Here is a 144,179-nt window from a genome sequence, read left to right on the forward strand (position 1 = left end):
GGCCATGGAACATTGTGATGACATGCGTCATGGAGCTTTGTGATGACAAGGGCATGGAGCATTGTGATTACATGGGTCTTGGAGCATTGTGCTGACAAGGGTCCTGGAGCCTTGTGATGACAAGGCCGTGGAACATTGTGATGGCAGGGGTCATGGAGCTTGTTATGACAGAGGTAATGGAGCATTGTGATGAGAAGTGCATTGAGCATTGGTCTGAAATATTTCATGGATTATTGTGATGAGAGTGGGCATGGCACATTGTGATGACAAGGGCACGGTACACTGTGATACATGGGTCATGGAGGATTGTAATGACAAGGGCATGGAGCATTGTGATGAGAAGGGCATCGAGCATTGTGATGACAAGTGCCATGGAGCTTTGTGATGAAAAGGGCATGGAGCAATGTGATGCGAGGGTTCATGGAGCATTGTGATGACAATGACATGGAGCATTGTGATGCCAAGGGTCATGGAGCTTTGTGATGACAAAGGTCATGGAGCATTTTGATGACAAGGGTGTGGTGCATTGTGATGAGAACGGCAGGGAGCATTGTGATGACCAGGTAATGCAGTATTGTAAAGAGAGGTGTCAGGGAGCATTGTGATGACATATGTAATGGCCCATTGTGATGACAATGGCATGGAGCATTGTGATGCAAACTTCCATTGAGGATTCTGATCACAAAGGTAATGGAGCATTGTGATGACAATGGCTTGGAGCATTGTGATGACAAGTGTCAGGGAGCATTGTGCTGACAAGTGCATGGAGAATTGTGATGACAAGGGTCATGGAGCATTCTGATGACAAGCTTGTGGAGTATATTGATGACAATGGCATGGAGCATTGGGATGAAAAGGGCATGGGGCTTTGTGATGAAAAAGGCATGGAGCCTTTTCGTGACAGGGTTCAAGGAGCATTCTGATGACAAGTGTCAGGGAGCATTGTGATGACAAGTGTATTGAGAATTGTGATGACAAAGGTCATTGAGCATTGTGATGAAAAGGGCATGGATTATTGTGATGACAGTCATCACGGAGCGTTGTGAGGACAAGTGTTATGGAACATTGTGATCACAAGGGTTTGGAGCATTGTGATGACAGAGGTCATGGATCATTTAGATTTCAAGGAGCATGGAGCATTGTGATGACAAGGGCATGAAGCAATGTGATCCCAAAGTTCATGGAGGATTGTGATGACAACAGTAATGGAGTATTGTGATGACAAGCGCCTAGCGCATTGTAATGACAAGGCCATTTAGCATTTTGCTGACAAAGGAATGGAGCATTGTGATGACAGGTGTCATGGAGCACTGTGGTGACAAGCGTCACAGAGCCTTGTGAAAACAAGTGTCATGGAACATTGGGATGACAAGGGCATGGATCATTGTGATGACAATGGTCATGGAGCATTGGGCTGAAAATGTTCATGGAGTATTGTGATGACAGGGGTCATGGAGCATTGTGATTACAGGGGTCTTGGAGCATTGTGATGACAAGAGTCCCGGATCATTATGTTGTCAGGTGTCATGGAGTGTTGTGATGACAGTGGTCATGGAGCATTGTGATGATATTGGTCATGGAGCATTGTGATGAGAAGGTCATAGAGAATTGGGCTGAAAATGTTCATGGAGTATTGTGATGACAGGGGTCATGGAGCATTGTGATGACAAGGGAATGGAGCATGGTGATGACAAGGTCTTGGAGCATTGTGAGGAGATGACCATGGAGACTTGTGATGACAAATCTAATGGAGCATTCTGATGAAAAAGGGAATGGAACATTGTGATTACTGGAGTCTTCGAGCATTGTGATGACAAGGGCATGGAGCATTTTGAGAAGACCAAGGAACATTCTGATGACATGCGTCATGGAGCTTTGTGATGACAAGGGCATGGAGCATTGTGATTACATGGATCTTGGAGCATTGTGATGACAAGGGTCATGGAGCCTTGTGATGACAAGGCCATGGAATATTATGATGGCAGGTGTCATGGAGCATTGTTACGACAGAGGTAACGGAGCATTGTGATGAGAAGGGCATTGAGCATTGATCTGAAATGTTTCATGGATTACTGTGATGAGAGTGGGCATGGCGGTTTGTCATGACAAGGGCAAGGTACACTGTGATACATGGGTCATGGAGGATTGTAATGACAAGGTCATGGAGCATTGTGATGAGAATGGCATCGAGCATTGTGATGACAAGTGTCATGGAGCTTTGTGATGACAAGGACATGGAGCAAAGTGATGAGAGGGTTCATGGAGCATTGTGATGACAATGACATGGAGCATTGTGATGCAAAGGGTCATGGAGCATTGGGCTGAAAATGTGCATGGAGTATTGTGATGACAGGGGTCATGGAGCATTGTGATGACAAGGGAATGGAGCATGTTGATGACAAGGTCTTGGAGCATTGTGATGAGATGACCATGGAGACTTGTGATGACAAGTCTAATGGAGCATTCTTATGAAAAGGGGCATGGAGCATTGTGATTACGGGGGTCTTGAAGCATTGTGATGACAAGGGCATGGAGCATTGTGAGGCGAAGGCCATGGAACATTGTGATGACATGCGTCATGCAGCTTTGTGATGACAAGGGCATGGAGCATTGTGATTACATGGGTCTTGGAGCATTGTGCTGACAAGGGTCCTGGAGCCTTGTGATGACAAGGCCGTGGAACATTGTGATGGCAGGGGTCATGGAGCTTGTTATGACAGAGGTAATGGAGCATTGTGATGAGAAGTGCATTGAGCATTGGTCTGAAATATTTCATGGATTATTGTGATGAGAGTGGGCATGGCGCATTGTGATGACAAGGGCACGGTACACTGTGATACATGGGTCATGGAGGATTGTAATGACAAGGGCATGGAGCATTGTGATGAGAAGGGCATCGAGCATTGTGATGACAAGTGCCATGGAGCTTTGTGATGACAAGGGCATGGAGCAATGTGATGAGAGGGTTCATGGAGCATTGTGATGACAATGACATGGAGCATTGTGATGCCAAGGGTCATGGAGCTTTGTGATGACAAAGGTCATGCAGTATTGTGAAGATAGGTGTCAGGGAGCATTGTGATGACATATGTAATGGCCCATTGTGATGGCAATGTCATGGAGCATTGTGATGCCAAGTGTCATGGAGGATTCTGATGACAAAGGTAATGGAGCATTGTGAATGACAATGGCTTGGAGCATTGTGATGACAAGGGTCAGGGAGCATTGTTCTGACAAGTGCATGGAGCATTGTGATGACAAGGGTCATGGAGCTTTCTGATGACAAGCTTGTGGAATATTTTGATGACAATGGCATGGAGCATTGGGATGAAAACGGCATGGGGCTTTGTGATGAAAAAGGCGTGTAGCCTTTTGGTGACAGGTTTCAAGGAGCATGCTGACGACAAGTGTCAGGGAGCATTGTGATGACAAGTGTATTGAGAATTGTGATGACAATGGTCATGGAACATTGTGATGAAAAGGGCATGGAGTATTGTGATGACAGGCATCATGAAGCGTTGTGAGGACAAGTGTTATGGAACATTGTGATCACAAGGGTTTTGAGCATTGTGATGACAGAGGTCATGGATCATTTTGATTTCAAGGAGCATGGAGCATTTTGATGACAAGGGCATGCAGCAATGTGATCCCAAGGTTCATGGGAAATTGTGATGACAACAGTAATGGAGTATTGTGATGACAAGCGCCTAGCGCATTGTAATGACAAGGCCATTTAGCATTTTGCTGACAAAGGAATGGAGCATTGTGATGACAGGTGTCATGGAGCACTGTGGTGACAAGAGTCCCGGATCATTATGTTGTCAGGTGTCATGGAGTGTTGTGATGACAGTGGTCATGGAGCATTGTGATGATATTGGTCATGGAGCATTGTGATGAGAAGGTCATAGAGAATTTGGCTGAAAATGTTCATGGAGTATTGTGATGACAGGGGTCATGGAGCATTGTGATGACAAGGGAATGGAGCATGGTGATGACAAGGTCTTGGAGCATTGTGAGGAGATGACCATGGAGACTTGTGATGACAAATCTAATGGAGCATTCTGATGAAAAAGGGAATGGAACATTGTGATTACTGGAGTCTTCGAGCATTGTGATGACAAGGGCATGGAGCATTTTGAGAAGACCATGGAACATTCTGATGACATGCATCATGGAGCTTTGTGATGACAAGGGCATGGAGCATTGTGATTACATGGAACTTGGAGCATTGTGATGACAACGGTCATGGAGCCTTGTGATGACAAGGCCGTGGAATATTATGATGGCAGGTGTCATGGAGCATTGTTACGACAGAGGTAACGGAGCATTGTGATGAGAAGGGCATTGAGCATTGATCTGAAATATTTCATGGATTACTGTGATGAGAGTGGGCATGGCGGTTTGTCATGAAAAGGGAACGGTACACTGTGATACATGGGTCATGGAGGATTGTAATGACAATGTCATGGAGCATTGTGATGAGAATGGCATCGAGCATTGTGATGACAAGTGTCATGGAGCTTTGTGATGACAAGGACATGGAGCAGTGTGATGAGAGGGTTCATGGAGCATTGTGATGACAATGACATGGAGCATTGTGATGCCAAGGGTCATGGAGCTTTGTGATGACAAAGGTCATGGAGCATTTTGATGACAAGTGTGTGGTGCATTGTGATGAGAAGGGCAGGGAGCATTTTGATGACAGGGTCATTCAGCAATTTGATGAAAAGTGTAATGGAACATTTTGATGCCAGGGGTTATAGAACATTGTGATGCCAGGGGTCATGGAGCTTTGGGATGAAAAGGGTCATGGAGCATTTTGATGACAGGGGTTATGGAACATTGTGATGTCAGGGGTCATGGAACATTGTGCTGATAAGGGGATGTAGCATTGTGATGACAGGGGTCATGGAACATTGTGATAACAGGGGTGAGGGAGGATTGTGATGACTAGTGATGGAACATTGTGATATCTCATGTGAGAGAGTATTTGGATGAGAAGTGCATGGAGCATTGTGATTACAAGGTTTATGGAGCATAGCGATGTCAAGGTTGTGGATCATTGTGGTGAAAAGCGCATGGCACAATTTGATGACAAGGGTCATGGAGCATTGTTCTGACAAAGGCATGGAGCATTGTGATGACAAGGGTCACGGAGCATTGTGGTTACAAAGGTCACAGAGCCTTGTGATGACGCGGGCATGGATTGTTGTGATGACAAACGTTATGAAGCATTGTGATGACTGTAGTCACGGAGCATTGTGATGACAGGGGTCATGGAGCATTGTGATGACAATGGCATGGAGCATTGTGATGCCAAGTGTCATGGAGGATTCTGATGACAAAGGTAATGGAGCATTGTGGTGACAATGGTTTGGAGCATTGTGATGACAAGGATCAGGGAGCATTGTGCTGACAAGTGCATGGAGCATTGTGATGACAAGGGCATGGATCATTGTGATGACAAGGGTCATGGAGCATTGGGCTGAAAATGTGCATGGAGTATTGTGATGACAGGGGTCATGGAGCATTGTGATGACAAGGGAATGGAGCATGTTGATGACAAGGTCTTGGATCATTGTGATGAGATGACCATGGAGACTTGTGATGACAAGTCTAATGGAGCATTCTTATGAAAAGGGGCATGGAGCATTGTGATTACGGGGGTCTTGAAGCATTGTGATGACAAGGGCATGGAGCATTGTGAGGCGAAGGCCATGGAACATTGTGATGACATGCGTCATGGAGCTTTGTGATGACAAGGGCATGGAGCATTGTGATTACATGGGTCTTGGAGCATTGTGCTGACAAGGGTCCTGGAGCCTTGTGATGACAAGGCCGTGGAACATTGTGATGGCAGGGGTCATGGAGCTTGTTATGACAGAGGTAATGGAGCATTGTGATGAGAAGTGCATTGAGCATTGGTCTGAAATATTTCATGGATTATTGTGATGAGAGTGGGCATGGCGCATTGTGATGACAAGGGCACGGTACACTGTGATACATGGGTCATGGAGGATTGTAATGACAAGGGCATGGAGCATTGTGATGAGAAGGGCATCGAGCATTGTGATGACAAGTGCCATGGAGCTTTGTGATGACAAGGGCATGGAGCAATGTGATGCGAGGGTTCATGGAGCATTGTGATGACAATGACATGGAGCATTGTGATGCCAAGGGTCATGGAGCTTTGTGATGACAAAGGTCATGGAGCATTTTGATGACAAGGGTGTGGTGCATTGTGATGAGAACGGCAGGGAGCATTGTGATGACCAGGTAATGCAGTATTGTAAAGAGAGGTGTCAGGGAGCATTGTGATGACATATGTAATGGCCCATTGTGATGACAATGGCATGGAGCATTGTGATGCAAACTTCCATTGAGGATTCTGATCACAAAGGTAATGGAGCATTGTGATGACAATGGCTTGGAGCATTGTGATGACAAGTGTCAGGGAGCATTGTGCTGACAAGTGCATGGAGAATTGTGATGACAAGGGTCATGGAGCATTCTGATGACAAGCTTGTGTAGTATATTGATGACAATGGCATGGAGCATTGGGATGAAAAGGGCATGGGGCTTTGTGATGAAAAAGGCATGGAGCCTTTTCGTGACAGGGTTCAAGGAGCATTCTGATGACAAGTGTCAGGGAGCATTGTGATGACAAGTGTATTGAGAATTGTGATGACAAAGGTCATGGAGCATTGTGATGAAAAGGGCATGGATTATTGTGATGACAGTCATCACGGAGCGTTGTGAGGACAAGTGTTATGGAACATTGTGATCACAAGGGTTTGGAGCATTGTGATGACAGAGGTCATGGATCATTTAGATTTCAAGGAGCATGGAGCATTGTGATGACAAGGGCATGAAGCAATGTGATCCCAAAGTTCATGGAGGATTGTGATGACAACAGTAATGGAGTATTGTGATGACAAGCGCCTAGCGCATTGTAATGACAAGGCCATTTAGCATTTTGCTGACAAAGGAATGGAGCATTGTGATGACAGGTGTCATGGAGCACTGTGGTGACAAGCGTCACAGAGCCTTGTGAAAACAAGTGTCATGGAACATTGGGATGACAAGGGCATGGATCATTGTGATGACAATGGTCATGGAGCATTGGGCTGAAAATGTTCATGGAGTATTGTGATGACAGGGGTCATGGAGCATTGTGATTACAGGGGTCTTGGAGCATTGTGATGACAAGAGTCCCGGATCATTATGTTGTCAGGTGTCATGGAGTGTTGTGATGACAGTGGTCATGGAGCATTGTGATGATATTGGTCATGGAGCATTGTGATGAGAAGGTCATAGAGAATTGGGCTGAAAATGTTCATGGAGTATTGTGATGACAGGGGTCATGGAGCATTGTGATGACAAGGGAATGGAGCATGGTGATGACAAGGTCTTGGAGCATTGTGAGGAGATGACCATGGAGACTTGTGATGACAAATCTAATGGAGCATTCTGATGAAAAAGGGAATGGAACATTGTGATTACTGGAGTCTTCGAGCATTGTGATGACAAGGGCATGGAGCATTGTGAGGAGAAGACCATGGAACATTCTGATGACATGCGTCATGGAGCTTTGTGATGACAAGGGCATGGAGCATTGTGATTACATGGAACTTGGAGCATTGTGATGACAAGGGTCATGGAGCCTTGTGATGACAAGGCCGTGGAATATTATGATGGCAGGTGTCATGGAGCATTGTTACGACAGAGGTAACGGAGCATTGTGATGAGAAGGGCATTGAGCATTGATCTGAAATATTTCATGGATTACTGTGATGAGAGTGGGCATGGCAGTTTGTCATGACAAGGGCACGGTACACTGTGATACATGGGTCATGGAGGATTGTAATGACAATGTCATGGAGCATTGTGATGAGAATGGCATCGAGCATTGTGATGACAAGTGTCATGGAGCTTTTTGATGACAAGGACATGGAGCAGTGTGATGAGAGGGTTCATGGAGCATTGTGATGACAATGACATGGAGCATTGTGATGCCAAGGGTCATGGAGCTTTGTGATGACAAAGGTCATGGAGCATTTTGATGACAAGTGTGTGGTGCATTGTGATGAGAAGGGCAGGGAGCATTTTGATGACAGGGTCATGCAGCAATTTGATGAAAAGTGTAATGGAACATTTTGATGCCAGGGGTTATAGAACATTGTGATGCCAGGGGTCATGGAGCTTTGGGATGAAAAGGGTCATGGAGCATTTTGATGACAGGGGTTATGGAACATTGTGATGTCAGGGGTCATGGAACATTGTGCTGATAAGGGGATGTAGCATTGTGATGACAGGGGTCATGGAACATTGTGATAACAGGGGTGAGGGAGGATTGTGATGACTAGTGATGGAACATTGTGATATCTCATGTGAGAGAGTATTTGGATGAGAAGTGCATGGAGCATTGTGATTACAAGGTTTATGGAGCATAGCGATGACAAGGTTGTGGATCATTGTGGTGAAAAGCGCATGGCACAATTTGATGACAAGGGTCATGGAGCATTGTTCTGACAAAGGCATGGAGCATTGTGATGACAAGGGTCACGGAGCATTGCGGTTACAAAGGTCACAGAGCCTTGTGATGACGCGGGCATGGATTGTTGTGATGACAAACGTTATGAAGCATTGTGATGACTGTAGTCACGGAGCATTGTGATGACTGTAGTCACGGAGCATTGTGATGACAGGGGTCATGGAGCATTGTGATGACAATGGCATGGAGCATTGTGATGCCAAGTGTCATGGAGGATTCTGATGACAAAGGTAATGGAGCATTGTGGTGACAATGGTTTGGAGAATTGTGATGACAAGGATCAGGGAGCATTGTGCTGACAAGTGCATGGAGCATTGTGATGACAAGGGCATGGATCATTGTGATGACAAGGGTCATGGAGCATTGGGCTAAAAATGTGCATGGAGTATTGTGATGACAGGGGTCATGGAGCATTGTGATGACAAGGGAATGGAGCATGTTGATGACAAGGTCTTGGAGCATTGTGATGAGATGACCATGGAGACTTGAGATGACAAGTCTAAAGGAGCATTCTTATGAAAAGGGGCATGGAGCATTGTGATTACGGGGGTCTTGAAGCATTGTGATGACAAGGGCATGGAGCATTGTGAGGCGAAGGCCATGGAACATTGTGATGACATGCGTCATGGAGCTTTGTGATGACAAGGGCATGGAGCATTGTGATTACATGGGTCTTGGAGCATTGTGCTGACAAGGGTCCTGGAGCCTTGTGATGACAAGGCCGTGGAACATTGTGATAGCAGGGGTCATGGAGCTTGTTATGACAGAGGTAATGGAGCATTGTGATGAGAAGTGCATTGAGCATTGGTCTGAAATATTTCATGGATTATTGTGATGAGAGTGGGCATGGCGCATTGTGATGACAAGGGCACGGTACACTGTGATACATGGGTCATGGAGGATTGTAATGACAAGGGCATGGAGCATTGTGATGAGAAGGGCTTCGAGCATTGTGATGACAAGTGCCATGGAGCTTTGTGATGACAAGGGCATGGAGCAATGTGATGAGAGGGTTCATGGAGCATTGTGATGACAATGACATGGAGCATTGTGATGCCAAGGGTCATGGAGCTTTGTGATGACAAAGGTCATGCAGTATTGTGAAGATAGGTGTCAGGGAGCATTGTGATGGCATATGTAATGGCCCATTGTGATGGCAATGTCATGGAGCATTGTGATGCCAAGTGTCATGGAGGATTCTGATGACAAAGGTAATGGAGCATTGTGAATGACAATGGCTTGGAGCATTGTGATGACAAGGGTCAGGGAGCATTGTTCTGACAAGTGCATGGAGCATTGTGATGACAAGGGTCATGGAGCTTTCTGATGACAAGCTTGTGGAATATTTTGATGACAATGGCATGGAGCATTGGGATGAAAACGGCATGGGGCTTTGTGATGAAAAAGGCGTGTAGCCTTTTGGTGACAGGTTTCAAGGAGCATGCTGACGACAAGTGTCAGGGAGCATTGTGATGACAAGTGTATTGAGAATTGTGATGACAATGGTCATGGAACATTGTGATGAAAAGGGCATGGAGTATTGTGATGACAGGCATCATGGAGCGTTGTGAGGACAAGTGTTATGGAACATTGTGATCACAAGGGTTTTGAGCATTGTGATGACAGAGGTCATGGATCATTTTGATTTCAAGGAGCATGGAGCATTTTGATGACAAGGGCATGCAGCAATGTGATCCCAAGGTTCATGGGAAATTGTGATGACAACAGTAATGGAGTATTGTGATGACAAGCGCCGAGCGCATTGTAATGACAAGGCCATTTAGCATTTTGCTGACAAAGGAATGGAGCATTGTGATGACAGGTGTCATGGAACACTGTGGTGACAAGAGTCCCGGATCATTATGTTGTCAGGTGTCATGGAGTGTTGTGATGACAGTGGTCATGGAGCATTGTGATGATATTGGTCATGGAGCATTGTGATGAGAAGGTCATAGAGAATTGGGCTGAAAATGTTCATGGAGTATTGTGATGACAGGGGTCATGGAGCATTGTGATGACAAGGGAATGGAGCATGGTGATGACAAGGTCTTGGAGCATTGTGAGGAGATGACCATGGAGACTTGTGATGACAAATCTAATGGAGCATTCTGATGAAAAAGGGAATGGAACATTGTGATTACTGGAGTCTTCGAGCATTGTGATGACAAGGGCATGGAGCATTTTGAGAAGACCATGGAACATTCTGATGACATGCGTCATGGAGCTTTGTGATGACAAGGGCATGGAGCATTGTGATTACATGGAACTTGGAGCATTGTGATGACAAGGGTCATGGAGCCTTGTGATGACAAGGCCGTGGAATATTATGATGGCAGGTGTCATGGAGCATTGTTACGACAGAGGTAACGGAGCATTGTGATGAGAAGGGCATTGAGCATTGATCTGAAATGTTTCACGGATTACTGTGATGAGAGTGGGCATGGCGGTTTGTCATGACAAGGGCACGGTACACTGTGATACATGGGTCATGGAGGATTGTAATGACAATGTCATGGAGCATTGTGATGAGAATGGCATCGAGCATTGTGATGACAAGTGTCATGGAGCTTTGTGATGACAAGGACAGGGAGCAGTGTGATGAGAGGGTTCATGGAGCATTGTGATGACAATGACATGGAGCATTGTGATGCCAAGGGTCATGGAGCTTTGTGATGACAAAGGTCATGGAGCATTTTGATGACAAGTGTGTGGTGCATTGTGATGAGAAGGGCAGGGAGCATTTTGATGACAGGGTCATGCAGCAATTTGATGAAAAGTGTAATGGAACATTTTGATGCCAGGGGTTATAGAACATTGTGATGCCAGGGGTCATGGAGCTTTGGGATGAAAAGGGTCATGGAGCATTTTGATGACAGGGGTTATGGAACATTGTGATGTCAGGGGTCATGGAACATTGTGCTGATAAGGTGATGTAGCATTGTGATGACAGGGGTCATGGAACATTGTGATAACAGGGGTGAGGGAGGATTGTGATGACTAGTGATGGAACATTGTGATATCTCATGTGAGAGAGTATTTGGATGAGAAGTGCATGGAGCATTGTGATTACAAGGTTTATGGAGCATAGCGATGACAAGGTTGTGGATCATTGTGGTGAAAAGCGCATGACACAATTTGATGACAAGGGTCATGGAGCATTGTTCTGACAAAGGCATGGAGCATTGTGATGACAAGGGTCACGGAGCATTGTGGTTACAAAGGTCACAGAGCCTTGTGATGACGCGGGCATGGATTGTTGTGATGACAAACGTTATGAAGCATTGTGATGACTGTAGTCACGGAGCATTGTGATGACAGGGGTCATGGAGCATTGTGATGACAATGGCATGGAGCATTGTGATGCCAAGTGTCATGGAGGATTCTGATGACAAAGGTAATGGAGCATTGTGGTGACAATGGTTTGGAGCATTGTGATGACAAGGATCAGGGAGCATTGTGCTGACAAGTGCATGGAGCATTGTGATGACAAGGGCATGGATCATTGTGATGACAAGGGTCATGGAGCATTGGGCTGAAAATGTGCATGGAGTATTGTGATGACAGGGGTCATGGAGCATTGTGATGACAAGGGAATGGAGCATGTTGATGACAAGGTCTTGGAGCATTGTGATGAGATGACCATGGAGACTTGTGATGACAAGTCTAATGGAGCATTCTTATGAAAAGGGGCATGGAGCATTGTGATTACGGGGGTCTTGAAGCATTGTGATGACAAGGGCATGGAGCATTGTGAGGCGAAGGCCATGGAACTTTGTGATGACATCCGTCATGGAGCTTTGTGATGACAAGGGCATGGAGCATTGTGATTACATGGGTCTTGGAGCATTGTGCTGACAAGGGTCCTGGAGCCTTGTGATGACAAGGCCGTGGAACATTGTGATGGCAGGGGTCATGGAGCTTGTTATGACAGAGGTAATGGAGCATTGTGATGAGAAGTGCATTGAGCATTGGTCTGAAATATTTCATGGATTATTGTGATGAGAGTGGGCATGGCGCATTGTGATGACAAGGGCACGGTACACTGTGATACATGGGTCATGGAGGATTGTAATGACAAGGGCATGGAGCATTGTGATGAGAAGGGCATCGAGCATTGTGATGACAAGTGCCATGGAGCTTTGTGATGACAAGGGCATGGAGCAATGTGATGCGAGGGTTCATGGAGCATTGTGATGACAATGACATGGAGCATTGTGATGCCAAGGGTCATGGAGCTTTGTGATGAGAAAGGTCATGGAGCATTTTGATGACAAGGGTGTGGTGCATTGTGATGAGAACGGCAGGGAGCATTGTGATGACCAGGTAATGCAGTATTGTAAAGAGACGTGTCAGGGAGCATTGTGATGACATATGTAATGGCCCATTGTGATGACAATGGCATGGAGCATTGTGATGCAAACTTCCATTGAGGATTCTGATCACAAAGGTAATGGCCCATTGTGATGACAATGGCATGGAGCATTGTGATGCAAACTTCCATTGAGGATTCTGATCACAAAGGTAATGGAGCATTGTGCTGACAAGTGCATGGAGAATTGTGATGACAAGGGTCATGGAGCATTCTGATGACAAGCTTGTGTAGTATATTGATGACAATGGCATGGAGCATTGGGATGAAAAGGGCATGGGGCTTTGTGATGAAAAAGGCATGGAGCCTTTTCGTGACAGGGTTCAAGGAGCATTCTGATGACAAGTGTCAGGGAGCATTGTGATGACAAGTGTATTGAGAATTGTGATGACAAAGGTCATGGAGCATTGTGATGAAAAGGGCATGGATTATTGTGATGACAGTCATCACGGAGCGTTGTGAGGACAAGTGTTATGGAACATTGTGATCACAAGGGTTTGGAGCATTGTGATGACAGAGGTCATGGATCATTTAGATTTCAAGGAGCATGGAGCATTGTGATGACAAGGGCATGAAGCAATGTGATCCCAAAGTTCATGGAGGATTGTGATGACAACAGTAATGGAGTATTGTGATGACAAGCGCCTAGCGCATTGTAATGACAAGGCCATTTAGCATTTTGCTGACAAAGGAATGGAGCATTGTGATGACAGGTGTCATGGAGCACTGTGGTGACAAGCGTCACAGAGCCTTGTGAAAACAAGTGTCATGGAACATTGGGATGACAAGGGCATGGATCATTGTGATGACAATGGTCATGGAGCATTGGGCTGAAAATGTTCATGGAGTATTGTGATGACAGGGGTCATGGAGCATTGTGATTACAGGGGTCTTGGAGCATTGTGATGACAAGAGTCCCGGATCATTATGTTGTCAGGTGTCATGGAGTGTTGTGATGACAGTGGTCATGGAGCATTGTGATGATATTGGTCATGGAGCATTGTGATGAGAAGGTCATAGAGAATTGGGCTGAAAATGTTCATGGAGTATTGTGATGACAGGGGTCATGGAGCATTGTGATGACAAGGGAATGGAGCATGGTGATGACAAGGTCTTGGAGCATTGTGAGGAGATGACCATGGAGACTTGTGATGACAAATCTAATGGAGCATTCTGATGAAAAAGGGAATGGAACATTGTGATTACTGGAGTCTTCGAGCATTGTGATGACAAGGGCATGGAGCATTGTGAGGAGAAGACCATGGAACATTCTGATGACATGCGTCATGGAGCTTTGTGATGACAAGGGCATGGAGCATTGTGATTACATGGAACTTGGAGCATTGTGATGACAAGGGTCATGGAGCCTTGTGATGACAAGGCCGTGGAATATTATGATGGCAGGTGTCATGGAGCATTGTTACGACAGAGGTAACGGAGCATTGTGATGAGAAGGGCATTGAGCATTGATCTGAAATATTTCATGGATTACTGTGATGAGAGTGGGCATGGCAGTTTGTCATGACAAGGGCACGGTACACTGTGATACATGGGTCATGGAGGATTGTAATGACAATGTCATGGAGCATTGTGATGAGAATGGCATCGAGCATTGTGATGACAAGTGTCATGGAGCTTTTTGATGACAAGGACATGGAGCAGTGTGATGAGAGGGTTCATGGAGCATTGTGATGACAATGACATGGAGCATTGTGATGCCAAGGGTCATGGAGCTTTGTGATGACAAAGGTCATGGAGCATTTTGATGACAAGTGTGTGGTGCATTGTGATGAGAAGGGCAGGGAGCATTTTGATGACAGGGTCATGCAGCAATTTGATGAAAAGTGTAATGGAACATTTTGATGCCAGGGGTTATAGAACATTGTGATGCCAGGGGTCATGGAGCTTTGGGATGAAAAGGGTCATGGAGCATTTTGATGACAGGGGTTATGGAACATTGTGATGTCAGGGGTCATGGAACATTGTGCTGATAAGGGGATGTAGCATTGTGATGACAGGGGTCATGGAACATTGTGATAACAGGGGTGAGGGAGGATTGTGATGACTAGTGATGGAACATTGTGATATCTCATGTGAGAGAGTATTTGGATGAGAAGTGCATGGAGCATTGTGATTACAAGGTTTATGGAGCATAGCGATGACAAGGTTGTGGATCATTGTGGTGAAAAGCGCATGGCACAATTTGATGACAAGGGTCATGGAGCATTGTTCTGACAAAGGCATGGAGCATTGTGATGACAAGGGTCACGGAGCATTGCGGTTACAAAGGTCACAGAGCCTTGTGATGACGCGGGCATGGATTGTTGTGATGACAAACGTTATGAAGCATTGTGATGACTGTAGTCACGGAGCATTGTGATGACTGTAGTCACGGAGCATTGTGATGACAGGGGTCATGGAGCATTGTGATGACAATGGCATGGAGCATTGTGATGCCAAGTGTCATGGAGGATTCTGATGACAAAGGTAATGGAGCATTGTGGTGACAATGGTTTGGAGAATTGTGATGACAAGGATCAGGGAGCATTGTGCTGACAAGTGCATGGAGCATTGTGATGACAAGGGCATGGATCATTGTGATGACAAGGGTCATGGAGCATTGGGCTAAAAATGTGCATGGAGTATTGTGATGACAGGGGTCATGGAGCATTGTGATGACAAGGGAATGGAGCATGTTGATGACAAGGTCTTGGAGCATTGTGATGAGATGACCATGGAGACTTGAGATGACAAGTCTAAAGGAGCATTCTTATGAAAAGGGGCATGGAGCATTGTGATTACGGGGGTCTTGAAGCATTGTGATGACAAGGGCATGGAGCATTGTGAGGCGAAGGCCATGGAACATTGTGATGACATGCGTCATGGAGCTTTGTGATGACAAGGGCATGGAGCATTGTGATTACATGGGTCTTGGAGCATTGTGCTGACAAGGGTCCTGGAGCCTTGTGATGACAAGGCCGTGGAACATTGTGATAGCAGGGGTCATGGAGCTTGTTATGACAGAGGTAATGGAGCATTGTGATGAGAAGTGCATTGAGCATTGGTCTGAAATATTTCATGGATTATTGTGATGAGAGTGGGCATGGCGCATTGTGATGACAAGGGCACGGTACACTGTGATACATGGGTCATGGAGGATTGTAATGACAAGGGCATGGAGCATTGTGATGAGAAGGGCTTCGAGCATTGTGATGACAAGTGCCATGGAGCTTTGTGATGACAAGGGCATGGAGCAATGTGATGAGAGGGTTCATGGAGCATTGTGATGACAATGACATGGAGCATTGTGATGCCAAGGGTCATGGAGCTTTGTGATGACAAAGGTCATGCAGTATTGTGAAGATAGGTGTCAGGGAGCATTGTGATGGCATATGTAATGGCCCATTGTGATGGCAATGTCATGGAGCATTGTGATGCCAAGTGTCATGGAGGATTCTGATGACAAAGGTAATGGAGCATTGTGAATGACAATGGCTTGGAGCATTGTGATGACAAGGGTCAGGGAGCATTGTTCTGACAAGTGCATGGAGCATTGTGATGACAAGGGTCATGGAGCTTTCTGATGACAAGCTTGTGGAATATTTTGATGACAATGGCATGGAGCATTGGGATGAAAACGGCATGGGGCTTTGTGATGAAAAAGGCGTGTAGCCTTTTGGTGACAGGTTTCAAGGAGCATGCTGACGACAAGTGTCAGGGAGCATTGTGATGACAAGTGTATTGAGAATTGTGATGACAATGGTCATGGAACATTGTGATGAAAAGGGCATGGAGTATTGTGATGACAGGCATCATGGAGCGTTGTGAGGACAAGTGTTATGGAACATTGTGATCACAAGGGTTTTGAGCATTGTGATGACAGAGGTCATGGATCATTTTGATTTCAAGGAGCATGGAGCATTTTGATGACAAGGGCATGCAGCAATGTGATCCCAAGGTTCATGGGAAATTGTGATGACAACAGTAATGGAGTATTGTGATGACAAGCGCCGAGCGCATTGTAATGACAAGGCCATTTAGCATTTTGCTGACAAAGGAATGGAGCATTGTGATGACAGGTGTCATGGAACACTGTGGTGACAAGAGTCCCGGATCATTATGTTGTCAGGTGTCATGGAGTGTTGTGATGACAGTGGTCATGGAGCATTGTGATGATATTGGTCATGGAGCATTGTGATGAGAAGGTCATAGAGAATTGGGCTGAAAATGTTCATGGAGTATTGTGATGACAGGGGTCATGGAGCATTGTGATGACAAGGGAATGGAGCATGGTGATGACAAGGTCTTGGAGCATTGTGAGGAGATGACCATGGAGACTTGTGATGACAAATCTAATGGAGCATTCTGATGAAAAAGGGAATGGAACATTGTGATTACTGGAGTCTTCGAGCATTGTGATGACAAGGGCATGGAGCATTTTGAGAAGACCATGGAACATTCTGATGACATGCGTCATGGAGCTTTGTGATGACAAGGGCATGGAGCATTGTGATTACATGGAACTTGGAGCATTGTGATGACAAGGGTCATGGAGCCTTGTGATGACAAGGCCGTGGAATATTATGATGGCAGGTGTCATGGAGCATTGTTACGACAGAGGTAACGGAGCATTGTGATGAGAAGGGCATTGAGCATTGATCTGAAATGTTTCACGGATTACTGTGATGAGAGTGGGCATGGCGGTTTGTCATGACAAGGGCACGGTACACTGTGATACATGGGTCATGGAGGATTGTAATGACAATGTCATGGAGCATTGTGATGAGAATGGCATCGAGCATTGTGATGACAAGTGTCATGGAGCTTTGTGATGACAAGGACAGGGAGCAGTGTGATGAGAGGGTTCATGGAGCATTGTGATGACAATGACATGGAGCATTGTGATGCCAAGGGTCATGGAGCTTTGTGATGACAAAGGTCATGGAGCATTTTGATGACAAGTGTGTGGTGCATTGTGATGAGAAGGGCAGGGAGCATTTTGATGACAGGGTCATGCAGCAATTTGATGAAAAGTGTAATGGAACATTTTGATGCCAGGGGTTATAGAACATTGTGATGCCAGGGGTCATGGAGCTTTGGGATGAAAAGGGTCATGGAGCATTTTGATGACAGGGGTTATGGAACATTGTGATGTCAGGGGTCATGGAACATTGTGCTGATAAGGTGATGTAGCATTGTGATGACAGGGGTCATGGAACATTGTGATAACAGGGGTGAGGGAGGATTGTGATGACTAGTGATGGAACATTGTGATATCTCATGTGAGAGAGTATTTGGATGAGAAGTGCATGGAGCATTGTGATTACAAGGTTTATGGAGCATAGCGATGACAAGGTTGTGGATCATTGTGGTGAAAAGCGCATGACACAATTTGATGACAAGGGTCATGGAGCATTGTTCTGACAAAGGCATGGAGCATTGTGATGACAAGGGTCACGGAGCATTGTGGTTACAAAGGTCACAGAGCCTTGTGATGACGCGGGCATGGATTGTTGTGATGACAAACGTTATGAAGCATTGTGATGACTGTAGTCACGGAGCATTGTGATGACAGGGGTCATGGAGCATTGTGATGACAATGGCATGGAGCATTGTGATGCCAAGTGTCATGGAGGATTCTGATGACAAAGGTAATGGAGCATTGTGGTGACAATGGTTTGGAGCATTGTGATGACAAGGATCAGGGAGCATTGTGCTGACAAGTGCATGGAGCATTGTGATGACAAGGGCATGGATCATTGTGATGACAAGGGTCATGGAGCATTGGGCTGAAAATGTGCATGGAGTATTGTGATGACAGGGGTCATGGAGCATTGTGATGACAAGGGAATGGAGCATGTTGATGACAAGGTCTTGGAGCATTGTGATGAGATGACCATGGAGACTTGTGATGACAAGTCTAATGGAGCATTCTTATGAAAAGGGGCATGGAGCATTGTGATTACGGGGGTCTTGAAGCATTGTGATGACAAGGGCATGGAGCATTGTGAGGCGAAGGCCATGGAACTTTGTGATGACATCCGTCATGGAGCTTTGTGATGACAAGGGCATGGAGCATTGTGATTACATGGGTCTTGGAGCATTGTGCTGACAAGGGTCCTGGAGCCTTGTGATGACAAGGCCGTGGAACATTGTGATGGCAGGGGTCATGGAGCTTGTTATGACAGAGGTAATGGAGCATTGTGATGAGAAGTGCATTGAGCATTGGTCTGAAATATTTCATGGATTATTGTGATGAGAGTGGGCATGGCGCATTGTGATGACAAGGGCACGGTACACTGTGATACATGGGTCATGGAGGATTGTAATGACAAGGGCATGGAGCATTGTGATGAGAAGGGCATCGAGCATTGTGATGACAAGTGCCATGGAGCTTTGTGATGACAAGGGCATGGAGCAATGTGATGCGAGGGTTCATGGAGCATTGTGATGACAATGACATGGAGCATTGTGATGCCAAGGGTCATGGAGCTTTGTGATGAGAAAGGTCATGGAGCATTTTGATGACAAGGGTGTGGTGCATTGTGATGAGAACGGCAGGGAGCATTGTGATGACCAGGTAATGCAGTATTGTAAAGAGACGTGTCAGGGAGCATTGTGATGACATATGTAATGGCCCATTGTGATGACAATGGCATGGAGCATTGTGATGCAAACTTCCATTGAGGATTCTGATCACAAAGGTAATGGCCCATTGTGATGACAATGGCATGGAGCATTGTGATGCAAACTTCCATTGAGGATTCTGATCACAAAGGTAATGGAGCATTGTGCTGACAAGTGCATGGAGAATTGTGATGACAAGGGTCATGGAGCATTCTGATGACAAGCTTGTGTAGTATATTGATGACAATGGCATGGAGCATTGGGATGAAAAGGGCATGGGGCTTTGTGATGAAAAAGGCATGGAGCCTTTTCGTGACAGGGTTCAAGGGGCATTCTGATGACAAGTGTCAGGGAGCATTGTGATGACAAGTGTATTGAGAATTGTGATGACAAAGGTCATGGAGCATTGTGATGAAAAGGGCATGGATTATTGTGATGACAGTCATCACGGAGCGTTGTGAGGACAAGTGTTATGGAACATTGTGATCACAAGGGTTTGGAGCATTGTGATGACAGAGGTCATGGATCATTTAGATTTCAAGGAGCATGGAGCATTGTGATGACAAGGGCATGAAGCAATGTGATCCCAAAGTTCATGGAGGATTGTGATGACAACAGTAATGGAGTATTGTGATGACAAGCGCCTAGCGCATTGTAATGACAAGGCCATTTAGCATTTTGCTGACAAAGGAATGGAGCATTGTGATGACAGGTGTCATGGAGCACTGTGGTGACAAGCGTCACAGAGCCTTGTGAAAACAAGTGTCATGGAACATTGGGATGACAAGGGCATGGATCATTGTGATGACAATGGTCATGGAGCATTGGGCTGAAAATGTTCATGGAGTATTGTGATGACAGGGGTCATGGAGCATTGTGATTACAGGGGTCTTGGAGCATTGTGATGACAAGAGTCCCGGATCATTATGTTGTCAGGTGTCATGGAGTGTTGTGATGACAGTGGTCATGGAGCATTGTGATGATATTGGTCATGGAGCATTGTGATGAGAAGGTCATAGAGAATTGGGCTGAAAATGTTCATGGAGTATTGTGATGACAGGGGTCATGGAGCATTGTGATGACAAGGGAATGGAGCATGGTGATGACAAGGTCTTGGAGCATTGTGAGGAGATGACCATGGAGACTTGTGATGACAAATCTAATGGAGCATTCTGATGAAAAAGGGAATGGAACATTGTGATTACTGGAGTCTTCGAGCATTGTGATGACAAGGGCATGGAGCATTGTGAGGAGAAGACCATGGAACATTCTGATGACATGCGTCATGGAGCTTTGTGATGACAAGGGCATGGAGCATTGTGATTACATGGAACTTGGAGCATTGTGATGACAAGGGTCATGGAGCCTTGTGATGACAAGGCCGTGGAATATTATGATGGCAGGTGTCATGGAGCATTGTTACGACAGAGGTAACGGAGCATTGTGATGAGAAGGGCATTGAGCATTGATCTGAAATGTTTCATGGATTACTGTGATGACAGTGGGCATGGCGGTTTGTCATGACAAGGGCACGGTACACTGTGATACATGGGTCATGGAGGATTGTAATGACAATGTCATGGAGCATTGTGATGAGAATGGCATCGAGCATTGTGATGACAAGTGTCATGGAGCTTTGTGATGACAAGGACATGGAGCAGTGTGATGAGAGGGTTCATGGAGCATTGTGATGACAATGACATGGAGCATTGTGATGCCAAGGGTCATGGAGCTTTGTGATGACAAAGGTCATGGAGCATTTTGATGACAAGTGTGTGGTGCATTGTGATGAGAAGGGCAGGGAGCATTTTGATGACAGGGTCATGCAGCAATTTGATGAAAAGTGTAATGGAACATTTTGATGCCAGGGGTTATAGAACATTGTGATGCCAGGGGTCATGGAGCTTTGGGATGAAAAGGGTCATGGAGCATTTTGATGACAGGGGTTATGGAACATTGTGATGTCAGGGGTCATGGAACATTGTGCTGATAAGGGGATGTAGCATTGTGATGACAGGGGTCATGGAACATTGTGATAACAGGGGTGAGGGAGGATTGTGATGACTAGTGATGGAACATTGTGATATCTCATGTGAGAGAGTGTTTGGATGAGAAGTGCATGGAGCATTGTGATTACAAGGTTTATGGAGCATAGCGATGACAAGGTTGTGGATCATTGTGGTGAAAAGCGCATGGCACAATTTGATGACAAGGGTCATGGAGCATTGTTCTGACAAAGGCATGGAGCATTGTGATGACAAGGGTCACGGAGCATTGTGGTTACAAAGGTCACAGAGCCTTGTGATGACGCGGGCATGGATTGTTGTGATGACAAACGTTATGAAGCATTGTGATGACTGTAGTCACGGAGCATTGTGATGACAGGGGTCATGGAGCATTGTGATGACAATGGCATGGAGCATTGTGATGCCAAGTGTCATGGAGGATTCTGATGACAAAGGTAATGGAGCATTGTGGTGACAATGGTTTGGAGCATTGTGATGACAAGGATCAGGGAGCATTGTGCTGACAAGTGCATGGAGCATTGTGATGACAAGGGCATGGAGCATTGTGATGACAAGGGTCATGGAGCATTGGGCTGAAAATGTGCATGGAGTATTGTGATGACAGGGGTCATGGAGCATTGTGATGACAAGGGAATGGAGCATGTTGATGACAAGGTCTTGGAGCATTGTGATGAGATGACCATGGAGACTTGTGATGACAAGTCTAATGGAGCATTCTTATGAAAAGGGGCATGGAGCATTGTGATTACGGGGGTCTTGAAGCATTGTGATGACAAGGGCATGGAGCATTGTGAGGCGAAGGCCATGGAACATTGTGATGACATGCGTCATGGAGCTTTGTGATGACAAGGGCATGGAGCATTGTGATTACATGGGTCTTGGAGCATTGTGCTGACAAGGGTCCTGGAGCCTTGTGATGACAAGGCCGTGGAACATTGTGATGGCAGGGGTCATGGAGCTTGTTATGACAGAGGTAATGGAGCATTGTGATGAGAAGTGCATTGAGCATTGGTCTGAAATATTTCATGGATTATTGTGATGAGAGTGGGCATGGCGCATTGTGATGACAAGGGCACGGTACACTGTGATACATGGGTCATGGAGGATTGTAATGACAAGGGCATGGAGCATTGTGATGAGAAGGGCATCGAGCATTGTGATGACAAGTGCCATGGAGCTTTGTGATGACAAGGGCATGGAGCAATGTGATGCGAGGGTTCATGGAGCATTGTGATGACAATGACATGGAGCATTGTGATGCCAAGGGTCATGGAGCTTTGTGATGACAAAGGTCATGGAGCATTTTGATGACAAGGGTGTGGTGCATTGTGATGAGAACGGCAGGGAGCATTGTGATGACCAGGTAATGCAGTATTGTAAAGAGAGGTGTCAGGGAGCATTGTGATGACATATGTAATGGCCCATTGTGATGACAATGGCATGGAGCATTGTGATGCAAACTTCCATTGAGGATTCTGATCACAAAGGTAATGGAGCATTGTGATGACAATGGCTTGGAGCATTGTGATGACAAGTGTCAGGGAGCATTGTGCTGACAAGTGCATGGAGAATTGTGATGACAAGGGTCATGGAGCATTCTGATGACAAGCTTGTGTAGTATATTGATGACAATGGCATGGAGCATTGGGATGAAAAGGGCATGGGGCTTTGTGATGAAAAAGGCATGGAGCCTTTTCGTGACAGGGTTCAAGGAGCATTCTGATGGCAAGTGTCAGGGAGCATTGTGATGACAAGTGTATTGAGAATTGTGATGACAAAAGTCATGGAGCATTGTGATGAAAAGGGCATGGATTATTGTGATGACAGTCATCACGGAGCGTTGTGAGGACAAGTGTTATGGAACATTGTGATCACAAGGGTTTGGAGCAATCTGATGACAGAGGTCATGGATCATTTAGATTTCAAGGAGCATGGAGCATTGTGATGACAAGGGCATGAAGCAATGTGATCCCAAAGTTCATGGAGGATTGTGATGACAACAGTAATGGAGTATTGTGATGACAAGCGCCTAGCGCATTGTAATGACAAGGCCATTTAGCATTTTGCTGACAAAGGAATGGAGCATTGTGATGACAGGTGTCATGGAGCACTGTGGTGACAAGCGTCACAGAGCCTTGTGAAAACAAGTGTCATGGAACATTGTTATGACAAGGGCATGGATCATTGTAATGACAATGGTCATGGAGCATTGGGCTGAAAATGTTCATGGAGTATTGTGATGACAGGGGTCATGGAGCATTGTGATTACAGGGGTCTTGGAGCATTGTGATGACAAGAGTCCCGGATCATTATGTTGTCAGGTGTCATGGAGTGTTGTGATGACAGTGGTCATGGAGCATTGTGATGATATTGGTCATGGAGCATTGTGATGAGAAGGTCATAGAGAATTGGGCTGAAAATGTTCATGGAGTATTGTGATGACAGGGGTCATGGAGCATTGTGATGACAAGGGAATGGAGCATGGTGATGACAAGGTCTTGGAGCATTGTGAGGAGATGACCATGGAGACTTGTGATGACAAATCTAATGGAGCATTCTGATGAAAAAGGGAATGGAACATTGTGATTACTGGAGTCTTCGAGCATTGTGATGACAAGGGCATGGAGCATTGTGAGGAGAAGACCATGGAACATTCTGATGACATGCGTCATGGAGCTTTGTGATGACAAGGGCATGGAGCATTGTGATTACATGGAACTTGGAGCATTGTGATGACAACGGTCATGGAGCCTTGTGATGACAAGGCCGTGGAATATTATGATGGCAGGTGTCATGGAGCATTGTTACGACAGAGGTAACGGAGCATTGTGATGAGAAGGGCATTGAGCATTGATCTGAAATGTTTCATGGATTACTGTGATGAGAGTGGGCATGGCGGTTTGTCATGACAAAGGCACGGTACACTGTGATACATGGGTCATGGAGGATTGTAATGACAATGTCATGGAGCATTGTGATGAGAATGGCATCGAGCATTGTGATGACAAGTGTCATGGAGCTTTGTGATGACAAGGACATGGAGCAGTGTGATGAGAGGGTTCATGGAGCATTGTGATGACAATGACATGGAGCATTGTGATGCCAAGGGTCATGGAGCTTTGTGATGACAAAGGTCATGGAGCATTTTGATGACAAGTGTGTGGTGCATTGTGATGAGAAGGGCAGGGAGCATTTTGATGACAGGGTCATGCAGCAATTTGATGAAAAGTGTAATGGAACATTTTGATGCCAGGGGTTATAGAACATTGTGATGCCAGGGGTCATGGAGCTTTGGGATGAAAAGGGTCATGGAGCATTTTGATGACAGGGGTTATGGAACATTGTGATGTCAGGGGTCATGGAACATTGTGCTGATAAGGGGATGTAGCATTGTGATGACAGTGGTCATGGAACATTGTGATAACAGGGGTGAGGGAGGATTGTGATGACTAGTGATGGAACATTGTGATATCTCATGTGAGAGAGTATTTGGATGAGAAGTGCATGGAGCATTGTGATTACAAGGTTTATGGAGCATAGCGATGACAAGGTTGTGGATCATTGTGGTGAAAAGCACATGGCACAATTTGATGACAAGGGTCATGGAGCATTGTTCTGACAAAGGCATGGAGCATTGTGATGACAAGGGTCACGGAGCATTGTGGTTACAAAGGTCACAGAGCCTTGTGATGACACGGGCATGGATTGTTGTGATGACAAACGTTATGAAGCATTGTGATGACTGTAGTCACGGAGCATTGTGATGACAGGGGTCATGGAGCATTGTGATGACAATGGCATGGAGCATTGTGATGCCAAGTGTCATGGAGGATTCTGATGACAAAGGTAATGGAGCATTGTGGTGACAATGGTTTGGAGCATTGTGATGACAAGGATCAGGGAGCATTGTGCTGACAAGTGCATGGAGCATTGTGATGACAAGGGCATGGATCATTGTGATGACAAGGGTCATGGAGCATTGGGCTAAAAATGTGCATGGAGTATTGTGATGACAGGGGTCATGGAGCATTGTGATGACAAGGGAATGGAGCATGTTGATGACAAGGTCTTGGAGCATTGTGATGAGATGACCATGGAGACTTGTGATGACAAGTCTAATGGAGCATTCTTATGAAAAGGGGCATGGAGCATTGTGATTACGGGGGTCTTGAAGCATTGTGATGACAAGGGCATGGAGCATTGTGAGGCGAAGGCCATGGAACATTGTGATGACATGCGTCATGGAGCTTTGTGATGACAAGGGCATGGAGCATTGTGATTACATGGGTCTTGGAGCATTGTGCTGACAAGGGTCCTGGAGCCTTGTGATGACAAGGCCGTGGAACATTGTGATGGCAGGGGTCATGGAGCTTGTTATGACAGAGGTAATGGAGCATTGTGATGAGAAGTGCATTGAGCATTGGTCTGAAATATTTCATGGATTATTGTGATGAGAGTGGGCATGGCGCATTGTGATGACAAGGGCACGGTACACTGTGATACATGGGTCATGGAGTATTGTAATGACAAGGGCATGGAGCATTGTGATGAGAAGGGCATCGAGCATTGTGATGACAAGTGCCATGGAGCTTTGTGATGACAAGGGCATGGAGCAATGTGATGAGAGGGTTCATGGAGCATTGTGATGACAATGACATGGAGCATTGTGATGCCAAGTGTCATGGAGCTTTGTGATGACAAAGGTCATGCAGTATTGTGAAGATAGGTGTCAGGGAGCATTGTGATGACATATGTAATGGCCCATTGTGATGGCAATGTCATGGAGCATTGTGATGCCAAGTGTCATGGAGGATTCTGATGACAAAGGTAATGGAGCATTGTGAATGACAATGGCTTGGAGCATTGTGATGACAAGGGTCAGGGAGCATTGTTCTGACAAGTGCATGGAGCATTGTGATGACAAGTGTCATGGAGCTTTCTGATGACAAGCTTGTGGAATATTTTGATGACAATGGCATGGAGCATTGGGATGAAAACGGCATGGGGCTTTGTGATGAAAAAGGCGTGTAGCCTTTTGGTGACAGGTTTCAAGGAGCATGCTGACGACAAGTGTCAGGGAGCATTGTGATGACAAGTGTATTGAGAATTGTGATGACAATGGTCATGGAACATTGTGATGAAAAGGGCATGGAGTATTGTGATGACAGGCATCATGGAGCGTTGTGAGGACAAGTGTTATGGAACATTGTGATCACAAGGGTTTTGAGCATTGTGATGACAGAGGTCATGGATCATTTTGATTTCAAGGAGCATGGAGCATTTTGATGACAAGGGCATGCAGCAATGTGATCCCAAGGTTCATGGGAAATTGTGATGACAACAGTAATGGAGTATTGTGATGACAAGCGCCTAGCGCATTGTAATGACAAGGCCATTTAGCATTTTGCTGACAAAGGAATGGAGCATTGTGATGACAGGTGTCATGGAGCACTGTGGTGACAAGAGTCCCGGATCATTATGTTGTCAGGTGTCATGGAGTGTTGTGATGACAGTGGTCATGGAGCATTGTGATGATATTGGTCATGGAGCATTGTGATGAGAAGGTCATAGAGAATTGGGCTGAAAATGTTCATGGAGTATTGTGATGACAGGGGTCATGGAGCATTGTGATGACAAGGGAATGGAGCATGGTGATGACAAGGTCTTGGAGCATTGTGAGGAGATGACCATGGAGACTTGTGATGACAAATCTAATGGAGCATTCTGATGAAAAAGGGAATGGAACATTGTGATTACTGGAGTCTTCGAGCATTGTGATGACAAGGGCATGGAGCATTTTGAGAAGACCATGGAACATTCTGATGACATGCGTCATGGAGCTTTGTGATGACAAGGGCATGGAGCATTGTGATTACATGGAACTTGGAGCATTGTGATGACAAGGGTCATGGAGCCTTGTGATGACAAGGCCGTGGAATATTATGATGGCAGGTGTCATGGAGCATTGTTACGACAGAGGTAACGGAGCATTGTGATGAGAAGGGCATTGAGCATTGATCTGAAATGTTTCATGGATTACTGTGATGAGAGTGGGCATGGCGGTTTGTCATGACAAGGGAACGGTACACTGTGATACATGGGTCATGGAGGATTGTAATGACAAGAGCATGGAGCATTGTGATGAGAATGGCATCGAGCATTGTGATGACAAGTGTCATGGAGCTTTGTGATGACAAGGACATGGAGCAATGTGATGAGAGGGTTCATGGAGCATTGTGATGACAATGACATGGAGCATTGTGATGCCAAGGGTCATGGAGCTTTGTGATGACAAAGGTCATGGAGCATTTTGATGACAAGTGTGTGGTGCATTGTGATGAGAAGGGCAGGGAGCATTTTGATGACAGGGTCATGCAGCAATTTGATGAAAATTGTAATGGAACATTTTGATGCCAGGGATTATAGAACATTGTGATGCCAGGGGTCATGGAGCTTTGGGATGAAAAGGGTCATGGAGCATTTTGATGACAGGGGTTATGGAACATTGTGATGTCAGGGGTCATGGAACATTGTGCTGATAAGGGGATGTAGCATTGTGATGACAGGGGTCATGGAACATTGTGATAACAGGGGTGAGGGAGGATTGTGATGACTAGGGATGGAACATTGTGATATCTCATGTGAGAGAGTATTTGGATGAGAAGTGCATGGAGCATTGTGATTACAAGGTTTATGGAGCATAGCGATGACAAGGTTGTGGATCATTGTGGTGAAAAGCGCATGGCACAATTTGATGACAAGGGTCATGGAGCATTGTTCTGACAAAGGCATGGAGCATTGTGATGACAAGGGTCACGGAGCATTGTGGTTACAAAGGTCACAGAGCCTTGTGATGACGCGGGCATGGATTGTTGTGATGACAAACGTTATGAAGCATTGTGATGACTGTAGTCACGGAGCATTGTGATGACAGGGGTCATGGAGCATTGTGATGACAATGGCATGGAGCATTGTGATGCCAAGTGTCATGGAGGATTCTGATGACAAAGGTAATGGAGCATTGTGGTGACAATGGTTTGGAGCATTGTGATGACAAGGATCAGGGAGCATTGTGCTGACAAGTGCATGGAGCATTGTGATGACAAGGGCATGGATCATTGTGATGACAAGGGTCATGGAGCATTGGGCTAAAAATGTGCATGGAGTATTGTGATGACAGGGGTCATGGAGCATTGTGATGACAAGGGAATGGAGCATGTTGATGACAAGGTCTTGGAGCATTGTGATGAGATGACCATGGAGACTTGTGATGACAAATCTAAAGGAGCATTCTTATGAAAAGGGGCATGGAGCATTGTGATTACGGGGGCCTTGAAGCATTGTGATGACAAGGGCATGGAGCACTGTGAGGCGAAGGCCATGGAACATTGTGATGACATGCGTCATGGAGCTTTGTGATGACAAGGGCATGGAGCATTGTGATTACATGGGTCTTGGAGCATTGTGCTGACAAGGTTCCTGGAGCCTTGTGATGACAAGGCCGTGGAACATTGTGATGGCAGGGGTCATGGAGCTTGTTATGACAGAGGTAAAGGAGCATTGTGATGAGAAGTGCATTGAGCATTGGTCTGAAATATTTCATGGATTATTGTGATGAGAGTGGGCATGGCGGTTTGTCATGACAAGGGCACGGTACACTGTGATACATGGGTCATGGAGGATTGTAATGACAAGGGCATGGAGCATTGTGATGAGAAGGGCATCGAGCATTGTGATGACAAGTGCCATGGAGCTTTGTGATGACAAGGGCATGGAGCAATGTGATGAGAGGGTTCATGGAGCATTGTGATGACAATGACATGGAGCATTGTGATGCCAAGTGTCATGGAGCTTTGTGATGACAAAGGTCATGCAGTATTGTGAAGATAGGTGTCAGGGAGCATTGTGATGACATATGTAATGGCCCATTGTGATGGCAATGTCATGGAGCATTGTGATGCCAAGTGTCATGGAGGATTCTGATGACAAAGGTAATGGAGCATTGTGAATGACAATGGCTTGGAGCATTGTGATGACAAGGGTCAGGGAGCATTGTTCTGACAAGTGCATGGAGCATTGTGATGACAAGTGTCATGGAGCTTTCTGATGACAAGCTTGTGGAATATTTTGATGACAATGGCATGGAGCATTGGGATGAAAACGGCATGGGGCTTTGTGATGAAAAAGGCGTGTAGCCTTTTGGTGACAGGTTTCAAGGAGCATGCTGAAGACAAGTGTCAGGGAGCATTGTGATGACAAGTGTATTGAGAATTGTGATGACAATGGTCATGGAACATTGTGATGAAAAGGGCATGGAGTATTGTGATGACAGGCATCATGGAGCGTTGTGAGGACAAGTGTTATGGAACATTGTGATCACAAGGGTTTTGAGCATTGTGATGACAGAGGTCATGGATCATTTTGATTTCAAGGAGCATGGAGCATTTTGATGACAAGGGCATGCAGCAATGTGATCCCAAGGTTCATGGGAAATTGTGATGACAACAGTAATGGAGTATTGTGATGACAAGCGCCTAGCGCATTGTAATGACAAGGCCATTTAGCATTTTGCTGACAAAGGAATGGAGCATTGTGATGACAGGTGTCATGGAGCACTGTGGTGACAAGAGTCCCGGATCATTATGTTGTCAGGTGTCATGGAGTGTTGTGATGACAGTGGTCATGGAGCATTGTGATGATATTGGTCATGGAGCATTGTGATGAGAAGGTCATAGAGAATTGGGCTGAAAATGTTCATGGAGTATTGTGATGACAGGGGTCATGGAGCATTGTGATGACAAGGGAATGGAGCATGGTGATGACAAGGTCTTGGAGCATTGTGAGGAGATGACCATGGAGACTTGTGATGACAAATCTAATGGAGCATTCTGATGAAAAAGGGAATGGAACATTGTGATTACTGGAGTCTTCGAGCATTGTGATGACAAGGGCATGGAGCATTTTGAGAAGACCATGGAACATTCTGATGACATGCGTCATGGAGCTTTGTGATGACAAGGGCATGGAGCATTGTGATTACATGGAACTTGGAGCATTGTGATGACAAGGGTCATGGAGCCTTGTGATGACAAGGCCGTGGAATATTATGATGGCAGGTGTCATGAAGCATTGTTACGACAGAGGTAACGGAGCATTGTGATGAGAAGGGCATTGAGCATTGATCTGAAATGTTTCATGGATTACTGTGATGAGAGTGGGCATGGCGGTTTGTCATGAAAAGGGAACGGTACACTGTGATACATGGGTCATGGAGGATTGTAATGACAAGAGCATGGAGCATTGTGATGAGAATGGCATCGAGCATTGTGATGACAAGTGTCATGGAGCTTTGTGATGACAAGGACATGGAGCAATGTGATGAGAGGGTTCATGGAGCATTGTGATGACAATGACATGGAGCATTGTGATGCCAAGGGTCATGGAGCTTTGTGATGACAAAGGTCATGGAGCATTTTGATGACAAGTGTGTGGTGCATTGTGATGAGAAGGGCAGGGAGCATTTTGATGACAGGGTCATGCAGCAATTTGATGAAAAGTGTAATGGAACATTTTGATGCCAGGGGTTATAGAACATTGTGATGCCAGGGGTCATGGAGCTTTGGGATGAAAAGGGTCATGGAGCATTTTGATGACAGGGGTTATGGAACATTGTGATGTCAGGGGTCATGGAACATTGTGCTGATAAGGGGATGTAGCATTGTGATGACAGGGGTCATGGAACATTGTGATAACAGGGGTGAGGGAGGATTGTGATGACTAGGGATGGAACATTGTGATATCTCATGTGAGAGAGTATTTGGATGAGAAGTGCATGGAGCATTGTGATTACAAGGTTTATGGAGCATAGCGATGACAAGGTTGTGGATCATTGTGGTGAAAAGCGCATGGCACAATTTGATGACAAGGGTCATGGAGCATTGTTCTGACAAAGGCATGGAGCATTGTGATGACAAGGGTCACGGAGCATTGTGGTTACAAAGGTCACAGAGCCTTGTGATGACGCGGGCATGGATTGTTGTGATGACAAACGTTATGAAGCATTGTGATGACTGTAGTCACGGAGCATTGTGATGACAGGGGTCATGGAGCATTGTGATGACAATGGCATGGAGCATTGTGATGCCAAGTGTCATGGAGGATTCTGATGACAAAGGTAATGGAGCATTGTGGTGACAATGGTTTGGAGCATTGTGATGACAAGGATCAGGGAGCATTGTGCTGACAAGTGCATGGAGCATTGTGATGACAAGGGCATGGATCATTGTGATGACAAGGGTCATGGAGCATTGGGCTAAAAATGTGCATGGAGTATTGTGATGACAGGGGTCATGGAGCATTGTGATGACAAGGGAATGGAGCATGTTGATGACAAGGTCTTGGAGCATTGTGATGAGATGACCATGGAGACTTGTGATGACAAGTCTAAAGGAGCATTCTTATGAAAAGGGGCATGGAGCATTGTGATTACGGGGGCCTTGAAGCATTGTGATGACAAGGGCATGGAGCACTGTGAGGCGAAGGCCATGGAACATTGTGATGACATGCGTCATGGAGCTTTGTGATGACAAGGGCATGGAGCATTGTGATTACATGGGTCTTGGAGCATTGTGCTGACAAGGGTCCTGGAGCCTTGTGATGACAAGGCCGTGGAACATTGTGATGGCAGGGGTCATGGAGCTTGTTATGACAGAGGTAAAGGAGCATTGTGATGAGAAGTGCATTGAGCATTGGTCTGAAATATTTCATGGATTATTGTGATGAGAGTGGGCATGGCGGTTTGTCATGACAAGGGCACGGTACACTGTGATACATGGGTCATGGAGGATTGTAATGACAAGGGCATGGAGCATTGTGATGAGAAGGGCATCGAGCATTGTGATGACAAGTGCCATGGAGCTTTGTGATGACAAGGGCATGGAGCAATGTGATGAGAGGGTTCATGGAGCATTGTGATGACAATGACATGGAGCATTGTGATGCCAAGTGTCATGGAGCTTTGTGATGACAAAGGTCATGCAGTATTGTGAAGATAGGTGTCAGGGAGCATTGTGATGACATATGTAATGGCCCATTGTGATGGCAATGTCATGGAGCATTGTGATGCCAAGTGTCATGGAGGATTCTGATGACAAAGGTAATGGAGCATTGTGAATGACAATGGCTTGGAGCATTGTGATGACAAGGGTCAGGGAGCATTGTTCTGACAAGTGCATGGAGCATTGTGATGACAAGTGTCATGGAGCTTTCTGATGACAAGCTTGTGGAATATTTTGATGACAATGGCATGGAGCATTGGGATGAAAACGGCATGGGGCTTTGTGATGAAAAAGGCGTGTAGCCTTTTGGTGACAGGTTTCAAGGAGCATGCTGACGACAAGTGTCAGGGAGCATTGTGATGACAAGTGTATTGAGAATTGTGATGACAATGGTCATGGAACATTGTGATGAAAAGGGCATGGAGTATTGTGATGACAGGCATCATGGAGCGTTGTGAGGACAAGTGTTATGGAACATTGTGATCACAAGGGTTTTGAGCATTGTGATGACAGAGGTCATGGATCATTTTGATTTCAAGGAGCATGGAGCATTTTGATGACAAGGGCATGCAGCAATGTGATCCCAAGGTTCATGGGAAATTGTGATGACAACAGTAATGGAGTATTGTGATGACAAGCGCCTAGCGCATTGTAATGACAAGGCCATTTAGCATTTTGCTGACAAAGGAATGGAGCATTGTGATGACAGGTGTCATGGAGCACTGTGGTGACAAGAGTCCCGGATCATTATGTTGTCAGGTGTCATGGAGTGTTGTGATGACAGTGGTCATGGAGCATTGTGATGATATTGGTCATGGAGCATTGTGATGAGAAGGTCATAGAGAATTGGGCTGAAAATGTTCATGGAGTATTGTGATGACAGGGGTCATGGAGCATTGTGATGACAAGGGAATGGAGCATGGTGATGACAAGGTATTGGAGCATTGTGAGGAGATGACCATGGAGACTTGTGATGACAAATCTAATGGAGCATTCTGATGAAAAAGGGAATGGAACATTGTGATTACTGGAGTCTTCGAGCATTGTGATGACAAGGGCATGGAGCATTTTGAGAAGACCATGGAACATTCTGATGACATGCGTCATGGAGCTTTGTGATGACAAGGGCATGGAGCATTGTGATTACATGGAACTTGGAGCATTGTGATGACAAGGGTCATGGAGCCTTGTGATGACAAGGCCGTGGAATATTATGATGGCAGGTGTCATGAAGCATTGTTACGACAGAGGTAACGGAGCATTGTGATGAGAAGGGCATTGAGCATTGATCTGAAATGTTTCATGGATTACTGTGATGAGAGTGGGCATGGCGGTTTGTCATGAAAAGGGAACGGTACACTGTGATACATGGGTCATGGAGGATTGTAATGACAAGAGCATGGAGCATTGTGATGAGAATGGCATCGAGCATTGTGATGACAAGTGTCATGGAGCTTTGTGATGACAAGGACATGGAGCAATGTGATGAGAGGGTTCATGGAGCATTGTGATGACAATGACATGGAGCATTGTGATGCCAAGGGTCATGGAGCTTTGTGATGACAAAGGTCATGGAGCATTTTGATGACAAGTGTGTGGTGCATTGTGATGAGAAGGGCAGGGAGCATTTTGATGACAGGGTCATGCAGCAATTTGATGAAAAGTGTAATGGAACATTTTGATGCCAGGGGTTATAGAACATTGTGATGCCAGGGGTCATGGAGCTTTGGGATGAAAAGGGTCATGGAGCATTTTGATGACAGGGGTTATGGAACATTGTGATGTCAGGGGTCATGGAACATTGTGCTGATAAGGGGATGTAGCATTGTGATGACAGGGGTCATGTAACATTGTGATAACAGGGGTGAGGGAGGATTGTGATGACTAGGGATGGAACATTGTGATATCTCATGTGAGAGAGTATTTGGATGAGAAGTGCATGGAGCATTGTGATTACAAGGTTTATGGAGCATAGCGATGACAAGGTTGTGGATCATTGTGGTGAAAAGCGCATGGCACAATTTGATGACAAGGGTCATGGAGCATTGTTCTGACAAAGGCATGGAGCATTGTGATGACAAGGGTCACGGAGCATTGTGGTTAAAAAGGTCACAGAGCCTTGTGATGACGCGGGCATGGATTGTTGTGATGACAAACGTTATGAAGCATTGTGATGACTGTAGTCACGGAGCATTGTGATGACAGGGGTCATGGAGCATTGTGATGACAATGGCATGGAGCATTGTGATGCCAAGTGTCATGGAGGATTCTGATGACAAAGGTAATGGAGCATTGTGGTGACAATGGTTTGGAGCATTGTGATGACAAGGATCAGGGAGCATTGTGCTGACAAGTGCATGGAGCATTGTGATGACAAGGGCATGGATCATTGTGATGACAAGGGTCATGGAGCATTGGGCTAAAAATGTGCATGGAGTATTGTGATGACAGGGGTCATGGAGCATTGTGATGACAAGGGAATGGAGCATGTTGATGACAAGGTCTTGGAGCATTGTGATGAGATGACCATGGAGACTTGTGATGACAAGTCTAATGGAGCATTCTTATGAAAAGGGGCATGGAGCATTGTGATTACGGGGGTCTTGAAGCATTGTGATGACAAGGGCATGGAGCATTGTGAGGCGAAGGCCATGGAACATTGTGATGACATGCGTCATGGAGCTTTGTGATGACAAGGGCATGGAGCATTGTGATTACATGGGTCTTGGAGCATTGTGCTGACAAGGGTCCTGGAGCCTTGTGATGACAAGGCCGTGGAACATTGTGATGGCAGGGGTCATGGAGCTTGTTATGACAGAGGTAATGGAGCATTGTGATGAGAAGTGCATTGAGCATTGGTCTGAAATATTTCATGGATTATTGTGATGAGAGTGGGCATGGTGCATTGTGATGACAAGGGCACGGTACACTGTGATACATGGGTCATGGAGGATTGTAATGACAAGGGCATGGAGCATTGTGATGAGAAGGGCATCGAGCATTGTGATGACAAGTGCCATGGAGCTTTGTGATGACAAGGGCATGGAGCAATGTGATGAGAGGTTTCATGGAGCATTGTGATGACAATGACATGGAGCATTGTGATGCCAAGGGTCATGGAGCTTTGTGATGACAAAGGTCATGGAGCATTTTGATGACAAGGGTGTGGTGCATTGTGATGAGAACGGCAGGGAGCATTGTGATGACCAGGTAATGCAGTATTGTAAAGAGAGGTGTCAGGGAGCATTGTGATGACATATGTAATGGCAAATTGTGATGACAATGGCATGGAGCATTGTGATGCAAACTTCCATTGAGGATTCTGATCACAAAGGTAATGGAGCATTGTGATGACAATGGCTTGGAGCATTGTGATGACAAGTGTCAGGGAGCATTGTGCTGACAAGTGCATGGAGAATTGTGATGACAAGGGTCATGGAGCATTCTGATGACAAGCTTGTGGAGTATATTGATGACAATGGCATGGAGCATTGGGATGAAAAGGGCATGGGGCTTTGTGATGAAAAAGACATGGAGCCTTTTCGTGACAGGGTTCAAGGAGCATTGTGATGACAAGTGTCAGGGAGCATTGTGATGACAAGTGTATTGAGAATTGTGATGACAAAGGTCATGGAGCATTGTGATGAAAAGGGCATGGATTATTGTGATGACAGGCATCACGGAGCGTTGTGAGGACAAGTGTTATGGAACATTGTGATCACAAGGGTTTGGAGCATTGTGATGACAGAGGTCATGGATTATTTGATTTCAAGGAGCATGGAGCATTGTGATGACAAGGGCATGAAGCAATGTGATCCCAAAGTTCATGGAGGATTGTGATGACAATGGAAATGGAGTATTGTGATGACAAGTGCATAGAGCATTGTAATGACAAGGTCATGTAGTATTTTGCTGACAAAGGCATGGAGCATTGTGATGACAGGTGTCATGGAGCACTGTGATGACAAGCGTCATGGAGCATTGTGAATACATGGGTCATGGAACATTGGGATAACATGGGCATGGATCATTGTGATGACAAGGGTCATGGAGCATTGGGCTGAAAATGTTCATGGAGTATTGTGATGACAGGGGTCATGGTGCATTGTGATTACAGGGGTCTTGGAGCATTGTGATGACAAGAGTCCCGGATCATTATGTTGTCAGGTGTCATGGAGTGTTGTGATGACAGTGGTCATGGAGCATTGTGATGATATTGGTCATGGAGCATTGTGATGAGAAGGTCAAAGAGAATTGGGCTGAAAATGTTCATGGAGTATTGTGATGACAGGGGTCATGGAGCATTGTGATGACAAGGGAATGGAGCATGGTGATGACAAGGTCTTGGAGCATTGTGAGGAGATGACCATGGAGACTTGTGATGACAAATCTAATGGAGCATTCTGATGAAAAAGGGAATGGAACATTGTGATTACTGGAGTCTTCGAGCATTGTGATGACAAGGGCATGGAGCATTGTGAGGAGAAAACCATGGAACATTCTGATGACATGCGTCATGGAGCTTTGTGATGACAAGGGCATGGAGCATTGTGATTACATGGATCTTGGAGCATTGTGATGACAAGGGTCATGGAGCCTTGTGATGACAAGTCCGTGGAATATTATGATGGCAGGTGTCATGGAGCACTGTTACGACAGAGGTAACGGAGCATTGTGATGAGAAGGGCATTGAGCATTGATCTGAAATGTTTCATGGATTACTGTGATGAGAGTGGGCATGGCGGTTTGTCATGACAAGGGCACGGTACACTGTGATACATGGGTCATGGAGGATTGCAATGACAAGGTCATGGAGCATTGTGATGAGAATGGCATCGAGCATTGTGATGACAAGTGTCATGGAGCTTTGTGATGACAAGGACATGGAGCAATGTGATGAGAGGTTTCATGGAGCATTGTGATGACAATGACATGGAGCATTGTGATGCCAAGGGTCATGGAGCTTTGTGATGACAAAGGTCATGGAGCATTTTGATGACAAGTGTGTGGTGCATTGTGATGAGAAGGGCAGGGAGCATTTTGATGACAGGGTCATGCAGCAATTTGATGAAAATTGTAATGGAACATTTTGATGCCAGGGGTTATAGAACATTGTGATGCCAGGGGTCATGGAGCTTTGGGATGAAAAGGGTCATGGAGCATTTTGATGACAGGGGTTATGGAACATTGTGATGTCAGGGGTCATGGAACATTGTGCTGATAAGGGGATGTAGCATTGTGATGACAGGGGTCATGGAACATTGTGATAACAGGGGTGAGGGAGGATTGTGATGACTAGTGATGGAACATTGTGATATCTCATGTGAGAGAGTACTTGGATGAGAAGTGCATGGAGCATTGTGATTACAAGGTTTATGGAGCATAGCGATGACAAGGTTGTGGATCATTGTGGTGAAAAGCGCATGGCACAATTTGATGACAAGGGTCATGGAGCATTGTTCTGACAAAGGCATGGAGCATTGTGATGACAAGGGTCACGGAGCATTGTGGTTACAAAGGTCACAGAGCCTTGTGATGACGCGGGCATGGATTGTTGTGATGACAAACGTTATGAAGCATTGTGATGACTGTAGTCATGGAGCATTGTGATGACAGGGGTCATGGAGCATTGTGATGACAATGGCATGGAGCATTGTGATGCCAAGTGTCATGGAGGATTCTGATGACAAAGGTAATGGAGCATTGTGGTGACAATGGTTTGGAGCATTGTGATGACAAGGATCAGGGAGCATTGTGCTGACAAGTGCATGGAGCATTGTGATGACAAGGGCATGGATCATTGTGATGACAAGGGTCATGGAGCATTGGGCTGAAAATGTGCATGGAGTATTGTGATGACAGGGGTCATGGAGCATTGTGATGACAAGGGAATGGAGCATGTTGATGACAAGGTCTTGGAGCATTGTGATGAGATGACCATGGAGACTTGTGATGACAAGTCTAATGGAGCATTCTTATGAAAAGGGGCATGGAGCATTGTGATTACGGGGGTCTTGAAGCATTGTGATGACAAGGGCATGGAGCATTGTGAGGCGAAGGCCATGGAACATTGTGATGACATGCGTCATGGAGCTTTGTGATGACAAGGGCATGGAGCATTGTGATTACATGGGTCTTGGAGCATTGTGCTGACAAGGGTCCTGGAGACTTGTGATGACAAGGCCGTGGAACATTGTGATGGCAGGTGTCATGGAGCTTGTTATGACAGAGGTAATGGAGCATTGTGATGAGAAGTGCATTGAGCATTGGTCTGAAATATTTCATGGATTATTGTGATGAGAGTGGGCATGGCGCATTGTGATGACAAGGGCACAGTACACTGTGATACATGGGTCATGGAGGATTGTAATGACAAGGGCATGGAGCATTGTGATGAGAAGGGCATCGAGCATTGTGATGACAAGTGCCATGGAGCTTTGTGATGACAAGGGCATGGAGCAATGTGATGCGAGGGTTCATGGAGCATTGTGATGACAATGACATGGAGCATTGTGATGCCAAGGGTCATGGAGCTTTGTGATGACAAAGGTCATGGAGCATTTTGATGACAAGGGTGTGGTGCATTGTGATGAGAACGGCAGGGAGCATTGTGATGACCAGGTAATGCAGTATTGTAAAGAGAGGTGTCAGGGAGCATTGTGATGACCTATGTAATGGTCCATTGTGATGACAATGGCATGGAGCATTGTGATGCAAACTTCCATTGAGGATTCTGATCACAAAGGTAATGGAGCATTGTGATGACAATGGCTTGGAGCATTGTGATGACAAGTGTCAGGGAGCATTGTGCTGACAAGTGCATGGAGAATTGTGATGACAAGGGTCATGGAGCATTCTGATGACAAGCTTGTGTAGTATATTGATGACAATGGCATGGAGCATTGGGATGAAAAGGGCATGGGGCTTTGTGATGAAAAAGGCATGGAGCCTTTTCGTGACAGGGTTCAAGGAGCATTCTGATGACAAGTGTCAGGGAGCATTGTGATGACAAGTGTATTGAGAATTGTGATGACAAAGGTCATGGAGCATTGTGATGAAAAGGGCATGGATTATTGTGATGACAGTCATCACGGAGCGTTGTGAGGACAAGTGTTATGGAACATTGTGATCACAAGGGTTTGGAGCATTGTGATGACAGAGGTCATGGATCATTTAGATTTCAAGGAGCATGGAGCATTGTGATGACAAGGGCATGAAGCAATGTGATCCCAAAGTTCATGGAGGATTGTGATGACAACAGTAATGGAGTATTGTGATGACAAGCGCCTAGCGCATTGTAATGACAAGGCCATTTAGCATTTTGCTGACAAAGGAATGGAGCATTGTGATGACAGGTGTCATGGAGCACTGTGGTGACAAGCGTCACAGAGCCTTGTGAAAACAAGTGTCATGGAACATTGGGATGACAAGGGCATGGATCATTGTGATGACAATGGTCATGGAGCATTGGGCTGAAAATGTTCATGGAGTATTGTGATGACAGGGGTCATGGAGCATTGTGATTACAGGGGTCTTGGAGCATTGTGATGACAAGAGTCCCGGATCATTATGTTGTCAGGTGTCATGGAGTGTTGTGATGACAGTGGTCATGGAGCATTGTGATGATATTGGTCATGGAGCATTGTGATGAGACGGTCATAGAAAATTGGGCTGAAAATGTTCATGGAGTATTGTGATGACAGGGGTCATGGAGCATTGTGATGACAAGGGAATGGAGCATGGTGATGACAAGGTCTTGGAGCATTGTGAGGAGATGACCATGGAGACTTGTGATGACAAATCTAATGGAGCATTCTGATGAAAAAGGGAATGGAACATTGTGATTACTGGAGTCTTCGAGCATTGTGATGACAAGGGCATGGAGCATTGTGAGGAGAAGACCATGGAACATTCTGATGACATGCGTCATGGAGCTTTGTGATGACAAGGGCATGGAGCATTGTGATTACATGGAACTTGGAGCATTGTGATGACAACGGTCATGGAGCCTTGTGATGACAAGGCCGTGGAATATTATGATGGCAGGTGTCATGGAGCATTGTTACGACAGAGGTAAAGGAGCATTGTGATGAGAAGGGCATTGAGCATTGATCTGAAATGTTTCATGGATTACTGTGATGAGAGTGGGCATGGCGGTTTGTCATGACAAGGGCACGGTACACTGTGATACATGGGTCATGGAGGATTGTAATGACAATGTCATGGAGCATTGTGATGAGAATGGCATCGAGCATTGTGATGACAAGTGTCATGGAGCTTTGTGATGACAAGGACATGGAGCAGTGTGATGAGAGGGTTCATGGAGCATTGTGATGACAATGACATGGAGCATTGTGATGCCAAGGGTCATGGAGCTTTGTGATGACAAAGGTCATGGAGCATTTTGATGACAAGTGTGTGGTGCATTGTGATGAGAAGGGCAGGGAGCATTTTGATGACAGGGTCATGCAGCAATTTGATGAAAAGTGTAATGGAACATTTTGATGCCAGGGGTTATAGAACATTGTGATGCCAGGGGTCATGGAGCTTTGGGATGAAAAGGGTCATGGAGCATTTTGATGACAGGGGTTATGGAACATTGTGATGTCAGGGGTCATGGAACATTGTGCTGATAAGGGGATGTAGCATTGTGATGACAGTGGTGATGGAACATTGTGATAACAGGGGTGAGGGAGGATTGTGATGACTAGTGATGGAACATTGTGATATCTCATGTGAGAGAGTATTTGGATGAGAAGTGCATGGAGCATTGTGATTACAATGTTTATGGAGCATAGCGATGACAAGGTTGTGGATCATTGTGGTGAAAAGCACATGGCACAATTTGATGACAAGGGTCATGGAGCATTGTTCTGACAAAGGCATGGAGCATTGTGATGACAAGGGTCACGGAGCATTGTGGTTACAAAGGTCACAGAGCCTTGTGATGACGCGGGCATGGATTGTTGTGATGACAAACGTTATGAAGCATTGTGATGACTGTAGTCACGGAGCATTGTGATGACAGGGGTCATGGAGCATTGTGATGACAATGGCATGGAGCATTGTGATGCCAAGTGTCATGGAGGATTCTGATGACAAAGGTAATGGAGCATTGTGGTGACAATGGTTTGGAGCATTGTGATGACAAGGATCAGGGAGCATTGTGCTGACAAGTGCATGGAGCATTGTGATGACAAGGGCATGGATCATTGTGATGACAAGGGTCATGGAGCATTGGGCTAAAAATGTGCATGGAGTATTGTGATGACAGGGGTCATGGAGCATTGTGATGACAAGGGAATGGAGCATGTTGATGACAAGGTCTTGGAGCATTGTGATGAGATGACCATGGAGACTTGTGATGACAAGTCTAATGGAGCATTCTTATGAAAAGGGGCATGGAGCATTGTGATTACGGGGGTCTTGAAGCATTGTGATGACAAGGGCATGGAGCATTGTGAGGCGAAGGCCATGGAACATTGTGATGACATGCGTCATGGAGCTTTGTGATGACAAGGGCATGGAGCATTGTGATTACATGGGTCTTGGAGCATTGTGCTGACAAGGGTCCTGGAGCCTTGTGATGACAAGGCCGTGGAACATTGTGATGGCAGGGGTCATGGAGCTTGTTATGACAGAGGTAATATAAGCATTGTGATGAGAAGTGCATTGAGCATTGGTCTGAAATATTTCATGGATTATTGTGATGAGAGTGGGCATGGCGCATTGTGATGACAAGGGCACGGTACACTGTGATACATGGGTCATGGAGGATTGTAATGACAAGGGCATGGAGCATTGTGATGAGAAGGGCATCGAGCATTGTGATGACAAGTGCCATGGAGCTTTGTGATGACAAGGGCATGGAGCAATGTGATGAGAGGGTTCATGGAGCATTGTGATGACAATGACATGGAGCATTGTGATGCCAAGGGTCATGGAGCTTTGTGATGACAAAGGTCATGCAGTATTGTGAAGATAGGTGTCAGGGAGCATTGTGATGACATATGTAATGGCCCATTGTGATGGCAATGTCATGGAGCATTGTGATGCCAAGTGTCATGGAGGATTCTGATGACAAAGGTAATGGAGCATTGTGAATGACAATGGCTTGGAGCATTGTGATGACAAGGGTCAGGGAGCATTGTTCTGACAAGTGCATGGAGCATTGTGATGACAAGTGTCATGGAGCTTTCTGATGACAAGCTTGTGGAATATTTTGATGACAATGGCATGGAGCATTGGGATGAAAACGGCATGGGGCTTTGTGATGAAAAAGGCGTGTAGCCTTTTGGTGACAGGTTTCAAGGAGCATGCTGACGACAAGTGTCAGGGAGCATTGTGATGACAAGTGTATTGAGAATTGTGATGACAATGGTCATGGAACATTGTGATGAAAAGGGCATGGAGTATTGTGATGACAGGCATCATGGAGCGTTGTGAGGACAAGTGTTATGGAACATTGTGATCACAAGGGTTTTGAGCATTGTGATGACAGAGGTCATGGATCATTTTGATTTCAAGGAGCATGGAGCATTTTGATGACAAGGGCATGCAGCAATGTGATCCCAAGGTTCATGGGAAATTGTGATGACAACAGTAATGGAGTATTGTGATGACAAGCGCCTAGCGCATTGTAATGACAAGGCCATTTAGCATTTTGCTGACAAAGGAATGGAGCATTGTGATGACAGGTGTCATGGAGCACTGTGGTGACAAGAGTCCCGGAACATTATGTTGTCAGGTGTCATGGAGTGTTGTGATGACAGTGGTCATGGAGCATTGTGATGATATTGGTCATGGAGCATTGTGATGAGAAGGTCATAGAGAATTGGGCTGAAAATGTTCATGGAGTATTGTGATGACAGGGGTCATGGAGCATTGTGATGACAAGGGAATGGAGCATGGTGATGACAAGGTCTTGGAGCATTGTGAGGAGATGACCATGGAGACTTGTGATGACAAATCTAATGGAGCATTCTGATGAAAAAGGGAATGGAACATTGTGATTACTGGAGTCTTCGAGCATTGTGATGACAAGGGCATGGAGCATTTTGAGAAGACCATGGAACATTCTGATGACAGGCGTCATGGAGCTTTGTGATGACAAGGGCATGGAGCATTGTGATTACATGGAACTTGGAGCATTGTGATGACAAGGGTCATGGAGCCTTGTGATGACAAGGCCGTGGAATATTATGATGGCAGGTGTCATGGAGCATTGTTACGACAGAGGTAACGGAGCATTGTGATGAGAAGGGCATTGAGCATTGATCTGAAATGTTTCATGGATTACTGTGATGAGAGTGGGCATGGCGGTTTGTCATGACAAGGGAACGGTACACTGTGATACATGGGTCATGGAGGATTGTAATGACAAGAGCATGGAGCATTGTGATGAGAATGGCATCGAGCATTGTGATGACAAGTGTCATGGAGCTTTGTGATGACAAGGACATGGAGCAATGTGATGAGAGGGTTCATGGAGCATTGTGATGACAATGACATGGAGCATTGTGATGCCAAGGGTCATGGAGCTTTGTGATGACAAAGGTCATGGAGCATTTTGATGACAAGTGTGTGGTGCATTGTGATGAGAAGGGCAGGGAGCATTTTGATGACAGGGTCATGCAGCAATTTGATGAAAATTGTAATGGAACATTTTGATGCCAGGGGTTATAGAACATTGTGATGCCAGGGGTCATGGAGCTTTGGGATGAAAAGGGTCATGGAGCATTTTGATGACAGGGGTTATGGAACATTGTGATGTCAGGGGTCATGGAACATTGTGCTGATAAGGGGATGTAGCATTGTGATGACAGGGGTCATGGAACATTGTGATAACAGGGGTGAGGGAGGATTGTGATGACTAGGGATGGAACATTGTGATATCTCATGTGAGAGAGTATTTGGATGAGAAGTGCATGGAGCATTGTGATTACAAGGTTTATGGAGCATAGCGATGACAAGGTTGTGGATCATTGTGGTGAAAAGCGCATGGCACAATTTGATGACAAGGGTCATGGAGCATTGTTCTGACAAAGGCATGGAGCATTGTGATGACAAGGGTCACGGAGCATTGTGGTTACAAAGGTCACAGAGCCTTGTGATGACGCGGGCATGGATTGTTGTGATGACAAACGTTATGAAGCATTGTGATGACTGTAGTCACGGAGCATTGTGATGACAGGGGTCATGGAGCATTGTGATGACAATGGCATGGAGCATTGTGATGCCAAGTGTCATGGAGGATTCTGATGACAAAGGTAATGGAGCATTGTGGTGACAATGGTTTGGAGCATTGTGATGACAAGGATCAGGGAGCATTGTGCTGACAAGTGCATGGAGCATTGTGATGACAAGGGCATGGATCATTGTGATGACAAGGGTCATGGAGCATTGGGCTAAAAATGTGCATGGAGTATTGTGATGACAGGGGTCATGGAGCATTGTGATGACAAGGGAATGGAGCATGTTGATGACAAGGTCTTGGAGCATTGTGATGAGATGACCATGGAGACTTGTGATGACAAGTCTAAAGGAGCATTCTTATGAAAAGGGGCATGGAGCATTGTGATTACGGGGGCCTTGAAGCATTGTGATGACAAGGGCATGGAGCACTGTGAGGCGAAGGCCATGGAACATTGTGATGACATGCGTCATGGAGCTTTGTGATGACAAGGGCATGGAGCATTGTGATTACATGGGTCTTGGAGCATTGTGCTGACAAGGGTCCTGGAGCCTTGTGATGACAAGGCCGTGGAACATTGTGATGGCAGGGGTCATGGAGCTTGTTATGACAGAGGTAATGGAGCATTGTGATGAGAAGTGTATTGAGCATTGGTCTGAAATATTTCATGGATTATTGTGATGAGAGTGGGCATGGCGCATTGTGATGACAAGGGCACGGTACACTGTGATACATGGGTCATGGAGGATTGTAATGACAAGGGCATGGAGCATTGTGATGAGAAGGGCATCGAGCATTGTGATGACAAGTGCCATGGAGCTTTGTGATGACAAGGGCATGGAGCAATGTGATGAGAGGGTTCATGAAGCATTGTGATGACAATGACATGGAGCATTGTGATGCCAAGGGTCATGGAGCTTTGTGATGACAAAGGTCATGCAGTATTGTGAAGATAGGTGTCAGGGAGCATTGTGATGACATATGTAATGGCCCATTGTGATGGCAATGTCATGGAGCATTGTGATGCCAAGTGTCATGGAGGATTCTGATGACAAAGGTAATGGAGCATTGTGAATGACAATGGCTTGGAGCATTGTGATGACAAGGGTCAGGGAGCATTGTTCTGACAAGTGCATGGAGCATTGTGATGACAAGGGTCATGGAGCTTTCTGATGACAAGCTTGTGGAGTATTTTGATGACAATGGCATGGAGCATTGGGATGAAAACGGCATGGGGCTTTGTGATGAAAAAGGCGTGTAGCCTTTTGGTGACAGGTTTCAAGGAGCATGCTGAAGACAAGTGTCAGGGAGCATTGTGATGACAAGTGTATTGAGAATTGTGATGACAATGGTCATGGAACATTGTGATGAAAAGGGCATGGAGTATTGTGATGACAGGCATCATGGAGCGTTGTGAGGACAAGTGTTATGGAACATTGTGATCACAAGGGTTTTGAGCATTGTGATGACAGAGGTCATGGATCATTTTGATTTCAAGGAGCATGGAGCATTTTGATGACAAGGGCATGCAGCAATGTGATCCCAAGGTTCATGGGAAATTGTGATGACAACAGTAATGGAGTATTGTGATGACAAGCGCCTAGCGCATTGTAATGACAAGGCCATTTAGCATTTTGCTGACAAAGGAATGGAGCATTGTGATGACAGGTGTCATGGAGCACTGTGGTGACAAGAGTCCCGGATCATTATGTTGTCAGGTGTCATGGAGTGTTGTGATGACAGTGGTCATGGAGCATTGTGATGATATTGGTCATGGAGCATTGTGATGAGAAAGTCATAGAGAATTGGGCTGAAAATGTTCATGGAGTATTGTGATGACAGGGGTCATGGAGCATTGTGATGACAAGGGAATGGAGCATGGTGATGACAAGGTCTTGGAGCATTGTGAGGAGATGACCATGGAGACTTGTGATGACAAATCTAATGGAGCATTCTGATGAAAAAGGGAATGGAACATTGTGATTACTGGAGTCTTCGAGCATTGTGATGACAAGGGCATGGAGCATTTTGAGAAGACCATGGAACATTCTGATGACATGCGTCATGGAGCTTTGTGATGACAAGGGCATGGAGCATTGTGATTACATGGAACTTGGAGCATTGTGATGACAAGGGTCATGGAGCCTTGTGATGACAAGGCCGTGGAATATTATGATGGCAGGTGTCATGAAGCATTGTTACGACAGAGGTAACGGAGCATTGTGATGAGAAGGGCATTGAGCATTGATCTGAAATGTTTCATGGATTACTGTGATGAGAGTGGGCATGGCGGTTTGTCATGAAAAGGGAACGGTACACTGTGATACATGGGTCATGGAGGATTGTAATGACAAGAGCATGGAGCATTGTGATGAGAATGGCATCGAGCATTGTGATGACAAGTGTCATGGAGCTTTGTGATGACAAGGACATGGAGCAATGTGATGAGAGGGTTCATGGAGCATTGTGATGACAATGACATGGAGCATTGTGATGCCAAGGGTCATGGAGCTTTGTGATGACAAAGGTCATGGAGCATTTTGATGACAAGTGTGTGGTGCATTGTGATGAGAAGGGCAGGGAGCATTTTGATGACAGGGTCATGCAGCAATTTGATGAAAATTGTAATGGAACATTTTGATGCCAGGGGTTATAGAACATTGTGATGCCAGGGGTCATGGAGCTTTGGGATGAAAAGGGTCATGGAGCATTTTGATGACAGGGGTTATGGAACATTGTGATGTCAGGGGTCATGGAACATTGTGCTGATAAGGGGATGTAGCATTGTGATGACAGGGGTCATGGAACATTGTGATAACAGGGGTGAGGGAGGATTGTGATGACTAGGGATGGAACATTGTGATATCTCATGTGAGAGAGTATTTGGATGAGAAGTGCATGGAGCATTGTGATTACAAGGTTTATGGAGCATAGCGATGACAAGGTTGTGGATCATTGTGGTGAAAAGCGCATGGCACAATTTGATGACAAGGGTCATGGAGCATTGTTCTGACAAAGGCATGGAGCATTGTGATGACAAGGGTCACGGAGCATTGTGGTTACAAAGGTCACAGAGCCTTGTGATGATGCGGGCATGGATTGTTGTGATGACAAACGTTATGAAGCATTGTGATGACTGTAGTCACGGAGCATTGTGATGACAGGGGTCATGGAGCATTGTGATGACAATGGCATGGAGCATTGTGATGCCAAGTGTCATGGAGGATTCTGATGACAAAGGTAATGGAGCATTGTGGTGACAATGGTTTGGAGCATTGTGATGACAAGGATCAGGGAGCATTGTGCTGACAAGTGCATGGAGCATTGTGATGACAAGGGCATGGATCATTGTGATGACAAGGGTCATGGAGCATTGGGCTAAAAATGTGCATGGAGTATTGTGATGACAGGGGTCATGGAGCATTGTGATGACAAGGGAATGGAGCATGTTGATGACAAGGTCTTGGAGCATTGTGATGAGATGACCATGGAGACTTGTGATGACAAGTCTAATGGAGCATTCTTATGAAAAGGGGCATGGAGCATTGTGATTACGGGGGTCTTGAAGCATTGTGATGACAAGGGCATGGAGCATTGTGAGGCGAAGGCCATGGAACATTGTGATGACATGCGTCATGGAGCTTTGTGATGACAAGGGCATGGAGCATTGTGATTACATGGGTCTTGGAGCATTGTGCTGACAAGGGTCCTGGAGCCTTGTGATGACAAGGCCGTGGAACATTGTGATGGCAGGGGTCATGGAGCTTGTTATGACAGAGGTAATGGAGCATTGTGATGAGAAGTGCATTGAGCATTGGTCTGAAATATTTCATGGATTATTGTGATGAGAGTGGGCATGGCGCATTGTGATGACAAGGGCACGGTACACTGTGATACATGGGTCATGGAGGATTGTAATGACAAGGGCATGGAGCATTGTGATGAGAAGGGCATCGAGCATTGTGATGACAAGTGCCATGGAGCTTTGTGATGACAAGGGCATGGAGCAATGTGATGCGAGGGTTCATGGAGCATTGTGATGACAATGACATGGAGCATTGTGATGCCAAGGGTCATGGAGCTTTGTGATGACAAAGGTCATGGAGCATTTTGATGACAAGGGTGTGGTGCATTGTGATGAGAACGGCAGGGAGCATTGTGATGACCAGGTAATGCAGTATTGTAAAGAGAGGTGTCAGGGAGCATTGTGATGACATATGTAATGGCAAATTGTGATGACAATGGCATGGAGCATTGTGATGCAAACTTCCATTGAGGATTCTGATCACAAAGGTAATGGAGCATTGTGATGACAATGGCTTGGAGCATTGTGATGACAAGTGTCAGGGAGCATTGTGCTGACAAGTGCATGGAGAATTGTGATGACAAGGGTCATGGAGCATTCTGATGACAAGCTTGTGGAGTATATTGATGACAATGGCATGGAGCATTGGGATGAAAAGGGCATGGGGCTTTGTGATGAAAAAGACATGGAGCCTTTTCGTGACAGGGTTCAAGGAGCATTCTGATGACAAGTGTCAGGGAGCATTGTGATGACAAGTGTATTGAGAATTGTGATGACAAAGGTCATGGAGCATTGTGATGAAAAGGGCATGGATTATTGTGATGACAGGCATCACGGAGCGTTGTGAGGACAAGTGTTATGGAACATTGTGATCACAAGGGTTTGGAGCATTGTGATGACAGAGGTCATGGATTATTTGATTTCAAGGAGCATGGAGCATTGTGAAGACAAGGGCATGAAGCAATGTGATCCCAAAGTTCATGGAGGATTGTGATGACAATGGAAATGGAGTATTGTGATGACAAGTGCATAGAGCATTGTAATGACAAGGTCATGTAGTAATTTGCTGACAAAGGCATGGAGCATTGTGATGACAGGTGTCATGGAGCACTGTGATGACAAGCGTCATGGAGCATTGTGAATACATGGGTCATGGAACATTGGGATAACATGGGCATGGATCATTGTGATGACAAGGGTCATGGAGCATTGGGCTGAAAATGTTCATGGAGTATTGTGATGACAGGGGTCATGGTGCATTGTGATTACAGGGGTCTTGGAGCATTGTGATGACAAGAGTCCCGGATCATTGTGTTGTCAGGTGTCATGGAGTGTTGTGATGACAGTGGTCATGGAGCATTGTGATGATATTGGTCATGGAGCATTGTGATGAGAAGGTCAAAGAGAATTGGGCTGAAAATGTTCATGGAGTATTGTGATGACAGGGGTCATGGAGCATTGTGATGACAAGGGAATGGAGCATGGTGATGACAAGGTCTTGGAGCATTGTGAGGAGATGACCATGGAGACTTGTGATGACAAATCTAATGGAGCATTCTGATGAAAAAGGGAATGGAACATTGTGATTACTGGAGTCTTCGAGCATTGTGATGACAAGGGCATGGAGCATTGTGAGGAGAAAACCATGGAACATTCTGATGACATGCGTCATGGAGCTTTGTGATGACAAGGGCATGGAGCATTGTGATTACATGGATCTTGGAGCATTGTGATGACAAGGGTCATGGAGCCTTGTGATGACAAGTCCGTGGAATATTATGATGGCAGGTGTCATGGAGCATTGTTACGACAGAGGTAACGGAGCATTGTGATGAGAAGGGCATTGAGCATTGATCTGAAATGTTTCATGGATTACTGTGATGAGAGTGGGCATGGCGGTTTGTCATGACAAGGGCACGGTACACTGTGATACATGGGTCATTGAGGATTGCAATGACAAGGTCATGGAGCATTGTGATGAGAATGGCATCGAGCATTGTGATGACAAGTGTCATGGTGCTTTGTGATGACAAGGACATGGAGCAATGTGATGAGAGGTTTCATGGAGCATTGTGATGACAATGACATTCAGCATTGTGATGCCAAGGGTCATGGAGCTTTGTGATGACAAAGGTCATGGAGCATTTTGATGACAAGTGTGTGGTGCATTGTGATGAGAAGGGCAGGGAGCATTTTGATGACAGGGTCATGCAGCAATTTGATGAAAAGTGTAATGGAACATTTTGATGCCAGGTGTTATAGAACATTGTGATGCCAGGGGTCATGGAGCTTTGGGATGAAAAGGGTCATGGAGCATTTTGATGACAGGGGTTATGAAACATTGTGATGTCAGGGGTCATGGAACATTGTGCTGATAAGGGGATGTAGCATTGTGATGACAGGGGTCATGGAACATTGTGATAACAGGGGTGAGGGAGGATTGTGATGACTAGTGATGGAACATTGTGATATCTCATGTGAGAGAGTATTTGGATGAGAAGTGCATGGAGCATTGTGATTACAAGGTTTATGGAGCATAGCGATGACAAGGTTGTGGATCATTGTGGTGAAAAGCGCATGGCACAATTTGATGACAAGGGTCATGGAGCATTGTTCTGACAAAGGCATGGAGCATTGTGATGACAAGGGTCACGGAGCATTGTGGTTACAAAGGTCACAGAGCCTTGTGATGACGCGGGCATGGATTGTTGCGATGACAAACGTTATGAAGCATTGTGATGACTGTAGTCACGGAGCATTGTGATGACAGAGGTCATGGAGCATTGTGATGACAATGGCATGGAGCATTGTGATGCCAAGTGTCATGGAGGATTCTGATGACAAAGGTAATGGAGCATTGTGGTGACAATGGTTTGGAGCATTGTGATGACAAGGATCAGGGAGCATTGTGCTGACAAGTGCATGGAGCTTTGTGATGACAAGGGCATGGATCATTGTGATGACAAGGGTCATGGAGCATTGGGCTAAAAATGTGCATGGAGTATTGTGATGACAGGGGTCATGGAGCATTGTGATGACAAGGGAATGGAGCATGTTGATGACAAGGTCTTGGAGCATTGTGATGAGATGACCATGGAGACTTGTGATGACAAGTCTAATGGAGCATTCTTATGAAAAGGGGCATGGAGCATTGTGATTACGGGGGTCTTGAAGCATTGTGATGACAAGGGCATGGAGCATTGTGAGGCGAAGGCCATGGAACATTGTGATGACATGCGTCATGGAGCTTTGTGATGACAAGGGCATGGAGCATTGTGATTACATGGGTCTTGGAGCATTGTGCTGACAAGGGTCCTGGAGCCTTGTGATGACCAGGCCGTGGAACATTGTGATGGCAGGGGTCATGGAGCTTGTTATGACAGAGGTAATGGAGCATTGTGATGAGAAGTGCATTGAGCATTGGTCTGAAATATTTCATGGGTTATTGTGATGAGAGTGGGCATGGCGCATTGTGATGACAAGGGCACGGTACACTGTGATACATGGGTCATGGAGGATTGTAATGACAAGGGCATGGAGCATTGTGATGAGAAGGGCATCGAGCATTGTGATGACAAGTGCCATGGAGCTTTGTGATGACAAGGGCATGGAGCAATGTGATGAGAGGGTTCATGGAGCATTGTGATGACAATGACATGGAGCATTGTGATGCCAAGGGTCATGGAGCTTTGTGATGACAAAGGTCATGCAGTATTGTGAAGATAGGTGTCAGGGAGCATTGTGATGACATATGTAATGGCCCATTGTGATGGCAATGTCATGGAGCATTGTGATGCCAAGTGTCATGGAGGATTCTGATGACAAAGGTAATGGAGCATTGTGAATGACAATGGCTTGGAGCATTGTGATGACAAGGGTCAGGGAGCATTGTTCTGACAAGTGCATGGAGCATTGTGATGACAAGTGTCATGGAGCTTTCTGATGACAAGCTTGTGGAATATTTTGATGACAATGGCATGGATCATTGGGATGAAAACGGCATGGGGCTTTGTGATGAAAAAGGCGTGTAGCCTTTTGGTGACAGGTTTCAAGGAGCATGCTGACGACAAGTGTCAGGGAGCATTGTGATGACAAGTGTATTGAGAATTGTGATGACAATGGTCATGGAACATTGTGATGAAAAGGGCATGGAGTATTGTGATGACAGGCATCATGGAGCGTTGTGAGGACAAGTGTTATGGAACATTGTGATCACAAGGGTTTTGAGCATTGTGATGACAGAGGTCATGGATCATTTTGATTTCAAGGAGCATGGAGCATTTTGATGACAAGGGCATGCAGCAATGTGATCCCAAGGTTCATGGGAAATTGTGATGACAACAGTAATGGAGTATTGTGATGACAAGCGCCTAGCGCATTGTAATGACAAGGCCATTTAGCATTTTGCTGACAAAGGAATGGAGCATTGTGATGACAGGTGTCATGGAGCACTGTGGTGACAAGAGTCCCGGATCATTATGTTGTCAGGTGTCATGGAGTGTTGTGATGACAGTGGTCATGGAGCATTGTGATGATATTGGTCATGGAGCATTGTGATGAGAAGGTCATAGAGAATTGGGCTGAAAATGTTCATGGAGTATTGTGATGACAGGGGTCATGGAGCATTGTGATGACAAGGGAATGGAGCATGGTGATGACAAGGTCTTGGAGCATTGTGAGGAGATGACCATGGAGACTTGTGATGACAAATCTAATGGAGCATTCTGATGAAAAAGGGAATGGAACATTGTGATTACTGGAGTCTTCGAGCATTGTGATGACAAGGGCATGGAGCATTTTGAGAAGACCATGGAACATTCTGATGACATGCGTCATGGAGCTTTGTGATGACAAGGGCATGGAGCATTGTGATTACATGGAACTTGGAGCATTGTGATGACAAGGGTCATGGAGCCTTGTGATGACAAGGCCGTGGAATATTATGATGGCAGGTGTCATGGAGCATTGTTACGACAGAGGTAACGGAGCATTGTGATGAGAAGGGCATTGAGCATTGATCTGAAATGTTTCATGGATTACTGTGATGAGAGTGGGCATGGCGGTTTGTCATGACAAGGGAACGGTACACTGTGATACATGGGTCATGGAGGATTGTAATGACAAGAGCATGGAGCATTGTGATGAGAATGGCATCGAGCATTGTGATGACAAGTGTCATGGAGCTTTGTGATGACAAGGACATGGAGCAATGTGATGAGAGGGTTCATGGAGCATTGTGATGACAATGACATGGAGCATTGTGATGCCAAGGGTCATGGAGCTTTGTGATGACAAAGGTCATGGAGCATTTTGATGACAAGTGTGTGGTGCATTGTGATGAGAAAGGCAGGGAGCATTTTGATGACAGGGTCATGCAGCAATTTGATGAAAATTGTAATGGAACATTTTGATGCCAGGGATTATAGAACATTGTGATGCCAGGGGTCATGGAGCTTTGGGATGAAAAGGGTCATGGAGCATTTTGATGACAGGGGTTATGGAACATTGTGATGTCAGGGGTCATGGAACATTGTGCTGATAAGGGGATGTAGCATTGTGATGACAGGGGTCATGGAACATTGTGATAACAGGGGTGAGGGAGGATTGTGATGACTAGGGATGGAACATTGTGATATCTCATGTGAGAGAGTATTTGGATGAGAAGTGCATGGAGCATTGTGATTACAAGGTTTATGGAGCATAGCGATGACAAGGTTGTGGATCATTGTGGTGAAAAGCGCATGGCACAATTTGATGACAAGGGTCATGGAGCATTGTTCTGACAAAGGCATGGAGCATTGTGATGACAAGGGTCACGGAGCATTGTGGTTACAAAGGTCACAGAGCCTTGTGATGACGCGGGCATGGATTGTTGTGATGACAAACGTTATGAAGCATTGTGATGACTGTAGTCACGGAGCATTGTGATGACAGGGGTCATGGAGCATTGTGATGACAATGGCATGGAGCATTGTGATGCCAAGTGTCATGGAGGATTCTGATGACAAAGGTAATGGAGCATTGTGGTGAAAATGGTTTGGAGCATTGTGATGACAAGGATCAGGGAGCATTGTGCTGACAAGTGCATGGAGCATTGTGATGACAAGGGCATGAATCATTGTGATGACAAGGGTCATGGAGCATTGGGCTAAAAATGTGCATGGAGTATTGTGATGACAGGGGTCATGGAGCATTGTGATGACAAGGGAATGGAGCATGTTGATGACAAGGTCTTGGAGCATTGTGATGAGATGACCATGGAGACTTGTGATGACAAGTCTAAAGGAGCATTCCTATGAAAAGGGGCATGGAGCATTGTGATTACGGGGGCCTTGAAGCATTGTGATGACAAGGGCATGGAGCACTGTGAGGCGAAGGCCATGGAACATTGTGATGACATGCGTCATGGAGCTTTGTGATGACAAGGGCATGGAGCATTGTGATTACATGGGTCTTGGAGCATTGTGCTGACAAGGGTCCTGGAGCCTTGTGATGACAAGGCCGTGGAACATTGTGATGGCAGGGGTCATGGAGCTTGTTATGACAGAGGTAATGGAGCATTGTGATGAGAAGTGCATTGAGCATTGGTCTGAAATATTTCATGGATTATTGTGATGAGAGTGGGCATGGCGCATTGTGATGACAAGGGCATGGTACACTGTGATACATGGGTCATGGAGGATTGTAATGACAAGGGCATGGAGCATTGTGATGAGAAGGGCATCGAGCATTGTGATGACAAGTGCCATGGAGCTTTGTGATGACAAGGGCATGGAGCAATGTGATGAGAGGGTTCATGGAGCATTGTGATGACAATGACATGGAGCATTGTGATGCCAAGGGTCATGGAGTTTGTGATGACAAAGGTCATGCAGTATTGTGAAGATAGGTGTCAGGGAGCATTGTGATGACATATGTAATGGCCCATTGTGATGGCAATGTCATGGAGCATTGTGATGCCAAGTGTCATGGAGGATTCTGATGACAAAGGTAATGGAGCATTGTGAATGACAATGGCTTGGAGCATTGTGATGACAAGGGTCAGGGAGCATTGTTCTGACAAGTGCATGGAGCATTGTGATGACAAGTGTCATGGAGCTTTCTGATGACAAGCTTGTGGAATATTTTGATGACAATGGCATGGAGCATTGGGATGAAAACAGCATGGGGCTTTGTGATGAAAAAGGCGTGTAGCCTTTTGGTGACAGGTTTCAAGGAGCATGCTGAAGACAAGTGTCAGGGAGCATTGTGATGACAAGTGTATTGAGAATTGTGATGACAATGGTCATGGAACATTGTGATGAAAAGTGCATGGAGTATTGTGATGACAGGCATCATGGAGCGTTGTGAGGACAAGTGTTATGGAACATTGTGATCACAAGGGTTTTGAGCATTGTGATGACAGAGGTCATGGATCATTTTGATTTCAAGGAGCATGGAGCATTTTGATGACAAGGGCATGCAGCAATGTGATCCCAAGGTTCATGGGAAATTGTGATGACAACAGTAATGGAGTATTGTGATGACAAGCGCCTAGCGCATTGTAATGACAAGGCCATTTAGCATTTTGCTGACAAAGGAATGGAGCATTGTGATGACAGGTGTCATGGAGCACTGTGGTGACAAGAGTCCCGGATCATTATGTTGTCAGGTGTCATGGAGTGTTGTGATGACAGTGGTCATGGAGCATTGTGATGATATTGGTCATGGAGCATTGTGATGAGAAGGTCATAGAGAATTGGGCTGAAAATGTTCATGGATTATTGTGATGACAGGGGTCATGGAGCATTGTGATGACAAGGGAATGGAGCATGGTGATGACAAGGTCTTGGAGCATTGTGAGGAGATGACCTTGGAGACTTGTGATGACAAATCTAATGGAGCATTCTGATGAAAAAGGGAATGGAACATTGTGATTACTGGAGTCTTCGAGTATTGTGATGACAAGGGCATGGAGCATTTTGAGAAGACCATGGAACATTCTGATGACATGCGTCATGGAGCTTTGTGATGACAAGGGCATGGAGCATTGTGATTACATGGAACTTGGAGCATTGTGATGACAAGGGTCATGGAGCCTTGTGATGACAAGGCCGTGGAATATTATGATGGCAGGTGTCATGAAGCATTGTTACGACAGAGGTAACGGAGCATTGTGATGAGAAGGGCATTGAGCATTGATCTGAAATGTTTCATGGATTACTGTGATGAGAGTGGGCATGGCGGTTTGTCATGAAAAGGGAACGGTACACTGTGATACATGGGTCATGGAGGATTGTAATGACAAGAGCATGGAGCATTGTGATGAGAATGGCATCGAGCATTGTGATGACAAGTGTCATGGAGCTTTGTGATGACAAGGACATGGAGCAATGTGATGAGAGGGTTCATGGAGCATTGTGATGACAAAGACATGGAGCATTGTGATGCCAAGGGTCATGGAGCTTTGTGATGACAAAGGTCATGGAGCATTTTGATGACAAGTGTGTGGTGCATTGTGATGAGAAGGGCAGGGAGCATTTTGATGACAGGGTCATGCAGCAATTTGATGAAAAGTGTAATGGAACATTTTGATGCCAGGGGTTATAGAACATTGTGATGCCAGGGGTCATGGAGCTTTGGGATGAAAAGGGTCATGGAGCATTTTGATGACAGGGGTTATGGAACATTGTGATGTCAGGGGTCATGGAACATTGTGCTGATAAGGGGATGTAGCATTGTGATGACAGGGGTCATGGAACATTGTGATAACAGGGGTGAGGGAGGATTGTGATGACTAGTGATGGAACATTGTGATATCTCATGTGAGAGAGTATTTGGATGAGAAGTGCATGGAGCATTGTGATTACAAGGTTTATGGAGCATAGCGATGACAAGGTTGTGGATCATTGTGGTGAAAAGCGCATGGCACAATTTGATGACAAGGGTCATGGAGCATTGTTCTGACAAAGGCATGGAGCATTGTGATGACAAGGGTCACGGAGCATTGTGGTTACAAAGGTCACAGAGCCTTGTGATGACGCGGGCATGGATTGTTGTGATGACAAACGTTATGAAGCATTGTGATGACTGTAGTCACGGAGCATTGTGATGACAGGGGTCATGGAGCATTGTGATGACAATGGCATGGAGCATTGTGATGCCAAGTGTCATGGAGGATTCTGATGACAAAGGTAATGGAGCATTGTGGTGACAATGGTTTGGAGCATTGTGATGACAAGGATCAGGGAGCATTGTGCTGACAAGTGCATGGAGCATTGTGATGACAAGGGCATGGATCATTGTGATGACAAGGGTCATGGAGCATTGGGCTAAAAATGTGCATGGAGTATTGTGATGACAGGGGTCATGGAGCATTGTGATGACAAGGGAATGGAGCATGTTGATGACAAGGTCTTGGAGCATTGTGATGAGATGACCATGGAGACTTGTGATGACAAGTCTAATGGAGCATTCTTATGAAAAGGGGCATGGAGCATTGTGATTACGGGGGTCTTGAAGCATTGTGATGACAAGGGCATGGAGCATTGTGAGGCGAAGGCCATGGAACATTGTGATGACATGCGTCATGGAGCTTTGTGATGACAAGGGCATGGAGCATTGTGATTACATGGGTCTTGGAGCATTGTGCTGACAAGGGTCCTGGAGCCTTGTGATGACAAGGCCGTGGAACATTGTGATGGCAGGGGTCATGGAGCTTGTTATGACAGAGGTAATGGAGCATTGTGATGAGAAGTGCATTGAGCATTGGTCTGAAATATTTCATGGATTATTGTGATGAGAGTGGGCATGGTGCATTGTGATGACAAGGGCACGGTACACTGTGATACATGGGTCATGGAGGATTGTAATGACAAGGGCATGGAGCATTGTGATGAGAAGGGCATCGAGCATTGTGATGACAAGAGCCATGGAGCTTTGTGATGACAAGGGCATGGAGCAATGTGATGAGAGGTTTCATGGAGGATTGTGATGACAATGACATGGAGCATTGTGATGCCAAGGGTCATGGAGCTTTGTGATGACAAAGGTCATGGAGCATTTTGATGACAAGGGTGTGGTGCATTGTGATGAGAACGGCAGGGAGCATTGTGATGACCAGGTAATGCAGTATTGTAAAGAGAGTTGTCAGGGAGCATTGTGATGACATATGTAATGGCAAATTGTGATGACAATGGCATGGAGCATTGTGATGCAAACTTCCATTGAGGATTCTGATCACAAAGGTAATGGAGCATTGTGATGACAATGGCTTGGAGCATTGTGATGACAAGTGTCAGGGAGCATTGTGCTGACAAGTGCATGGAGAATTGTGATGACAAGGGTCATGGAGCATTCTGATGACAAGCTTGTGGAGTATATTGAAGACAATGGCATGGAGCATTGGGATGAAAAGGGCATGGGGCTTTGTGATGAAAAAGACATGGAGCCTTTTCGTGACAGGGTTCAAGGAGCATTCTGATGACATGTGTCAGGGAGCATTGTGATGACAAGTGTATTGAGAATTGTGATGACAAAGGTCATGGAGCATTGTGATGAAAAGGGCATGGATTATTGTGATGACAGGCATCACGGAGCGTTGTGAGGACAAGTGTTATGGAACATTGTGATCACAAGGGTTTGGAGCATTGTGATGACAGAGGTCATGGATTATTTGATTTCAAGGAGCATGGAGCATTGTGATGACAAGGGCATGAAGCAATGTGATCCCAAAGTTCATGGAGGATTGTGATGACAATGGAAATGGAGTATTGTGATGACAAGTGCATAGAGCATTGTAATGACAAGGTCATGTAGTATTTTGCTGACAAAGGCATGGAGCATTGTGATGACAGGTGTCATGGAGCACTGTGATGACAAGCGTCATGGAGCATTGTGAATACATGGGTCATGGAACATTGGGATAACATGGGCCGGATCATTGTGATGACAAGGGTCATGGAGCATTGGGCTGAAAATGTTCATGGAGTATTGTGATGACAGGGGTCATGGTGCATTGTGATTACAGGGGTCTTGGAGCATTGTGATGACAAGAGTCCCGGGTCATTGTGTTGTCAGGTGTCATGGAGTGTTGTGATGACAGTGGTCATGGAGCATTGTGATGATATTGGTCATGGAGCATTGTGATGAGAAGGTCATAGAGAATTGGGCTGAAAATATTCATGGAGTATTGTGATGACAGGGGTCATGGAGCATTGTGATGACAAGGGAATGGAGCATGGTGATGACAAGGTCTTGGAGCATTGTGAGTAGATGACCATGGAGACTTGTGATGACAAATCTAATGGAGCATTCTGATGAAAAAGGGAATGGAACATTGTGATTACTGGAGTCTTCGAGCATTGTGATGACAAGGGCATGGAGCATTGTGAGGAGAAAACCATGGAACATTCTGATGACATGCGTCATGGAGCTTTGTGATGACAAGGGTCATGGAGCCTTGTGATGACAAGTCCGTGGAATATTATGATGGCAGGTGTCATGGAGCATTGTTACGACAGAGGTAACGGAGCATTGTGATGAGAAGGGCATTGAGCATTGATCTGAAATGTTTCATGGATTACTGTGATGAGAGTGGGCATGGCGGTTTGTCATGACAAGGGCACGGTACACTGTGATACATGGGTCATTGAGGATTGCAATGACAAGGTCATGGAGCATTGTGATGAGAATGGCATCGAGCATTGTGATGACAAGTGTCATGGAGCTTTGTGATGACAAGGACATGGAGCAATGTGATGAGAGGTTTCATGGAGCATTGTGATGACAATGACATGGAGCATTGTGATGCCAAGGGTCATGGAGCTTTGTGATGACAAAGGTCATGGAGCATTTTGATGACAAGTGTGTGGTGCATTGTGATGAGAAGGGCAGGGAGCATTTTGATGACAGGGTCATGCAGCAATTTGATGAAAAGTGTAATGGAACATTTTGATGCCAGGGGTTATAGAACATTGTGATGCCAGGGGTCATGGAGCTTTGGGATGAAAAGGGTCATGGAGCATTTTGATGACAGGGGTTATGGAACATTGTGATGTCAGGGGTCATGGAACATTGTGCTGATAAGGGGATGTAGCATTGTGATGACAGGGGTCATGGAACATTGTGATAACAGGGGTGAGGGAGGATTGTGATGACTAGTGATGGAACATTGTGATATCTCATGTGAGAGAGTGTTTGGATGAGAAGTGCATGGAGCATTGTGATTACAAGGTTTATGGAGCATAGCGATGACAAGGTTGTGGATCATTGTGGTGAAAAGCGCATGGCACAATTTGATGACAAGGGTCATGGAGCATTGTTCTGACAAAGGCATGGAGCATTGTGATGACAAGGGTCACGGAGCATTGTGGTTACAAAGGTCACAGAGCCTTGTGATGACGCGGGCATGGATTGTTGTGATGACAAATGTTATGAAGCATTGTGATGACTGTAGTCACGGAGCATTGTGATGACAGGGGTCATGGAGCATTGTGATGACAATGGCATGGAGCATTGTGATGCCAAGTGTCATGGAGGATTCTGATGACAAAGGTAATGGAGCATTGTGGTGACAATGGTTTGGAGCATTGTGATGACAAGGATCAGGGAGCATTGTGCTGACAAGTGCATGGAGCTTTGTGATGACAAGGGCATGGATCATTGTGATGACAAGGGTCATGGAGCATTGGGCTAAAAATGTGCATGGAGTATTGTGATGACAGGGGTCATGGAGCATTGTGATGACAAGGGAATGGAGCATGTTGATGACAAGGTCTTGGAGCATTGTGATGAGATGACCATGGAGACTTGTGATGACAAGTCTAATGGAGCATTCTTATGAAAAGGGGCATGGAGCATTGTGATTACGGGGGTCTTGAAGCATTGTGATGACAAGGGCATGGAGCATTGTGAGGCAAAGGCCATGGAACATTGTGATGACATGCGTCATGGAGCTTTGTGATGACAAGGGCATGGAGCATTGTGATTACATGGTTCTTGGAGCATTGTGCTGACAAGGGTCCTGGAGCCTTGTGATGACAAGGACGTGGAACATTGTGATGGCAGGGGTCATGGAGCTTGTTATGACAGAGGTAATGGAGCATTGTGATGAGAAGTGCATTGAGCATTGGTCTGAAATATTTCATGGGTTATTGTGATGAGAGTGGGCATGGCGCATTGTGATGACAAGGGCACGGTACACTGTGATACATGGGTCATGGAGGATTGTAATGACAAGGGCATGGAGCATTGTGATGAGAAGGGCATCGAGCATTGTGATGACAAGTGCATGGAGCATTGTGATGACAAGGGTCATGGAGCTTTCTGATGACAAGCTTGTGGAATATTTTGATGACAATGACATGGAGCATTGGGATGAAAACGGCATGGGGCTTTGTGATGAAAAAGGCGTGTAGACTTTTGGTGACAGGTTTCAAGGAGCATGCTGACGACAAGTGTCAGGGAGCATTGTGATGACAAGTGTATTGAGAATTGTGATGACAATGGTCATGGAACATTGTGATGAAAAGGGCATGGAGTATTGTGATGACAGGCATCATGGAGCGTTGTGAGGACAAGTGTTATGGAACATTGTGATCACAAGGGTTTTGAGCATTGTGATGACAGAGGTCATGGATCATTTTGATTTCAAGGAGCATGGAGCATTGTGATGACAAGGGCATGAAGCAATGTGATCCCAAGGTTCATGGGAAATTGTGATGACAACAGTAATGGAGTATTGTGATTTCAAGCGCCTAGCGCATTGTAATGACAAGGCCATTTAGCATTTTGCTGACAAAGGAATGGAGCATTGTGATGACAGTTGTCATGGAGCACTGTGGTGACAAGCGTCACAGAGCCTTGTGAAAACAAGTGTCATGGAACATTGGGATGACAAGGGCATGGATCATTGTGATGACAATGGTCATGGAGCATTGGGCTGAAAATGTTCATGGAGTATTGTGATGACAGGGGTCATGGAGCATTGTGATTACATGGGTCTTGGAGCATTGTGATGACAAGAGTCCCGGATCATTATGTTGTCAGGTGTCATGGAGTGTTGTGATGACAGTGGTCATGGAGCATTGTGATGATATTGGTCATGGAGCCTTGTGATGAGAAAGTCATAGAGAATTCTGCTGAAAATGTTCATGGAGTATTGTGATGACAGGGGTCATGGAGCATTGTGATGACAAGGGAATGGAGCATGGTGATGACAAGGTCTTGGAGCATTGTGAGGAGATGACCATGGAGACTTGTGATGACAAATCTAATGGAGCATTCTGATGAAAAAGGGAATGGAACATTGTGATTACTGGAGTCTTCGAGCATTGTGATGACAAGGGCATGGAGCATTTTGAGAAGACCATGGAACATTCTGATGACATGCGTCATGGAGCTTTGTGATGACAAGGGCATGGAGCATTGTGATTACATGGAACTTGGAGCATTGTGATGACAAGGGTCATGGAGCCTTGTGATGACAAGGCCGTGGAATATTATGATGGCAGGTGTAATGGAGCATTGTTATGACAGAGGTAACGGAGCATTGTGATGAGAAGGGCATTGAGCATTGATCTGAAATGTTTCATGGATTACTGTGATGAGAGTGGGCATGGCGGTTTGTCATGACAAGGGCACGGTACACTGTGATACATGGGTCATGGAGGATTGTAATGACAATGTCATGGAGCATTGTGATGAGAATGGCATCGAGCATTGTGATGACAAGTGTCATGGAGCTTTGTGATGACAAGGACAGGGAGCAGTGTGATGAGAGGGTTCATGGAGCATTGTGATGACAATGACATGGAGCATTGTGATGCCAAGGGTCATGGAGCTTTGTGATGACAAAGGTCATGGAGCATTTTGATGACAAGTGTGTGGTGCATTGTGATGAGAAGGGCAGGGAGCATTTTGATGACAGGGTCATGCAGCAATTTGATGAAAAGTGTAATGGAACATTTTGATGCCAGGGGTTATAGAACATTGTGATGCCAGGGGTCATGGAGCTTTGGGATGAAAAGGGTCATGGAGCATTTTGATGACAGGGGTTATGGAACATTGTGATGTCAGGGGTCATGGAACATTGTGCTGATAAGGGGATGTAGCATTGTGATGACAGGGGTCATGGAACATTGTGATAACAGGGGTGAGGGAGGATTGTGATGACTAGTGATGGAACATTGTGATATCTCATGTGAGAGAGTATTTGGATGAGAAGTGCATGGAGCATTGTGATTACAAGGTTTATGGAGCATAGCGATGACAAGGTTGTGGATCATTGTGGTGAAAAGCGCATGGCACAATTTGATGACAAGGGTCATGGAGCATTGTTCTGAGAAAGGCATGGAGCATTGTGATGACAAGGGTCACGGAGCATTGTGATGAAAAGTTCATGGAGCATTGTGGTTACAAAGGTCACAGAGCCTTGTGATGACGTGGGCATGGATTGTTGTGATGACAAACGTTATGAAGCATTGTGATGACTGTAGTCACGGAGCATTGTGATGACAGGGGTCATGGAGCATTGTGATGACAATGGCATGGAGCATTGTGATGCCAAGTGTCATGGAGGATTCTGATGACAAAGGTAATGGAGCATTGTGGTGACAATGGTTTGGAGCATTGTGATGACAAGGATCAGGGAGCATTGTGCTGACAAGTGCATGGAGCATTGTGATGACAAGGGCATGGATCATTGTGATGACAAGGGTCATGGAGCATTGGGCTGAAAATGTGCATGGAGTATTGTGATGACAGGGGTCATGGAGCATTGTGATGACAAGGGAATGGAGCATGTTGATGACAAGGTCTTGGAGCATTGTGATGAGATGACCATGGAGACTTGTGATGACAAGTCTAATGGAGCATTCTTATGAAAAGGGGCATGGAGCATTGTGATTACGGGGGTCTTGAAGCATTGTGATGACAAGGGCATGGAGCATTGTGAGGCGAAGGCCATGGAACATTGTGATGACATGCGTGATGGAGCTTTGTGATGACAAGGGCATGGAGCATTGTGATTACATGGGTCTTGGAGCATTGTGCTGACAAGGGTCCTGGAGCCTTGTGATGACAAGGCCGTGGAACATTGTGATGGCAGGGGTCATGGAGCTTGTTATGACAGAGGTAATGGAGCATTGTGATGAGAAGTGCATTGAGCATTGGTCTGAAATATTTCATGGATTATTGTGATGAGAGTGGGCGTGGCGCATTGTGATGACAAGGGCACGGTACACTGTGATACATGGGTCATGGAGGATTGTAATGACAAGGGCATGGAGCATTGTGATGAGAAGGGCATCGAGCATTGTGATGACAAGTGCCATGGAGCTTTGTGATGACAAGGGCATGGAGCAATGTGATGAGAGGGTTCATGGAGCATTGTGATGACAATGACATGGAGCATTGTGATGCCAAGGGTCATGCAGCTTTGTGATGACAAAGGTCATGGAGCATTTTGATGACAAGGGTGTGGTGCATTGTGATGAGAACGGCAGGGAGCATTGTGATGACCAGGTAATGCAGTATTGTAAAGAGAGGTGTCAGGGAGCATTGTGATGACATATGTAATGGCCCATTGTGATGACAATGGCATGGAGCATTGTGATGCAAACTTCCATTGAGGATTCTGATCACAAAGGTAATGGAGCATTGTGATGACAATGGCTTGGAGCATTGTGATGACAAGTGTCAGGGAGCATTGTGCTGACAAGTGCATGGAGAGTTGTGATGACAAGGGTCATGGAGCATTCTGATGACAAGCTTGTGGAGTATTTTGATGACAATGGCATGGAGCATTGGGATGAAAAGGGCATGGGGCTTTGTGATGAAAAAGGCATGGAGCCTTTTCGTGACAGGGTTCAAGGAGCATGCTGACGACAAGTGTCAGGGAGCATTGTGATGACAAGTGTATTGAGAATTGTGATGACAAAGGTCATGGAGCATTGTGATGAAAAGGGCATGGAGTATTGTGATGACAGGCATCATGGAGCGTTGTGAGGACAAGTGTTATGGAACATTGTGATCACAAGGGTTTTGAGCATTGTGATGACAGAGGTCATGGATCATTTTGATTTCAAGGAGCATGGAGCATTGTGATGACAAGGGCATGAAGCAATGTGATCCCAAAGTTCATGGAGGATTGTGATGACAATGGAAATGGAGTATTGTGATGACAAGTGCATAGAGCATTGTAATGACAAGTTCATGTAGCATTTTGCTGACAAAGGCATGGAGCATTGTGATGACAGGTGTCATGGAGCACTGTGATGACAAGAGTCATGGAGCATTGTGAAAACATGGGTCATGGAACATTGGGATAACATGGGCATGGATCATTGTGATGACAATGGTCATGGAGCATTGGGCTGAAAATGTTCATGGAGTATTGTGATGACAGGGGTCATGGAGCATTGTGATTACAGGGGTCTTGGAGCATTGTGATGACAAGAGTCCCGGATCATTGTGTTGTCAGGTGTCATGGAGTGTTGTGATGACAGTGGTCATGGAGCATTGTGATGATATTGGTCATGGAGCATTGTGATGAGAAGGTCATAGAGAATTGGGCTGAAAATGTTCATGGAGTATTGTGATGACAGGGGTCATGGAGCATTGTGATGACAAGGGAATGGAGCATGGTGATGACAAGGTCTTGGAGCATTGTGAGGAGATGACCATGGAGACTTGTGATGACAAATCTAATGGATCATTCTGATGAAAAAGGGAATGGAACATTGTGATTACTGGAGTCTTCGAGCATTGTGATGACAAGGGCATGGAGCATTGTGAGGAGAAGACCATGGAACATTCTGATGACATGCGTCATGGAGCTTTGTGATGACAAGGGCATGGAGCATTGTGATTACATGGATCTTGGAGAATTGTGATGACAAGGGTCACGGAGCATTGTGATGTAAAGTTCATGGAGCATTGTGGTTACAAACGTCACAGAGCCTTCTGATGAGGCGGGAATGGACCGTTGTGATGACAAATGTTATGAAGCATTTTGATGACTGGAGTCAAGGAGCATTGTGATGTAAGGGTTCATGGAGCATTGTGATGAAAAGGGCATGGAGCATTGTGAAGACAGGTGTCAGGGAGCATTGTGATGACATATGTCCTGTTCCATTGCGATGACAATGGCAGGGAGCATTGTGATGCCAAATGTAATGGAGGATTGTGATGACAAATATAATGGAGCATTGTGTTGACTAGGTCTTGGAGCATTATGATGACAAGGGCCATTGAGAATTTTCATGACAATGTCGTGAAGCATTGTGATGACAAGGTCCTGGAGCATTGTGATGAGAAAACCATGGAGCCTTGTGATGACAAGTCTCATTGAGCATACTGATGAAAAGGGGCATGGAGCATTCTGATTACAGTGGTCTTGGAACATTGTGATAACAAGGGCATGGCGCATTGTGATGACAAGGGCATGGAGCATTTTGATGACCAGGTCATGCAGTATTGTGAAGAGAGGTGTCAGGAAGCATTGTGATGACATATGTAATGGCCCATTGTGATGACAATGGCATGGAGCATTGTGATGCCAAGTGTCAGGGAGGATTCTGATGACAAAGGTAATGGAGCATTGTGATGACAATGGCTTGGAGCATTGTGATGACAATGCTTGGAGCATTGTGATGACAAAGGTCAGGGAGCATTGTGCTGACAAGTGCATGGAGAATTGTGATGACAAGTGTCAGGGAGCATTCTGATGACAAACTTGTGGAGTATTTTGATGACAATGGCATGGAGCATTGGGATGAAAATAGCATTGGGCTTTGTGATGAAAAAGGCATGGAGACTTTTTGTGACAGGTTTCAAGGAGCATTCTGACGACAAGTGTCAGGGAGCATTGTGATGACCGGGGTGAGGGAGTATTGTGACAAATAGTGATGTAGCATTGTGATATCAGTGGTGAGAGAGCATTTTGATGAGAAATGCATGGAGCATTGTGATGACAAATTTTATGGAGCATTGTGATGACAATGTTGTGGAGCACTGTGATGACAAGCGCATGGTGCATTGTGATGACATGTGTCATGGAGCATTGTGCTGACAAGCGCATGGAGCATTGTGATGACAAGGGTCATGGAGCATTGTGCTGAGAAAGGCATAGAGCATTGTGATGACAAGGGTCAAAGAGCATTGTGATGAAAAGTTCATGGAGCATTGGGGTTAAAAAGGTCACAGAGACTGTTGATGACGAGGGCATGGACCATTGTGATGACAAAGGTCATGAAGCATTGTGATGGCTGGAGTCACGGAGCATTGTGATGACAGAGGTCATGGAGCATTGTGATGACAAGGGCATGGAGCATTGTGATGATAAGGTCATGGAGTATTGTGAAGACAGGTGTCAGGGAGCATTGTGATGACATATGTCATGGTCCATGGCGATGACAATGGCATGGAGTTTTGTGATACCAAATGTAATGGAGGATTGTGATGACAAATATAATGGAGCATTGTGATGATTAGGGTTTGGAGCATTATGATGACAAGGGCCATTGAAAATTTTGATGACAAGGTCGTGAAGCATTGTGATGACAAGGTCCTGGAGCATTGTGATGACAAAACCATGGAGCCTTGTGATGACAAGTCTCATGGAGCATACTGATTAAAAGGGGAATGGAGCATTGTGATTACAGGGGTCTTAGAACACTGTGAAGACAAGGGCATGGAGCATTGTGGGAGAAGATCAAGGAGCATTCTGATGGCATGCATCATTGAGCTTTGTGATGACAATGGCACGGACCATTGTGATTACATGGGACTTGGAGCATTGTGATTAAAAGGGCATGGATCATTGTGATGAAAAAGGCATGGAGCCTTGTCATGACAGGGTTCAAGGAGCATACAGACAACAAGTGTCAGGGAGCATGTTGATGACAAGTGTATTGAGCATTGTGATGACGAAGGTCATGGATCATTGTGATGAGAAGACCATGGATAATTGTGATGACGAGCATCCTGGGGCATTGTGATGACAAGTGTTATGGAATATTGTGATCACAAGGGTTTGGAGCATTGTTATGACAGAGGTCATGGAACATTTTGATTTCGTTGTTATGACAATAGCATGAAGCATTATGATGATGGGCATAGTGCATTGTGATGACAGGGTTCATGGATCATTGAGATGAAAAGGGGCATAGAGCATTGTGATTACAGTGTTCTTGGAGCATTGTGATGAGAAGGGTCATGGAGCCTTGTGATGACAAGGCCATGGATCATCGTGATGGCAGGGGTCATGGAGCATTGTTATGACAGGGGTAATGGAGCACTGTGATGGCCAGGGCTTGGAGCATTGTGATGAGAAGGCCATGGAGCATTCTGATGACATGTGTCATGGAGCTATGTGAAGACAAGGGCATGGAGCAATGTGATGAGAGCGTTCATGGAGCATTTTGATGACAATGACATGGAGCATTGTGATGCCAAGTGCCATGGATCTTTGTGATGACAAAGGTCATGGAGCATTTTGATGGCAAGGGCGTTGTGCATTGTGATGAGAAGGGCAGGGATCATTCTGATGACAGGGTCATGGAGCAATTTGATGAAAAGTGTCATGGAACATTTTGATGACAGGTGTTATGGAACATTGTGATTTCAGGGGTCATCGAACATTGTGATGATAAGTGCATGTAGCATTGTGATGACAGGAGTATTGGAACATTGTGATGACAGGGGTGAGGGAGTATTGTGACAAATAGTGATGTAGCATTGTGATATCAGTGGTGAGAGAGCATTTTGATGAGAAGTGCATGGAGCATTGTGATGACAAATTTTATGGAGCATTGTGATGACAATGTTGTGGAGCAGTGTGATGCCAAGCGCATGGTGCATTGTGATGACATGTGTCATGGAGCATTGTGCTGAGAAAGGCATAGAGCATTGTGATGACAAGGGTCAAAGAGCATTGTGATGAAAAGTTCATGGAGCATTGGGGTTAAAAAGGTCACAGAGACTGTTGATGACGAGGGCATGGACCATTGTGATGACAAAGGTCATGAAGCATTGTGATGACTGGAGTCACGGAGCATTGTGATGACAGGGGTCATGGAGCATTGTGATAACAAGGCATGGAGCATTGTGATGACAAGGGCATGGAACATTGGTCTAAAAACTTTCATGGAGTATTGCGATGAGAGTTGGAATGGCACACTGTGATGACAAGGGCATGGAGCATTTTGATGACCAGGTCATGCCGTATTGTTAAGACAGGTGTCAGGGAGCATTGTGATCACATATGGAATGGCCCATTGTGATGAGGATGGCATGGAGCATTGTGATGCCAAGTGTCAGGGAGGATTCTGATGACAAAGGTAATGGAGCATTGTGATGACAATGGCTTGAGCATTGTGATGACAAGGGTCAAGGACCATTGTCCTGACAAGTGCATGGAGAATTGTGATGACAAGGGTCATGGAGCATTCTGATGACGAGCTTGTGGAGTATTTTGATGACAATGGCATGGAGCATTGGGATGAAAAGGGCATGGGGCTTTGTGATGAAAAAGGCATGGAGCTTTTTCGTGACAGGGTTCAAGGAGCATTCTGACGACAAGTGTCATGGAGCATTGTGATGACAAGTGTATTGAGAATTGTGATGACAATGGTCATGGAACATTGTGATGAAAAGGGCATGGAGTATTGTGATGACAGGCATCATGGAGCGTTGTGAGGACAAGTGTTATGGAACCTTGTGATCACAAGGATTTTGAGCATTGTGATGACAGAGGTCATGGATAATTTTGATTTCAAGGAGCAAGGAGCATTGTGATGACAAGGGCATGAAGCAATGTGATCCCAAGTTTCATGGGAAATTGTGATGACAATAGTAATGGAGTATTGTGATGACAAGCGCCTAGCACATTGTAATGACAAGGCCATGTAGCATTTTGCTGACAAAGGAATGGAGCATTGTGAAGACAGGTGTCATGGAGCACTGTGGTGACAAGCGTCACAGCGCCTTGTGAATACAAGTGTCATGGAACATTGGGATGACAAGGGCATGGATCATTGTGATGACAATGGTCATGGAGCATTGGGCTGAAAATGTTCATGGAGTATTGTGATGACAGGGGTCATGGAGCATTGTGATTACAGGGGTCTTGGAGCATTGTGATGACAAGAGTCCCAGATCATTGTGTTGTCAGGTGTCATGGAGTGTTGTGATGACAGTGGTCATGGAGCATTGTGATGATATTGGTCATGGAGCATTGTGATGAGAAGGTCATAGAGAATTGGGCTGAAAATGTTCATGGAGCATTGTGATGACAGGGGTCATGGAGCATTGTGATGACAAGGGAATGGAGCATGGTGATGACAAGGTCTTGGAGCATTGTGAGGAGATGACCATGGAGACTTGTGATGACAAATCTAATGGAGCATTCTGATGAAACACGGAATGGAACATTTTGATTACTGGAGTCTTCGAGCATTGTGATGACAAGGGCATGGAGCATTGTGAGGAGAAGACCATGGAACATTCTGATGACATGCGTCATGGAGCTTTGTGATGACAAGGGCATGGAGCATTGTGATTACATGGATCTTGGAGCATTGTGATGACAAGGGTCATGGAGCCTTGTGATGACAAGGCCGTGGAATATTATGATGGCAGGTGTCATGGAGCATTGTTACGACAGAGGTAACGGAGCATTGTGATGAGAAAGGCATTGAGCATTGATCTGAAATGTTTCATGGATTACTGTGATGAGAGTGGGCATGGCGGTTTGTCATGACAAGGGCACGGTACACTGTGATACATGGGTCATGAAGGATTGTAATGACAAGGTCATCGAGCATTGTGATGAGAATGGCATCGAGCATTGTGATGACAAGTGTCATGGAGCTTTGTGATGACAAGGACATGGAGCAATGTGATGAGAGGGTTCATGGAGCATTGTGATGACAATGACATGGAGCATTGTGATGCCAAGGGTCATGGAGCTTTGTGATGACAAAGGTCATGGAGCATTTTGATGACAAGTGTGTGGTGCATTGTGATGAGAAGGGCAGGGAGCATTTTGATGACAGGGTCATGCAGCAATTTGATGAAAAGTGTAATGGAACATTTTGATGCCAGGGGTTATAGAACATTGTGATGCCAGGGGTCATGGAGCTTTGGGATGAAAAGGGTCATGGAGCATTTTGATGACAGGGGTTATGGAACATTGTGATGTCAGGGGTCATGGAACATTGTGCTGATAAGGGGATGTAGCATTGTGATGACAGGGGTCATGGAACATTGTGATAACAGGGGTGAGGGAGGATTGTGATGACTAGTGATGGAACATTGTGATATCTCATATGAGAGAGCATTTGGATGAGAAGTGCATGGAGCATTGTGATTACAAGGTTTATGGAGCATAGCGATGACAAGGTTGTGGATCATTGTGGTGAAAAGCGCATGGCACAATTTGATGACAAGGGTCATGGAGCATTGTTCTGACAAAGGCATGGAGCATTGTGATGACAAGGGTCATGGAGCATTGTGGTTACAAAGGTCACAGAGCCTTGTGATGACGCGGGCATGGATTGTTGCGATGACAAACGTTATGAAACATTGTGATGACTGTAGTCACGGAGCATTGTGATGACAGGGGTCATGGAGCATTGTGATGACAATGGCATGGAGCATTGTGATGCCAAGTGTCATGGAGGATTCTGATGACAAAGGTAATGGAGCATTGTGGTGACAATGGTTTGGAGCATTGTGATGACAAGGATCAGGGAGCATTGTGCTGACAAGTGCATGGAGCATTGTGATGACAAGGGCATGGATCATTGTGATGACAAGGGTCATGGAGCATTGGGCTAAAAATGTGCATGGAGTATTGTGATGACAGGGGTCATGGAGCATTGTGATGACAAGGGAATGGAGCATGTTGATGACAAGGTCTTGGAGCATTGTGATGAGATGACCATGGAGACTTGTGATGACAAGTCTAATGGAGCATTCTTATGAAAAGGGGCATGGAGCATTGTGATTACGGGGGTCTTGAAGCATTGTGATGACAAGGGCATGGAGCATTGTGAGGCGAAGGCCATGGAACATTGTGATGACATGCGTCATGGAGCTTTGTGATGACAAGGGCATGGAGCATTGTGATTACATGGGTCTTGGAGCATTGTGCTGACAAGGGTGCTGGAGCCTTGTGATGACAAGGCCGTGGAACATTGTGATGGCAGGGGTCATGGAGCTTGTTATGACAGAGGTAATGGAGCATTGTGATGAGAAGTGCATTGAGCATTGGTCTGAAATATTTCATGGATTATTGTGATGAGAGTGGGCATGGCGCATTGTGATGACAAGGGCACGGTACACTGTGATACATGGGTCATGGAGGATTGTAATGATAAGGGCATGGAGCATTGTGATGAGAAGTGCATCGAGCATTGTGATGACAAGTGCCATGGAGCTTTGTGATGACAAGGGCATGGAGCAATGTGATGAGAGGGTTCATGGAGCATTGTGATGACAATGACATGGAGCATTGTGATGCCAAGGGTCATGGAGCTTTGTGATGACAAAGGTCATGCAGTATTGTGAAGATAGGTGTCAGGGAGCATTGTGATGACATATGTAATGGCCCATTGTGATGGCAATGTCATGGAGCATTGTGATGCCAAGTGTCATGGAGGATTCTGATGACAAAGGTAATGGAGCATTGTGAATGACAATGGCTTGGAGCATTGTGATGACAAGGGTCAGGGAGCATTGTTTTGACAAGTGCATGGAGCATTGTGATGACAAGTGTCATGGAGCTTTGTGATGACAAGGACATGGAGCAATGTGATGAGAGGGTTCATGGAGCATTGTGATGACAATGACATGGAGCATTGTGATGCCAAGGGTCATGGAGATTTGTGATGACAAAGGTCATGGAGCAATTTGATGACAAGGGTGTGGTGCATTGTGATGAGAACGGCAGGGAGCATTGTGATGACCAGGTAATGCAGTATTGTAACGAGAGGTGTCAGGGAGAATTGTGATGACATATGTAATGGCCCATTGTGATGACAATGGCATGGAGCATTGTGATGCAAACTTCCATTGAGGATTCTGATCACAAAGGTAATGGAGCATTGTGATGACCATGGCTTGAAGCATTGTGATGACAAGTGTCAGGGAGCATTGTGCTGACAAGTGCATGGAGAATTGTGATGACAAGGGTCTTGGAGCATTCTGATGACAAGCTTGTGTAGTATATTGATGACAATGGCATGGAGCATTGGGATGAAAAGGGCATGGGACTCTGTGATGAAAAAGGCATGGAGCCTTTTCGTGACAGGGTTCAAGGAGCATTCTGATGACAAGTGTCAGGGAGCATTGTGATGACAAGTGTATTGAGAATTGTGATGACAAAGGTCATGGAGCATTGTGATGAAAATGGCATGGATTATTGTGATGACAGTCATCACGGAGCGTTGTGAGGACAAGTGTTATGGAACATTGTGATCACAAGGGTTTGGAGCATTGTGATGACAGAGGTCATGGATCATTTTGATTTCAAGGAGCATGGAGCATTGTGATGACAAGGGCATGAAGCAATGTGATCCCAAAGTTCATGGAGGATTGTGATGACAACAGTAATGGAGTATTGTGATGACAAGCGCCTAGCGCATTGTAATGACAAGGCCATTTAGCATTTTGCTGACAAAGGAATGGAGCATTGTGATGACAGGTGTCATGGAGCACTGTGGTGACAAGCGTCACAGAGCCTTGTGAAAACAAGTGTCATGGAACATTGGGATGACAAGGGCATGGATCATTGTGATGACAATGGTCATGGAGCATTGGGCTGAAAATGTTCATGGAGTATTGTGATGACAGGGGTCATGGAGCATTGTGATTACAGGGGTCTTGGAGCATTGTGATGACAAGAGTCCCGGATCATTATGTTGTCAGGTGTCATGGAGTGTTGTGATGACAGTGGTCATGGAGCATTGTGATGATATTGGTCATGGAGCATTGTGATGAGAAGGTCATAGAGAATTGGGCTGAAAATGTTCATGGAGTATTGTGATGACAGGGGTCATGGAGCATTGTGATGACAAGGGAATGGAGCATGGTGATGACAAGGTCTTGGAGCATTGTGAGGAGATGACCATGGAGACTTGTGATGACAAATCTAATGGAGCATTCTGATGAAAAAGGGAATGGAACATTGTGATTACTGGAGTCTTCGAGCATTGTGATGACAAGGGCATGGAGCATTGTGAGGAGAAGACCATGGAACATTCTGATGACATGCGTCATGGAGCTTTGTGATGACAAGGGCATGGAGCATTGTGATTACATGGAACTTGGAGCATTGTGATGACAAGGGTCATGGAGCCTTGTGATGACAAGGCCGTGGAATATTATGATGGCAGGTGTCATGGAGCATTGTTACGACAGAGGTAACGGAGCATTGTGATGAGAAGGGCATTGAGCATTGATCTGAAATGTTTCATGGATTACTGTGATGAGAGTGGGCATGGCGGTTTGTCATGACAAGGGCACGGTACACTGTGATACATGGGTCATGGAGGATTGTAATGACAAGGTCATGGAGCATTGTGATGAGAATGGCATCGAGCATTGTGATGACAAGTGTCATGGAGCTTTGTGATGACAAGGACATGGAGCAATGTGATGAGAGGGTTCATGGAGCATTGTGATGACAATGACATGGAGCATTGTGATGCCAAGGGTCATGGAGCTTTGTGATGACAAAGGTCATGGAGCATTTTGATGACAAGTGTGTGGTGCATTGTGATGAGAAGGGCAGGGAGCATTTTGATGACAGGGTCATGCAGCAATTTGATGAAAAGTGTAATGGAACATTTTGATGCCAGGGTTTATAGAAAATTGTGATGCCAGGGGTCATGGAGCTTTGGGATGAAAAGGGTCATGGAGCATTTTGATGACAGGGGTTATGGAACATTGTGATTTCAGGGGTCATGGAACATTGTGCTGATAAGGGGATGTAGCATTGTGATGACAGGAGTCATGGAACATTGTGATAACAGGGGTGAGGGAGGATTGTGATGACTAGTGATGGAACATTGTGATATCTCATGTGAGAGAGTATTTGGATGAGAAGTGCATGGAGCATTGTGATTACAAGGTTTATGGAGCATAGCGATGACAAGGTTGTGGATCATTGTGGTGAAAAGCGCATGGCACAATTTGATGACAAGGGTCATGGAGCATTGTTCTGACAAAGGCATGGAGCATTGTGATGACAAGGGTCACGGAGCATTGTGGTTACAAAGGTCACCGAGCCTTGTGATGACGCGGGCATTGATTGTTGTGATGACAAACGTTATGAAGCATTGTGATGACTGTAGTCTCGGAGCATTGTGATGACAGGGGTCATGGAGCATTGTGATGACAATGGCATGGAGCATTGTGATGCCAAGTGTCATGGAGGATTCTGATGACAAAGGTAATGGAGCATTGTGGTGACAATGGTTTGGAGCATTGTGATGACAAGGATCAGGGAGCATTGTGCTGACAAGTGCATGGAGCATTGTGATGACAAAGGCATGGATCATTGTGATGACAAGGGTCATGGAGCATTGGGCTAAAAATGTGCATGGAGTATTGTGATGACAGGGGTCATGGAGCATTGTGATGACAAGGGCATGGAGCATTGTGAGGCGAAGGCCATGGAACATTGTGATGACATGCGTCATGGAGCTTTGTGATGACAAGGGCATGGAGCATTGTGATTATATGGGTCTTGGAGCATTGTGCTGACAAGGGTCCTGGAGCCTTGTGATGACAAGGCCGTGGAACATTGTGATGGCAGGGGTCATGGAGCTTGTTATGACAGAGGTAATGGAGCATTGTGATGAGAAGTGCATTGAGCATTGGTCTGAAATATTTCATGGATTATTGTGATGAGAGTGGGCATGGTGCATTGTGATGACAAGGGCACGGTACACTGTGATACATGGGTCATGGAGGATTGTAATGACAAGGGCATGGAGCATTGTGATGAGAAGGGCATCGAGCATTGTGATGACAAGTGCCATGGAGCTTTGTGATGACAAGGGCATGGAGCAATGTGATGAGAGGGTTCATGAAGCATTGTGATGACAATGACATGGAGCATTGTGATGCCAAGGGTCATGGAGCTTTGTGATGACAAAGGTCATGGAGCATTTTGATGACAAGGGTGTGGTGCATTGTGATGAGAACGGCAGGGAGCATTGTGATGACCAGGTAATGCAGTATTGTAAAGAGAGGTGTCAGGGAGCATTGTGATGACATATGTAATGGCCCATTGTGATGACAATGGCATGGAGCATTGTGATGCAAACTTCCATTGAGGATTCTGATCACAAAGGTAATGGAGCATTGTGATGACAATGGCTTGGAGCATTGTGATGACAAGTGTCAAGGAGCATTGTGCTGACAAGTGCATGGAGAATTGTGATGACAAGGGTCATGGAGCATTCTGATGACAAGCTTGTGGAGTATATTGATGACAATGGCATGGAGCATTGGGATGAAAAGGGCATGGGGCTTTGTGATGAAAAAGGCATGGAGCCTTTTCGTGACAGGGTTCAAGGAGCATTCTGATGACATGTGTATTGAGAATTGTGATGACAAAGGTCATGGAGCATTGTGATGAAAAGGGCATGGATTATTGTGATGACAGGCATCACGGAGCATTGTGAGGACAAGTGTTATGGAACATTGTGATCACAAGGGTTTGGAGCATTGTGATGACAGAGGTCATGGATCATTTTGATTTCAAGGAGCATGGAGCATTGTGATGACAAGGGCATGAAGCAATGTGATCCCAAAGTTCATGGAGGATTGTGATGACAATGGAAATGGAGTATTGTGATGACAAGTGCATAGAGCATTGTAATGACAAGGTCATGTAGTATTTTGCTGACAAAAGCATGGAGCATTGTAATGACAGGTGTCATGGAGCACTGTGATGACAAGCGTCATGGAGCATTGTGAATACATGGGTCATGGAACATTGGGATAACATGGGCATGGATCATTGTGATGACAAGGGTCATGGAGCATTGGGCTGAAAATGTTCATGGAGTATTGTGATGACAGGGGTCATGGTGCATTGTGATTACAGGGGTCTTGGAGCATTGTGATGACAAGAGTCCCGGATCATTGTGTTGTCAGGTGTCATGGAGTGTTGTGATGACAGTGGTCATGGAGAATTGTGATGATATTGGTCATGGAGCATTGTGATGAGAAGGTCATAGTGAATTGGGCTGAAAATGTTCATGGAGTATTGTGATGACAGGGGTCATGGAGCATTGTGATGACAAGGGACTGGAGCATGGTGATGACAAGGTCTTGGAGCATTGTGAGGAGATGACCATGGAGACTTGTGATGACAAATCTAATGGAGCATTCTGATGAAAAAGGGAATGGAACATTTTGATTACTGGAGTCTTCGAGCATTGTGATGACAAGGGCATGGAGCATTGTGAGGAGAAGACCATGGAACATTCTGATGACATGCGTCATGGAGCTTTGTGATGACAAGGGCATGGAGCATTGTGATTACATGGATCTTGGAGCATTGTGATGACCAGGGTCATGGAGCCTTGTGATGACAAGGCCGTGGAATATTATGATGGCAGGTGTCATGGAGCATTGTTACGACAGAGGTAACGGAGCATTGTGATGAGAAGGGCATTGAGCATTGATCTGAAATGTTTCATGGATTACTGTGATGAGAGTGGGCATGGCGGTTTGTCATGACAAGGGCACGGTACACTGTGATACATGGGTCATGGAGGATTGTAATGACAAGGTCATGGAGCATTGTGATGAGAATGGCATCGAGCATTGTGATGACAAGTGTCATGGAGCTTTGTGATGACAAGGACATGAAGCAATGTGATGAGAGGGTTCATGGAGCATTGTGATGACAATGACATGGAGCATTGTGATGCCAAGGGTCATGGAGCTTTGTGATGACAAAGGTCATGGAGCATTTTGATGACAAGTGTGTGGTGCATTGTGATGAGAAGGGCAGGGAGCATTTTGATGACAGGGTCATGCAGCAATTTGATGAAAAGTGTAATGGAACATTTTGATGCCAGGGGTTATAGAACATTGTGATGCCAGGGGTCATGGAGCTTTGGGATGAAAAGGGTCATGGAGCATTTTGATGACAGGGGTTATGGAACATTGTGATGTCAGGGGTCATGGAACATTGTGCTGATAAGGGGATGTAGCATTGTGATGACAGGGGTCATGGAACACTGTGATAAGAGGGGTGAGAGAGGATTGTGATGACTAGTGATGGAACATTGTGATATCTCATGTGAGAGAGTATTTGGATGACAAGTGCATGGAGCATTGTGATTACAAGGTTTATGGAGCATAGCGATGACAAGGTTGTGGATCATTGTGGTGAAAAGCGCATGGCACAATTTGATGACAAGGGTCATGGAGCATTGTTCTGACAAAGGCATGGAGCATTGTGATGACAAGGGTCACGGAGCATTGTGGTTACAAAGGTCACAGAGCCTTGTGATGACGCGGGCATGGATTGTTGCGATGACAAACGTTATGAAGCATTGTGATGACTGTAGTCACAGAGCATTGTGATGATAGGGGTCATGGAGCATTGTGATGACAATGGCATGGAGCATTGTGATGCCAAGTGTCATGGAGGATTCTGATGACAAAGGTAATGGAGCATTGTGGTGACAATGGTTTGGAGCATTGTGATGACAAGGATCAGGGAGCATTGTGCTGACAAGTGCATGGAGCTTTGTGATGACAAGGACATGGATCATTGTGATGACAAGGGTCATGGAGCATTGGGCTAAAAATGTGCATGGAGTATTGTGATGACAGGGGTCATGGAGCATTGTGATGACAAGGGAATGGAGCATGTTGATGACAAGGTCTTGGAGCATTGTGATGAGATGACCATGGAGACTTGTGATGACAAGTCTAATGGAGCATTCTTATGAAAAGGGGCATGGAGCATTGTGATTACGGGGGTCTTGAAGCATTGTGATGACAAGGGCATGGAGCATTGTGAGGCGAAGGCCACGGAACATTGTGATGACATGCGTCATGGAGCTTTGTGATGACAAGGGCATGGAGCATTGTGATTACATGGGTCTTGGAGCATTGTGCTGACAAGGGTCCTGGAGCCTTGTGATGACAAGGCCGTGGAACATTGTGATGGCAGGGGTCATGGAGCTTGTTATGACAGAGGTAATGGAGCATTGTGATGAGAAGTGCATTGAGCATTGGTCTGAAATATTTCATGGATTATTGTGATGAGAGTGGGCATGGCGCATTGTGATGACAAGGGCACGGTACACTGTGATACATGGGTCATGGAGGATTGTAATGAGAAGGGCATGGAGCATTGTGATGAGAAGGGCATCGAGCATTGTGATGACAAGTGCCATGGAGCTTTGTGATGACAAGGGCATGGAGCAATGTGATGAGAGGTTTCATGGAGCATTGTGATGACAATGACATGGAGCATTGTGATGCCAAGGGTCATGGAGCTTTGTGATGACAAAGGTCATGGAGCATTTTGATGACAAGGGTGTGGTGCATTGTGATGAGAACGGCAGGGATCATTGTGATGACCAGGTAATGCAGTATTGTAAAGAGAGGTGTCAGGGAGCATTGTGATGACATATGTAATGGCCCATTGTGATGACAATGGCATGGAGCATTGTGATGCAAACTTCCATTGAGGATTCTGATCACAAAGGTAATGGAGCATTGTGATGACAATGGCTTGGAGCATTGTGATGACAAGTGTCAGGGAGCATTGTGCTGACAAGTGCATGGAGAATTGTGATGACAAGGGTCATGGAGCATTCTGATGACAAGCTTGTGTAGTATATTGATAACAATGGCATGGAGCATTGGGATGAAAAGGGCATGGGGCTTTGTGATGAAAAAGGCATGGAGCCTTTTCGTGACAGGGTTCAAGGAGCATTCTGATGACAAGTGTCAGGGAGCATTGTGATGACAAGTGTATTGAGAATTGTGATGACAAAGGTCATGGAGCATTGTGATGAAAAGGGCATGGATTATTGTGATTACAGTCATCACGGAGCGTTGTGAGGACAAGTGTTATGGAACATTGTGATCACAAGGGTTTGGAGCATTGTGATGACAGAGGTCATGGATCATTTTGATTTCAAGGGGCATGGAGCATTGTGATGACAAGGGCATGAAGCAATGTGATCCCAAAGTTCATGGAGGATTGTGATGACAATGGAAATGGAGTATTGTGATGACAAGTGTATAGAGCATTGTAATGACAAGGTCATGTAGCATTTTGCTGACAAAGGCATGGAGCATTGTGATGACAGGTGTCATGGAGCACTGTGATGACAAGCGTCATGGAGCATTGTGAATACATGGGTCATGGAACATTGGGATAACATGGGCATGCATCATTGTGATGACAAGGGTCATGGAGCATTGGGCTGAAAATGTTCATGGAGTATTGTGATGACAGGAGTCATGGAGCATTGTGATTACAGGGGTCTTGGAGCATTGTGATGACAAGAGTCCCGGATCATTGTGTTGTCAGGTGTCATGGAGTGTTGTGATGACAGTGGTCATGGAGCATTGTGATGATATTGGTCATGGAGCATTGTGATGAGAAAGTCATAGAGAATTGGGCTGAAAATGTTCATGGAGTATTGTGATGACAGGGGTCATGGAGCATTGTGATGACAAGGGAATGGAGCATGGTGATGACAAGGTCTTGGAGCATTGTGAGGAGATGACCATGGAGACTTGTGATGACAAATCTAATGGAGCATTCTGATGAAAAAGGGAATGGAACATTGTGATTACTGGAGTCTTCGAGCATTGTGATGACAAGGGCATGGAGCATTGTGAGGAGAAGACCATGGAACATTCTGATGACATGCGTCATGGAGCTTTTTGATGACAAGGACATGGAGCATTGTGATTACATGGATCTTGGAGCATTGTGATGACAAGGGTCATGGAGCCTTGTGATGACAAGGCCGTGGAATATTATGATGGCAGGTGTCATGGAGCATTGTTACGACAGAGGTAACGGAGCATTGTGATGAGAAGGGCATTGAGCATTGATCTGAAATGTTTCATGGATTACTGTGATGAGAGTGGGCATGGCGGTTTGTCATGACAAGGGCACGGTACACTGTGATACATGGGTCATGGAGGATTGTAATGACAAGGTCATGGAGCATTGTGATGAGAATGGCATCGAGCATTGTGATGACAAGTGTCATGGAGCTTTGTGATGACAAGGACATGGAGCAGTGTGATGAGAGGGTTCATGGAGCATTGTGATGACAATGACATGGAGCATTGTGATGCCAAGGGTCATGGAGCTTTGTGATGACAAAGGTAATGGAGCATTTTGATGACAAGTGTGTGGTGCATTGTGATGAGAAGGGCAGGGAGCATTTTGATGACAGGGACATGCAGCAATTTGATGAAAAGTGTAATGGAATATTTTGATGCCAGGGGTTATAGAACATTGTGATGCCAGGGGTCATGGAGCTTTGGGATGAAAAGGGTCATGGAGCATTTTGATGACAGGGGTTATGGAACATTGTGATGTCAGGGGTCATGGAATATTGTGCTGATAAGGGGATGTAGCATTGTGATGACAGGGGTCATGGAACATTGTGATAACAGGGGTGAGGGAGGATTGTGATGACTAGTGATGGAACATTGTGATATCTCATGTGAGAGAGTATTTGGATGAGAAGTGCATGGAGCATTGTGATTACAAGGTTTATGGAGCATAGCGATGACAAGGTTGTGGATCATTGTGGTGAAAAGCGCATGGCACAGTTTGATGACAAGGGTCATGGAGCATTGTTCTGACAAAGGCATGGAGCATTGTGATGACAAGGGTCACGGAGCATTGTGGTTACAAAGGTCACAGAGACTTGTGATGACGCGGGCATGGATTGTTGTGATGACAAACGTTATGAAGCATTGTGATGACTGTAGTCACGGAGCATTGTGATGAAAAGGGTCATGGAGCATTGTGATGACAATGGCATGGAGCATTGTGATGCCAAGTGTCATGGAGGATTCTGATGACAAATGTAATGGAGCATTGTGGTGACAATGGTTTGGAGCATTGTGATGACAAGGATCAGGGAGCATTGTGCTGACAAGTGCATGGAGCATTGTGATGACAAGGGCATTGATCATTGTGATGACAAGGGTCATGGAGCATTGGGCTAAAAATGTGCATGGAGTATTGTGATGACAGGGGTCATGGAGCATTGTGATGACAAGGGAATGGAGCATGTTGATGACAAGGTCTTGGAGCATTGTGATGAGATGACCATGGAGACTTGTGATGACAAGTCTAATGGAGCATTCTTATGAAAAGGGGCATGGAGCATTGTGATTACGGGGGTCTTGAAGCATTGTGATGACAAGGGCATGGAGCATTGTGAGGCGAAGGCCATGGAACATTGTGATGACATGCGTCATGGAGCTTTGTGATGACAAGCGCATGGAGCATTGTGATTACATGGGTCTTTGAGCATTGTGCTGACAAGGGTGCTGGAGCCTTGTGATGACAAGGCCGTGGAACATTGTGATGGCAGGGGTCATGGAGCTTGTTATGACAGAGGTAATGGAGCATTGTGATGAGAAGTGCATTGAGCATTGGTCTGAAATATTTCATGGATTATTGTGATGAGAGTGGGCATGGCGCATTGTGATGACAAGGGCACGGTACACAGTGATACATGGGTCATGGAGGATTGTAATGAGAAGGGCATGGAGCATTGTGATGAGAAGGGCATCGAGCATTGTGATGACAAGTGCCATGGAGCTTTGTGATGACAAGGGCATGGAGCAAAGTGATGAGAGGGTTCATGGAGCATAGTGATGACAATGACATGGAGCATTGTGATGCCAAGGGTCATGGAGCATTGTGATAACAAAGGTCATGCAGTATTGTGAAGATAGGTTTCAGGGAGCATTGTGATGACATATGTAATGGCCCATTGTGATGGCAATGTCATGGAGCATTGTGATGCCAAGTGTCATGGAGGATTCTGATGACAAAGGTAATGGAGCATTGTGAATGGCAATGGCTTGGAGCATTGTGATGACAAGGGTCAGGGAGCATTGTTCTGACAAGTGCATGGAGCATTGTGATGACAAGGGTCATGGAGCTTCCTGATGACAAGCTTGAGGAATATTTTGATGACAATGGCATGGAGCATTGGGATGAAAACGGCATGGGGCTTTGTGATGAAAAAGGCGTGTAGCCTTTTGGTGACAGGTTTCAAGGAGCATGATGACGACAAGAGTCAGGGAGCATTGTGATGACAAGTGTATTGAGAATTGTGATGACAAAGGTCATGGAACATTGTGATGAAAAGGGCATGGAGTATTGTGATGACAGGCATCATGGAGCGTTGTGAGGACAAGTGTTATGGAACATTGTGATCACAAGGGTTTGGAGCACTGTGATGACAGAGGTCATGGATCATTTTGATTTCAAGGAGCATGGAGCATTGTGATGACAAGGGCATGCAGCAATGTGATCCCAAGTATCATGGGAAATTGTGATGACAACAGTAATGGAGTATTGTGATGACAAGCGCCTAGCGCATTGTAATGACAAGGCCATTTAGCATTTTGCTGACAAAGGAATGGAGCATTGTGATGACAGGTGTCATGGAGCACTGTGGTGACAAGCGTCACAGAGCCTTGTGAAAACAAGTGTCATGGAACATTGGGATGACAAGGGCATGGATCATTGTGATGACAATGGTCATGGAACATTGGGCTGAAAATGTTCATGGAGTATTGTGATGACAGGGGTCATGGAGCATTGTGATTACAGGGGTCTTGGAGCATTGTGATGACAAGAGTCCCGGATCATTGTGTTGTCAGGTGTCATGGAGTGTTGTGATGACAGTGGTCATGGAGCATTGTGATGATATTGGTCATGGAGCATTGTGATGAGAAGGTCATAGAGAATTGGGCTGAAAATGTTCATGGAGTATTGTGATGACAGGGGTCATGGAGCATTGTGATGACAAGGGAATGGAGCATGGTGATGACAAGGTCTTGGAGCATTGTGAGGAGATGACCATGGAGACTTGTGATGACAAATCTAATGGAGCATTCTGATGAAAAAGGGAATGGAACATTGTGATTACTGGAGTCTTCGAGCATTGTGATGACAAGGGCATGGAGCATTGTGAGGAGAAGACCATGGAACATTCTGATGACATGCGTCATGGAGCTTTGTGATGACAAGGGCATGGAGCATTGTGATTACATGGATCTTGGAGCATTGGGATGACTAGGGTCATGGAGCCTTGTGATGACAAGGCCGTGGAATATTATGATGGCAGGTGTCATGGAGCATTGTTACGACAGAGGTAACGGAGCATTGTGATGAGAAGGGCATTGAGCATTGATCTGAAATGTTTCATGGATTACTGTGATGAGAGTGGGCATGGCGGTTTGTCATGACAAGGGCACGGTACACTGTGATACATGGGTCATGGAGGATTGTAATGACAAGGTCATGGAGCATTGTGATGAGAATGGCATCGAGCATTGTGATGACAAGTGTCATGGAGCTTTGTGATGACAAGGACATGGAGCAATGTGATGAGAGGGTTCATGGAGCATTGTGATGACAATGACATGGAGCATTGTGATGCCAAGGGTCATGGAGCTTTGTGATGACAAAGGTCATGGAGCATTTTGATGACAAGTGTGTGGTGCATTGTGATGAGAAGGGCAGGGAGCATTTTGATGACAGGGTAATGCAGCAATTTGATGAAAAGTGTAATGGAATATTTTGATGCCAGAGGTTATAGAACATTGTGATGCCAGGGGTAATGGAGCTTAGAGATGAAAAGGGTCATGGAGCATTTTGATGACAGGGGTTATGGAACATTGTGATGTCAGGGGTCATGGAACATTGTGCTGATAAGGGGATGTAGCATTGTGATGACAGGGGTCATGGAACATTGTGATAACAGGGGTGAGGGAGGATTGTGATGACTAGTGATGGAACATTGTGATATCTCATGTGAGAGAGTCTTTGGATGAGAAGTGCATGGAGCATTGTGATTAGAAGGTTTATGGAGCATAGCGATGACAAGGTGGTGGATCATTGTGGTGAAAAGCGCATGGCACAATTTGATGACAAGGGTCATGGAGCATTGTTCTGACAAAGGCATGGAGCATTGTGATGACAAGGGTCACGGAGCATTGTGATGAAAAGTTCATGGAGCATTGTGGTTACAAAGGTCACAGAGCCTTGTGATGACGTGGGCATGGATTGTTGTGATGACAAACGTTATGAAGCATTGTGATGACTGTAGTCACGGAGCATTGTGGTGACAGGGGTCATGGAGCATTGTGATGACAATGGCATGGAGCATTGTGATGCCAAGTGTCATGGAGGATTCTGATGACAAAGGTAATGGAGCATTGTGGTGACAATGGTTTGGAGCATTGTGATGACAAGGATCAGGGAGCATTGTGCTGACAAGTGCATGGAGCTTTGTGATGACAAGGACATGGATCATTGTGATGACAAGGGTCATGGAGCATTGGGCTAAAAATGTGCATGGAGTATTGTGATGACAGGGGTCATGGAGCATTGTGATGACAAGGGAATGGAGCATGTTGATGACAAGGTCTTGGAGCATTGTGATGAGATGACCATGGAGACTTGTGATGACAAGTCTAATGGAGCATTCTTATGAAAAGGGGCATGGAGCATTGTGATTACGGGGGTCTTGAAGCATTGTGATGACAAGGGCATGGAGCATTGTGAGGCGAAGGCCACGGAACATTGTGATGACATGCGTCATGGAGCTTTGTGATGACAAGGGCATGGAGCATTGTGATTACATGGGTCTTGGAGCATTGTGCTGACAAGGGTCCTGGAGCCTTGTGATGACAAGGCCGTGGAACATTGTGATGGCAGGGGTCATGGAGCTTGTTATGACAGAGGTAATATAAGCATTGTGATGAGAAGTGCATTGAGCATTGGTCTGAAATATTTCATGGATTATTGTGATGAGAGTGGGCATGGCGCATTGTGATGACAAGGGCACGGTACACTGTGATACATGGGTCATGGAGGATTGTAATGACAAGGGCATGGAGCACTGTGATGAGAAGGGCATCGAGCATTGTGATGACAAGTGCCATGGAGCTTTGTGATGACAAGGGCATGGAGCAATGTGATGAGAGGGTTCATGGAGCATTGTGATGACAATGACATGGAGCATTGTGATGCCAAGGGTCATGGAGCTTTGTGATGACAAAGGTCATGGAGCATTTTGATGACAAGGGTGTGGTGCATTGTGATGAGAACGGCAGGGAGCATTGTGATGACCAGGTAATGCAGTATTGTAAAGAGAGGTGTCAGGGAGCATTGTGATGACATATGTAATGGCCCATTGTGATGACAATGGCATGGAGCATTGTGATGCAAACTTCCATTGAGGATTCTGATCACAAAGGTAATGGAGCATTGTGATGACAATGGCTTGGAGCATTGTGATGACAAGTGTCAGGGAGCATTGTGCTGACAAGTGCATGGAGAATTGTGATGACAAGGGTCATGGAGCATTCTGATGACAAGCTTGTGGAGTATTTTGATGACAATGGCATGGAGCATTGGCATGAAAAGGGCATGGGGCTTTGTGATGAAAAAGGCATGGAGCCTTTTCGTGACAGGGTTCAAGGAGCATTCTGACGACAAGTGTCAGGGAGCATTGTGATGACAAGTGTATTGAGAATTGTGATGACAAAGGTCATGGAGCATTGTGATGAAAAGGGCATGGATTATTGTGATGACAGGCATCATGGAGTGTTGTGAGGACAAGTGTTATGGAACATTGTGATCACAAGGGTTTGGAGCATTGTGATGGCAGAGGTCATGGATCATTTTGATTTCAAGGAGCATGGAGCATTGTGATGACAAGGGCATGAAGCAATGTGACCCAAATTTCATGGAGGATTGTGATGACAATGGAAATGGAGTATTGTGATGACAAGTGCATAGAGCATTGTAATGACAAGGTCATGTACATTTTGCTGACAAAGGCATGGAGCATTGTGATGACAGGTGTCATGGAGCACTGTGATGAGAAGCGTCATGGAGCATTGTGAATACATGGGTCATGGAACATTGGGGTAACATGGGCATGGATCATTGTGATGACAAGGGTCATGGAGCATAGGGCTGAAAATGTTCATGGAGTATTGTGATGACAGAGGTCATGGAGCATTGTTATTACAGCGGTCTTGGAGAATTGTGATGACAAGAGTCCCGGATCATTGTGTTGTCAGGTGTGATGGAGTGTGTTTATGACACTGGTCTTGGAGCATTGTGATGATATTGGTCATGGAGCATTGTGATGAGAATGTCATGGAGAATTGGGCTGAAAATTTTCATGGAGTATTGTGATGACATGGGTCAAGGAGCATTGTGATGACAAGGGAATGGAGCATGGTGATGACAAGATCCTGGAGCATTTTTATGAGATGAACATGGAGACTTGTGATGACAAGTCTCATGGATCATTCTGATGAAAAGGGGCATGGAGCATTGTGATTACTTGGGTCTTGGAGCATTGTGATGACAAGGGCATGGAGCATTTTGAGGAGAAGTCCATGGAATATTCTGATGACATGCGTCATGGAACTTTGTTATGACTAGGGCATGGAGCATTGTGATTACAGGTGTCTTGGAGCATTGTGATGACAAGGGTCCTGGAGCCTTGTGATGACAAGGCCGTGGAACATTGTGATGGCAGTGGTCATGGAGCTTGTTATGACAGAGGTAATGGAGCATTGTGATGAGAAGTGAATTGAGCATTGGTCTGAAAGGTTTCATGGATTATTGTGATGAGAGTGGGCATGGCGAATTGTGATGACAAGGGCACGGTACACTGTGATACATGGGTCATGGAGGATTGTAATGACAAGAGCATGGAGCATTGTGATGAGAAGGGCATCGAGCATTGTGATGACAAGTGCCATGGAGCTTTGTGATGACAAGGGCATGGAGCAATGTGATGAGAGGGTTCATGGAGCATTGTGATGACAATGACATGGAGCATTGTGATGCCAAGGGTCATGAAGCTTTGTGATGACAAAGGTCATGGAGCATTTTGATGACAAGGGTGTGGTGCATTGTGATGAGAACGGCAGGGAGCATTGTGATGACCAGGTAATGCAGTATTGTAAAGAGAGGTGTCAGGGAGCATTGTGATGACATATGTAATGGCCCATTGTGATGACAATGGCATGGATCATTGTGATGCAAACTTCCATTGAGGATTCTGATCACAAAGGTAATGGAGCATTGTGATGACAATGGCTTGGAGCATTGTGATGACAAGTGTCAGGGAACATTGTGCTGACAAGTGCATGGAGAATTGTGATGACAAGGGTCATGGAGCATTCTGATGACAAGCTTGTGGAGTATTTTGATGACAATGGCATGGAGCATTGGGATGAAAAGGGCATGGGGCTTTGTGATGAAAAAGGCATGGAGCCTTTTCGTGACAGGGTTCAAGGAGCATTCTGACGACAAGTGTCAGGGAGCATTGTGATGACAAGTGTATTGAGAATTGTGATGACAAAGGTCATGGAGCATTGTGATGAAAAGGGCATGGATTATTGTGATGACAGGCATCATGGAGTGTTGTGAGGACAAGTGTTATGGAACATGGTGATCACAAGGTTTTGGAGCATTGTGATGACAGAGGTCATGGATCATTTTGATTTCAAGGAGCATGGAGCATTGTGATGACAAGGGCATGAAGCAATGTGATCCCAAAGTTCATGGAGGATTGTGATGACAATGGAAATGGAGTATTGTGATGACAAGTGCATAGAGCATTGTAATGACAAGGTCATGTAGCATTTTGCTGACAAAGGCATGGAGCATTGTGATGACAGGTGTCATGGAGCTCTGTGATGACAAGCGTCATGGAGCATTGTGAATACATGGGTCATGGAACATTGGGATAACATGGGCATGGATCATTGTGATGACAAGGGTCATGGAGCATTGGGCTGAAAATGTTCATGGAGTATTGTGATGACAGGGGTCATGGAGCATTGTGATTACAGGGGTCTTGGAGCATTGTGATGACAAGAGTCCCGGATCATTGTGTTGTCAGGTGTCATGGAGTGTTGTGATGACAGTGGTCATGGAGCATTGTGATGATATTGGCAATGGAGCATTGTGATGAGAAGGTCGTGGAGCATTGGGCTGAAAATGTTCATGGATTATTGTGATGACAGGGGTCATGGAGCATTGTGATGACAAGGGCATGGATCCTGGTGATGTTAAGGTCCTGGATCATTGTGATGAGAAGACCATGGAGACTTGTGATGGCAAGTCTCATGGAACCTTCTGATGAAAAGGGGCATGGAGCATTGTGATTACAGTGGTCTTGGAGCATTGTTATGACTAGGGCATAGAGCATTGTGATGAGAAGGCCATGGAGAATTCTGATGACATGCGTCATGGAGATTTGTGATGAAAAGGGCATGGAGCATTGTGATTACAGGGACCTTGGAGCATTGTGATGAAATGGTCATGGATCATTGTGATGAAAAATGCATGGAAACTTGTCATGACAGGGTTCAAGGAGCATACTGACGAAAAGGGTCCGGGAGCATTGTGATGACAAGTGTATTGAGCATTGTGATGACAAAGATCCTGGAGCATTGTGATGAGAAGACCATGGATAATTGTAATGATGAGCGTCATGGGGTGTTGTGATGATTCGTGTTATGCAACACTGTGATCACAAGGATTTGGAGCATTATGATGACAGAGGTCCTGCAGAATATTGATTTCGTTGTGATGACAATAGCCTGAAGCATTATGATAATGGGCATGGTGCATTGTGATGACAGGGTTCATGGAGCATTGAGATGAAAAGGGGCATGGAGCATTGTGATTACAAGGGTCTTGGAGCATTGTGATGACAGATTTCATGGAGCATTGAGATGAAATGGGGCATGGAGCATTCTGATGACAAGGGTCTTGGAGCATTTTGATGACAAGTGCATGGAGCACTGTGATGAGAAGGCCATGGAACATTCTGATGACATGCGTCATGGAGCTTTGTGATGACAAGGGCATGGAGCATTGTGATATCAGGGGTCTTGAGCATTGTGATGAGAATTATCATGGAACCTTGTGATGACTAGGCCGTGGATCACTGTGATGGCAGGTGTCATGTTGCATTGTTATGACAGGGGTAATGGAGCATTGTGATGAGAAGGGTATGGAACTTCGGTCTGAAATGTTTCAAGGATTATTGTGATGAGAGTGGGCATGGAGCATTGTGATGACAAGGGCAAGGGACACTGTGATTCATTGGTCATGCTGGACTGTAATGACAAGGGCATGGAGCATTGTGATGAGAAGGGCATCGAGCATTGTGATGACAAGTGTCATGGAGCTGTGTGATTAAATGCGTTGGAGCAATGTGATGAGATGGTTCATGGAGCATTGTGATGACAGTGACATGGAGCATTGTGATGACAAGGGCATGGAGAATTGTGATGACAGTGGCATGGAGCATTGGTCTGACAAGTTTCATAGATTATTGTGATGAGAGTGGGCATGGTGCATTGTGATGACAAGGGCATGGAGCATTGTGATAATAAGGTCATGGAGTATTGTGAAGACAGGTGTCAGGGAGCATTGTGATGACATATGTCATGGTCCATGGTGATGACAATGGCATGGAGCTTTGTGATACCAAATGTAATGGAGGATTGTGATGACAAATATAATGGATCATTGTGATGATTAGGGTTTGGAGCATTATGATTACAAAGGCCATTGAAAATTTTGATGACAAGGTCGTGAAGCATTGTGATGACAAGGTCCTGGAGCATTGTGATGACAAAACCATGGAGCCTTGTGATGACAAGTCTCATGGAGCATACTGATTAAAAGGGGAATGGAGCATTGTGAATACAAGGGTCTTGGAACATTGTGAAGACAAGGGCAGGGAGCATTGTGAAGAATAGACCAAGGAGCATTCTGATGGCATGCGTCATTGAGCTTTGTGATGACAATGGCATGGACCATTGTGATTACATGGGACTTGGAGCATTCTGATGAAAAGGGCATGGATCATTGTGATGAAATAGGCATGGAGCCTTGTGATGACAGGGTTCAAGGAGCATACAGACAACAAGTGTCAGGGAGCATGTTGATGACAAGTGTATTGAGCATTTTGATGACGAAGGTCATGGAGCATTGTGATGAGAAGACCATGGATAATTGTGATGACGAGCATCCTGGGGCATTGTGAAGACAAGTGTTATGGAATATTGTGATCACAAGGGTTTGGAACATTGTTATGACAGAGGTCATGGAACATTCTGATTTCGTTGTTATGACAATACCATGAAGCATTATGATGATGGGCATAGTGCATTGTGATGACAGGGTTCATGGATCATTGAGATGAAAAGGGGCATAGAGCATTGTGATTACAGTGTTCTTGGAGTATTGTGATGAGAAGGGTCATGGAGCCTTGTGATGACAAGGCCATGGAACATCGTGATGGCAGGGGTCAAGGAGCATTGTTATGACAGGGGTAATGGAGCATTGTGATGGCCAGGGCTTGGAGCATTGTGATGAGAAGGCCATGGAGCATTCTGATGACATGTGTCATGGAGCTATGTGAAGACAAGTGCATGGAGCAATGTGATGAGAGCGTTCATGGAGCACTGTGATGACAATGACATGGAGCATTGTGATGCCAAGGGTCATGGATCTTTGTGATGACAAAGGTCATGGAGCATTTTGATGGCAAGGGCGTTGTGCATTGTGATGACATGTGTCATGGAGCATTGTACTGCCAAGCGCATGGAGCATTGTGATGACAAGAGTCATGGAGCATTGTGCTGAGAAAGGCATAGAGCATTGTGATGACAAGGGTCAAAGAGCATTGTGATGAAAAGTTCATGGAGCATTGTGGTTAAAAAGGTCACAGAGACTGTTGATGAGGAGGGCATGGACCAATCTGATGACAAAGGTCATGAAGCATTGTGATGACTGGAGTCACGGAGCATTGTGACGACAGGGTCATGGAGCATTGTGATAAAAAGGGCATGGAGCATTGTGATGGCCAGGGCATGGAACATTGGTCTAATAACTTTCATGGAGTATTGGGATGAGAGTTGGAATGGCACACTGTGATGACAAGGGCATGGAGCATTGTGATGACCAGGTCATGCCGTATTGTGAAGACAGGAGTCAGGGAGCATTGTGATCACATATGTAATGGCCCATTGTGATGAGGATGGCATGGAGCATTGTGATGCCAAGTGTCAGGGAGGATTCTGATGACAAAGGTAATGGAGCATTGTGATGACAATGGCTTGGAGCATTGTGATGACAAGTGTCAGGGAGCATTGTGCTGACAAGTGCATGGAGAATTGTGATGACAAGGGTCATGGAGCATTCTGATGACAAGCTTGTGGAGTGTTTTGATGACAATGGCATGGAGCATTGTGAAGAAAATGGCATGGGGCATTGTGATGAAAAAGGCATGGAGCCTTTTCGTGACAGTGTTCAAGGAGCATTCTGATGACAAGTGTCAGGGAGCATTGTGATGACAAGTGTATTGAGAATTGTGGTGACAAAGGTCCTGGAGCATTGTGATGACAAGTGTATTGAGAATTGTGGTGACAAACGTCATGGAGCATTTTGATGAAAAGGGCATGGAGTATTGTGATGACAGGCATCATGGAGCGTTGTGATGACAAGTGTTATGGAACATTGTGATCACAAGGGTTTGGAGCATTGAGATGACAGAGGTCATGGATCATTTTGATTTCAAGGAGCATGGAACATTGTGATGACAAGGGCATGAAGCAATGTGATCCCAAAGTTCATGGAGGATTGTGATGACAATGGAAATGGAGTATTGTGATGACAAGTGCATACAGCATTGTAATGACAAGGTCATGTAGCATTTTGCTGACAAAGGCATGGAGCATTGTGATGACATGTGTCATGGAGCACTGTGATGACAAGCGTCAAGGAGCATTGTGAATACAGGGGTCATGGAGCATTGGGATGACAAGGGCATGGATCATTGTGATGACAAGGGTCATGGAGCACTGGGCTGAAAATGTTCATGGAGAGTTGTGATGACAGGTGTCATGTAGCATTGTGACGACAAGGGAATTCGGCATTGTGATGACAAGAGTCCTGGATCATTGTGTTGTCAGGTATCATGGAGTGTTGTGATGACAGTGGTCATGGAGCATTGTGTTGATATTGGCAATGGAGCATTGTGATGAGAAGGTCGTGGAGCATTGGGCTGAAAATGTTCATGGATTATTGTGATGACAGGGGTCATGGAGCATTGTGATGACAAGGGAATGGATCATTGTGATGTCAAGGTCCTGGAACATTGTGATGAGAAGACCATGGAGACTTGTGATGGCAAGTCTCATGGAGCATTCTGATGAAAAGGGGCATGGAGCATTGTGATTAGAGGGGTCTTGGAGCATTGTTATGACTATGGCATAGAGCATTGTGATGAGAAGGCCATGGAGCATTCTGATGACATGCGTCATGGAGTTTTGTGATGACAAGGGCATGGAGCATTGTGATTACAGGGACCTTGGAGCATTGTGATGAAATGGTCATGGATCATTGTGATGAAAAATGCATGGAAACTTGTCATGACAGGGTTCAAGGAGCATACTGACGACAAGGGTCAGGGAGCATTGTGATGACAAGTGTATTGAGCATTGTGATGACAAAGATCATGGAGCATTGTGATGAGAAGACCATGGATAATTGTGATGATGAGCGTCATGGGGTGTTGTGATGATACGTGTTATGCAACACTGTGATCACAAGGGTTTGGAGCATTATGATGACAGAGGTCATGCAGAATATTGATTTCATTGTGATGACAATAGCCTGAAGCATTATGATGATGGGCATGGTGCATTGTGATGACAGGATTCATGGAGCATTGAGATGAAAAGCGGCATGGAGCATTGTGATGACAAGGGTCTTGGAGCATAGTGATGACAAGGGCAAGGAGCATTGTGATGACAAGGGCAAGGAGCATTGTGATGAGAAAGCCATGGAACATTCTGATGACGTGCGTCATGGAGCTTTGTGATGATCAGGGCATGGAGCATTGTGATATCAGGGGTCTTGAGCATTGTGATGAGAATTATCATGGAACCTTTTGATGACTAGGCCGTGGATCATTGTGATTGCAGGTGTCATGGTGCATTGTTATGACAGGGGTAATGGAGCATTGTGATGAGAAGGGTATGGAACTTTGGTCTGAAATGTTTCATGGATTATTGTGATGAGAGTGGGCATGGAGCATTGTGATGACAAGGGCACGGAACACTGTGATACATGTGTCATGCAGGACTGTAATGACAAAGGCATGGAGCATTGTGATGAGAAGGGCATCGAGCATTGTGATGACAAGTGTCATGGAGATTTGTGATGACAAGGGCATGGAGCAATGTGAAGAGAGGTTTCATGGAGCATTGTGATGACAATGACATGGAGCATTGTGATGCCAAGGGTCATGGAGCTTTGTGATGACAAAGGTCATGGAGCATTTTGATTTCACTGTGATGACAATAGCCTGAAGCATTATGATGATGGGCATGGTGCATTGTTATGACAGTGTTCATGGAGCATTGAGATGAAAAGGGGCATGGAGCATTGTGATTACAGGGGTCTTGGAGCATTGTGATGACAAGGGCATGGAGCATTGTGATGAGAAGTGCATGGAACATTCTGATGATATGCATCATGGAGCTTTGTGATGACAAGGGCAAGGAGCATTATGATTACAGTGGTCTTGGAGAACTGTGATGAAATGGGCATGGATCATTGTGATGAAAAAGGCATGGAGCCTTGTCATGACAGGGTTCAAGGAGCATACAGACAACAAGTGTCAGGGAGCATGTTGATGACAAGTGTATTGAGCATTGTGATGACGAAGGTCATGGAGCATTGTGATGAGAAGTCCGTGGATAATTGTGATGACGAGCCTCATGGGGCATTGTGATGACAAGTGTTATGGAATATTGTGATCACAAGGGTTTGGAGCATTGTTATGACAGAGGTCATGGAACAATTTGATTTCGCTGTTATGACAATAGCATGAAGCATTATGATGATGGGCATGGTGCATTTTGATGACAGGGTTCATGGATCATTGAGAGGAAAAGGGGCATAGAGCATTGTGATTACAGTGTTACTGGAGCATTGTGATGAGAAGGGTCATAGAGCCTTGTGATGAAAAGGCCATGGAACATCGTGATGGCAGGGTTCATGGTGCATTGTTATGACAGGGGTAATGGAGCATTGTGATGGCAAGGGCATGGAGCATTGTGATGAGAAGGCCATGGAGCATTCTGATGACATGTGTCATGGAGCTATGTGAAGACAAGGGCATGGAGCAATGTGATGAGAGTGTTCATGGAGCATTGTGATGACAATGACATGGAGCATTGTGATGCCAAGGGTCATGGATCTTTGTGATGACAAATGTCATGGAGCATTTTGATGGCAAGGGCGTTGTGCATTGTGATGAGAAGGGCAGGGAGCATTCTGATGACAGGGTCATGGAGCAATTTGATGAAAAGTGTCATGGAACATTTTGATGACAGGTGTTATGGAACATTGTGTTTTCAGGGGTCATAGAACATTGTGATGATAAGTGCATGTAGCATTGTGATGACAGGAGCCATGGAACATTGTGATGACAGGGGTGAGGGAGTATTGTGACAAATAGTGATGTAGCATTGTGATATCAGTGGTGAGAGAGCATTTTGATGAGAAGTGCATGGAGCATTGTGATGACAAATTTTATGGAGCATTGTGATGACAATGTTGTGGAGCACTGTGATGACAAGCGCATGGTGCATTGTGATGACATGTGTCATGGAGCATTGGGCTGACAAGCGCATGGAGCATTGAGGTGACAAGCGTCATGGAGCACTGTGCTGAGTAAGGCATAGAGCATTGTGATGACAAGGGTCAAAGAGCATTGTGATGAAAAGTTCATGGAGCATTGTGGTTAAAAACGTCACAGAGACTGTTGATGACAAGGGCATGGACCATTGGGATGACAAAGTTCATGAAGCATTGTGATGACTGGAGTCACGGAGCATTGTGATGACAGGGGTCATGGAGCATTGTGATAACAAGGGCATGGAGCATTGTGATGACAAGGGCATGGAACATTGGGCTAATAAATTTCATGGAGTATTGCGATGACAGTTGGAATAGCACACTGTGATGACAAGGGCATGGAGCATTGTGATGACCAGGTCATGCCTTATTGTGAAGACAGGTGTCAGGGAGCATTGTGATCACATATGTAATGGCCCATTGTGATGAGGATGGCATGGAGCATTGTGATGCCAAGTGTCAGGGAGGATTCTGATGACAAAGGTAATGGAGCATTGTGATGACAATGGCTTGGAGCATTGTGATGACAAGGGTCAGGGAGCATTGTGCTGACAAGTGCATGGAGAATTGTGATGACAAGGGTCATGGAGCATTCTGATGACAAGCTTGTGGTGTATTTTGATGACAATGGCATGGAGCATTGTGATGAAGATGGCATGGGGCATTGTGATGAAAAAGGCATGGAGCCTTTTCGTGACAGGGTTCAAGGAGCATTCTGATGACAAGTGTCAGGGAGCATTGTGATGACAAGTGTATTGAGAATTGTGGTGACAAAGGTCATGGAGCATTGTGATGAAAAGGGCATGGAGTATTGTGATGACAGGCATCATGGAGCGTTGTGATGACAAGTGTTATGGAACATTGTGATCACAAGTGTTTGGAGCATTGTGATGACAGAGGTCATGGATCATTTTGATTTCAAGGAGCATGGAGCTTTGTGATGACAAGGGCATGGAGCAATGTGATGAGAGGGTTCATGGAGCATTGTGATGACAATGACATGGAGCATTGTGATGCCAAGGGTCTTGGAGCTTTGTGATGACAAGTCACGGAGGATTTTGATGAGAAGGGCAGGGAGCATTTTGATGACCGGGTCATGCAGCAATTTGATAAAAAGTGTAATGGAACATTTAGATGGCAGGGGTTATAGAACATTGTGATGGCAGGGGTCTTGGAGTTTTGGGATGGAAAGGGTCATGGAGCATTTTGATGACAGGTCTTATGGAACATTGTAATGGCAGGGGTCATAGAACATTGTGATGATAAGTGGATGTAGCATTGTGATGACAGGGTCATGGATCATTGTGATTCCAGGGGTGAGGGAGTATTGTGATGACTAGTGATGGAACATTGTGATATCTCTGGTGAGAGAGCATTTTGATGAGAAGTGCATGGACCATTGTGATTACAAGGTTTATGGAGCATTGCAATGACAAGGTTGTGGACAGTTGTGATGAAATGCATGTGGCATACTGTGATGACAATGGTCATGGAGCATTGTTCTGACAAAGACATGGAGCATTGTGATGACAAGGGTCACAGAGAATTGTGATGAAAAATTCATGGAGCATTGTGGTTACAAAGGTCACAGAGCCTTGTGATGACGCGGGCATGGACCATTGTGATGACAATCTTTATGAAGCATTGTGATGACTGGAGTCACAGAGCATTGTGATGACAGGGGTCATGGAGCACTGTGATGACAAGGGCATGGTGCATTGTGATGACAGGGGCATGGTGCATTGGTCTGACAAGTTTCATAGATTATTGTGATGAGAGTGGGCATGGTGCATTGTGATGACAAGGGCATGGAGCATTGTGATGATAAGGTCATGGAGTATTGTGAAGACAGGTGTCAGGGAGCATTGTGATGACATATGTCATGGTCCATTGCGATAACAATGGCATGGAGCATTGTGATGCCTAATGTAATGGAGGATTGTGATGACAAATATAATGGAGCATTGTGATGATTATGGCTTGGAGCATTATGATGACAAGGGCCATTGAAAATTTTCATGACAAGGTCATGAAGCATTGTGATGACAAGGTCCTGGAGCATTGTGATGACAAAACCATGGAGCCTTTTGATGACAAGTCTCATAGAGCATACTGAAGAAAAGGGGCATGGAGCATTGTGATTACAGGGGTCTTGGAACATTGTGATGACAAGGGCATGGAGCATGGTGAGGAGAAGTCCACGGAGCATTCTGATGGCATGCGTCATTGAGCTTTGTGATGACAAGTGCATGGAGCATTGTGATTACATTGGTCTTGGAGCACTGTGATGAAAAGTGCATGGATCATTGTGATGAAAAAGGCATGGAGCCTTGTCATGACAGAGTTCAAGGAGCATACAGACAACAAGTGTCAGGGAGCAGTTTGATGACAAATGTATTGAGCATTGTGATGACGAAGGTCATGGAGCATTGTGATGAGAAGACCATTGATAATTGTGATGAAGAGCGTCATGGGGCTTTGTGATGACAAGTGTTCTGGAATATTGTGATCACAAGGGTTTGGAGCATTTTTATGACAGAGGTCATGGAGCATTTTTATTTCTTTGTGATGACAATAGCATGAAGCATTATGATGATGGGCATGGTGCATTGTGATGACAGGGTTCATGGATCATTGAGATGAAAAGGGGCATAGAGCATTGTGATTACAGTGTTCTTGGAGCATTGTGATGAGAAGGGTCATGGAGCCTTGTGATGACAAGGCCATGGAACTTCCTGATGGCAGGGGTTATGGAGCATTGTTATGACAGGGGTAATGGAGCATTGTGATGGCAAGGGCATGGAGCATTGTGATGAGAAGGCCATGGAGCATTCTGATGACATGTGTCATGGAGCTATGTGAAGAAAAGTGCATGGAGCAATGTGATGAGAGTGTTCATGGAGCATTGTTATGACAATGACATGGAGCACTGTGATGCCAAGGGTCATGGATATTTGTGAAGACAAAGGTCATGGAGCATTTTGATGGCAAGGGCGTTGTTCATTGTGATGAGAAGGGCATGGAGCATTGTGATGACAGGGTCATGGAGCAATTTGATGAAAAGTGTCATGGAACATTATGATGACAGGTGTTATGGAACATTGTGATGTCAGTTGTCATCGAACATTGTGATGATAAGTGCATGTAGCATTGTGATGACAGGAGTCATGGAACATTGTGATGACAGGGGTGAGGGAGTACTGTGACAAATAGTGATGTAGCATTGTGATATCAGTGGTGAGAGAGCATTTTGATGAGAAGTGCATGGAGCATTGTGATGACAAATTTTATGGAGCATTGTGATGACAATGTTGTGGAGCACTGTGATGACAAGCGCATGGTGCATTGTGATGACATGTGTCATGGAGCATTGTGCTGACAAGCGCATGGAGCATTGTGATGACAAGGGTCATGGAGCATTGTGCTGAGAAAGGCATAGAGCATTGTGATGACAAGGGTCAAAGAGCATTGTGATGAAAAGTTCATGGAGCATTGTGGTTAAAAAGGTCACAGAGACTGTTGATGACGAGGGCATGGACCATTGTGATGACAAAGGTCATGAAGCATTGTGATGACTGGAGTCACGGAGCATTGTGATGATAGGGGTCATGGAGCATTGTGATAACAAGGGCATGGAGCATTGTGATGACAAGGGCATGGAACATTGGTCTAATAACTTTCATGGAGTATTGCGATGAGAGTTGGAATGGCACTCTGTGATGACAAGGGCATGGAGCATTGTGATGACCAGGTCATTCCGTATTGTGAAGACAGGTGTCAGGGAGCATTGTGATCACATATGTAATGGCCCATTGTGATGAGGATGGCATGGAGCATTGTTATGCCAAGTGTCTGGGAGGATTCTAATGACAAAGTTATTGGAGCATTGTGATGACAATGGCTTGCAGCATTGTGATGACAAGGGTCAGGAAGCATTGTGCTGACAAGTGCATGAAGAATTGTGATGAAAAGGGTCATGGAGCATTCTGATGACAAGCTTGTGGAGTATTTTGATGACAATGGCATGGAGCATTGTGATGAAAATGGCATGGGGCATTGAGATGAAAAAGGCATGGAGCCTTTTCGTGACAGTGTTCAACGAGCATTCAGATGACAAGTGTCAGGGAGCATTGTGATGACAAGTGTATTGAGAATTGTGGTGACAAAGGTCATGGAGCATTGTGATGAAAAGGGCATGGAGTATTGTGATGACAGGCATCATGGAGCGTTGTGATGACAAGTGTTATGGAACATTGTGATCACAATTGTTTGGAGCATTGTGATGACAAATGTCATGGATCATTTGGATTTCAAGGAGAATGGAGCATTGTGATGACAAGGGCATGAAGCAATGTGATCCCAAAGTTCATGGAGGATTGTGATGACAATGGAAATGGAGTATTGTGATGACAAGTGCATAGAGCATTGTAATGACAAGGTCATGTAGCATTTTGCTGACAAAGGCATGGAGCATTGTGATGACATGTGTCATGGAGCACTGTAATGACAAGCGTCAAGGAGCATTGTGAATACAGGGGTCATGGAGCATTGGGATGACAAGGGCATTGATCATTGTGATGACAAGGGTCTTGGAGCACTGGGCTGAAAATGTTCATGGAGAGTTGTGATGACAGGTGTCATGTAGCATTGTGACGACAAGTTAATGGAGCATTGTGATGACAAGAGTCCTGGATCATTGTGTGGTCAGGTGTCATGGAGTGTTGTGATGACAGTGGTCATGGAGCATTGTGATGATATTGGCAATGGAGCATTGTGATGAGAAGTTCGTGGAGCATTGGGCTGAAAATGTTCATGGATTATTGTGATGACAGGGGTCATGGAGCATTGTGATGACAAGGGAATGGATCATGGTGATGTGAAGGTCCTGGAACATTGTGATGAGAAGACCATGGAGACTTGTGATGGCAAGTCTCATGGAGCATTCTGATGAAAAGGGGCATGGAGCATTGTGATTACAGGGGTCTTGGAGCATTGTTATGACTAGGGCATAGAGCATTGTGATGAGAAGGCCATGGAGCATTCTGATGACATGCGTCATGGAGTTTTGTGATGAAAAGGGCATGCAGCATTGTGATTACAGGGACCTTGGAGCATTGTGATGAAATGGTCATGGATCATTGTGATGAAAAATGCATGGAAACTTGTCATGACAGGGTTCAAGGAGCATACTGACGACAAGGGTCAGGGAGCATTGTGATGACAAGTGTATTGAGCATTATGATGACAAAGATCATGGAGCATTGTGATGAGAAGACCATGGATAATTGTGATGATGAGCGTCATGGGGTGTTGTGATGATACGTGTTATGCAGCATTGTGATCACAAGGGTTTGGAGCATTATGATGACAGAGGTCATGCAGAATATTGATTTCATTGTGATGACAATAGCCTGAAGCATTATGATGATGGGCATGGTGCATTGTGATGACAGGGTTCATGGAGCATTGAGATGAAAAGGGGCATGGAGCATTGTGATGACAAGGTTCTTGGAGCTTTGTGATGACAAGGGCATGGAGCATTGTGATGAGAAGGCCATGGAACATTCTGATGACATGCGTCATGGAGCTTTGTGATGACAAGGGCATGGAGCATTGTGATATCAGGGGTCTTGAGCATTGTGATGAGAATTATCATGGAACCTTGTGATGACTAGGCCGTGGATCATTGTGATAGCAGGTGTCATGGTGCATTGTTATGACAGGGGTAATGGAGCATTGTGATGAGAAGGGTATGGAACTTTGGTCTGAAATGTTTCATGGATTATTGTGATTAGAGTGGGCATGGAACATTGTGATGACAAGGGCACGGAACACTGTGATACATGTGTCATGCAGGACTGTAATGACAAAGGCATGGAGCACTGTGATGAGAAGGGCATCGAGCATTGTGATGACAAGTGTCATGGAGCTGTGTGATGACAAGGGCATGGAGCAATGTGATGAGAGGGTTCATGGAGCATTGTGATGACAATGACATGGAGCATTGTGGTGCCAAGGGTCTTGGAGCTTTGTGATGACAAGTCATGCAGCATTTTGATGAGAAGGGCAGGGAGCATTTTGATGACCGTGTCATGCAGCAATTTGATAAAAAGTGTAATGGAAGATTTTGATGGCAGGGGTTATAGAACATTGTGATGTCAGGTGTCTTGGAGCTTTGGGATGGAAAGGGTCATGGAGCATTTTGATGACATGGCTTATGGAACATTGTGCTGGCAGGGGTCATGGAACATTGTGATGATAAGGGGATGTAGCATTGTGATGACAGGGTCATGGAACATTGTGATTACAAGGATGAGGGTGTATTGTGATGACTAGTGATGGAACATTGTGACATCTCTGGTGAGAGAGCATTTTGATGAGAAGTGCATGGACCATTGTGATTACAAGGTTTATGGAGCATTGCAATGACAAGGTTTGGAACGTTGTGATGAAATGTGCATGGCACATTGTGATGACAATGGTCATGGAGCATTGTGATGACAAAGACATGGAGCATTGTGATGACAAGTTTCTCAGAGAATTGTGATGAAAAGTTCATGGAGCATTGTGGTTACAAAGGTCACAGAGCCTTGTGATGATGCGGGCATGGACCATTGTGATGACAAACATTATGAAGCATTGTGATGACTGTAGTCACGGAGCATTGTGATGACAGGGGTCATGGAGCATTGTGATGACAAGGGCATGGAGCATTGTGATGACAGTGGCATGGAGCATTGGTCTGACAATTTCATAGATTATTGTGATGAGAGTGGGCATGGTGCATTGTGATGACAAGGGCATGGAGCATTGTGATGATAAGGTCATGGAGTATTGTGAAGACAGGTGTCAGGGAGCATTGTGATGACAAGTGTCAGGGAGGATTGTGATGACATATGTAATGGCCCATTGTGATGACAATGGCATGGAGCATTGTGATGCCAAGTGTCATGGAGGATTCTGATGACAAAGGTAATGGAGCATTGTGATGACAATGGCTTGGAGCATTGTGATGATAAGGGTCAGGGAGCATTTTGCTGACAAGTGCACGGAGAATTGTGATGACAAGCGTCATGGAGCATTCTGAGGACAAGCTTGTGGAGTATTTTGATGACAATGGCATGGAGCACTGGGATGAAAACGGCATGTGGATTTGTGATGAAAATGGCATGGAGCCTTTTCGTGACACAGTTCAAGGAGCATTCTGACGACAAGTGTCAGGGAGCATTTTGATGACAAGTGTATGGAGAATTGTGATGACAAAGTTCATGGAGCATTGTGATGAAAAGGGCATGGAGTATTGTGATGACAGGCATCATGGAGCGTTGTGAGGACAAGTGTTATTGAACATTTTGATCACAAGGGTTTGGAGCATTGTGATGACAGAGGTCATGGATCATTTTGATTTCAAGGAGCATGGAGCATTTTGATGAGAAGGGCCTGAAGCAATGTGATCCCAAGGTTCCTGGAGGATTGTGATGACAATGGTAATGGATTATTGTGATGACATGCACATAGAGAATTGTAATGACAAGGTCATGTAGCATTTTGCTGACAAAGGCATGGAGCATTGTGATGACAGATGTCATGGAGCACTGTGATTACAAGCGTCATGGAACATTGGGATGACAAGTGCGTGGATCTTTGTGATGACAAGAGTCATGGAGCACTGGGCTGAAAATGTTCATGGAGTATTGTGATGACAGGGGTCATGGAGCATTGTGATGACAAGGTCATGGAGCATTGTTATGACAGGGGCATGGAGCATTGGTCTGACAAGTTTCATAGATTTTTATGATGACAGTGGACATGGTGCATTGTGATGACAAGGGCATGGAGCATTGTGATGACAAGGGCATGGAGTATTGTTAAAACAGGTGTAAGGGGGCATTGTGATGACATATGTCATGGTCAATTTCAAAGACAATGGCATGGAGCATTGTGATGCCAAATGTCATGGTCCATTGCGTTGACAGGGGCATGAAGCATTGTGATTACATGGGTCTTGGAGCATTGTGATGACAAAGGTCATGGAGCATTGTGATGAGAAATCAATGGAGCCTTCTGATGACATGTCATATGGAGCATTCTGATGAAAAGGGGCATGGAGCATTCTGATTACAGGGGTCTTGGAACATTGTGATAACAAGGGCAAGGAGCATCGGTCTAATAAGTTTCATGGATTATTGTGATGAGAGTTGGAATGGCACATTGTGATGACTAGGGCATGGAGCATTGTGATGACCAGGTGATGCAGTATTGTGAAGAGAGGTGTCAGGGAGCATTGTGATGACATATGTAATGGCCCATTGTGATGACAATGGCATGGAGCATTGTGATGCCAAGTGTCTTGGAGGATTCTGATGACAAAGGTAATGGAGCATTGTGATGACAATGGCTTGGAGCATTGTGATGATAAGGGTCAGGGAGCATTTTGCTGACAAGTGCACGGAGAATTGTGATGACAAGCGTCATGGAGCATTCTGATGACAAGCTTGTGGAGTATTTTGATGACAATGGCATGGAGCACTGGGATGAAAACGGCATGTGGATTTGTGATGAAAATGGCATGGAGCCTTTTCGTGACACAGTTCAAGAAGCATTCTGACGACAAGTGTCAGGGAGCATTTTGATGACAAGTGTATGGAGAATTGTGATGACAAAGTTCATGGAGCATTGTGATGAAAAGGGCATGGAGTTTTGTGATGACAGGCATCATGGAGCGTTGTGAGGACAAGTGTTATTGAACATTTTGATCACAAGGGTTTGGAGCATTGTGATGACAGAGGTCATGGATCATTTTGATTTCAAGGACCATGGAGCATTTTGATGACAAGGGCCTGAAGCAATGTGATCCCAAGGTTCCTGGAGGATTGTGATGACAATGGTAATGGAGTATTGTGAGGACATGCGCATAGAGCATTGTAATGACAAGGTCATGTAGCATTTTGCTGACAAAGGCATGGAGCATTGTGATGACAGATGTCATGGAGCACTGTGATTACAAGCGTCATGGAACATTGGGATGACAAGTGCATGGATCATTGTGATGACAAGGGTCATGGAGCACTGGGCTGAAAATATTCATGGAATATTGTGATGACAGGGGACATGGAGCATTGTTGATAGAGGTAATGGAGCATTGTGATGAGAAGGGCATTGAGCATTGGTCTGAAATGTTTCATGGATTATTTTGATGAGAGTGGGCATGGAGCATTGTGATGACAAGGGCACGGTACACTGTGATACATGGGTCATGGAGGATTGTAATGACAAGGACATGGAGCATTATGATGAGAAGGGCATCGAGCATTGTGATGACAAGTGTCATGGAGATTTGTGATGACAAGGGCATGGAGCAATGTGAAGAGAGGTTTCATGGAGCATTGTGATGACAATGGCATGGAGCATTGTGATGCCAAGGGTCATGGAGCTTTGTGATGACAAAGGTCATGGAGCATTTTGATTTCACTGTGATGACAATAGCCTGAAGCATTATGATGATGGGCATGGTGCATTGTTATGACAGTGTTCATGGAGCATTGAGATGAAAAGTGGCATGGAGCATTGTAATTACAGGGGTCTTGGAGCATTGTGATGACAAGGGCATGGAGCATTGTGATGAGAAGTGCATGGAACATTCTGATGATATGCATCATGGAGCTTTGTGATGACAAGGGCAAGGAGCATTATGATTACAGTGGTCTTGGAGAACTGTGATGAAATGGGCATGGATCATTGTGATGAAAAAGGCATGGAGCCTTGTCATGACAGAGTTCATGGAGCATACTGACGACAAGTGTCAGGGAGCATTGTGATGACAAGGGAATGGAGCATGGTGATGACAAGGTCTTGGAGCATTGTGATGAGTTGACCATGGAGACTTGTGATGACTAATATCATGGAGCCTTCTGATGAAAAGGGGCATGGAGCATTGTGATTACGAGTGTCTTGAAGCATTGTGATGACAAGGGCATGGAGCATTGTGAGGAGATGGCCATGGAACATTCTGATGACATGTGTCATGGAGCTTTGTGATGACAAGGGCATGGAGCATTGTGATTACATGGGTCTTGGAGCATTGTTATGACAATGGTCATGGAGCCTTGTGATCACAAGGCCGTGGAACATTGTGATGGCAGGGGTCATGGAGCATTGTTGATAGAGGTACTGGAGCATTGTGATGAGAAGGGCATTGAGCATTGGTCTGAAATATTTCATGGATTATTGTGATGAGAGTGGGCATGGAGCATTGTGATGACAAGGGCACGGTACACTGTGATACATGGGTCATGGAGGATTGTAATGACAAGGACATGGAGCATTATGATGAGAAGGGCATCGAGCATTGTGATGACAAGTGTCATGGAGATTTGTGATGACAAGGACATGGAGCAATGTGAAGAGAGGTTTCATGGAGCATTGTGATGACAATGACATGGAGCATTGTGATGCCAAGGGTCATGGAGATTTGTGATGACAAAGGTCATGGAGCATTTTGATGACCAGCGTGTGGTGCATTGTTATGAGTAGGGCAGGGAGCATTTTGATGACAGGGTCATGCAGCAATTTGATGAAAAGTGCAATGGAACATTTTGATGACAGGGGTTATAGAACACTGTGATTCCAGGGGTCATGGAGCTTTGGGATGAAAAGGGTCATGGAGCATTTTGATGACAGTGGTTATGGAACATTGTGATGTCAGGGGTCATGGAACATTGTGCTGATAAGGGGATGTAGCATTGTGATAACAGGGGTCATGGAACATTGTGATAACAGGGTTGAGGGAGGAATGTGATGACTAGTGATGGAACATTGTGATATCTAAAGTGAGAGAGCATTTGGATGACAAGTGCATGGAGCATTGTGATTGCAGGGGTCTTGGAGCATTGCGATGTAAAGGCATGGATCATTGTGATGATAAAGGCATGGAGCCTTGTCATGACAGGGTTCATGGAGCATACTGACGACAAGTGTCAGGGAGCATTGTGAAGAAAAGTGTATTGAGCATCGTGATGACAAAGATCATGGAGCATTGTGATGATAAGACCATGGATAATTGTGATGATGAGCGTCATGGGGTGCTGTGATGATAAGTTTTATGGAACATTGTGATCACAAGGGTTTGTAGCATTATGATGTCAGAGGTCATGGAGAATATTAATTTCATTGTGATGACAATAGACTGAAGTATTATGATGATGGGCATCGTGCACTGTGATGACCGGGTTCAGGGAGCATTGAGATGAAAGGGGCATGGAGCATTGTGGTTACAAGGGTCTTGGAGCATTGTGATGACAAGGGCATGGAGCATTGTGATGAGATGGCCATGGAACATTCTGATGACATGCGTCATGGAGCTTTGTGATGAGAAGTGCATGGATCATTGAGATTACAGTGGTTTTCAGCATTGTGATGACAAGTGTCATGGAACCTAGTGAAGACTAGGCCGTGGAACATTGTGATGGCAGGGGTCATGGTGCATTGTTATGACAGAGGTAATCTAGCATTGTGATGAGAAGGGCATGGAATATTGGTCTGAAATATTTCATGTATTATTTTGATGAGAGTGGGCATGGAGCATTTTGATGACAAGGGTACGGAACACTATGATACATTCATCATGCAGGATTGTAATGACAAGGGCATGGAGCATTGTGATGAGAAGGGCATCGAGCATTGTTATCACAAGTGTCATGGAGCTTTGTGATGACAAGGGCATTGAGCAATGTTATGAGAGGGTTCATGGAGCATTGTGATGACAATGACATTTAGCATTGTGATGCCAGGGGTCATGGAGCTTTCTGCTGACCAGTCATGGAGCATTTTGATGACAAGGACATGGTGCATTGTGATGAGAAGTGCAGGGAGCATTTTGATGACCGGGTCATGCAGCAATTTGATGAAAAGTGTAATGGAACATTTTGATGGCAGGGGTTATAGAACATTGTGATGTCAGGGGTCTTGGAGCTTTGGGATGAAAAGGGTCATGGAGCATTTTGATGACATGGGTTATGGAACATTGTGATGTCAGGAATCTTGGAAGATTGTGCTGATAAGGGGATGTAGCAGTGTGATGACAGGGTCATCGAACATTGTGATTACAGGGGTGAGGGGGTATTGTGATGACAAGGGATAGAATACTGTGATATCTCTGGTAACAGCACATTTTGATGGGAAGTGCATGGAGCATTGTGATTAAAAGGTTTATGGAGCATTGCAATGACAAGGTTTGGAACATTTGATGAAATGCGCGTGGCACAATGTGATGACAATGGTCATGGAGCATTGTTCTGACAAAGACATGTAGCATTGTGATGACGAGGGTCACAGAGAATTGTGATGAAAAGTTCATGGAACATTGTGGTAACAAATATCACAGAGCCTTGTGATGACGCGGGCTTGGAACATTGTGAGGAAAAACGTTATGAAGCATTGTGATGACTGGAGTCACTGAGCATTATGATGACAGGGGTCATGGAGCACTGTGATGACTTGTGTCATGGAACATTGTGCTGACAAGTGCATGGAGCATTGTGATGACCAGGGTCATGGAGCATTGTGCTGAGAAAGGCATAGAGCATTGTGATGACAAGGGTCAAAGAGCATTGTGATGAAAAGTTCATGGAGCATTGGGGTTAAAAAGGTCACAGAGACTGTTGATGGTGAGGGCATGGACCATTTTGATGACAAAGTTCATGAAGCATTCTGATGACTTGAGTAACGGAGAATTGTGATGACAGGGGTCATGGAGCATTGTGATAACAAGGGCATGGAGCATTGTGATGACAAGGGCATGGAACATTGGTCTAATAACTTTCATGGTTTGTTGCGATGACAGTTGGAATGGCCTATTGTGATGACAATGGCATGTAGCACTGTGATGCCAAGTGTCATGGAGGATTCTGATGAGAAAGGTAATGGAGCATTGTGATGACAAGGGTCCCGGAGCATTCTGATGACAAGCTTGTGCAGTATTTTGATGACAATGGTATGGAACATTGTGATGAAAATGGCATGGGGCATTGTGATGAAAAATGCATGGAGCCTTTTCGTGACGGGTTTCAAGGAGCATTCTGATGACAAGTGTCAGGGAGCATTGTGATCACAAGTGTATTGAGAATTGTGATGACAAATGTCATGGAGCATTGTGATGAAAAGGGCATGGAGTATTGTGATGACAGGCATCATGGAGCGTTGTGATGACAAGTGTTATGGAACAATGTGATCACAAGGGTTTGGAGCATTGTGATGACAGAGGTCATGGATCATTTTGATTTCAAGGAGCATGGAGCATTGTGATGACAAGGGCATGAAGCAATGTGATCCCAAGGTTGATGGAGGATTGTGATGACAATGGAAATGGAGTATTGTGATGACAAGCGCATAGAGGATTGTAATGACAAGGTCATTTAGCATTTTGCTGACAAAGACATGGAGCATTGTGATGACAATGGCATGGAGCATTGTGATGCCAAGTGTCATGGAGGATTCTGATGACAGTGGTAATGGAGCATTGTGATGACAATGGCTTGGAGCATTGTGATGACAAGGGTCAGGGAGCATTGTGCTGACAAGTGCATGGAGCATAGTGATGACAAAGGTCATGGAGCATTCTGATGACAAGCCTGTGGTGTATTTTGATGACAATGGCATGCAGCATTGGGATGAAAACGGCATGTGGCTTTGTGATGAAAAAGACATGGAGCCTTTTTGTGACAGGGTTCAAGGAGCATTCTGACGACAAGTGTCAGCGAGCATTGTGATGACAAGTTTATTGAGAATTTTGATGACAAAGGTCATGGAGCCTTGTGATGAGACGACCATGGATCATTGTGATGATGAGCGTCATGGGGTGTTGTGATGATAAGAGTTATGCAACATTGTGATCACCAGGATTTTGAGCATTGTGATGACAGAGGTCCTGGAGCATTTTGATTTGATTGTGATGACAATTGCCTGAAGCATTATGATGATGGGCATTGTTCATTGTGCTGACAGGGTTCATAGGAGCATTGAGATGAAAAGGGGCATGGATCATTGTGATTACAGGGGTCTTAGTGCTTTGTGATGACAAGAGCAGGGAGCATTGTGATGAGAAGTCCATGGAACATTCTGATGACATGCGTCATGGAGATTTGGATGAGAAGTGCATGGAGCATTGTGATTGCAGGGGTCTTGGAGAATTGCGATGAAAAGGCATGGATCATTGTGATGATAAAGGCATGGAGCCTTGTCATGACAGGGTTCATGGAGCATACTGACGACAAGTGTCAGGGAGCATTGTGATGAAAAGTGTATTGAGCATCGTGATGACAAAGATCATGGAGCATTGTGATGATAAGACCATGGATAATTGTGATGATGAGCGTCATGGGGTGCTGTGATGATAAGTTTTATGGAACATTGTGATCACAAGGTTTTGTAGCATTATGATGTCAGAGGTCATGGAGAATATTAATTTCATTGTGATGACAATAGACTGAAGTATTATGATGATGGGCATCGTGCACTGTGATGACAGGGTTCAGGGAGCATTGAGATGAAAAGGGGCATGGAGCATTGTGATGACCAGGGTCATGGAGCATTGTGCTGAGAAAGGCATAGAGCATTGTGATGACAAGTGTCAAAGATCATTGTGATGAAAAGTTCATGGAGCATAGGGGTTAAAAAGGTCACAGAGACTGTTGATGGTGAGGGCATGGACCACTGTGATGACAAAGTTCATGAAGCATTGTGATGACTGGAGTAACGGAGCATTGTGATGACAGGGGTCATGGAGCATTGAGATAACAAGGGCATGGAGAATTGTGATGACAAGGGCATGGAACATTGGTCTAATAACTTTCATGGTTTGTTGCGATGACAGTTGGAACGGCCTACTGTGATGACAAGGGCATGGAGCATTGTGATGACCAGGTCATGCAGTATTGTGAAGATAAGTGTCAGGGAGCATTGTGTTGACATATGTTATGGCCCAGTGTGATGACAATGGCATGTAGCAATGTGATGCCAAGTGTCATGGAGGATTCTGATGAGAAAGGTAATGGAGCATTGTGATCACAAGGGTCCGGGAGCATTCTGATGACAAGCTTGTGGAGTATTTTGACAATGGTATGGAACATTGTGATGAAAATGGCATGGGGCATTGTGATGAAAAAAGCATGGAGCCTTTTCGTGATGGGTTTCAAGGAGCATTCTGATGACAAGTGTCAGGGAGCATTGTGATCACAAGTGTATTGAGAATTGTGGTGACAAAGGTCATGGAGAATTGTGATGAAAAGGGCATGGAGTATTGTGATGACAGGCATCATGGAGCGTTGTGAGGACAAGTGTTAGGGAACATTGTTATCACAAGGGTTTGGAGCATTGTGATGACAGAGGTCATGGATCATTTTGATTTCAAGGAGCATGTAGCATTGTGATGACAAGGGCATGAAGCAATGTGATCACAAGGTTCATAGAGGATTGAGATGACAATGGTAATCGAGTATTGTGATGACAATCGCATAGAGCATTGTAATGACAAGGTTATGTAGCCTTTTGCTGACAAAGGCATGGAGCATTGTGATGACAGGTGTCATGGAGCACTGTGATGACAAGCGTCACGGAGCACTGTGAATACAGGCGTCATGGAACATTGGGATGACAAGGGCATGGATCATTGTGATGACAAGTGTCATGGAGCATTGGGCTGAAAATGTTCATGGAATATTGTGATGACAGGGGTCATGGAGCATTGTGATTACAGGGGTCTTGGAGCATTGTGATGACAATAGTCCCGGATCATTGTGTTGTCAGGTGTCATGGAGTGTTGTGATGACAGTGGTCATGGAGCATTGTGATGATATTGGTCATGGAGCATTGTGATGAGAAGATCATGGAGCATTGGGCTGAAAATGTTCATGGAGTATTGTGATGACAAGAGTCATGGAGCATTGTGATGACAAGGGAATGGAGCATGGTGATGACAAGGTCTTGGAGCATTGTGATGAGTTGACCATGGAGACTTGTGATGACAAATATCATGGAGCCTTCTGATGAAAAGGGGCATGGAGCATTGTGATTACGAGTGTCTTGGAGCATTGTGATGACAAGGGCATGGAGCATTGTGAGGAGAAGGCCATGGAACATTCTGATGACATGCGTCATGGAGCTCTGTGATGACAAGGGCATGGAGCATTGTGATTACATGGGTCTTGGAGCATTGTGATGACAATGGTCATGGAGTCTTGTGCTCACAAGGCCGTGGAACATTGTGATGGCAGGGGTCATGGAGCATTGTTGACAGTGGTAATGGAGCATTGTGATGAGAAGTGCAATGAGCATTGGTCTGAAATGTTTCATGGATTATTGTGATGAGAGTGGGCATGGCGCATTGTGATGACAAGGGCACGGTACACTGTGATACATGGGTGATGGAGGATTGTAATGACAAGGACATGGAGCATTGTGATGAGAAGGGCATCGAGAATTGTGATGACAAGTGTCATGTTGGTTTGTGATGACAAGTGCATGGAGCAATGTGATGAGAGGGTTCATGGAGCATTGTGATGTCCATGGCATGGAGCATTGTAATGCCAAGGGTCATGGAGCTTAGTGATGACCATGGTCATGGAGAATTTTGATGACAAGTGTGTGGTGCATTGTGATGAGAAGGGCAGGGAGCATTTTGATGACAGGGTCATGCAGCAATTTGATGAAAAGTGTAATGTAATATTTTGATGACAGGGGTTATAGAACATTGTGATGCCAGGGGTCATAGAGCTTTGGGATGAAAATGGTCATGGAGCATTTTAATGACAGGGGTTATGGAACATTGTGATGTCAGGGGTCATGGAAAATTGTGCTGATAAGGGGATGTAGCATTGTGATGACAGGGGTCATGGAACATTGTGATAACAGGGGTGAGGGAGGATTGTGATGACAAGTGATGGAACATTGTGATATCTCATGTGAGAGAGCATTTGGATGAGAAGTGCATGGAGAATTGTGATTACAAGGTTTATGGAGCATAGCGATGACAAGGTTGTGGATCATTGTGATGAAAAGCACATGGCACATTGTGATGACAAGGGTCATGGAGCATTGTTCTGATAAAGGCATGGAGCATTGTGATGACAAGGGCCACGGAGAATTGTGATGAAAAGTTCATGGAGCATTGTGGTTACAAAGGTCACAGAGCCTTGCGATGACGCAGGCATGGACCGTTGTCATGACAAACGTTATGAAGCATTGTGATGACTGGAGTCACGGAGCATTGTGATGACAAGGGTCATGGAGCATTGTGATGACAAGGGCATGGAACATTGTGATGACAGGGGCATGGAGCATTGGTCTGACAAGTTTAATAGATTATTGTGATGACATTGGACATGGTGCATTGTGATGACAAGGTCATGGAGCATTGTGATGACAAGGGCATGGAGTATTGTGAAAACAGGTGTAAGGAGATATTGTGATGACATATGTCATGGTCAATTTCAAAGACAATGGCATGGAGCATTGTGATGCCAAATGTCATGGTCCATTGCGATGACAGGGGCATGAAGCATTGTGATTACATGGGTCTTGGAGCATTGTGATGACAAAGGTCATGGAGCATTGTGATGAGAAATCCATGGAGCCTTCTGATGACATGTCATATGGAGCATTCTGATGAAAAGGGGCATGGAGCATTCTGATTACAGGGGTCTTGGAACATTGTGATAACAAGGGCAAGGAGCATTGGTCTAATAAGTTTCATGGATTATTGTGATGAGAGTTGGAATCGCACATTGTGATGACAAGGGCATGGAGTATTGTGATGACCAGGTTATGGAGTATTGTGAAGAGAGGTGTCAGGGAGCATTGTGATGACATATGTAATGGCCCATTGTGATGACAATGGCATGGAGCATTGTGATGCCAAGTGTCATGGAGGATTCTGATGACAAAGGTAATGGAGCATTGTGATGACAATGGCTTGGAGCATTGTGATGATAAGGGTCAGGGAGCATTTTGCTGACAAGTGCACGGAGAATTGTGAAGACAAGCGTCATGGAGCATTCTGATGACAAGCTTGTGGAGTATTTTGATGACAATGGCATGGAGCACTACGATGAAAACGGCATGTGGATTTGTGATGAAAATTGCATGGAGCCTTTTCGTGACACAGTTCAAGGAGCATTCTGACGACAAGTGTCAGGGAGCATTTTGATGACAAGTGTATGGAGAATTGTGATGACAAAGTTCATGGAGCATTGTGATGAAAAGGGCATGGAGTATTGTGATGACAGGCATCATGGAGCGTTGTGAGGACAAGTGTTATTGAACATTTTGATCACAAGGGTTTGGAGCATTGTGATGACAGAGGTCATGGATCAATTTGATTTCAAGGAGCATGGAGCATTGTGATGACAAGGGCCTGAAGCAATGTGATCCCAAGGTTCCTGGAGGATTGTGATGACAATGGTAATGGAGTATTGTGATGACAATCGCATAGAGCATTGTAATGTCAAGGTCATGTAGCATTTTGCTGACAAAGGCATGGAGCACTGTGATGACAGATGTCATGGAGCACTGTGATTACAGGCGTTATGGAACATTGGGATGACAAGTGCATGGATCATTGTGATGACAAGGGTCATGGAGCACTGGGCTGAAAATGTACATGGAGTATTGTGATGACAGGGGTCATGGAGCATTGTGATGACAAGGTCATGGAGCATTGTTATGACAGGGGCATGGAGCATTGGTCTTACAAGTTTCATAGATTATTGTGATGACAGTGGACATGGTGCATTGTGATGACCAGGGCATGGAGCATTGTGATGACAAGGGACTGGAGTATTGTGAAGACAGGTGTCAGGGGGCATTGTGATGAAATATGTCATGGTCCATTGCGATGACAATAGCATGGAGCATAGTGATGCCAAATGCAAGGGAGGATTGTGATGACAAATATAATGGAGCACTGTGATGACTAGGGCTTGGAGCATTATGAAGACAAGGGCCATTGAGAATTTTCATGACAATGTCGTGAACCATTGTGATGACAAGGTCCTGGAGCATTGTGATGAGAAATCCATGGAGCCTTGCGATGACAAGTCTCATGGAGCATACTGATGAAAAGGGGCATGGGGCATTCTGATTACAGGGGTCTTAAACATTGTGATAACAAGAGCATGGAGCAATGTGATGACAAGGGCATGGACCATTGGTCTAATAAGTTTCATGGATTATTGTGATGACAGTTGGAATGGCGCATTATGAAGACAAGAGCATGGAGCATTGTGATGACCAGATCATGCAGTATTGTGAAGAGAGGTGTCAGGGAGCATTGTGATTACATATGTAATGGCCCATTGTGATGACAATGGCTTGGAGCATTGTGATTCCAAGTGTCATGGAGGATTCTAATGACAAAGGTAATGGAGCATTGTGATGACAATGGCTTGGATCATTGTGATGACAAGGGTCAGGGAGCATTGTGCTGACAAGTGCATGGAGAATTGTGATGACAAGGGTCATGGAGCATTCTGATGACAAGCTTGTGTAGTATTTTGATGACAATGGCATGGAGCTTTGGGATGAAAACAGCATGGGGCTTTGTGATGAAAAAGGCATGGAGCCTTTTGGTCACAGGGTTCAAGGTGCATTCTGACGACAAGTGTCAGGGAACATAGTGATGACAAGTGTATTGAGAATTGTGATGACAAAGGTCATGGAGCATTGTGATGAGAAGACTATAGATAATTGTGATGATGAGCGTCATGGGGTGTTGTGATGATAAGTGTTTTGCAACATTGTGATCACCAGGGTTTGGAGCATTATGATGACAGAGGTCATGGAGCATTTTGATTTCACTGTGATGACAATAGCCTGAAGCATTATGATGATGGGCATGGTGCATTGTGATGACAGTGTTCATGGAGCATTGAGATGAAAAGTGGCATGTAGCATTGTGATTACAGGGGTCTTGGAGCATTGTGATGACAGGGGCATGGAGCATTGTGATGAGAAGTGCATGGAACATTCTGATGATATGCATCATGGAGCTTTGTGATGACAAGGGCAAGGGGCATTATGATTACAGTGGTCTTGGAGCACTGTGATGAAAAGGGCATGGATCATTGTGATGAAAAAGGCATGGAGCCTTGTCATGACAGAGTTCATGGAGCATACTGACGACAAGTGTCAGGGAGCATTGTGATGAAAAGAGTATTGAGAATTGTGATGACAAAGGTCATGGAGCCTTGTGATGAGAAGACCATGGATAATAGTGATGATTAGCGTCATGGGGTTTTGTGATGATAAGTGTTATGCAACATTGTGATCACCAGGGTTTGGAGCATTGTGATGACAGAGGTCATGGAGCATTTTGATTTCATTGTGATGACAATAGCCTGAAGCATTATGATGATGGGCATGGTTCATTGTGATGACAGGGTTCATGGAGCATTGTGATGAAAAGGGGCATGGAGCATTGTGATTACAGGGGTTTGGAGCATTGTGATGAGAAGGGTCATGGAGCCTTGTGATGACAGGGGTCATGGAGCATTGTGATGACCAGGGAATGGAGCATGGTGATGACAAGGTCTTGGAGCATTGTGATGACAAGCCTGTGGTGTATTTTGTTGACAATGGCATGCAGCATTGGGATGAAAACGGCATGTGGCTTTGTGATGAAAAAGACATGGAGCCTTTTTGTGACAGGGTTCAAGGAGCATTCTGACGACAAGTGTCAGCGAGCATTGTGATGACACGTTTATTGAGAATTTTGATGACAAAGGTCATGGAGCCTTGTGATGAGACGACCATGGATCATTGTGATGATGAGCGTCATGGGGTGTTGTGATGATAAGAGTTATGCAACATTGTGATCACCAGGATTCTGAGCATTGTGATGACAGAGGTCATGGAGCATTTTGATTTGATTGTGATGACAATTGCCTGAAGCCTTATGATGATGGGCATTGTTCATTGTGCTGACAGGGTTCATAGGAGCATTGAGATGAAAAGGGGCATGGAGCTTTGTGATTACAGGGGTCTTAGTGCTTTGTGATGACAAGAGCAGGGAGCATTGTGATGAGAAGTCCATGGAACATTCTGATGACATGCGTCATGGAGCTTTGGATGGCAAGGGCATGGAGCATTGTGATTACAGGGTTCCTGGAGCATTGTGATGAAAAGGGCATGGAACATTGTGATGAAAAAGGCATGGAGCCTTGTCATGACAGGGTTCATGGAGCATACTGACGACAAGTGTCAGGGGGCACTGTGATGAAAAGTGTATTGAGAATTGTGATGAGAAAGTCATGGAGAATTGTGATGAAAAGTGTATGGAGTATTGTGATGACAGGCATCATGGAGCGTTGTGCGGACAAATGTTATGGAACATTGTGATCACAAGGGTTTGGAGCATTGTGATGACAGAGGTCATGGATCATTTTGATTTCAAGGAGCATGTAGCATTGTGATGACAAGGGCATGAAGCAATGTGATACCAATGTTCATGGAGGATTGAGATGACAATGGTAATCGAATATTGTGATGACAATCGCATAGAGCATTGTAATGACAAGGTCATGTAGCATTTTCCTGACAAAGGCATGGAGCATTGTGATGACAGGTGTCATGGAGCACTGTGATGACGAGCGTCATGGATCACTGTGAATACAGTGGTCATGGAACATTGGGATGACAAGGGCATGGATCATTGTGATGACAAGGGTCATGGAGCATTTGGCTGAAAATGTTCATGGAGTATTGTGATGACAAGGGTCATGGAGCATTGTGATTACAGGGGTCTTGGAGCATTGTGATGACAAGAGTCCCGGATCATTGTGTTGTCAGGTGTCATGGAGTGTTGTGATGACAGTGGTCATGGAGCATTGTGATGATATTGGTCATGGAGCATTGTGATGAGAAGGTCATGGAGCATTGGGCTGAAAATGTTCATGGAGTATTGTGATGACAGGGGTCATGGAGCATTGTGATGACAAGGGAATGGAGCATGGTGATGACAAGGTCTTGGAGCATTGTGATGAGTTGACCATGGAGACTTGTGATGACAAATATCATGGAGCCTTCTGATGAAAAGGGGCATGGAGCATTGTGATTACGAGTGTCTTGGAGCATTGTGATGACAAGGGCATGGAGCATTGTGAGGAGAAGGCCATGGAACATTCTGATGACATGTGTCATGGAGCTCTGTGATGACAAGGGCATGGAGCATTGTGATTACATGGGTCTTGGAGCATTGTGATGACAATGGTCATGGAGTCTTGTGATCACAATGCCGTGGAACATTGTGATGGCAGGGGTCATGGAGCATTGTTGACAGTCTAATGGAGCATTGTGATGAGAAGTGCATTGAGCATTGGTCTGAAATATTTCATGGATTATTGTGATGACAGTGGGCATGGCGCATTGTGATGACAAGGGCACGGTACACTGTGATACATGGGTGATGGAGGAATATAATGACAAGGACATGGAGCATTGTGATGAGAAGGGCATCGAGCATTGTGATGACAAGTGTGATGGAGCTTTGTGATGACAAGTGCATGGAGCAATGTGATGAGAGGGTTCATGGAGCATTGTGATGTCCATGGCATGGAGCATTGTGATGCCAAGGGTCATGGAGCTTAGTGATGACCATGGTCATGGAGCATTTTGATGACAAGTGTGTGGTGCATTGTGATGAGAAGGGCAGGGAGCATTTTGATGACAGGGTCATGCAGCAATTTGATGAAAAGTGTAATGTAATATTTTGATGACAGGGGTTATAGAACATTGTGATGCCAGGGGTCATAGAGCTTTGGGATGAAAATGGTCATGGAGCATTTTGATGACAGGGGTTATGGAACATTGTGATGTCAGGGGTCATGGAAAATTGTGCTGATAAGGGGATGTAGCATTGTGATGACAGGGGTCATGGAACATTGTGATAACAGGGGTGAGGGAGGATTGTGATGACAAGTGATGGAACATTGTGATATCTCATGTGAGAGAGCATTTGGATGAGAAGTGCATGGAGAATTGTGATTACAAGGTTTATGGAGCATAGCGATGACAAGGTTGTGGATCATTGTGATGAAAAGCACATGGCACATTGTGATGACAAGGGTCATGGAGCATTGTTCTGAAAAAGGCATGGAGCATTGTGATGACAAGGGCCACGGAGAATTGTGATGAAAATTTCATGGAGCATTGTGGTTACAAAGGTCACAGAGCCTTGCGATGACGCAGGCATGGACCGTTGTGATGACAAACGTTATGAAGCATTGTGATGACTGGAGTCACGGAGCATTGTGATGACAAGGGCATGGAACATTGTGATGACAGGGGCATGGAGCATTGGTCTGACAAGTTTAATAGATTATTGTGATGACATTGGACATGGTGCATTGTGATGACAAGGGCATGGAGCATTGTGATGACAAGGGCATGGAGTATTGTGAAAATAGGTGTAAGGGGGCATTGTGATGACATATGTCATGGTCAATTTCAAAGACAATGGCATGGAGTATTGTGATGCCAAATGTCATGGTCCATTGCGATGACAGGGGCATGAAGCATTGTGATTACATGGGTCTTGGAGCATTGTGATGACAAAGGTCATGGAGCATTGTGATGAGAAATCCATGGAGCCTTCTGATGACATGTCATATGGAGCATTCTGATGAAAAGGGACATGGAGCATTCTGATTACAGGGGTCTTGGAACATTGTGATAACAAGGGCAAGGAGCATTGGTCTAATAAGTTTCATGGATTATTGTGATGAGAGTTGGAATGGCACATTGTGATGACAAGGGCATGGAGCATTGTGATGACCAGGTTATGCAGTATTGTGAAGAGAGGTGTCAGGGAGCATTGTGATGACATATGTAATGGCCCATTGTGATGACAATGGCATGGAGCATTGTGATGCCAAGTGTCATGGAGGATTCTGATGACAAAGGTAATGGAGCATTGTGATGACAATGGCTTGGAACATTGTGATGATAAGGGTCAGGGAGCATTTTGCTGACAAGTGCACGGAGAATTGTGATGACAAGCGTCATGGAGCATTCTGAGGACAAGCTTGTGGAGTATTTTGATGACAATGGCATGGAGCACTGGGATGAAAACGGCATGTGGATTTGTGATGAAAATGGCATGGAGTCTTTTCGTGACACAGTTCAAGGAGCATTCTGACGACAAGTGTCAGGGAGCATTTTGATGACAATTGTATGGAGAATTGTGATCACAAAGTTCATGGAGCATTGTGATGAAAAGGGCATGGAGTATTGTGATGACAGGCATCATGGAGCGTTGTGAGGACAAGTGTTATTGAACATTTTGATCACAAGGGTTTGGAGCATTGTGATGACAGAGGTCATGGATCATTTTGATTTCAAGGAGCATGGAGCATTTTGATGACAAGGGCCTGAAGCACTGTGATCCCAAGGTTCCTGGAGGATTGTGATGACAATGGTAAGGGAGTATTGTGATGACAATCGCATAGAGCATTGTAATGACCAGGTCATGTAGCATTTTGCTGACAAAGGCATGGAGCGCTGTGATGACAGATGTCATGGAGCACTGTGATTACAAGCGTCATGGAACATTGGGATGACAAGTGCATGGATCATTGTGATGACAAGGGTCATGGAGCACTGGGCTGAAAATGTACATGGAGTATTGTGATGACAGGGGTCATGGAGCATTGTGATGACAAGGTCATGGAGCATTGTTATGACAGGGGCATGGAGCATTGGTCTTACAAGTTTCATAGATTATTGTGATGACAGTGGACATGGTGCATTGTGATGACCAGGGCATGGAGCATTGTGATGACAAGGGACTGGAGTATTGTGAAGACAGGTGTCAGGGGGCATTGTGATGAAATATGTCATGGTCCATTGCGATGACAATAGCATGGAGCATAGTGATGCCAAATGCAAGGGAGGATTGTGATGACAAATATAATGGAGCACTGTGATGACTAGGGCTTGGAGCATTATGAAGACAAGGGCCATTGAGAATTTTCATGACAATGTCGTGAACCATTGTGATGACAAGGTCCTGGAGCATTGTGATGAGAAAACCATGGAGCCTTGCGATGAGAAGTCTCATGGAGCATACTGATGAAATGGGGCATGGGGCATTCTGATTACAGGGGTCTTAAACATTGTGATAACAAGAGCATGGAGCAATGTGATGACAAGGGCATGGACCATTGGTCTAATAAGTTTCATGGATTATTGTGATGACAGTTGGAATGGCGCATTATGAAGACAAGAGCATGGAGCATTGTGATGACCAGATCATGCAGTATTGTGAAGAGAGGTGTCAGGGAGCATTGTGATTACATATGTAATGGCCCATTGTGATGACAATGGCTTGGAGCATTGTGATTCCAAGTGTCATGGAGGATTCTAATGACAAAGGTAATGGAGCATTGTGATGACAATGGCTTGGATCATTGTGATGACAAGGGTCAGGGAGCATTGTGCTGACAAGTGCATGGAGAATTGTGATGACAAGGGTCATGGAGCATTCTGATGACAAGCTTGTGTAGTATTTTGATGACAATGGCATGGAGCTTTGGGATGAAAACAGCATGGGGATTTGTGATGAAAAAGGCATGGAGCCTTTTCGTCACAGGGTTCAAGGTGCATTCTGACAACAAGTGTCAGGGAGCATTGTGATGACAAGTGTATTGAGAATTGTGATGACAAAGGTCATGGAGCATTGTGATGAGAAGACCATGGATAATTGTGATGATGAGCGTCATGGGGTGTTGTGATGATAAGTGTTTTGCAACATTGTGATCACCAGGGTTTGGAGCATTGTGATGACAGAGGTCATGGAGCATTTTGATTTCACTGTGATGACAATAGCCTGAAGCATTATGATGATGGGCATGGTGCATTGTGATGACAGGGTTCATGGAGCATTGTGATGAAAGGGGCATGGAGCATTGTGATTACAGGGGTTTGGAGCATTGTGATGAGAAGGGTCATGGAGCCTTGTGATGACAGGGGTCATGGAGCATTGTGATGACAAGGGAATGGAGCATGGTGATGACAAGGTCTTGGAGCATTGTGATGAGATGACCATCGAGACTTGTGTTGACAAGTCTCATGGAGCATTCTGATGAAAAGGGGCATGGAGCATTGTGATTATGAGTGTCTTGGAGCACTGTGATGACAAGGGCATGGAACATTGTGAGGAGATGGCCATGGAACATTCTGATGACATGTGTCATGGAGCTTTGTGATGACAAGGGCATGGAGCATTGTGATTACATGGGTCTTGGAGCATTGTGATGACAATGGTCATGGAGCCTTGTGATCACAAGGCCGTGGAACATTGTGATGGCAGGGGGCATTGAGCATTGTTGATAGAGGTAATGGAGCATTGTGATGAGAAGGGCATCGAGCATTGTGATGACAAGTGTCATGGAGATTTGTGATGACAAGGGCATGGAGCAATGTGAAGAGAGGTTTCATGGAGCATTGTGATGACAATGACATGGAGCATTGTGATGCCAAGGGTCATGGAGCTTTGTGATGACAAAGGTCATGGAGCATTTTGATGACCAGCGTGTGGTGCATTGTTATGAGTAGGGCAGGGAGCATTTTGATGACAGGGTCATGCAGCAATTTGATGAAAAGTGCAATGGAACATTTTGATGACAGTGGTTATAGAACACTGTGATTCCAGGGGTCATGGAGCTTTGGGATGAAAAGGGTCATGGAGCATTTTGATGACAGTGGTTATGGAACATTGTGATGTCAGGGGTCATGGAACATTGTGCTGATAAGGGGATGTATCATTGTGATAACAGGGGTCATGGAACATTGTGATAACAGGGTTGAGGGAGGAATGTGATGACTAGTGATGGAACATTGTGATATCTCATGTGAGAGAGCATTTGGATGAGAAGTGCATGGAGCATTGTGATTGCAGGGGTCTTGGAGCATTGCGATGAAAAGGCATGGATCATTGTGATGATAAAGGCATGGAGCCTTGTCATGAAAGGGTTCATGTAGCATACTGACGACAAGTGTCAGGGAGCATTGTGATGAAAAGTGTATTGAGCATCGTGATTACAAAGATCATGGAGCATTGTGATGATAAGACCATGGATAATTGTGATGATGAGCGTCATGGGGTGCTGTGATGATAAGTTTTATGGAACATTGTGATCACAAGGGTTTGTAGCATTATGATGTCAGAGGTCATGGAGAATATTAATTTCATTGTGATGACAATAGACTGAAGTATTATGATGATGGGCATCGTGCACTGTGATGACAGGGTTCAGGGAGCATTGAGATGAAAAGGGGCATGGAGCATTGTGATGACCAGGGTCATGGAGCATTGTGCTGAGAAAGGCATAGAGCATTGTGATGACAAGGGTCAAAGAGCATTGTGATGAAAAGTTCATGGAGCATTGGGGTTAAAAAGGTCACAGAGACTGTTGATGGTGAGGGCATGGACCACTGTGATGACAAAGTTCATGAAGCATTGTGATGACTGGAGTAACGGAGCATTGTGATGACAGGGGTCATGGAGCATTGTGATAACAAGGGCATGGAGCATTGTGATGACAAGGGCATGGAACATTGGTCTAATAACTTTCATGGTTTGTTGCGATGACAGTTGGAATGGCCTATTGTGATAACAAGGGCATGGAGCATTGTGATGACCAGGTCATGCAGTATTGTGAAGATAAGTGTCAGGGAGCATTGTGATGACATATGTAATGGCCCATTGTGATGACAATGGCATGTAGCACTGTGATGCCAAGTGTCATGGAGGATTCTGATGAGAAAGGTAATGGAGCATTGTGATGACAAGGGTCCGGGAGCATTCTGATGACAAGCTTGTGGAGTATTTTGATGACAATGGTATGGAACATTGTGATGAAAATGGCATGGGGCATTGTGATGAAAAAAGCATGGAGCCTTTTCGTGATGGGTTTCAAGGAGCATTCTGATGACAAGTGTCAGGGAGCATTGTGATAACAAGTGTATTGAGAATTGTGATGACAAAGGTCATGGAGCATTGTGATGAAAAGGGCATGGAGTATTGTGATGACAGGCATCATGGGGCATTGTGATGACAAGTGTTATGGAACAATGTGATCACAAGGGTTTGGAGCATTGTGATGACAGAGGTCATGGATAATTTTGATTTCAAGGAGCATGGAGCATTGTGATGACAAGGGCATGAAGCAATGTGATCCCAAGGTTGATGGAGGACTGTGATGATAATGGAAATGGAGTATTGTGATGACAAGCGCATAGAGGATTGTAATGACAAGGTCATTTAGCATTTTGCTGACAAAGACATGGAGCATTGTGATGACAATGGCATGGAGTATTGTGATGCCAAGTGTCATGGAGGATTCTGATGACAATGGTAATGGAGCATTGTGATGACAATGGCTTGGAGCATTGTGATGACAAGGGTCAGGGAGCATTGTGCTGACAAGTGCATGGAGAATTGTGATGACAAGGGTCATGGAGCATTCTGATGACAAGCTTGTGTAGTATTTTGATGACAATGGCATGGATCTTTGGGATGAAAACAGCATGGGGCTTTGTGATGAAAAAGGCATGGAGCCTTTTCGTCACAGGGTTCAAGGTGCATTCTGACGACAAGTGTCAGGGAGCATTGTGATGACAAGTGTATTGAGAATTGTGATGACAAAGGTCATGGAGCATTGTGATGAGAAGACCATGGATAATTGTGATGATGAGCGTCATGGGGTGTTGTGATGATAAGTGTTTTGCAACATTGTGATCACCAGGGTTTGGAGCATTGTGATGACAGAGGTCATGGAGCATTTTGATTTCACTGTGATGACAATAGCCTGAAGCATTATGATGATGGGCATGGTGCATTGTTATGACATTGTTCATGGAGCATTGAGATGAAAAGGGGCATGGAGCATTGTGATTACAGGGGTCTTGGAGCATTGTGATAACAAGGGCATGGAGCATTGTGATGAGAAGTGCATGGAACATTCTGATGATATGCATCATGGAGCTTTGTGATGACAAGGGCATGGAGCATTATGATTACAGTGGTCTTGGAGCACTGTGATGAAAAGGGCATGGATCATTGTGATGAAAAAGGCATGGAGCCGTGTCATGACAGAGTTCATGGAGCATACTGACGACAAGTGTAAGGGAGCATTGTGATGAAAAGAGTATTGAGAATTGTGATGACAAAGGTCATGGAGCCTTGTGATGAGAAGACCATGGATAATAGTGATGATTAGCGTCATGGGGTTTTGTGATGATAAGTGTTATGCAGCATTGTGATCACCAGGGTTTGGAGCATTGTGATGACAGAGGTCATGGAGCATTTTGATTTCATTGTGATGACAATAGCCTGAAGCATTATGATGATGGGCATGGTTCATTGTGATGACAGGGTTCATGGAGCATTGTGATGAAAAGGGGCATGGAGCATTGTGATTACAGGGGTTTGGAGCATTGTGATGAGAAGGGTCATGGAGCCTTGTGATGACAGGGGTCATGGAGCATTGTGATGAGCAGGGAATGGAGCATGGTGATGACAAGGTCTTGGAGCATTGTGATGAGATGACCATGGAGACATGTGATGACAAGTCTCATGTAGCATTCTGATGAAAAGGGGCATGGAGCATTGTGATTACAAGGGTATGGAGCATTGTGATGACAAGGGCATCGAGCATTGTGAGGAGAAGGCCATGGAACATTCTGATGACATGTGTCATGGAGCTTTTTGATGACAAGGGCATGGAGCATTGTGATTACATGGCTCTTGGAGCATTGTGATGACAATGGTCATGGAGCCTTGTGATCACAAGGCCGTGGAACATTGTGATAGCAGGGGTCATGGAGCATTGTTGATAGAGGTAATGGAGCATTGTGATGAGAAGGGCATTGAGCATTGGTCTGAAATGTTTCATGGATTATTGTGATGAGAGTGGGCATGGAGCATTGTGATGACAAGGGCACGGTACACTGTGATACATGGGTCATGGAGGATTGTAATGACAAGGACATGGAGCATTATGATGAGAAGGGCATCGAGCATTGTGATGACAAGTGTCATGGAGATTTGTGATGACAAGGACATGGAGCAATGTGAAGAGAGGTTTCATGGAGCATTGTGATGACAATGACATGGAGCATTGTGATGCCAAGGGTCATGGAGCTTTGTGATGACAAAGGTCATGGAGCATTTTGATTTCACTGTGATGACAATAGCCTGAAGCATTATGATGATGGGCATGGTGCATTGTTATGACAGTGTTCATGGAGCATTGAGATGAAAAGTGGCATGGAGCATTGTGATTACAGGGGTCTTGGAGCATTGTGATGACAAGAGCATGGAGCATTGTGATGAGAAGTGCATGGAACATTCTGATGATATGCATCATGGAGCTTTGTGATGACAAGGGCAAGGAGCATTATGATTACAGTGGTCTTGGAGCACTGTGATGAAAAGGGCATGGATCATTGTGATGAAAAAGGCATGGAGCCTTGTCATGACAGAGTTCATGGAGCATACTGACGACAAGTGTCAGGGAGCATTGTGATGAAAAGAGTATTGAGAATTGTGATGACAAAGGTCATGGAGCCTTGTGATGAGAAGACCATGGATAATAGTGATGATTAGCGTCATGGGGTTTTGTGATGATAAGTGTTATGCAACATTGTGATCACCAGGGTTTGGAGCATTGTGATGACAGAGGTCATGGAGCATTTTGATTTCATTGTGATGACAATAGCCTGAAGCATTATGATGATGGGCATGGTTCATTGTGATGACAGGGTTCATGGAGCATTGTGATGAAAAGGGGCATGGAGCATTGTGATTACAGGGGTTTGGAGCATTGTGATGAGAAGGGTCATGGAGCCTTGTGATGACAGGGGTCATGGAGCATTGTGATGACAGGGGTCATGGAGCATTGTGATGACCAGGGAATGGAGCATGGTGATGACAAGGTCTTGGAGCATTGTGATGAGATGACCATGGAGACATGTGATGACAAGTCTCATGGAGCATTCTGATGAAAAGGGGCATGGAGCATTGTGATTACAAGGGTATGGAGCATTGTGATGACAAGGGCATCGAGCATTGTGAGGAGAAGGCCATGGAACATTCTGATGATATGCATCATGGAGCTTTGTGATGACAAAGGCAAGGAGCATTATGATTACAGTGGTCTTGGAGAACTGTGATGAAAAGGGCATGGATCATTGTGATGAAAAAGGCATGGAGCCTTGTCATGACAGAGTTCATGGAGCATACTGACGACAAGTGTCAGGGAGCATTGTGATGACAAGGGAATGGAGCATGGTGATGACAAGGTCTTGGAGCATTGTGATGAGTTGACCATGGAGACTTGTGATGACAAATATCATGGAGCCTTCTGATGAAATGGGGCATGGAGCATTGTGATTACAAGGGTATGGAGCATTGTGATGACAAGGGCATCGAGCATTGTGAGGAGAAGGCCATGGAACATTCTGATGACATGTGTCATGGAGCTTTGTGATGACAAGGGCATGGAGCATTGTGATTACATGGCTCTTGGAGCATTGTGATGACAATGGTCATGGAGCCTTGTGATCACAAGGCCGTGGAACATTGTGATAGCAGGGGTCATGGAGCATTGTTGATAGAGGTAATGGAGCATTGTGATGAGAAGGGCATTGAGCATTGTTCTGAAATGTTTCATGGATTATTGTGATGAGAGTGGGCATGGAGCATTGTGATGACAAGGGCACGGTACACTGTGATACATGGGTCATGGAGGATTGTAATGACAAGGACATGGAGCATTATGATGAGAAGGGCATCGAGCATTGTGATGACAAGTGTCATGGAGATTTGTGATGACAAGGACATGGAGCAATGTGAAGAGAGGTTTCATGGAGCATTGTGATGACAATGACATGGAGCATTGTGATGCCAAGGGTCATGGAGCTTTGTGATGACAAAGGTCATGGAGCATTTTGATTTCACTGTGATGACAATAGCCTGAAGCATTATGATGATGGGCATGGTACATTGTTATGACAGTGTTCATGGAGCATTGAGATGAAAAGGGGCATGGAGCATTGTGATTACAGGGGTCTTGGAGCATTGTGATGACAAGGGCATGGAGCATTGTGATGAGAAGTGCATGGAACATTCTGATGATATGCATCATGGAGCTTTGTGATGACAAGTGCAAGGAGCATTATGATTACAGTGGTCTTGGGGAACTGTGATGAAAAGGGCATGGATCATTGTGATGAAAAAGGCATGGAGCCTTGTCATGACCGAGTTCATGGAGCATACTGACGACAAGTGTCAGGGAGCATTGTGATGACAAGGGAATGGAGCATGGTGATGACAAGGTCTTGGAGCATTGTGATGAGTTGACCATGGAGACTTGTGATGACAAATATCATGGAGCCTTCTGATGAAAAGGGGCATGGAGCATTGTGATTACGAGTGTCTTGGAGCACTGTGATGACAAGGGCATGGAACATTGTGAGGAGATGGCCATGGAACATTCTGATGACATGTGTCATGGAACTTTGTGATGACAAGGGCATGGAGCATTGTGATTACATGGGTCTTGGAGCATTGTGATGACAATGGTCATGGAGCCTTGTGATCACAAGGCCGTGGAACATTGTGATGGCAGGGGGCATGGAGCATTGTTGATAGAGGTAATGGAGCATTGTGATGAGAAGGGCATTGAGCATTGGTCTGAAATGTTTCATGGATTATTGTGATGAGAGTGGGCATGGAGCATTGTGATGACAAGGGCACGGTACACTGTGATACATGGGTCATGGAGGATTGTAATGACAAGGACATGGAGCATTATGATGAGAAGGGCATCGAGCATTGTGATGACAAGTGTCATGGAGATTTGTGATGACAAGGGCATGGAGCAATGTGAAGAGAGGTTTCATGGAGCATTGTGATGACAATGACATGGAGCATTGTGATGCCAAGGGTCATGGAGCTTTGTGATGACAAAGGTCATGGAGCATTTTGATGACCAGCGTGTGGTGCATTGTTATGAGTAGGGCAGGGAGCATTTTGATGACAGGGTCATGCAGCAATTTGATGAAAAGTGCAATGGAACATTTTGATGACAGTGGTTATAGAACACTGTGATTCCAGGGGTCATGGAGCTTTGGGATGAAAAGGGTCATGGAGCATTTTGATGACAGTGGTTATGGAACATTGTGATGTCAGGGGTCATGGAACATTGTGCTGATAAGGGGATGTATCATTGTGATAACAGGGGTCATGGAACATTGTGATAACAGGGTTGAGGGAGGAATGTGATGACTAGTGATGGAACATTGTGATATCTCATGTGAGAGAGCATTTGGATGAGAAGTGCATGGAGCATTGTGATTGCAGGGGTCTTGGAGCATTGCGATGAAAAGGCATGGATCATTGTGATGATAAAGGCATGGAGCCTTGTCATGAAAGGGTTCATGTAGCATACTGACGACAAGTGTCAGGGAGCATTGTGATGAAAAGTGTATTGAGCATCGTGATTACAAAGATCATGGAGCATTGTGATGATAAGACCATGGATAATTGTGATGATGAGCGTCATGGGGTGCTGTGATGATAAGTTTTATGGAACATTGTGATCACAAGGGTTTGTAGCATTATGATGTCAGAGGTCATGGAGAATATTAATTTCATTGTGATGACAATAGACTGAAGTATTATGATGATGGGCATCGTGCACTGTGATGACAGGGTTCAGGGAGCATTGAGATGAAAAGGGGCATGGAGCATTGTGATGACCAGGGTCATGGAGCATTGTGCTGAGAAAGGCATAGAGCATTGTGATGACAAGGGTCAAAGAGCATTGTGATGAAAAGTTCATGGAGCATTGGGGTTAAAAAGGTCACAGAGACTGTTGATGGTGAGGGCATGGACCACTGTGATGACAAAGTTCATGAAGCATTGTGATGACTGGAGTAACGGAGCATTGTGATGACAGGGGTCATGGAGCATTGTGATAACAAGGGCATGGAGCATTGTGATGACAAGGGCATGGAACATTGGTCTAATAACTTTCATGGTTTGTTGCGATGACAGTTGGAATGGCCTATTGTGATAACAAGGGCATGGAGCATTGTGATGACCAGGTCATGCAGTATTGTGAAGATAAGTGTCAGGGAGCATTGTGATGACATATGTAATGGCCCATTGTGATGACAATGACATGTAGCACTGTGATGCCAAGTGTCATGGAGGATTCTGATGAGAAAGGTAATGGAGCATTGTGATGACAAGGGTCCGGGAGCATTCTGATGACAAGCTTGTGGAGTATTTTGATGACAATGGTATGGAACATTGTGATGAAAATGGCATGGGGCATTGTGATGAAAAAAGCATGGAGCCTTTTCGTGATGGGTTTCAAGGAGCATTCTGATGACAAGTGTCAGGGAGCATTGTGATCACAAGTGTATTGAGAATTGTGATGACAAAGGTCATGGAGCATTGTGATGAAAAGGGCATGGAGTATTGTGATGACAGGCATCATGGGGCGTTGTGATGACAAGTGTTATGGAACAATGTGATCACAAGGGTTTGGAGCATTGTGATGACAGAGGTCATGGATAATTTTGATTTCAAGGAGCATGGAGCATTGTGATGACAAGGGCATGAAACAATGTGATCCCAAGGTTGATGGAGGATTGTGATGACAATGGAAATGGAGTATTGTGATGACAAGCGCATAGAGGATTGTAATGACAAGGTCATTTATCATTTTGCTGACAAAGACATGGAGCATTGTGATGACAATGGCATGGAGCATTGTGATGCCAAGTGTCGTGGGGGATTCTGATGACAATGGTAATGGAGCATTGTGATGACAATGGCTTGGAGCATTGTGATGACAAGGGTCAGGGAGCATTGTGCTGACAAGTGCATGGAGAATTGTGATGACAAGGGTCATGGAGCATTCTGATGACAAGCTTGTGTAGTATTTTGATGACAATGGCATGGAGCTTTGGGATGAAAACAGCATGGGGCTTTGTGATGAAAAAGGCATGGAGCCTTTTCGTCACAGGGTTCAAGTTGCATTCTGACGACAAGTGTCAGGGAGCATTGTGATCACAAGTGTATTGAGAATTGTGATGACAAAGGTCATGGAGCATTGTGATGAGAAGACCATGGATAATTGTGATGATGAGCGTCATGGGGTGTTGTGATGATAAGTGTTTTGCAACATTGTGATCACCAGGGTTTGGAGCATTGTGATGACAGAGGTCATGGAGCATTTTGATTTCACTGTGATGACAATAGCCTGAAGCATTATGATGATGGGCATGGTGCATTGTTATGACAGTGTTCATGGAGCATTGAGATGAAAAGGGGCATGGAGCATTGTGATTACAGGGGTCTTGGAGCATTGTGATGACAAGGGCATGGAGCATTGTGATGAGAAGTGCATGGAACATTCTGATGATATGCATCATGGAGCTTTGTGATGACAAGGGCAAGGAGCATTATGATTACAGTGGTCTTGGAGCACTCTGATGAAAAGGGCATGGATCATTGTGATGAAAAAGGCATGGAGCCTTGTCATGACAGAGTTCATGGAGCATACTGACGACAAGTGTCAGGGAGCATTGTGATGAAAAGAGTATTGAGAATTGTGATGACAAAGGTCATGGAGCCTTGTGATGAGAAGACCATGGATAATAGTGATGATTAGCGTCATGGGGTTTTGTGATGATAAGTGTTATGCAACATTGTGATCACCAGGGTTTGGAGCATTGTGATGACAGAGGTCATGGAGCATTTTGATTTCATTGTGATGACAATAGCCTGAAGCATTATGATGATGGGCATGGTTCATTGTGATGACAGGGTTCATGGAGCATTGTGATGAAAAGGGGCATGGAGCATTGTGATTACAGGGGTTTGGAGCATTGTGATGAGAAGGGTCATGGAGCCTTGTGATGACAGGGGTCATGGAGCATTGTGATGACCAGGGAATGGAGCATGGTGATGACAAGGTCTTGGAGCATTGTGATGAGATGACCATGGAGACTTGTGATGACAAGTCTCATGGAGCATTCTGATGAAAAGGGGCATGGAGCATTGTGATTACAAGGGTATGGAGCATTGTGATGACAAGGGCATCGAGCATTGTGAGGAGAAGGCCATGGAACATTCTGATGACATGTGTCATGGAGCTTTGTGATGACAAGGGCATGGAGCATTGTGATTACATGGCTCTTGGAGCATTGTGATGACAATGGTCATGGAGCCTTGTGATCACAAGGCCGTGGAACATTGTGATAGCAGGGGTCATGGAGCATTGTTGATAGAGGTAATGGAGCATTGTGATGAGAAGGGCATTGAGCATTGGTCTGAAATGTTTCATGGATTATTGTGATGAGAGTGGGCATGGAGCATTGTGATGACAAGGGCACGGTACACTGTGATACATGGGTCATGGAGGATTGTAATGACAAGGACATGGAGCATTATGATGAGAAGGGCATCGAGCATTGTGATGACAAGTGTCATGGAGATTTGTGATGACAAGGACATGGAGCAATGTGAAGAGAGGTTTCATGGAGCATTGTGATGACAATGACATGGAGCATTGTGATGCCAAGGGTCATGGAGCTTTGTGATGACAAAGGTCATGGAGCATTTTGATTTCACTGTGATGACAATAGCCTGAAGCATTATGATGATGGGCATGGTACATTGTTATGACAGTGTTCATGGAGCATTGAGATGAAAAGGGGCATGGAGCATTGTGATTACAGGGGTCTAGGAGCATTGTGATGACAAGGGCATGGAGCATTGTGATGAGAAGTGCATGGAACATTCTGATGATATGCATCATGGAGCTTTGTGATGACAAGTGCAAGGAGCATTATGATTACAGTGGTCTTGGGGAACTGTGATGAAAAGGGCATGGATCATTGTGATGAAAAAGGCATGGAGCCTTGTCATGACAGAGTTCATGGAGCATACTGACGACAAGTGTCAGGGAGCATTGTGATGACAAGGGAATGGAGCATGGTGATGACAAGGTCTTGGAGCATTGTGATGAGTTGACCATGGAGACTTGTGATGACAAATATCATGGAGCCTTCTGATGAAAAGGGGCATGGAGCATTGTGATTACGAGTGTCTTGGAGCACTGTGATGACAAGGGCATGGAACATTGTGAGGAGATGGCCATGGAACATTCTGATGACATGTGTCATGGAACTTTGTGATGACAAGGGCATGGAGCATTGTGATTACATGGGTCTTGGAGCATTGTGATGACAATGGTCATGGAGCCTTGTGATCACAAGGCCGTGGAACATTGTGATGGCAGGGGGCATGGAGCATTGTTGATAGAGGTAATGGAGCATTGTGATGAGAAGGGCATTGAGCATTGGTCTGAAATGTTTCATGGATTATTGTGATGAGAGTGGGCATGGAGCATTGTGATGACAAGGGCACGGTACACTGTGATACATGGGTCATGGAGGATTGTAATGACAAGGACATGGAGCATTATGATGAGAAGGGCATCGAGCATTGTGATGACAAGTGTCATGGAGATTTGTGATGACAAGGGCATGGAGCAATGTGAAGAGAGGTTTCATGGAGCATTGTGATGACAATGACATGGAGCATTGTGATGCCAAGGGTCATGGAGCTTTGTGATGACAAAGGTCATGGAGCATTTTGATGACCAGCGTGTGGTGCATTGTTATGAGTAGGGCAGGGAGCATTTTGATGACAGGGTCATGCAGCAATTTGATGAAAAGTGCAATGGAACATTTTGATGACAGTGGTTATAGAACACTGTGATTCCAGGGGTCATGGAGCTTTGGGATGAAAAGGGTCATGGAGCATTTTGATGACAGTGGTTATGGAACATTGTGATGTCAGGGGTCATGGAACATTGTGCTGATAAGGGGATGTATCATTGTGATAACAGGGGTCATGGAAAATTGTGATAACAGGGTTGAGGGAGGAATGTGATGACTAGTGATGGAACATTGTGATATCTCATGTGAGAGAGCATTTGGATGAGAAGTGCATGGAGCATTGTGATTGAAGGGGTCTTGGAGCATTGCGATGAAAAGGCATGGATCATTGTGATGATAAAGGCATGGAGCCTTGTCATGACAGGGTTCATGGAGCATACTGACGACAAGTGTCAGGGAGCATTGTGATGAAAAGTGTATTGAGCATCGTGATGACAAAGAACATGGAGCACTGTGATGATAAGACCATGGATAATTGTGATGATGAGCGTCATGGGGTGCTGTGATGATAAGTTTTATGGAACATTGTGATCACAAGGGTTTGTAGCATTATGATGTCAGAGGTCATGGAGAATATTAATTTCATTGTGATGACAATAGACTGAAGTATTATGATGATGGGCATCGTGCACTGTGATGACAGGGTTCAGGGAGCATTGAGATGAAAAGGGGCATGGAGCATTGTGATGACCAGGGTCATGGAGCATTGTGCTGAGAAAGGCATAGAGCATTGTGATGACAAGGGTCAAAGAGCATTGTGATGAAAAGTTCATGGAGCATTGGGGTTAAAAAGGTCACAGAGACTGTTGATGGTGAGGGCATGGACCACTGTGATGACAAAGTTCATGAAGCATTGTGATGACTGGAGTAACGGAGCATTGTGATGACAGGGGTCATGGAGCATTGTGATAACAAGGGCATGGAGCATTGTGATGACAAGGGCATGGAACATTTGTCTAATAACTTTCATGGTTTGTTGAGATGACAGTTGGAATGGCCTATTGTGATAACAAGGGCATGGAGCATTGTGATGACCAGGTCATGCAGTATTGTGAAGATAAGTGTCAAGGAGCATTGTGATGACATATGTAATGGCCCATTGTGATGACAATGGCATTTAGCACTGTGATGCCAAGTGTCATGGAGGATTCTGATGAGAAAGGTAATGGAGCATTGTGATGACAAGGGTCCGGGAGCATTCTGATGACAAGCTTGTGGAGTATTTTGATGACAATGGTATGGAACATTGTGATGAAAATGGCATGGGGCATTGTGATGAAAAAAGCATGGAGCCTTTTCGTGATGGGTTTCAAGGAGCATTCTGATGACAAGTGTCAGGGAGCATTGTGATCACAAGTGTATTGAGAATTGTGATGACAAAGGTCATGGAGCATTGTGATGAAAAGGGCATGGAGTATTGTGATGACAGGCATCATGGGGCGTTGTGATGACAAGTGTTATGGAACAATGTGATCACAAGGGTTTGGAGCATTGTGATGACAGAGGTCATGGATCATTTTGATTTCAAGGAGCATGGAGCATTGTGATGACAAGGGCATGAAACAATGTGATCCCAAGGTTGATGGAGGATTGTGATGACAATGGAAATGGAGTATTGTGATGACAAGCGCATAGAGGATTGTAATGACAAGGTCATTTAGCATTTTGCTGACAAAGACATGGAGCATTGTGATGACAATGGCATGGAGCATTGTGATGCCAAGTGTCGTGGGGGATTCTGATGACAATGGTAATGGAGCATTGTGATGACAATGGCTTGGAGCATTGTGATGACAAGGGTCAGGGAGCATTGTGCTGACAAGTGCATGGAGAATTGTGATGACAAGGGTCATGGAGCATTCTGATGACAAGCTTGTGTAGTATTTTGATGACAATGGCATGGAGCTTTGGGATGAAAACAGCATGGGGCTTTGTGATGAAAAAGGCATGGAGCCTTTTCGTCACAGGGTTCAAGGTGCATTCTGACGACAAGTGTCAGGGAGCATTGTGATGACAAGTGTATTGAGAATTGTGATGACAAAGGTCATGGAGCATTGTGATGAGAAGAACATGGATAATTGTGATGATGAGCGTCATGGGGTGTTGTGATGATAAGTGTTTTGCAACATTGTGATCACCAGGGTTTGGAGCATTGTGATGACAGAGGTCATGGAGCATTTTGATTTCACTGTGATGACAATAGCCTGAAGCATTATGATGATGGGCATGGTGCATTGTTATGACAGTGTTCATGGAGCATTGAGATGAAAAGGGGCATGGAGCATTGTGATTACAGGGGTCTTGGAGCATTGTGATGACAAGGGCATGGAGCATTGTGATGAGAAGTGCATGGAACATTCTGATGATATGCATCATGGAGCTTTGTGATGACAAGGGCATGGAGCATTATGATTACAGTGGTCTTGGAGCACTGTGATGAAAAGGGCATGGACCATTGTGATGAAAAAGGCATGGAGCCGTGTCATGACAGAGTTCATGGAGCATACTGACGACAAGTGTCAGGGAGCATTGTGATGAAAAGAGTATTGAGAATTGTGATGACAAAGGTCATGGAGCCTTGTGATGAGAAGACCATGGATAATAGTGATGATTAGCGTCATGGGGTTTTGTGATGATAAGTGTTATGCAACATTGTGATCACCAGGGTTTGGAGCATTGTGATGACAGAGGTCATGGAGCATTTTGATTTCATTGTGATGACAATAGCCTGAAGCATTATGATGATGGGCATGGTTCATTGTGATGACAGGGTTCATGGAGCATTGTGATGAAAAGGGGCATGGAGCATTGTGATTACAGGGGTTTGGAGCATTGTGATGAGAAGGGTCATGGAGCCTTGTGATGACAGGGGTCATGGAGCATTGTGATGACCAGGGAATGGAGCATGGTGATGACAAGGTCTTGGAGCATTGTGATGAGATGACCATGGAGACTTGTGATGACAAGTCTCATGGAGCATTCTGATGAAAAGGGTCATGGAGCATTGTGATTACAAGGGTATGGAGCATTGTGATGACAAGGGCATCGAGCATTGTGAGGAGAAGGCCATGGAACATTCTGATGACATGTGTCATGGAGCTTTGTGATGACAAGGGCATGGAGCACTGTGATTACTTGGCTCTTGGAGCATTGTGATGACAATGGTCATGGAGCCTTGTGATCACAAGGCCGTGGAACATTGTGATAGCAGGGGTCATGGAGCATTGTTGATAGAGGTAATGGAGCATTGTGATGAGAAGGGCATTGAGCATTGTTCTGAAATGTTTCATGGATTATTGTGATGAGAGTGGGCATGGAGCATTGTGATGACAAGGGCACGGTACACTGTGATACATGGGTCATGGAGGATGGTAATGACAAGGACATGGAGCATTATGATGAGAAGGGCATCGAGCATTGTGATGACAAGTGTCATGGAGATTTGTGATGACAAGGGCATGGAGCAATGTGAAGAGAGGTTTCATGGAGCATTGTGATGACAATGACATGGAGCATTGTGATGCCAAGGGTCATGGAGCTTTGTGATGACAAAGGTCATGGAGCATTTTGATTTCACTGTGATGACAATAGCCTGAAGCATTATGATGATGGGCATGGTGCATTGTTATGACAGTGTTCATGGAGCATTGAGATGAAAAGGGGCATGGAGCATTGTGATTACAGGGGTCTTGGAGCATTGTGATGACAAGGGCATGGAGCATTGTGATGAGAAGTGCATGGAACATTCTGATGATATGCATCATGGAGCTTTGTGATGACAAGGGCAAGGAGCATTATGATTACAGTGGTCTTGGAGCACTGTGATGAAAAGGGCATGGATCATTGTGATGAAAAAGGCATGGAGCCTTGTCATGACAGAGTTCATGGAGCATACTGACGACAAGTGTCAGGGAGCATTGTGATGAAAAGAGTATTGAGAATTGTGATGACAAAGGTCATGGAGCCTTGTGATGAGAAGACCATGGATAAAAGTGGTGATTAGCATCATGGTGTTTTGTGATGATAAGTGTTATGCAACATTGTGATCACCAGGGTTTGGAGCATTGTGATGACAGAGGTCATGGAGCATTTTGATTTCATTGTGATGACAAAAGCCTGAAGCATTATGATGATGGGCATGGTTCATTGTGATGACAGGGTTCATGGAGCATTGTGATGAAAAGGGGCATGGAGCATTGTGATTACAGGGGTTTGGAGCATTGTGATGAGAAGGGTCATGGAGCCTTGTGATGACAGGGGTCATGGAGCATTGTGATGACCAGGGAATGGAGCATGGTGATGACAAGGTCTTGGAGCATTGTGATGAGATGACCATGGAGACTTGTGATGACAAGTCTCATGGAGCATTCTGATGAAAAGGGGCATGGAGCATTGTGATTACAAGGGTATGGAGCATTGTGATGACAAGGGCATCGAGCATTGTGAGGAGAAGGCCATGGAACATTCTGATGACATGTGTCATGGAGCTTTGTGATGACAAGGGCATGGAGCATTGTGATTACTTGGCTCTTGGAGCATTGTGATGACAATGGTCATGGAGCCTTGTGATCACAAGGCCGTGGAACATTGTGATAGCAGGGGTCATGGAGCATTGTTGATAGAGGTAATGGAGCATTGTGATGAGAAGGGCATTGAGCATTGGTCTGAAATGTTTCATGGATTATTGTGATGAGAGTGGGCATGGAGCATTGTGATGACAAGGGCACGGTACACTGTGATACATGTGTCATGGAGGATTGTAATGACAAGGACATGGAGCATTATGATGAGAAGGGCATCGAGCATTGTGATGACAAGTGTCATGGAGATTTGTGATGACAAGGACATGGAGCAATGTGAAGAGAGGTTTCATGGAGCATTGTGATGACAATGACATGGAGCATTGTGATGCCAAGGGTCATGGAGCTTTGTGATGACAAAGGTCATGGAGCATTTTGATTTCACTGTGATGACAATAGCCTGAAGCATTATGATGATGGGCATGGTGCATTGTTATGACAGTGTTCATGGAGCATTGAGATGAAAAGGGGCATGGAGCATTGTGATTACAGGGGTCTTGGAGCATTGTGATGACAAGGGCATGGAGCATTGTGATGAGAAGTGCATGGAACATTCTGATGATATGCATCATGGAGCTTTGTGATGACAAGGGCAAGGAGCATTATGATTACAGTGGTCTTGGAGCACTGAGATGAAAAGGGCATGGATCATTGTGATGAAAAAGGCATGGAGCCTTGTCATGACAGAGTTCATGGAGCATACTGACGACAAGTGTCAGGGAGCATTGTGATGAAAAGAGTATTGAGAATTGTGATGACAGAGGTCATGGAGCCTTGTGATGAGAAGACAATGGATAATAGTGATGATTAGCGTCATGGGGTTTTGTGATGATAAGTGTTATGCAACATTGTGATCACCAGGGTTTGGAGCATTGTGATGACAGAGGTCATGGAGCATTTTGATTTCATTGTGATGACAATAGCCTGAAGCATTATGATGATGCGCATGGTGCATTGTTATGACAGTGTTCATGGAGCATTGAGATGAAAAGGGGCATGGAGCATTGTGATTACAGGGTTCTTGGAGCATTGTGATGACAAGGGCATGGAGCATTGTGATGAGAAGTGCATGGAACATTCTGATGATATGCATCATGGAGCTTTGTGATGACAAGGGCAAGGAGCATTATGATTACAGTGGTCTTGGAGAACTGTGATGAAAAGGGCATGGATCATTGTGATGAAAAAGGCATGGAGCCTTGTCATGACAGAGTTCATGGAGCATACTGACGACAAGTGTCAGGGAGCATTGTGATGACAAGGGAATGGAGCATGGTGATGACAAGGTCTTGGAGCATTGTGATGAGTTGACCATGGAGACTTGTGATGACAAATATCATGGAGCCTTCTGATGAAAAGGGGCATGGAGCATTGTGATTACGAGTGTCTTGGAGCATTGTGATGACAAGGGCATGGAACATTGTGAGGAGATGGCCATGGAACATTCTGATGACATGTGTCATGGAGCTTTGTGATGACAAGGGCATGGAGCATTGTGATTACATGGGTCTTGGAGCATTGTGATGACAATGGTCATGGAGCCTTGTGATCACAAGGCCGTGGAACATTGTGATGGCAGGGGGCATGGAGCATTGTTGATAGAGGTAATGGAGCATTGTGATGAGAAGGGCATTGAGCATTGGTCTGAAATGTTTCATGGATTATTTTGATGAGAGTGGGCATGGAGCATTGTGATGACAAGGGCACGGTACACTATGATACATGGGTCATGGAGGATTGTAATGACAAGGACATGGAGCATTATGATGAGAAGGGCATCGAGCATTGTGATGACAAGTGTCATGGAGATTTGTGATGACAAGGGCATGGAGCAATGTGAAGAGAGGTTTCATGGAGCATTGTGATGACAATGACATGGAGCATTGTGATGCCAAGGGTCATGGAGCTTTGTGATGACAAATGTCATGGAGCATTTTGATGACCAGCGTGTGGTGCATTGTTATGAGTAGGGCAGGGAGCATTTTGATGACAGGGTCATGCAGCAATTTGATGAAAAGTGCAATGAAACATTTTGATGACAGTGGTTATAGAACACTGTGATTCCAGGGGTCATGGAGCTTTGGGATGAAAAGGGTCATGGAGCATTTTGATGACAGTGGTTATGGAACATTGTGATGTCAGGGGTTATGGAACATTGTGCTGATAAGGGGATGTAGCATTGTGATAACAGGGGTCATGGAACATTGTGATAACAGGGTTGAGGGAGGAATGTGATGACTAGTGATGGAACATTGTGATATCTCATGTGAGAGAGCATTTGGATGAGAAGTGCATGGAGCATTGTGATTGCAGGGGTCTTGGAGCATTGCGATGAAAAGGCATGGATCATTGTGATGATAAAGGCATGGAGCCTTGTCATGACAGGGTTCATGGAGCATACTGACGACAAGTGTCAGGGAGCATTGTGAAGAAAAGTGTATTGAGCATCATGATGACAAAGATCATGGAGCATTGTGATGATAAGACCATGGATAATTGTGATGATGAGCGTCTTTGGGTGCTGTGATGATAAGTTTTATGGAACATTGTGATCACAAGGTTTTTTAGCATTATGATGTCAGAGGTCATGTAGAATATTAATTTCATTGTGATGACAATAGACTGAAGTATTATGATGATGGGCATCGTGCACTGTGATGACAGGGTTCAGGGAGCATTGAGATGAAAAGGGGCATGGAGCATTGTGATGACAAGTGTCATGGAGCATTGTGCTGAGAAAGGCATAGAGCATTGTGATGACAAGGGTCAAAGAGCATTGTGATGAAAAGTTCATGGAGCATTGGGGTTAAAAAGGTCACAGAGACTGTTGATGGTGAGGGCATGGACCACTGTGATGACAAAGTTCATGAAGCATTGTGATGACTGGAGTAACGGAGCATTGTGATGACAGGGGTCATGGAGCATTGTGATAACAAGGGCATGGAGCATTGTGATGACAAGGGCATGGAACATTGGTCTAATAACTTTCATGGTTTGTTGCGATGACAGTTGGAATGGCCTATTGTGATAACAAGGGCATGGAGCATTGTGATGACCAGGTCATGCAGTATTGTGAAGATAAGTGTCAGGGAGCATTGTGATGACATATGTAATGGCCCATTGTGATGACAATGGCATGTAGCACTGTGATGCCAAGTGTCATGGAGGATTCTGATGAGAAAGGTAATGGAGCATTGTGATGACAAGGGTCCGGGAGCATTCTGATGACAAGCTTGTGGAGTATTTTGATGACAATGGTATGGAACATTGTGATGAAAATGGCATGGGGCATTGTGATGAAAAAAGCATGGAGCCTTTTCGTGATGGGTTTCAAGGAGCATTCTGATGACAAGTGTCAGGGAGCATTGTGATCACAAGTGTATTGAGAATTGTGATGACAAAGGTCATGGAGCATTGTGATGAAAAGGGCATGGAGTATTGTGATGACAGGCATCATGGAGCGTTGTGATGACAAGTGTTATGGAACAATGTGATCACAAGGGTTTGGAGCATTGTGATGACAGAGGTCATGGATCATTTTGATTTCAAGGAGCATGGAGCATTGTGAAGACAAGGGCATGAAGCAATGTGATCCCAAGGTTGATGGAGGATTGTGATGACAATGGAAATGGAGTATTGTGATGACAAGCGCATAGAGGATTGTAATGACAAGGTCATTTAGCATTTTGCTGACAAAGACATGGAGCATTGTGATGACAATGGCATGGAGCATTGTGATGCCAAGTGTTATGGAGGATTCTGATGACAATGATAATGGAGCATTGTGATGACAATGGCTTGGAGCATTGTGATGACAAGGGTCAGGGAGCATTGTGCTGACAAGTGCATGGAGAATTGTGATGACAAGGGTCATGGAGCATTCTGATGACAAGCTTGTGTAGTATTTTGATGACAATGGCATGGAGCTTTGGGATGAAAACAGCATGGGGCTTTGTGATGAAAAAGGCATGAAGCCTTTTCGTCACAGGGTTCAAGGTGCATTCTGACGACAAGTGTCAGGGAGCATTGTGATGACAAGTGTATTGAGAATTGTGATGACAAAGGTCATGGAGCATTGTGATGAGAAGACCATGGATAATTGTGATGATGAGCGTCATGGGGTGTTGTGATGATAAGTGTTTTGCAACATTGTGATCACCAGGGTTTGGAGCATTGTGATGACAGATGTCATGGAGCATTTTGATTTCACTGTGATGACAATAGCCTGAAGCATTATGATGATGGGCATGGTGCATTGTTATGACAGTGTTCATGGAGCATTGAGATGAAAAGGGGCATGGAGCATTGTGATTACAGGGGTCTTGGAGCATTGTGATGACAAGGGCATGGAGCATTGTGATGAGAAGTGCATGGAACATTATGATGATATGCATCATGGAGCTTTCTGATGACATGGGCAAGGAGCATTATGATTACAGTGGTCTTGGAGCACTGTGATGAAAAGGGCATGGATCATTGTGATGAAAAAGGCATGGAGCCTTGTCATGACAGAGTTCATGGAGCATACTGACGACAAGTGTCAGGGAGCATTGTGATGAAAAGAGTATTGAGAATTGTGATGACATAGGTCATGGAGCCTTGTGATGAGAAGACCATGGATAAAAGTGATGATTAGCGTCATGGGGTTTTGTGATGATAAGTGTTATGCAACATTGTGATCACCAGGGTTTGGAGCATTGTGATGACAGAGGTCATGGAGCATTTTGATTTCATTGTGATGACAATAGCTTGAAGCATTATGATGATGGGCATGGTTCATTGTGATGACAGGGTTCATGGAGCATTGTGATGAAAAGGGGCATGGAGCATTGTGATTACAGGGGTTTGGAGCATTGTGATGAGAAGGGTCATGGAGCCTTGTGATGACAGGGGTCATGGAGCATTGTGATGACCAGGGAATGGAGCATGGTGATGACAAGGTCTTGGAGCATTGTGATGAGATGACCATGGAGACTTGTGATGACAAGTCTCATGGAGCATTCTGATGAAAAGGGGCATGGAGCATTGTGATTACAAGGGTATGGAGCATTGTGATGATAAGGGCACCGAGCATTGTGAGGAGAAGGCCATGGAACATTCTGATGACATGTGTCATGGAGCTTTGTGATTACAAGGGCATGGAGCATTGTGATT

The sequence above is a fragment of the Mesoplodon densirostris genome, unplaced genomic scaffold, assembly GCF_025265405.1.
Source record: "Mesoplodon densirostris isolate mMesDen1 unplaced genomic scaffold, mMesDen1 primary haplotype scaffold_35, whole genome shotgun sequence".
Lineage (NCBI taxonomy): Eukaryota > Metazoa > Chordata > Mammalia > Artiodactyla > Ziphiidae > Mesoplodon > Mesoplodon densirostris.